Source organism: Mesocricetus auratus, unplaced genomic scaffold, assembly GCF_017639785.1.
Source record: "Mesocricetus auratus isolate SY011 unplaced genomic scaffold, BCM_Maur_2.0 Super-Scaffold_100006, whole genome shotgun sequence".
Taxonomy (NCBI): Eukaryota; Metazoa; Chordata; class Mammalia; order Rodentia; family Cricetidae; genus Mesocricetus; species Mesocricetus auratus.
The window spans coordinates 9,676,345-9,817,991 of NW_024429190.1; the positions used below are offsets into that span (position 1 = coordinate 9,676,345).

At 47.0% G+C, this 141,647-nt stretch overlaps 4 protein-coding genes, 3 long non-coding RNA genes and 1 other non-coding gene across 25 annotated transcripts in view; 4 read left to right on the plus strand and 4 right to left on the minus strand.

The window, feature by feature from the left end:
- Positions 1-2,597: 2,597 nt before the first annotated feature.
- Zmiz2 (zinc finger MIZ-type containing 2) lies at positions 2,598-19,888 on the minus strand. 12 transcript variants are annotated; one of them, XM_040746707.1, is made up of 21 exons: positions 19,814-19,888; positions 13,726-13,913; positions 13,304-13,414; positions 13,113-13,227; positions 12,197-12,399; positions 11,801-11,984; positions 11,346-11,606; positions 10,961-11,140; positions 10,093-10,170; positions 9,747-9,915; positions 8,996-9,140; positions 8,713-8,923; positions 8,011-8,116; positions 7,624-7,781; positions 6,155-6,222; positions 5,805-5,873; positions 5,344-5,588; positions 4,772-4,941; positions 4,443-4,685; positions 3,821-4,134; positions 2,598-3,677 (listed from the first exon to the last, which is right to left on the minus strand). In XM_040746707.1, exons 3-21 carry the CDS (start codon positions 13,351-13,353, stop codon positions 3,662-3,664), a joined length of 2,985 nt encoding a protein of 994 aa, XP_040602641.1. In that variant the 5' UTR covers positions 13,354-13,414; positions 13,726-13,913; positions 19,814-19,888; the 3' UTR covers positions 2,598-3,661. The 12 variants fall into 12 exon arrangements, with proteins under 12 accessions (XP_040602641.1, XP_040602640.1, XP_040602642.1 ...); XM_040746706.1 differs by lacking the exon at positions 19,814-19,888 and adding an exon at positions 19,453-19,526; XM_040746708.1 differs by lacking the exon at positions 19,814-19,888 and adding an exon at positions 19,139-19,244.
- Positions 19,023-37,631, plus strand: LOC121140755. The gene is made up of 2 exons (XR_005877661.1): positions 19,023-19,145; positions 36,935-37,631. It is a non-coding gene; the product is annotated as an uncharacterized LOC121140755 (long non-coding RNA).
- Positions 37,632-38,211: 580 nt separating this feature from the next.
- Ogdh (oxoglutarate dehydrogenase) lies at positions 38,212-111,082 on the minus strand. 7 transcript variants are annotated; one of them, XM_040746696.1, is made up of 24 exons: positions 111,005-111,082; positions 104,402-104,649; positions 86,807-86,998; positions 84,108-84,210; positions 75,424-75,468; positions 64,871-64,986; positions 61,221-61,375; positions 60,895-61,041; positions 60,195-60,285; positions 59,664-59,843; positions 54,033-54,161; positions 47,967-48,146; positions 47,227-47,379; positions 46,466-46,568; positions 46,103-46,231; positions 45,483-45,633; positions 45,079-45,206; positions 44,811-44,989; positions 44,378-44,449; positions 43,700-43,828; positions 42,599-42,671; positions 39,825-39,988; positions 39,418-39,572; positions 38,212-39,275 (listed from the first exon to the last, which is right to left on the minus strand). In XM_040746696.1, the coding sequence occupies exons 2-24, from the start codon at positions 104,621-104,623 to the stop codon at positions 39,155-39,157; spliced, it is 3,117 nt and encodes a 1,038-aa protein (XP_040602630.1). In that variant the 5' UTR covers positions 104,624-104,649; positions 111,005-111,082; the 3' UTR covers positions 38,212-39,154. The 7 variants fall into 7 exon arrangements, with proteins under 7 accessions (XP_040602630.1, XP_040602634.1, XP_040602633.1 ...); XM_040746700.1 differs by lacking the exon at positions 84,108-84,210 and adding an exon at positions 84,332-84,422; XM_040746699.1 differs by lacking the exon at positions 111,005-111,082 and adding an exon at positions 110,930-110,950.
- A 16,276-nt stretch (positions 111,083-127,358) lies between these two features.
- Positions 127,359-129,499, minus strand: LOC121140757. The gene is made up of 2 exons (XR_005877663.1): positions 128,578-129,499; positions 127,359-128,336 (listed from the first exon to the last, which is right to left on the minus strand). It is a non-coding gene; the product is annotated as an uncharacterized LOC121140757 (long non-coding RNA).
- Positions 129,500-132,000: 2,501 nt separating this feature from the next.
- On the plus strand, positions 132,001-132,109 carry LOC121141062. Its single transcript, XR_005878000.1, has one exon. It is a non-coding gene; the product is annotated as a U6 spliceosomal RNA (small nuclear RNA).
- Positions 132,110-132,798: 689 nt separating this feature from the next.
- On the plus strand, positions 132,799-137,041 carry Tmed4 (transmembrane p24 trafficking protein 4). Its single transcript, XM_040746718.1, has 5 exons — positions 132,799-132,999; positions 133,175-133,275; positions 133,430-133,555; positions 133,776-133,922; positions 135,600-137,041. The coding sequence occupies exons 1-5, from the start codon at positions 132,840-132,842 to the stop codon at positions 135,747-135,749; spliced, it is 684 nt and encodes a 227-aa protein (XP_040602652.1). The 5' UTR covers positions 132,799-132,839; the 3' UTR covers positions 135,750-137,041.
- Positions 137,042-138,683: 1,642 nt separating this feature from the next.
- Positions 138,684-139,445, minus strand: LOC121140756. The gene is made up of 2 exons (XR_005877662.1): positions 139,160-139,445; positions 138,684-138,999 (listed from the first exon to the last, which is right to left on the minus strand). It is a non-coding gene; the product is annotated as an uncharacterized LOC121140756 (long non-coding RNA).
- Positions 139,446-139,452: 7 nt separating this feature from the next.
- The window catches only part of Ddx56 (DEAD-box helicase 56), a 10,125-nt gene continuing 7,930 nt past the window's right edge, over positions 139,453-141,647 (plus strand). The window contains exons 1-6 of the mRNA XM_040746717.1: positions 139,453-139,606; positions 139,687-139,848; positions 140,297-140,457; positions 140,596-140,766; positions 140,857-140,947; positions 141,464-141,647. The exon at positions 141,464-141,647 is cut by the window's right edge and continues 61 nt beyond it. Of these exons, the coding sequence (XP_040602651.1) occupies positions 139,547-139,606; positions 139,687-139,848; positions 140,297-140,457; positions 140,596-140,766; positions 140,857-140,947; positions 141,464-141,647 (829 nt within the window). The 5' untranslated portion in view covers positions 139,453-139,546. The remainder of the gene's footprint in view (positions 139,607-139,686; positions 139,849-140,296; positions 140,458-140,595; positions 140,767-140,856; positions 140,948-141,463) is intronic.

The window sequence follows — 141,647 nt, forward strand, 5'->3', positions numbered from 1 at the left end:
CGTCCGCGTCCTGGCTGAGTTAACAGGCATTGTGTCTAAATCCTGTGAGACTCAGATTAGCCTTCAGCTTCACAAAAATGGCCTGGACTGCAGGAGTTTCTGCCACTGTTTGTTGTGGCTCTGACACCACTCACGACAGTGCACAGGGACCCTGCTCTGACACACTCACGACAGTGCACAGGGACCCTGCTCTGACACACTCACGACAGTGCACAGGGACCCTGCTCTGACACACTCACGACAGTGCACAGGGACCCTGCTCTGACACACTCACGACAGTGCACAGGGACCCTGCTCTGACACACTCACGACAGTGCACAGGGACCCTGCTCTGACACACTCACGACAGTGCACAGGGACCCTGCTCTGACACACTCACGACAGTGCACAGGGACCCTGCTCTGACACTCACGACAGTGCACAGGGACCCTGCTCTGACACACTCACGACAGTGCACAGGGACCCTGCTCTGACACACTCACGACAGTGCACAGGGACCCTGCTCTGACACACTCACGACAGTGCACAGGGACCCTGCTCTGACACACTCACGACAGTGCACAGGGACCCTGCTCTGACACACTCACGACAGTGCACAGGGACCCTGCTCTGACACACTCACGACAGTGCACAGGGACCCTGCTCTGACACTCACGACAGTGCACAGGGACCCTGCTCTGACACACTCACGACAGTGCACAGGGACCCTGCTCTGACACACTCACGACAGTGCACAGGGACCCTGCTCTGACACACTCACGACAGTGCACAGGGACCCTGCTCTGACACACTCACGACAGTGCACAGGGACCCTGCTCTGACACACTCACGACAGTGCACAGGGACCCTGCTCTGACACACTCACGACAGTGCACAGGGACCCTGCTCTGACACACTCACGACAGTGCACAGGGACCCTGCTCTGATACACTCACGACAGTGCACAGGGACCCTGCTCTGACACTCACGACAGTGCACAGGGACCCTGCTCTGACACACTCACGACAGTGCACAGGGACCCTGCTCTGACACACTCACAACAGTGCACAGGGACCCTGCTCTGACACACTCACGACAGTGCACAGGGACCCTGCTCTGACACACTCACGACAGTGCACAGGGACCCTGCTCTGACACACTCACGACAGTGCACAGGGACCCTGCTCTGACACACTCACGACAGTGCACAGGGACCCTGCTCTGACACACTCACGATAGTGCAAGGGACCCTGCTCTGACACACTCACGACAGTGCACAGGGACCCTGCTCTGACACACTCACGACAATGCAAGGGACCCTGCTCTGACACACTCACGATAGTGCACAGGGACCCTGCTCTGACACACTCACGACAGTGCACAGGGACCCTGCTCTGACACACTCACAATAGTGCACAGGGACCCGCAGCTCCTCAGCCATGTGCCATTCTCTTAGGTTGAACTTCTGGATGGCTGTCAGGTTGAAAAGAAACTCAGGACAGATGGCTTATTAGCACAGGCTGTGCTGCGCTGCAAGAACCTGTTGGAGTCCTGCCTGCTGGCGTCCTGGCCCTTCTCAGCTGCCCCTCCTCTAATCTCTGCAGCTTATCCCCCTCGCCTGCCGTAACCACCCTGCCACCTCAGCCAAGCACTGTGCCTCCTCAGTCTAACAGTGTCAGCCGGCCTCTCTCCGCCTGCTCTGGGCTCTTCAGATGCCTCTGGCTGCACTCTCCTTCACATCTACAACAAAACCTCAACCAGACCACCCTCAGGTTCTCACTTCACCTGAAACCCCCACTCACATAGCTGTAGCTTTGATTGTCCCCAGCCCCTGTCCTCCATGCAGACCAGGCTGGCTCAGAACTTGCAGCAGTCCTGCCTGGGGTTACAGGTGTGCACCATCATGCCGGGTGTGGTACCAGGGACACCAGACTTGCCAATAGGCTTAGTAAACGTGTGCCCGGCAGTCTGATCCGATCCACGGAGGCCCCCTTCCTCCGCTTCCGGTGCTGGCTGCAGCTTTTCTCTTGTCCCCCTCAGCAAGAGGACAGAGAAGCTGATAATGGGCTCTTTAGTAATGACAGGGCCACCAGTATGTTCTCAAATGAAGACACTCAGGGCTACCAAGCCTCGGCAGGCAATCCCCACCTCCTGCCCGGCAGCCTCCCAGTCAGGCAGCTCCCTCCAGGGCTGCAGGGCAGGTGTTGGCGGGCAGCTGAGGATTCCCCTCACCCCTCCCTGGTCTCACCTTTCCTGCTGCACAGGAAGGCTGTCTGGGCAGGGCCTCAGTGCACGGGCCAAGGGAGAGCAGTGAGCACAGCCTCACAGCTCATTGCTGCTGAGGCCCCTGGCTGTGCTGCAGTCACTTGACAGACAGCTGGCTCCCTGCCCTAGGGCACACCCAGGAAAGGTGACATGGTGGCAAATGTCTCCAGGGCAAGCCCGAGACAATTTACAAAATAGCTCTGCCACTGAAGCCAAGTTGGAAAATTCCAGGGCAAAGGAAATTTACCACAGCTTAGGATAGCCTGAGAGTGGATGAAAACATCTAGACTTTTACTTGGGGCGCTAAGAACAGGAAGACCACAGGCCCTCAGCACAAAGGAGGACTCAGCAGGCCCATGAGGGAGTCCTTTAATAGATCGCACAGACAGGAGACACGACAGGCTAGCGCCCTGCTTGCAGGCCCAGGAGCTCTGCCAGTAGATGCAATGGCCTCCCCCACCTGGGTGTGGGCCGCAGGGTGGGGATGAGGTGGTTTAAAAAACACAGCTGTACTAATTCTTCACTTTCACAGAAAAGAGGAACTGGGGGGAACAGCTCACTGGAGAATTTACAGAGCTGAGTCTGAAGGCCCACCCCTAGAAGGGCTGAGCCCTCCACCCTCCTCTGAGCTGTCTGCACTCAGCAAGGGGCAGACACCACATGGAAGGCAAGGCCAGGCCAGTCCAGAGGGCCATGCTGACTGAAACAGCTGTCCCGCCCTCCCAGCTGTCAGCATTTCTACACTATGTACATTGTTGTGCTTTATTGACCCCGCCCCAGCCACCGCCTGAAGCTCAGGGTGGGGGGGGGCCCTGGACCACATCCAGCTGGGTGGGAGCGCCAGGCCCCCACAGTCTGGTGCTCTGTATGGTTCTGAGACTGCAAGGCTCAAGCCACTGGAGCTGCAGACCACGAGTACGTAGGAGCCAGCCGAGCCGGTCAGCTCTTCTGAGGAGAAGCAGAGACGGAGGGTCAGTGCTGGACAAGATGCAGGCTGGGTGGGAGCAGGCAGGGCGGGCGGGAGGACAAGCGCAAGGCCGTGAGTCTGGGTACAGGCTGCGCACACGGCTGTGGCACCTCACGAGGCCCCTTCCACAGCAGTGAGCTCGATGGAGGCAGGCTGTGAGGACCACCGGTCTGGGGCCCCTCGGAGCACAGGGCTGCTTCCAGTTCATCAGGGGCTGGCAGTGGCAGGCTCCAGCTCAGGGTGTGTGCATGAGGAGATTCAGGGAGAACCACCAGGCATCCTGTGGGGCTGGGTGACAAGGGAAGGCTGTGGTGATATCTTTGAGTATGTCCTCGCCAGGCCAGGGGTTAACACAGGATCAGTTGTTCTCAAAGAGCGAGAGCAGGTCATCACTGCTGTTTGTGGGGAGGTCGGGTGGGCCCAGGTAGGAGAGCAGTTCATCAGGATTGGTCAGTTCTGGGAGCAGCTGAGGACAAAGTAAACACATTAGCACTTTGGTGTCAGACCCTTCATGTCCAGTGGCCATGCTGTCCTGGCCCTAGGCCCAGTAAGGGATGCTGAACTGCCCTTCCCCTGCCAAACACTGAGTGCCTGAGTGAAGCCACCTGCCTGGATGAAGCTGCCCATATCTCCCCATGGACGGCTGCTACAGGACAAGAATAGCTCAAGACATGCTTCTCAACTGCCAGGAGCCAGGGTGTACAACCAGAGGTGGCCCAGCTGTGCACCAGGGGTCTCCAGTCTTGTTCCTGGGGGCCAATGCAGATGGTGGAATTCCATGCCCCTGGACTTTCTGCTCTGGGCTGCTCCTCATCTTCCTTGTAGAACTTCAGTGAGTTTCTATTAAGGTCCAGGGACAGCAAACCCACTGTCTGTCGTTCATGCTCATGCTCACACCCTGCTTGTGATGCCCAGACGCAGACCTGAACAAACAGGCAGGTCAGGCTGGACCATGAGGACAGCGCTGCGGACTTCCTTGGAGGCCCTACGCACCCAGGCTCCAAAAATCTCTAACCTAAGCGCAGGTCAGTCATTAACTACACATGGATACCCGGTACCCGTAGTTATTGCAGGTATGCAACCTGTGTGAACAGTTGCTCTTGGGTGACATTATCTGACAATCCCTCCTGAAGGTTCACTGTCTTCTCTATGAAGCCAAGGTGGGCACACCCAGGGACCGATGCACAGGCAGCCCCAGTGGCTCCACCCCCAGCACAGCACGGTTACTCACATCCAGAGCTGGTTCTGAGGCCTCTCCTGCCCCAGTCATGCCGGGAGGCCCCATCATGCCCGTGGCAGGATTGAAGGCCAGTTCGCTGATGGGTCCTGTGTTTGGCTGGCCCAGGGGTTGCCGGGATGGAGGTGGAGGATTTGGATGGTGTAGCTGGGAGCCTGGGCTGGGTCCGAGGTTGGGGGTGTGCAGCCCTGGTGGCCCAGGATTGTGGGCCGGGTCCAGGTGGCCTGCTGGTGCCATCTGAGGATGTTGAAAAGAGCTTGTTTAACTAGCTCATGGACTCCCTGCGGAGATTCCTACTGTGGACCTCTGGGCACACCACTGACCTGGCCTGGGAGGCAAGGGGCAGACTTGTCTGCAGTCAGGAGGCCACCGGGAATGTCAGACTGGTAGGACATGGGGGCTGGCCCCTGGCTGAACTCAGCAAGGTTTGGGGTGGTGGGTGTAGCAGATGGGAAGGATTCTGGGAAGGTTCCAGGCCCTAGGAAGTTGGAACCTGCAAGAGGAAAGTATGGTCAGAAAGCTCCGATTGGCAGAGGTGCGGTGGGAAGGAAGGGTGGAGAAGGCACCCGCCATGAGCACTGGCTCGCTGCCAGGGCCTGACCCTGTGCTGGTTCTCGGAGGGGAGAACTCCTCACAAGTGAGGGACGGAGACCCAGCAAGAGTTCAGCGCGGGTCCTCGAGGGACACCACAAATGGGGCCATCCATTCAGCACAAGTCCTTGAAGTTTTTCAGTGCAAAGCCTTACTCCCAATCAGAGGGAAGGGCGCAAGGCTTACTGCCCTGCATGGAACTTGTAACCGTGTGGGACACGGCCACAGGCAAGGAGGTGCATCTGGAGAGGACAAGTCATTTGCCCAGGGTCACCTGAGGTTCAAGTCTGGGTGTTATACTCACCCTGGCTGGGGTAGTCGCTGGGGGCAGGGGCCGGAGGGGGTTGCAAAGGGGCAAAGGGGGCAGCGCCCGGGCCCAGAGCTGCAATCATCTCCATCACACTGGGCATGAGCACATGTGCAGGGCTCACAGTGCGGCAGCGCTTCAGCACCGGCCCATCCGGCTCCTCCTTCATGTGCAGGTCAGGCTTCACAGGGACGGGCTTCCAGCTGCACGTGGGGTCGATGGTGATCTCCTCATAGTCTGAGCTAAGCAGGGACACATGGGGACTGGTCACCTGCTGTCCACTCAGATGCCAGGTTTCCAACCACACCTTGCACTCAGACACTCTGTACCCAGAGCCTTCAGGGCACTCAGCAGGTATGTGGGAGCTGCTTCAGCATGGGAAGAGACTCCGAAGACTGCCTTACTCCAGGACTGCCCTCTGGTGGCCACAGATGCAGGGGTGGCAGGAAGAGACTTACTTCTGAATGTAAATCAGGATGCCCAGCATGTACTGGTCCACTTCCAGACCCTCCAGCAACGCTGTCTTGCTGTAGAAAGAGCAAAGGAGACTGGTCAGGAGGCCAGCTGGGTACAGGCGCTATCATCTCTGTCACCGTGTGAGGTGACTCTGTAAGGGACCCCTGTGTCAGGTGACCTGGGTAACCACTAGGGTAGTCCAGTGGAAGGGGGTGCTGTGTAAAGCCACTTAGTGGGAGGTTTCTGCCCTCTGAGGGGCTACTCTGGCTTGTGCTAGGGGACACTTCCGATGCTGTCTCAAGTTTCACCCTCTGAGGGGTGGGCAGCTCCCTCACACACGAGACTGACTCACTTGCACACGGGACACCTCCAAGTCCCCCGCTCACAGTTGAGCTGTAAGTATGACTCCAGGTCAAAGCACTGCAGAGAGACAGAAAGACAGGTCACTCCTCACCGTGGGATGGAGGGAGTTGTTCAGAGTGCCTTCTGGAAAGTTGCCTTGCTTGGGTTATATTTAAGGTATCAGGTTTCTACTGCCACATTGTCTTTGTAGACCAGCCTGGCCTGGAACTCACAGAGATCCGCCTGCCTCTGCCTCCCGAGTGCTGGGATTAAAGACGTGCGCCACCACTGCCCGGCAGCATCTTCTTAATGGGCCCAGTCTAGGATACCCCAAGCAGCCCTCCCCAGCAATGCCACACGCCAGAACCAGACAGTTGTATCCATAGGGACTCTCCTGGCTCAGGACAGTTGTTAAAAGGATGAAGTTCAGAGGCAGAGTGCCTGTCTAGCATGCATGAACCCTCAAGTTCAGCCCCTAGCACCACCTCCAAAAAGAGGTTGCTTTCAGGAAAAAGAGCACACAGGTACTTGGCTAACACTGGCTATTTCTGTAGACTGCAACTCTAAAGGTGGGCAGGAAGAAGGCTGCACCCATATCTTTATACCTTTTAAAAATGGAACCCCATGAATATAATAATTAGCAAAATATAGGGAAAACTACTGGAGGTGGTGGCGCACGCCTTGAGTTCAAGCATCTGGGAGGCAGAGGCAGGTGGATCTCTGTGTTTGAGGCCAGCCTGGTCTACATGAGAGTTTTCCAGAACAGTCAGAGGTACAAGTCACAAACAAACATACTTTATAGGAAACACTGTGACTGTTAGAAAGGAGCAAGACTAATACTCTCAGGGAAGGAGGCAGGAGGCCATGCCCCTGTGGAGGGTCTGCCTTTGGTGGCCACTGCCTTGTGGAGGGTCTACCTGGGAGCTCAGCACTCGGGAATTTGGAGGTGGAAGCAGGCAGATCAGGAATTCAGGGTCATCCTCAGCTTACATAGTGAGTCTGAGGCCAGCCTGGGCTATATGAGACCCTTATTTCAAGGGAAAAAAGTCTCAAGACAGACTTTCACTATGGATCAGAGACTAGCCTCAGTCCCCAAGGGCTCTGGATTACAGGTGTGTATTATGATACCAGGCCCAAAATACTTCTCTAAGTTGCTGATTTCTTTCTTTTTAATGCTACTAAGCAGTTTTCTCAGTTTCTACTTTAGATTCCACTCAGTACCGAGTCACTCTTCTGGTTGCTCCAAACAAAGTATTTTTGTTTGTTTGTTTTGGTTTTTTTTCGAGACAAGGTTTCTCTGTATTGTTTTGGAGGCTGTCCTGGAACTCGCTCTGTAGACCAGGCTGGTCTCGAACTCACAGAGATCCGCCTGCCTCTGCCTCCTGAGTGCTGGGATTAAAGGCGTGCGCCACCAACGCCCAGCAACTCAAAAGTATTTTAAGGGCAACACACCTGTATGTATTTTAAGGGACCACCCACCTGTATGTGGCGACAGTCGTGGCCACGGGCTGGGAGCTGGATCCTGCGGAAGGTGATGGGGCACTTCAGGGACACCTTGATAGCCGTCTGCTCCACCCCATCCTCTCCATTGGGCCCAGGGGTGCCAGGGATGGTGCCGCTACTGAAGTTCCGCTTTACTGACATTGACAGGGAAAGGGCTTGAGTAAAGTCTCCAACACTCTGAGGCTGTGGACTGGTGCCAACCAGGACCCAGTCAGTGCTCAATCAATGTCTCTCAAGGAGGTGCCTGGAGGTACCCAATGCCCCTTGGGCAGAGCCATCTGTCTGAGAGTAAACGGCCCCTGTGCCACAAGGCGGGGTTCAGCCTGGGACAGCCCAGACGGCTGAGGAGTAGGGAGCACTCACTCTTGGTGATGCAGTGCTCAGCAGGCAGTAGGCGCTTCTTGAGGAGGCCCTGCAGCACGGAGCGGACGGAGGGACGGTGCACCAGCTGCAGCACGAAGAGGTGGGACTGCAACGGGGGGGGGGGGGGGTTACACGGAGAGCGTGGAGGGAGCGCTGGGGTTCAGCACAGAAGGGGGCCAGGCCCTCAAAGTGCTGACACACAGGCGGGGCTTTTCTCTTTCTCTGAGCTGAGGCCGTGGCTGTGAGCTTCACACACTCTCTCATGCTCTGCAGGGCACTTTGCTCCAACCACTGTTTTCTCCGTCAAACCACAATCACCTCAAGTCCCTAGCAGACCCCTCTCCTGACAGCCTGCAGCTCAAGGTCTAGTTGGGGTCCTACCCACCAGAACCTGGTGAGGCCCAGGCCAGGGCAGGCAGCACACCTTCCACGAGCTTCCTGTGCTCTCTCTGACATAGTTAACACGAGCATTAAATCTGTCCAATGCGATCTAACTAGAAAATGGGGTGGATTTAACTGGCTCTCTTTTCTGAAAGGGCAGGACGTATTAAAATAGAAAGAGAAGCAGCACCTTGTTCTTCAAGGATAAAGACCCTCCCCCACAAGCTCCCCAGCCCACCGGAGAGCTGCTGGTCTGGGTGGGTGTGTCTCTGCTGGCCCCAGCCCTGACAGACCCTACCCACAGCCCTGCAGGCTACCCACGCAGCAGCAGGCGGTAACGGTGATCTGGATGGTGTTGCGCCCTGGCTGGCACACGTGCTTCAGGTAGAGGGGCTTGTGTGAGGTCTTGTTGTCTCCACGCTCGATGCTGAGGGGTGTGGCGTTGACGCTGACCTGCACGGAGGCTGGCCAGTTCGTGTTCATCTGCCGGTCCTCATGGTGGTAGCATTTGAACTGCAGCTCCAGGTCAGGCCTGGCAGGGAGGAGGATGGCAGGAGCCCGCACTGTGCAGGCGGGGCCCGGGGCAGCGGGGAGTGGGACTCACCTCAGCATCAGCGTCTTGTAGACAGAGTCCCGGAGCTGGAAGACATGGTTGCTCACAGCCAGGTTGTGCTGCAGGCGAAAGGGCTCCAGGACCACCCCATCTCGGACCGGGAAGGTCAGGCGCAGCTCGTCACAAGGGCCACTTCCTGAGGGCAGAGGTATGCTGGCCACGAGTTTGGTACCCTTCCAAGGAATCTTGGCCCTCAAGGAACACTTCTGACTTAGAGCCCCAAACACTAACCCAACCCCTGCCAGAAACTCTCAAGAGAGCGGAGACACCCACACACTAGGGCTCCAGATAGTGTCTCTCCTCAGAACTCGGGCCATGGTCTGCGTTCTATCCTGCCTTGGTCATCCAGCAGTCTGGACCACATTGTGAACAGTCACAGGACACGCTTCCAACCTAGAAAGCACATCCAGACTGGGCCACCTGCCACCGCCCTATGGTTCGACTCAAAGTTCTAGGATGTTAGCTGCTTCTGCAGGAATCTCCCTGAAGTAGGCATTCGTAACCAAGGATGGGTATCTGAGGGCAATTTTGGGTACACAGACATTTTTCTGGACAGAATAGCCACAGCCTCCATGAGCGCTAGACAAGGCCATCAAGAGAAACAAGAAGGCCTGCTCTGACCCTTCTGCTTTGTATGAAGCTGGGCCTTGGGCTTCCAAGCTCTCTGTAGGACTCTCTTGAGTCCTGATCACCCCAGCCTCCCTCCCAAGCCTCACGCTGGCTGCTGTCCTTCCACACTCACCAGAGGGTGATGGGTGCAAAGAGCTGAGGCCTGGCTTGAGGTCAGGCAGGAAAGGAGACTTGACTTCCTGGCTTGGGGACATGTAGGGAACATTGCCGCTGGGCGTCATGGGTGGTGTGGGGTTCCCCGGCAATGGGGAGCTGGGGTAACCAGGGATGGAACGGGAAGGCTGTAGAGGTTGAGCATAAACAGTCAAAGCAGAATGGCAGAGTGGGAGGGTAGTCTGCTCACAGAGCACCCCTGGAGTACTGGGCAGGGCACCTGTATTTCTTCCTGCCTGGGTACCCCCTTTCCATATGCCCACCCTGTGAGCCTCCCAGCCCATCCACCCTGCCAAGCCCCATACCCCACTCAGGCCAGGCTGGCTGTAGCTGATGTTCCCCGCGTTGAAGTTGGCGCCCTGCCCGTTGAACTGCTCTGTGGGCTGTGGGAAAGAAAACTAAGTGTGCCTGGGGCTCCAGCCTGCCGCTCACTGACCCCTAACCCGATCCTAGACTCTGCACCACACTAGGTGCTCATCTGTGCACTGTCTACACTCCCCATAATCTGAGAAACATCACTGATTTCATAACGTAAAAAGTTGATACTACGAGGGGCTGGAGAGATGGCTCAGAGGTTAAGAGCACTGGCTGCTCTTCCACAGGTCCTGAGTTCAATTCCCAGCAACCACATGGTGGCTCACAACCATCTGTAACGAGATTGGTGCCCTCTTCTGGCATGCAGGCAGAACACTGTATACTTAATAATAAATAAAAAAATTTAAAAAATGGTTAAAAAAAAAAAGTTGATACTACGAAACAGGGTGGCCCTTCCGGCTGGAAGAGCTATAAATTAGGTTCACACCATGCTCCTCCTTTCTTCCCGACTCCACCTCATCATGCCACTCTGCCTACCCAGGCTGCCAGTGAGAACTGCGCTTCCTCCATGTGCCCAGACAGGGTATACAGCAAGAGTCTGTCTCTTAGACAGGGGTCAGGGCCAAGGGAGTGAACTGCACAGTTCCATAAAGGTTGTCAGACGGCTTGGAGCCCACTTGCTGCTCCCTCCACCAAGTAGCCCAGAGAAATATACACACAGGTACCGCAGACCCGACCAGTCGGTCACCCTGAGAGCTATTCTTGCACTGACTGGAACTCCCTGGCCAGCCTGACTAAAGGTCCCCACTGAGTCCTGTGACACTCAACCTAGCACAGGCCCAAGGGAGCCATTCCTACCTTGTAGTGCAGCCCTGTGGAGCCAGGTGCAGACAGGGACTGGGCCATGCCCTGCTGCAGGGGCAGCCTGTGTCCCGGGTAAGAGGAGGCGGGCCCTGGGGGCTGCCCAGGGCCAGGAGCATACTGGGCAGTGCTGGCTGCATACTGGCCTCCTTGCAGATACTGCTGCCCAGGGTACACCTGAGAAGCAGATACCCAGGGAAGAGAGAGTTACCAGGGGAAGCAGGCTGCCACGTGTTTGCGTTTGTCTGAGAAAGAGGAGACTTCATGATTCTGCTAGGCACAGGGAGGTCTCTCTCCGGAAGACACTCTTACCATAACTCTGAGGGCAGATGGATAGGGAATCACCATCTAGGACCCCAGGCTGAGCAACCAAGACACCCACCTCTGAATAGGCTCTCTTGACCCCCTGTCGGGGCAGTGGCTGGGCCTGAGGAGGCCCAGGGTACCCATGCTGAGGCAGTCGCTGTCCTGCATACAAGGGTGTCATGCCTGCTGCCCGGGTAGGGTTCATGGCCATTGAGGAGAGGCCAGAGGGGCCCATCAATCCTCCCATGCCAGAAGGGTTCATGCCGGGGGGTACACTGGGTCCTCGGGGACCTCCATGCTGGAGAAACTGGCTGTTAAAAGACTGTCCAGTCCCCATCTGAGAAGAGAGAAAGGAGGGATGGTTCAGATCCCTCTTCTCGGCTGTTCCCACAGTCCTCTCTCCTGTCCCCTCCCCTCTTCCACTGGCCTCAAGAGGTCCCAGCCCAGTCCACACTTGTCCCCACTGCCTTACCAAGTCCACCGAGCCCACCCGTACTTGCCACCTCACGGAAGGAGCAGGAGGGGCCTCACCGCTCCATACTGGCTTAGCTCCTGACTCTGCTTCTCCTGCAGGGCAGCCACAGTGGCGGTGGCGGTGGCGGTGGCGGTGGCTGCAGCCGCAGCCATAGCAGCTGCAGCTGCAGCTTGTGTGAAGTCAGTGGAGGGTCGTGCAGCATGCGAGGGCAGGCCCAGGCCTCCAGGGCCACCTGCATACCTGCAGGTGGTAGACAATTGCCTCACTACTAAAGCTTGCTCTGAGACACATAGCACTCGGGAAGCCCATTTTGTCCTTCTTTCCAGATCTTTCGGATCTTTCACTGTGGCTATATGGAGACAGTGGGGAGGCAGGAGGCAACACCCAACCCTTTCGCAGCACCCGCCGGGCTGATAGCACCGAGCCACTGGCCGGGTGAGGGCCCTGCTTACCCAGTGGTGAAACCGGATCCCCCAGGGTAGCCCCCACGTCCATACACGCTTTGCTGCACGTAGCTCTTGTTAGCACCACCTTCAGCAAACGCCTGCTGTCCCAGGCACTGCGGGGAGGTCAAGGCAGAGCTGCCACCCGCCACTCCAGGCATCATGGAGCCACCAGGGGGGCTTCCTGCAGGGCCCATGGGGTTCCCCAAAACCTACAAGGAAGTGGGAGTCACCAAAGAGAACCAGCCAAACCACTGTCTTCAAGACATAGCTCTGAAGTGCTAGATGCCAAGAGAGCCCTGGCACACAGGGAGGACCTGGGACGGCAGGAGCGGCTGTCCACAGTTCTGGCTGGAGTGGTCCACGGACCGGGGAAGACACCCATGACAGTGCAGGGGAGACACCCATGACAGTGCAGGGAAGACACCCATGACAGTGCAGGGGGAGACACCCATGACAGTGCAGGGAAGACACCCATGACAGTGCAGGGGGAGACACCCATGACAGTGCAGGGAAGACACCCATGACAGTGCAGGGGGGAGACCCATGACAGTGCAGGGGGAGACACCCATGACAGTGCAGGGGGGAGACACCCGTGACAGTGCAGGGGAGACACCCATGACAGTGCAGGGGGAGACACCCATGACAGTGCAGGGAAGACACCCATGACAGTGCAGGGGGGAGACCCATGACAGTGCAGGGGGAGACACCCATGACAGTGCAGGGGGGAGACACCAGTGACAGTGCAGGGGAGACACCCATGACAGTGCAGGGGAAAGGCACCGAGCAGCTCGAGACCCTCAGAAGCCCCATCTTTGTGCTCCAGCCAGTCCCCTGGGCCCTTGTTCCTTCCTAAGATGGCAGAGGCACCACCAGGACTCTTGCTCCTGAGGGCTAGGGGAGGAGCGCGCAGGTGCACACTCACCTGGCTCTGTGTTGCGTTGCCAACTCCCCACACAGTAGTGACCACGGACAGTGAGCCGGCTGGCTGAGTGGCACTTTGTTGCCAAGGCACAGACTCATATGCAAACGAACCATCACTACAGAGAGAGCAGCTGGTAAGACAGGGTCAGAAGGCCCAGGGCTTGCTAGATGCAGGCCACAGAACACACTCACCCATGTGGCGCAGGGGGCAGGGCAGGTTTCATGGGGTTCATGGGGTTCATTGGTGATGAAGCAGCCTATAGGCCCAATGCGCTGAAACTTTTCTGGGAGTTGCTGCTCCGGCTGCTGGACATAAGGGAGAGGGTGAGAGCTTAGATGTAGCAGGAGCCCCTCACAGTAGCACGGACAGACAGAGCCAGGGTGGTGGAGATGGACCATGTTAGCCCAGAATGCAGTGGACGATGTTAGCCCAGAATGCATGGGAAGCAACTCCAAGAAGGGCCCTGCCATCTTAAGCCACTGAACCAACCCAGGAAAAGGGCTTTCTGATTTCAGATACTTTCACACACCCTTCCCCACATCATACCCATATAAAGCCAGGAACACCGCAGCAGGGCCAATCATAGTAGCACCTACTCAAAAGTCTTACCCACCCTGGGCAGCCCAGAGACCTGAGAAGGAGCAGAATCAAAGTGTCCTCTGAGGCAGGGGCTGGGCTGGGACGGTCAGGAAGCAGATGCGGAAGAGCAATCCATTCACCGGCTTGGCCTTGGGGAGGCTGTACCGACACAGCTGAGGGGGGACGCAGGCACCAGCCCAGCTCCTGGTTGGCAGCTTTTTCCTATCAAGAGGGTAGCAGAAGGGCTTCAGGCCACAGGACCTTCAAACTGGCCTAGACGACTTGCGGGGAACAGGTAGGACTGTGTGTGTGCGCGCATGCGCACGGACACGCTCTCATCTGAGACAATATGGACACGAGTACAGGGTTAACACTTGAGAGTTCCCAACCGGGGGGGGGGGCAGTGACACACACAGTGCAACAGGTGTGTGTGTGAGAGAGTATATGTGTGTATGTGTGTGTAGTGGGGTATTCGCAGACATAAAGACCCCGAATGTAACTAAGTTTTTCAGCGACAGTGAGAGCATGCTAAACCACATCTAAAAGACGGGACAAACCAGCTTCATCCTCAGAAAACAGCAGCAGCAACTGGCGGACAAGGGAGGCTCTGGCAGGTAAGACCTGTGGTCGGTGCCAGAAGTCTACTGCTCACTGAGCTGGGTCTCTGCTCCCATGTAGCTACTGAGTCACAGAGTGACCACAGCACCAGGAGGCTTCCAAAGTCATGGTTCCCACACTGCCAAGCTCCTTCCAAAAACTGGCTCAGACATCCCCCAGAACTGGACTACAATCCTTCCCAGAGTCTCATGTCCTTAGGTCCTCACACGCCCCAAACCGCCTGCATGCCGACCTCTGCTTGGTCTCACAAGGGGTGCAGCGACCATGTGTGGTGCCCTTCTCAGGGAACCCTTAGGGAAGGCCAGGCGCTTTTGTCCTCAACCCCTCTGCCACGGTAAAGGCTGTTACTGCCATGTACGCCTTGTGAAACATGCTGAAATCTGGTGATCTCCTCCTGCCACTAAGTACTCACAAGTCTCTTGTCTAGGGGAGCAAGGGATAGATACCCCAGCACCCACTCAGCCCTGGGACAAACATTTCTGTGTGGTTACCAGGTCCTCATCAGAGCTCACAATGGACTCAGAGGCTCTGCAGGTTCACACAGGCAAGCTACGCACACGAAGCCCGGCAGGCGAGAGAGAGAGCGAAGAAAGGGGACAGTGACTTGACCCTGGGAAGGGGCAAAGAAGCCCCACCCATGGGAGTCTGTCCCCTAACCCTCAGAGGCAACCAGACTCGATTCTGGCCTTTCCCAAACCAAGTCCTGCCTAGGCAGCATAGGCCACAATGTGCCAGCTTGGCAGCCGAGGCTGGCATCCCTGATGCTACTGCCTGATCCTGAGAGACCTGGTGAGAGGAGGAACTTGTCAACAGGTGAGAAGACTCCAAGACCTGACATGTGGAACAACCAAGTGGATAGCAGGAATTAGGAAAGAAGCATGACTTAATGGAAGAAAGTGGAGACAGGAAATAGCCACACAGCCACTCCCTGAGGCACCAGAACACTTCAATGGAGGAAGGACATTTACAACAAGTGGTGCAGGAACAACTGGAGTTCTATCAGTAAACAAGGACTTCAGACACAAAAAATGATGGGGGTGGGGGGAGTTCAAGATGCAGCTCAATGGCAGAGAATTTGTGTGCATGAGCGTGTGATATGTGCTGGGTCTGAATCTCAGTACTGCAAACAACAACCGATCCACATATAAAGATGAACTAGGCCCCAGTTTACAGGTAAAATAAAAAAACTGTAAAACATTTACAGAAAGACAAAAGGAACTACAGGATCTAAGCTAGCAAAAAGTGCTTAGATTTGACACCAAGAGGCACGATCCATAAGATAAACTTGGGTGGCATCTAGCATATATAATAAATTTTATATTAGTAAAATAAAATCCAAGTAGAAAAATCAGCAAAACACATGAATAGAGTTCTCCAAAGAGAACACAGATGGTAACTAATCCAAGAGAAAGACAGAGAAACATAGATTAAAGTGTAAGGAGGCATCATCTTACATCCAGAGAACGGCTAAGATAAAAAGTGACATCACAGCTGGGCGGTGGTGGCGCACGCCTCTAATCCCAGCACCCGGGAGGCAGAGGCAGGGGATCTCTGTGAGGTTGAAGCCAGCCTGGTCTACTGATTGAATTCTAGATCAGGTTCCAAAGCTACACAGAGAATTCCTGTCTCAAAACAAAAAACAAACAAACAAAACGTGACATCACAAATGCTGGCAAGGAGAAACTAGACCTCAAATACAATGCATTGCCCTTGGGAACATAAAATAAATGGTACAGCTACTCTGGAAAAATTGGCCACTTCTTATAAATCCAAGCTTGCAGCCACCACAGTACAACACAGCAACTCTACTCTAGGGCACAGAGCGCAGAGAAATGTCAACTTAAGTTCACAGAAAAATCTGTATGTGAATGTTTATTTGTTGCAGTCAAAGACTGGAGACAGCCAGGTGTCCCTCAGTGAAGGACAGTCACATCAGTGTAGGACATCCACAACCCAGATGCCAGAAGGAACATACTACAACCTATTTGAAATGAATATCCCAGAAACTTCTGAGTACAGAAAGCAAATCACTGTTGCTATATTATATGATTCCTTTATCTGCCAAAATTAGGGAAACTGTAAACAGGTTAACGGTGGTCAGGGGTTAAATCTTCCACGTCTGTAAGTTCAGTAGAAGGAAGATGAGTGTGAATATAAACCCACAACAGGAAGGCTCCTCCCAAATGCAGCAATGTGCTGTCCTAGAGTGATGTTGTACTCCAGTTTTTCAAAATGTTGCCATTTGGGGAAACTGGGTAGAGATACAAAGAATCTCTCTGTGGCAATTCTTACAACTGGGTAGAGCTACAGTTGTCTCACTTCAAAGCCTTCAGCCAAACATGGGCATGATGCCCATGCCTATAACCCTAGCACTGGAGAGGCAGAGGCAAGAGGGTCATGAGTTCAAGGTCAGCCTTGTGGAGATAAGGAGTTCTAGGCTAGATTAGTATGGCAGTGCTTACATGAAATCACAGCAGCTGGGAGACTGAGGCAAAAGGTCATGATGAATTCAAGGCCTGCCTAGGTTACACAGTGAGACCCTGTCTCAAAAATCAAACAAACACAATCACAAAACCACACCATCCGTAACAGCCAAGCCTTCCTTCACAAAAGCTGGTAATCCAAAGCTGGCTGGGTTGGCTACAGCCACTCTGTTGTCCCAAGTACAGGGAGGGAACCAGGCTGGCTGGGAGGCAGGCAGGTGAGCCCTTACCTCATTTCAAGTCACCTAAGCCCAGAGACACTCACCATCAGAGCATCCCAGTCAGCTGGTGTGACAGGCTGCTGGCCCCACCCAGGGTCATTACAGCAGGCTAGGTCCTGAGCCTTGCATCTTTAGCAAATGACCAGTTTGACAGACTCTGAACTGGGAAGTGCAGAGTTGGAGAGAAGAGACAAGGACAGGTGGGGGAGGTGGCAGAGGCACCCACAGGAGCCTTCTACATCACATGGGCCTGGGGAATTCCACCCACAATGCTTTTCTGCTGTGGACAGAGACCACAAACATTTCCAGTTCCCCCTAAGCGTGCCTCTCTGCTGGGAGGACTTCCTGCTAAACTCCTGAATTCACACCTCAACACATAGGTCTGGTAGGAAGGCCCAAGACTGCAGATCTGGTCTCCAGTGGACCCTCTGGACCCACAGGGAGACACTATGAATGTAGCCCCTCCTCCCACCTCCAAGGCAGGGCTGAGAGGGAGGCCTGAACTCTGCACCACCTGCAGCTGGGAGCCAGGCCCGTAACACAGCTGCTCTACTTCAAGTCAGCCTGGGAGCACAAGGTTTTCTGTGGGTCAGTCATGTCTTCCTGCAGGCACAGAGCTCCAGGGAACTTGCTTTCCAAGTGTCCCGGGGAGGCTACCCCCAAGTCTCCTGGCCCCATCGGCCTCTACCTGTCTGAGCAGCTAAGAACCAGAGCTAGCAACCGGGTCACTCTCAGGCAACATCCAGTCCTTCTCAACAGCTCCAAAGTTCGTTAGGCTCCAACTCAAGAAATTCAACTCAAATCAACTCAACCCAAATCCCAACTCAAGAAATTGGGATCAGCCAGGCGGTAGTGTCCCATGCCTTTAATTCCAGCACTCGGAAGGCAGAGGCCAGTGGATCTTTGAGTTCAAGGTCAGCCTTGTCTACAGAGGGAGTTCCATGCCAACCAGGGCTACACAAAGAAACCCTGACTTGAAAAACAACAACAAATCAACCAAAAAGAAACTGGGAACGAAAGGCTCCCAAGAAATGACAATTTCAGGAAAGCGTGAGGTGGTGTTAACTTGTAGTTTTAGCCATTCTGGAGGTTGGGGCAGGAAGATCATTTAAGCCCAGTTCTCACATGACATGGGGTGGGTGTGGGAGGAGGAGAAGACAGGTCTGAAGCGTGGCAGAAACAGTCCCTAGTACCAAAGGAAGGGCAGGTAAGTGTCCAGAAGCCTAGAGGTCCTGCCTGCTCTCCATGTGAGACAACCATACTCCCAAGCTCGGTGTGCAGATTTCATGACGGACTTCAGGAATGAGCATCTTTCAGTAGTTCAATGGCTGAAGGGACAACCAAAACCTGACTTCTGTTTCCAGAGTTTAAAACAGAAATCTGGAGGCCACTCTAGGATATACGGCCACCTTTATGTCATCAGCCCTTAGAAATCAATCCTAGTCATCGGGAAGCTCCCTAAACAAGATGTGCCTGTCCCTCACAAGTCTACCTGCTTATCCTCATCACCCCTCCAGCCTGTAACGCCCCCCCCCGGGAGCACAAGAGCCTTGAGGTCAGCCCTGGTGAGTAATGTTAAGCCCCCCCCCCCACTCTCAAGTGTCAAGGATGCCCTTGGTACTGCCAGGACCTGGTGGTGAGTCTGTGTTCACCCAACCCACATCCACCGTGGTCTTAGATCAGGTCACATGCGCTATTTGTGTCCCTGTGAAATTTTCTGCCAATAACGCAAACGAGTTAAAGACATCACCAAAGACGGTCTCTAACTACTAAAAGAAGGAACCCTGGGGAGAACGAGGGGTGGGAGCAGGCGGGTCAGGTGGGAAAAGGATACCTTGAGGGAACAGGATACTTTCGGGGGTGGCGGGCACTGGGCACTGGGAATGGTGTTCTGGGTACCAAGGAGAACAACAACAAAAAAAAAAATCTAGGGAGAATAGGGCACCTTCGCACCTGAGCTTCAGTTTGGAAAAGGATGTTCCTGTCAAAACCCTGGCGAGGGACTGACAGATCAGCGTCCTCAGCCTAGGGGCTGCGCAGCTCCTCCTCGGGCCACTAACGGCTTCCAACCGTCCCCCCCCAACACCCAGATGGTGGGCACCGAAGCGGGCGCCGAGGGACGCACCGTGAAGGTGAGCCTGCCTGGTCCGGAGCTGGGACGACAGGCTGGGGTGAGGGCCCATCAGCCGCCTCCGCTTAGGAGGCCCCCGAAGGCCACTTGCACCCCTGGGCCAGCCCCAACAAAGGCTCCGCGGATAGGTGAGAGCGCCCGACGGCGCGGCGCAGGGGGCAAGCACCCGCAGGTGGGTGGCGGAGCCGGGCCGAGCCGGAGCCTCGCCCGGCGCCTGGGACCGGCCGCACCTGCCGCCGCACCTGCCGCACCTGCGCGCCCCACCGCCCGCACTCGCCTGCGGCGCCCCGCGCCACCCAGACTCTCACCTCCGCCCGGCCCGGCCCGGCCCGTCGCCGCGGCCCCCGGCCCGCGCCGCTCCATGCGCTCAACCCGCCCTCGGCGCCGCCCGCCGCCCCCGGGCCGCCGCCGCCCGCGCCATCGCGCCGCCGCCGCTCGGAGGGCACAATGGAGCCGCCGCCGCGCTGCTCATGCATATGCATGACGCCGCGCCGCCGGCCCCGCCCCCCAGGCCAGAGCAGCGGAGCCCCGAGCGGCGCTCCGGAGGCTCGAGCAGGGGCGAGTGCGGGCCTGCATGGCTGCGATGAGCCCGGGCTGGGTCCCGGCAGCGGCTGGCTGCCGCGCAGGAAGCTCCGTGCGCCCGGCCTGCACCCCGCACCCCTTGCGCACCTTTGCGACCGCGGCGTCGGAGGAGCCCCGTGCGCTTCCTGCTGCTGTCCACCGGGGCGGGGCCGGACGGGGGCGGGGCCGGGCTGGGGCGGGGCCACGGCTGGGCAGGCAGGGCCTGGGCCTGGCCACACAGCCTGGCAGTCGAGTCGGTTCGTGACCGAGGGCCAGCCGTGATCCTCCGCAGCCAGAGGCCTTCATGGCGGCCCGGAGCGTTTCAGGAGACAGGGACCGGGAAGCCCATCGCTGAGAATGAGAACTGCTTATGCCTGCCCCAGCAGCCTTCTATACTGCCGCATGGTCCCTTCCTGTGGTGTCGCCCCCTTCACCTCTGTGTTGAAATCACTGTTACAGTTTCTCCAAGGGCTGGAGAGATGGCTCAGTGGCCAAAAGCGGTGACTGTACTTCCAGAGGCCCCAGGTTCGATTTCCACTTCCAACAAGGCGCCTCGCAATCATCCATAATTTTTTTTTTTTTTTTTGGTTTTTCGAGGCAGGGTTTCTCTGTTTTGTTTTGGAGGCTGTCCTGGAATCAGTTCTGTAGACCAGGCTGGCCTCGAACTCACAGAGATCCACCTGCCTCTGCCTCCCGAGTGCTGGGATTAAAGGCGTGCGCCACCAATGCCCGGCGCAATCATCCATAATTTGAATTCCGGATGATTCTGGGTTCTCTTCTGATTTCCAGGGGCATCAGGCATGTATGTGGTGCGAAGACATAACAAATATTCATGCACCTGAGTAATTAAAAATATTTTCTAGCCAAACAAAATAGACTTGTAGATACTTTAGTCATTCTGTAAGCCTGGTAGGTTTGCCCAACCTTTTGACATTGAAACATGAGGATTGTCACCTACAAAGTTCATACTAGAGAACCGGGCAATAGACTAATCAGTAAGTATAATAGTTTTTTATTTGTTTTTAAGATTTATTTATTTATTATGTATACAGTGTTCTGTCTGCATGTAACCCTGCGGGCCAGAAGAGGGCACCAGATGTCATTACGGATGGTTGTGAGCCACCATGTGGTTTCTGGGACTTGAACTCAGGACCCCTGAAAGAGCAGCCAGTGCTCTTAACCTCTGAGCCATCTCTCCAGCCCCAAGTACAATAGTTAAGTTTATATTTTTTGCTGTTGTTGAGGAAAATTCATAGGAATCAGCTTCCACATCCCCAGGTACCAGGTTAGACACCGTCTGGGAGGTGTCTACGTTTTTCTGCCTTAAGCTTCAGAAGAATACACTTCCCTGCTCAAGCGTCCAGTAATAATAAACACACACTGTCATGCAACCACCATGAATCTTCAAAGATATTGTGCCTTCTCCAGCAGACACTCTGCTCATTAAATAGCAACCTCCCTGCACCCCTAGTCGCTCCATCCCACTCGTGCCCCTGCGTTTGAGCAAAGCACCTCATGTAAGTGTGGTCAGGGTTTGCGTTCCCTGGTCGGCTTACTTCACTACACTTTGTGACCTCAAAGCCCAACTGTGGTCAGGGTTTCTTTTGCTTAAGGAGAGGTTGAAACAGGTTCTCACACTGCAACCCAGGTTAGCCTTGAACTTGCAGCAACCCATTTGCCTTGGCCTCTCAAGTGCTGAGTTTACAGGCAGGCATGCCCCTTTACATCCAGCTAGAGCTTCCCTCCTTTTTATGGGAGAAGAATATTCCACTGAATGGAAAGAGCATGTTTTGTTTATTCATTCACAGATCCAGGGATACCCTGCATTTTGATTTTAATGTTGCTGAAAAAATTTTTTTTAAGATTTATTGTGCCAGCAGTGGTGGCCCATGCCTTTTTTTTTTTTTTTTTTTTTTTTTTGTTTTGTTTCGAGACAGGGTTTCCCTGTGTAGCTTTGGAGGCTGTCCTGGAACTAGCTCTGTAGACCAGGCTGGCCTCGAACTCACAGAGATCCACCTGCCTCTGCCTCCCAAGTGCTGGGATTAAAGGCGTGCGCCACCAACGCCCGGCTTGGCCCATGCCTTTAATCCCAGCCCTGGGAAGGCAGAGGCAGGTGGATCTCTGTGAGTTCGAGACCAGCCTGGTCTACAGAGCGAGTTCCAGGACAGCCTCCAAAGCCACAGAGAAACCCTGTCTCAAAACCTGCCACACACACACACACACCCCAAAAAAAAGAGAAAAAGAAAAAAGCCTATGCAGTTGTTAATAGTGCTGGGATTGTTGGCGTGCTTCAGCAAGAGGCCCAGGTAAGGGTTCCTCCTCCTCCTCCCAGCATTTTCCCTACCGTTCTACACTGACTCAAGCTGACAGAGTCACACAGCTGGCACAGCTGTGCTATGCTTCCAAACCTCTGGAAACCCATCAGGCAAGTTGGCAACATCTGTAAGGCAAAAGCAAGTTAGCAATACCCCAAGGCCTGCTGATTGCCCCAAGAAAGAACGGATGGCTGGATGTAGCGGTGCGTGTCTGTATTACAGGACTCTGGAGGCTGAGGCAGGAGGATTCTGAGGCCGAGGCCAGCCTGGTCTGTACAGCATGACTGTGACTCAAAAAAAAAATAAAGAAAGAAGAAAGGAAGGAAGGAAGGAGGAAAGGAAGGAAGGAAGGAAAGAAGGAAGGAAGGAAGGAAAGAAGGAAGGAAGGAAGGAAGGAAGGAAAGAAGGAAGGAAGGAAGGAAAGAAGGAAGGAAGGAGGAAAGGAAGGAAGGAAGGAGGGAAGGAAAGAAAGGAGGAAAGGAAGGTGTGGCTTTGGAGTGGCCATGGCCTTGTCGGAGGAAGTGTGCATTGTGGGGCTCTGAGGTTTCCTATGCTCAGGATACCACACAGTGAGTCAGTTGACTTCCTGTTCCGTGCAAGCGAAGATGTAGCCAGCACCACGTCTGCCTGCATTGCCACCACGGCCATGTTCTCCACCATGACACCGCGGGCCAGCCCTCATTAAATGTTTCCTCTGTAAGGGTTGCCGTGGTCACGGTGTCTCTTCACGGAAACAGAAGCCTAACTAAAACAACAGGGATTACGTGAAGGATCTTCTGGTGGCCATACTTGCAGTGGGCCTTATAGGAGTGTGGGGGAGGGACGGGACCATGTGAGGGCGGGACAGAGACTCCATAGATTCCGCTATAATCAAGGGACAACAGAGCCACAGCCGCTAAAGAGGCAGGACAGAACTCCCCCAGGGACTGATCACACTTGCATCTCAGTCTCTGGTGCTGGGGACCACCTGGAACTGCCTGTTGTTAGAGTCACACGACAAATGGTCATTAGCTATGGTGGTCACAGGGCACTGGAACCTCCATGCAACTGTTGTGCCCAGTTCTGGTGGCATCGGATGACTCTTCCACAACCACCATCTGTCACCTACCTCTATTTCTGCTGTGGCGACTTCCTCATTTTTCTGCCCCCCAGGGGCTGTCCTTCTCTTTTCTGCCTGCCTCTCATGGACCTGCCATTAAGATTTTATTGTCAAGGACGTCACAATGGGCTGTGGCAGCCACTCCAGGGAGAAGTTTGAGAGCTGTAGACTGGGGCTGACACTTTGTCCCATGTTTCTCCTCCTTTCCCTGGAGACTCACACACGTGAGGTCTGACCCTCGAAGCTCCCACTCCTGTGGCCCGGCCACTTCAGCAGCGTCTTCTAGAAAGGGCTCCCACACCCACAGGGCCAGCCACCCCCAGCTCTCCTGAAGGCTGACTCACTTCACGGATTGCTGCCTACCTCTTCACTTGCTGACAAGGGAGGGTCTCAACAGATCCAAACCAGACACGACTGCTCACTATCCCAACACTCAGGAAGCCAAGGCAGGAAGGTCGCCGTGAACTGAGGTCAGTGCCGGTTAAGATGAGTTCCAGCCCAGCCCGCGCTACAGAGACTCTGTCTCAAAGAAACACCCCTTCCCTGATCTCAAACCACCCACACAAGCACTATGGTGGTGGCATCCCAGGGCGAAACGCACTTTGTCCTTCCAGCCATTTTTGAAATGTTTGGTCACTACTCCCCTCCTCCCTCATCACCCACCGGAATCCTGAGGCCTTTCACCATACCATTCTGCCCTTACCAGCCTTAATCTTTTCTTTTTGCCAGGTGTTGGTGGTGCACGCCTGTAATCCCAGCACTCGGGAGGCAGAGGCAGGCGGATCTCTGTGAGTTCGAGACCAGCCTGGACTACCAAGCGAGTTCCAGGACAGCCTCCAAAGCCACAGAGAAACCCTGTCTCGAAAAACCAAAAAAAAAAAAAAAAAAAAACCTTTTCTTTTTATGGTGGGGGCAGGGAACTATGGCCCAGGAGACCTCAGCATACAAAGCCCCTGTTTCCCCTGGGGTCATAGGTGTTCAACACCTTGCCTAGTGCTTCACGTTCTTTTTTTTTTTTTTTTTTTTTTTTTTGGTTTTTCGAGACAGGGTTTCTCTGTGGCTTTGGATGCTGTCCTGGAACTAGCTCTTGTAGACCAGGCTGGCCTCGAACTCACAGAGATGCACCTGCCTCTGCCTCCCGAGTGCTGGGATTAAAGGCGTGTGCTGCCACCACCGGGCAGTTCAACCACTTCTGACACAGTAATATTTTGGCTGAATGGTGGACTTTAATACCAGCACTCAGAAGCCAGAGGCAGTTGAATCTCTGAGTTCAAGGTTAGCCTGGTCTCAGAGTAAGTTCTAGGCTAGCTAGGGCTGCACAGAGAAATCCTGTCTCAAAACAAACAAACAAACAACAAAGGTTCTACAATTTTTGAGCATTTTCATCAACCTATCAAGAAATCCCACAGACAGCAGCCATCGTCTGGCATAAACAACTTTTGGGTTCACTTTGTGTGCCTGATGTGGTTCTTAATCTTCCTAACGCTTGGACCCTTTAAATTATCTTTGTTGCTACTTCATAACTGTAATTTTGCTACTGTCATGTATCATAATGTAAATATCTGTGTTTTCTGATGGTCTTAGGTGACGTCTATTAAAGGGCCGTTTGACCCCCCCTCCAAGGGACCATGACCCACATGTTGAGAACCACTGCACTAGGGAACATATATGGAGCCCATACATATATGCAGGCAAAACATTCATACAATAAACTAGATTAATATTTTAAAAGAAAGGAAAAAGTCATGTTATTTGTAGGAAAATGGGTACAACTGGAGATACCCATGTTCAAAGGCTTAAACCAGATTCAAACAGACAGCAGACATTGCAGCTCCCAGATTTTTGTAATGTCACATAAAATCATATACACATACACAGTATATATGAAATGACAGGAAAAATGAATTTTTCTATAGGATTAAAAGCAAGGGATAAGGAAAGGTTTGTGGGAGAGGATGGGGAATGTATGCTCAACATACACAGCATAATCGTGTAAAAAAATTGTGTGTGTGGGGGGCCTGGAGAGATGGCTCAGTGGTTAAGAGCACTGGCTGCCCTTCCAGAGGACCTGGGTTCAATTTCCTGAAACCACATGGTAGCTCCCAACTGTCCATCAAGATCTGGTGCCCTCTGCTGGCCTGCAGGCATCCTTGCAGGCAGAACACTATTCATAATAAATCTTTTTAAAAAATGTTCTTGAGACAAAGTCTCACTATGTAGACCTGGTTAGCTTAGAACTCCCTCTGTAGACCAGGCCGGCTTCAAACTCAGAGATCTGCCTGCCTCTGCCTCTTAAGTGCTGGGATTAAAGGAGTGTGCCTCTATACCCAACCAAAGAAACTTTTTTTTTTGAGACAGGGTTTCTCTGTGTGGTAGACCAGGATGGACCCAAACTCACAGAGGTCCTCCTGCCTCTGCTTCCTGGGTGCTGGGATTAAAGTCTCACCCAGGCTCAAAACAACAACAACAACAACAACACCCCACCTTTTTAAGTGATAGGAAGAGTGAGGATGCAAAGGGACTCTCTCTGTCTCTGTCTTTTACTCAAACTGCATCCCCGCCGGGCGTTGGTGGCCCACGCCTTTAATCCCAGCACTTGGGAGGTAGAGGTAGGCGGATCTCTGTGAGTTCGAGGCCAGCCTGGTCTACAAGAGCTAGTTCCAGGACAGCCTCCAAAGCCACAGAGAAACCCTGTCTCGAAAAACCAAAAAATAAAAAATAAAAAAAACTGCATCCCCTTTCCAGGGAGCCCTTCTCAGACCCCCATCTGAGGCTTCCAGTGTCTCCATGGTGACCCAGCTCTTGCCCCGCCTCTTCATGTCACGTGGGTGGCTGCCCTTTGACTTCACATAGCCGTGTCCTGTGGCATCCTGAGCTCCCCTTTTTGGCTCATCCGTTCACACTGTGTTTTTTTTTAATATTTTTATTTATTTATTGTGTATACAGCCTTCTGTCTGCAAGCCAGCAGAAGGTACTATATCTCATTCAAGGTGGTGTGAGCCACCATGTGGTTGCCGGGAATTGAACTCAGGACCTCTGGAAGAACAGTCAGTGCTCTTAACCGCTGAGCCACCTCTCCAGCCCTGTCTTAACATCTGCACACAGTGGGGAGCCAGTGCTGTCAGAGAAAGTTCAATGTTTCAGCTTTCTGGAAATCAGAGGTGCAGCGGGCCATGGAAGAGACGGAAGTCACAGGAAGAGGCAGGCCCAGGCCCTCACTGGCGTTTTACCAGGAATGTGTGGCAGAGCCACGTGGTAGCGGCCGGCCGTTGGCTTCTTGGCTGGTTTAGGGCAGGGGGAGTGTTTTTGGTGTTTGTTTGAGAGGAAATGGTTGGGGATGAGGGTCTAGGCAGACACTTTGCATGTAAACGGCCATGTTCTTGGAAGTGAACTTTAATATCTGTTAGAGTTGGCAGTCCTGGGAAGTGTTTCTCCAGACAGCAACACCCGGCATAGCAGAGCCTCCAGAACACACACACACACACACACACACACACACACACACACACACACACACACACACACACCAGTCACACAGTCTCATATACAATCACACATACAAACACAAAAATCACACAATCTCACACATACAATCAAACACACACACACACACACAGAGAGAGAGAGAGAGAGAGAGAGAGAGAGAAAAGAGAGAAAGAAGAAGAAAATACAGTTCAGAGCCGGGCAGTGGTGGCATATACCTCTAATCCCAGCGCTCAGGAGGCAGACGCAGGTGGATCTCTGTGAGCAGATGTCTTTGAGGCCAGCCTGGTCTGCAAAGAGAGTTCTGGGACAGCCAGTGCTACACAGACAAACTCTGTCACAAAATAAAAAAACAAAGTAAATAAAACTTAAGGAAAAAAAAAAGATTCAAGCTAGCTGTACCTGTTGGCATCCACAAGACTGTGGAGCCGCTCTGAGAGACCCATGGAAGCTTTGCGCGGAGGGAAATTGGCAGAGGATGAGTCTGAGGAGCGCCCAGTATATCCTGAACAACTAAAAACAATCAAGTCTTATGGGAAGATGCTTTTTTTTTTTTTTTTTTTTTTTTTTTGGTTTTTCTGAGACAGGGTTTCTCTGTATTGTTTTGGAGGCTGTCCTGGAACTAGCTCTTGTAGACCAGGCTGGTCTCAAACTCACAGAGATCTGCCTGCCTCTGCGTCCCGAGTGCTGGGATTAAAGGCATGCGCCACCACCGCCCGGCTCAGGAAGATGCTTTTAAAAAATGGTCTCGGGCTGGAGAGATGGCTTAGAGGTGAGCACTGCCTGCTCTTCCAGAGGTCCTGAGTTCAATTCCCAGCAACCCACATGGTGGCTCACAACCATCTGGAACAATATCTGGTGCCCTCTTCTGGTGTGCAGAGAACACTGTATACTTAACAATAAAAATAAAATAAAAAGTAAAAGTAAGCTGGGCAGTGGTGGCGCACGCCTTTAATCCCAGCACTCGGGAGGCAGAGGCAGGCGGATCTCTGTGAGCTCAAGGCCAGGCTGGACTGACAGCCTCCAAAACAATACAGAGAAACCCTGTCTCATAAAACCAAAAAAAGAAAAAAAAAGATTCATTCCCCTATCTCAGTTTATGGTTCAATCGATTATTTCTCTCATTTTATTTGACTGTTGAGTGTTCTACTGAATGCTTTCTCCATCCACCTACCGAGGGTCATCCTTCCCTGCAAGTTACAAGTATGGACAAGGCTGCCACAAGCATTATGGCTAGGCTTTTGTGTGGACATGTCTTCTGCTCAGTTGGGTGAATTCCTAGGGCAATGGATTGCATTGTTAGAGAATTTTAGTTTTTGTTAGGTGCACAAAGGTTCTTGTGCCCGTAGATCACTAGAAAAACCAGGGGTGTTAATCACACAGGGGCAGCTCCTCAAAGAGAAATGATCTGTTTTCCATCTAGAAAGCTGGGAGTGGATGTTGTTAATGACTGGCGACCCTTTTGCTATCTGTGGAAGCAGTCCTCACCCACCCCAGGATGTTTATCCCAGACCCTCCTTCTCTAGACCGTTACCATTAGCTCTCTTAATAGAACCCAATCTTTCGAGAGATGTCACATGTACTTTAAAGCCCGTTGTCTTCTACGCTACTCCAGTCAAAAACCGTACCAGATCCTAGGCCCTTTAATTATAAAACCATCTTCATGGTCTCATGTATTTTCTTTCTTTTTTTTTGTTTGTTTGTTTTGTTTTTCGAGACAGGGTTTCTATGTGTAACTTTGGAGCCTCTCCTGGAACTCGCTCTGTAGGCTACACTGGCCTCGAACTCACAGAGATCCGCCTGCCTCTGGCTCCCGAGTGCTGGGATTAAAGGTGTGCACCACCACTGCCAAGCTATGGAAGGAATTTCTATGTAGTCATGCATTAAGCTTTATTGTGTATCTGGAATTGGAATGATTATTACCTGGAAACTTCCCCCCAAATTCTACCATTTTTTAAATGCGCTGGCAATAAACTGCCTGGCATCAGACTTCCTATAAAAGTTTGATCCAGGGGCTGGAGGGATGGCTCAGCAGTTAAGAGCACCAATTCCCGGCATCCACATGATGACTAACTACTGTCTATTCTCCAAGATCTGACACCCTCACACATCATACATGCAGGCAAAACACCAATGCACAGAAAATAAAAATAAATAAAAAACTTTGGTCCAGTCTCGCAGACTAAGTCTGGCTGAATTTAGTTTTCGTTCTCTTCTCTTTGAAGTTCATTTCCCTGCCTGCTATGACTCCTGCAAGGACCTCCTCAAGTTTGGTAAGAAACTGCTGTTCTGTTTTCCAAAGAACATGTGCCATCTTGCATTCCCATGAAGCAGCAGATGAGTCCCACCCCCCTTGCTCCACACCCTTGTCCTCATTTGATGACATCGGTATTTGGGGTTTAGCCATGCTAGCCAGTGTGCAGTAAGATGTCACTGCTGTCCAATAGCACACCGGATACAAGATCTGTCTTCCTGGTCTCAAGACTCACCACACTGTGACCCCCAGCAGACCTTTTGAGAGAACAGCTTCAAGTTCTGGCTCATGGGTCCAGGTGCTTCAGTTCATGCGTGGCGGGGCCCATCGCTGCGGGCCTGTGGTGAGGACAGCGTGGCTTCCAGGAAGAATGAGATAGGGCTGGGGACCAGAACAACTCCCAAGGCCGTGCTTTCAGTAGTCTGTTCACACTTTGAATCATGTGGATCAGTCCCTTCCGGAGGACAGAGCCCTAGGATCCAGTCACTTCCTCTGAGCCCCATCTCTGAACCCTGCTTGTACGAGTGGCCAGGCTTTTAATACACCAGCCTTTTGGGGCAAATGATGCATATCAAAACCATGGTACGAGTAATCAATGCAGGGTACTACTGGTAGAGAGAGCATGGAAGAACAATGAGCAGAACAGTAAACCTAGAAATAGATGCTCAGAAATAACGCTGTGCTGGGTGGTGGCGGCGCGCGCCTTTAATCTCAGCACTCGGGGGCAGAGGTGGGCAAAAAAGAAAGAAAGAAAATGTCCATCAGATTTGTTTTCTAGGGGTGGGAGTTTATAGCTCAGGTTGGACCATAATTCTCTATGTAGATCTGGCTAGTCTTGAACTTGTGACAAACCTTGCATTTCTGTTTCCTGAGCAGTGGAATTACAGGTGTGAATTTCCACCGGGCTCCTCAGCTTATTTTTTTTTTACATACATACAAAATAAATTCAAAGGCTTGGGGATTTAGGTCAATGGGTACTTAGCAAGTACAAGGCTTTTGGTTTGGATTTCAGCTTCAAGAACAAAACAAGAAACAAATTTAATGCAGAAACCTTGGTCTTTTTGTCAGATGGTGCTGGGACTAATAGACACAAACAGCCACAAAATAATTCTGACCTAAACTTCACTTCTTATACAATTGTCTAAGATGAATCTAAACAAAACCAAACAACCACCCAAAAGAGCCCAACACAACTGTGGGCCAGTGTCACAGCTGAGCAGGTAAAGGGCTGGCTGCCAGCAGTGCAAACCAGAGCTGCCTTCTGACTTCCACACGTGAGCATGACATGTATGCACACGCGCACACGCACTCAGGAGACAGAGACATGTGAGTCTCTATTGAGTTCAAAGCTGAGCTGGTCCATGTAGAGTTTCAGGACAGCCAGACTCAATAGAGACTCTGTCTCAAAAATTAACAAAATGACCAGTGTAGTAGCGCCTGCCTTTAATCTCGGTACTCAAAAGGCAGGCAGATCTCTGTGAGTTCCAGACAAGCCTGGTCTATAAAGTGAGTTCCAGGACAGCCAAGACTACACAGAGAAACCCTGTCTCAAAAAACCAAAACAGACAGGCAGTGGTGGTGCATGACTTTAATTCCAGCTCTTGGGAGGCAGACAAAGGTGATTTTTTTGAGTTTGAGGCCAGCCTGATCTACAGAGAGAGTTCCAGGACAGCCAAGATACACAAAGAAACCTATCTTAAAAACACTAACACATAGAAAAGAAAAAGCACCAAAATAAATAAATAAATAAATAAAAATTTAAAAAATTTTAAAGAAGAAAAGGTATCTGGGTGGTGGTGACACATACCTTTAATTCCAGCACTTGGGAGACAGAGTTTGGGATCAGCCTGGTCTATATAGTGAATCCCAGGGCAGCCAGGGCTAAGTAAAAAGATCCTGACCAAAAACAAAACAAACAAAACCAGAACTAACCAATCAAACAAAAAGCAAAAGAAGAAAAGGAAGCTGAGCATCAACTTTCATTTCTGTGAGAGGACCAGAGTCAGCCTAGGACACACCAATACCAAGTTCTCAGCACAAAGTAGTTTATTTGCCCCAGAGGGCCAAAGGTCAGGGAATAAGAGACAAAGGCAGGAGACAGAGGACTAGGGTGAAGGGAAAAGGAACAAGGGAGATGAGGGACAAAAGACTGCCCCTCAACAGACGGAGACAGATGCTATCTGTAGGCAGCCAGCAGCTTATGCAGGGAAAGGGGAAACCCAGTGTTAGGATGAGCTGATTGGGCATGTTAACTAGGGTAGCCAAAAGGGGGCTTCTGGACTTCAAGACTTTGATAGTGGACCTTGGTAGTCAAGGGGGAAATAGCCAAATAAGGAAATAAACTTGGTGGCTAGCCTTAGGAATGGAATGGAATGTTGTTTTTTTGTTGTTGTTTAGTTTTTTTGGTTTTTGGTTTTTCGAGACAGGGTTTCTCTGTGGTTTTGGAGGCTGTCCTGGAACTAGCTCTTGTAGAGCTGGCTGGTCTTGAACTCACAGAGATCTGCCTGCCTCTGCCTCCCGAGTGCTGGGATTAAAGGCGTCGTCACCACCGTCCGGGAGTGGAATAGTTTTTGGCAAAGTCTTCCAGAGCCGTGCTTGTGGTCCTTGGGCCTGCTAGAGCCTCTCATACCTCCTGGCTGCAGACAGTGTGACTAGCTGCTTCCTATTCCTGCCACCAAGATACCCTCAAGCTTTGAGCCAAAACAAACCCTGTCTTCTTTTTTTTTTTTTTTTCGGTTTTTCGAGACAGGGTTTCTCTGTGGCTTTGGAGGCTGTCCTGGAACTCGCTTGGTAGTCCAGGCTGGTCTCGAACTCACAGAGATCCGCCTGCCTCTGCCTCCCGAGTGCTGGGATTAAAGGCGTGTGCCACCAACGCCCGGCAACCCTGTCTTCTTTAAGTGCTTTGGTGATAGGGTATATGGAGACAGCGATGACAAGAGGGATGAATGCTCTTGGAACCCTAGTTACTGAGGACGTTAAGACTCACTTAAGTCCAGTCTGGGAAGCATAGTGGACCTGTGTTTCAAAGTTAAGAAAGAAAAATTTTAGCCAGGCATGATGGTCCATGCCTTTAATCCCAGAACTTGGGGAGGCAGAGGCAGGCAGATTTGTGAGTTCGAGGCCAGCCTGGTTTACAGAGTGAGTTCCAGGACAGCCAAGACTATAGAGAAACTCTGTCTCGAAGAAACAAACAAAATGAAACAAACAAACAAAAAGTCAAATATAAGTCTTTTTATTTTAAGCAGATACTATAAAACTTAGGTTAACAACAAGGAATTCAAATCATTCCCTTTTTCTTCTTCATTTTAAAATTATTTTTGGTTTGAGTCTTACTATGTAGCCCTGACTGTCTTTTTTTTTTTAATTATTTAACTTTGTTTTATGTGCATGAGGTATCAGATCCCCTGGAACTGGAGTTACAGTCAGCTGTGAACTGCCATGTGGGTGCTGGGAATTGAACCCTGGTCTTTTTATTATTTATTTATTTATATTTATTTATTTATTTATTGTGTATGCCTGCATGCCAGGGGAGGGCACCAGATCTCATTCAAGGTGGCTGTGAGCCACCATGTGGTTGCCGGGAATTGAACTCAGGACCTCTGGAAGAGCAGCCAGTGCTCTTAACTGCTGAGCCATCTCTCCAACCACACCTAATAAAACTTTTATGGAAATACTTTGATCCCTCCCCTACCAGTCAGTAAAACCTTTGTTTATACAAAGGCCCTGCTGCATTCATGGTTTAAAGTGGCAGGCCCCTTCCCCTTCAGTGGTTTTGCACTGATTCTTTTAAAACTAGCCAGTCTCCGAAGACTATGAAGCTGATCCCAGATAATGGGGAAAAGAATCACTGCCTGAGTGGAATAAGAACTAAGTACAACTCCTGTCTCTGTCTATTGCTTTTCTGGTGCACCCTCTTATCAAGAGTAAAGTTTTATCTTGTGAGACACTAAAAAATGTTAGTTGAGTTGGGAATCAGAAACCACTCAGGGAATATATTCATCTATCTATTTATCTATTCATTTATTCTTTTTGAGGCAGGGTTTCCCAGTGTAGCTCTGGCTGCCCTGGAACTCGCTCTGTAGACCAGGCTGGGATAGTTTGCACTGTTACATTAACAGCCATGCTTGCTTTACATTTTAAACGCATCTACATGTGTGTGATATGCAATGGCCATCCGTCCATGCTTTGTTGAGTTATAGAAGTTTTCCACATTTTAACACACTTTAGGATGTGGTGTCAAAAATTACATAGTATCCTGTAAATTCTTCAGGGAAACCATTGTGATCATGGTGGTAGTTTCCAGACATTTCTGAATTGTTATTTTCTAACAAAAGCTTGAATCATGGTGATAAATACCCCCAGTCGTTTTCCTTGAAGTGGCCACCTCACTTTTTAAATGCTGACTGAATGTCCGGCTATGAATAACTGGTTTGTATTCCAGTTGTCATTTCACATAGAAATGACTTGGAAATACATGGAATTGGGAAAATTATTCTCAGGTAACCCAGGTCCCAAAGAACAAACTGCATGTTCTGTCTCACCTGAGTTTTTTTCTTTCCCCCTCCCTTTTTTTGGTTATTCAAGACAGGGTTTCTCTGTGCAGGGTTTCTCTGTGTAGCTTTGGAGCCTGTCCTGGAACTCACTTGGTAGACCAGGCTGGCCTTGAACTCACATAGATCTGCCTGCCTCTGCCTCCCAAGTGCTGGGATTAAAGAAAGGCATGCGCCACCAGCGCCTGGGTCTCATATGACTCTTTAGTGTGGCATGTCTAACATGGAGCACCTATGCAAGTCAGGGAAGCAGGAAAGGTTACCTAAAGGAGGGGGGTAGTAAACACAGGAAAAAACAAAAAGAGAGAACCCCACAGGTGGACTTTCACCAAGGGGTACTGAGGTGTAGATGAAGGAAGGTGTATTGGGGGGCACCACTACCCTATGAATGGATTCAAGACTCCTCCCTGGGGGACATGGAGAACCAATGCCTGGTAACTAAACCGGCATAGTAGCAGATTTTTTCTTTTCTCTTTTTTTTTTTTGTAGTTTTTCAGGACAGGGTTTCTCTGGGTAGTCCTGGCTATCCTGGCATCTACTATAGACCAGGCTGGCCTTGAACTCATAGAAATCAGTGTGCCTCTGCACGGGGGCCTCCCGTGCTGGTGTTAAAGGCTACCACTGCCTGGTCTAATTTGTCTTTTTGTGTGTATGGGGGGGAGGGCAAGTTGCTTTTTTTTTTTTAAGATTTATTTATTTCTCATGCACAGTGTTATGCCTGCACTTTCATGCCAGCGGAGGGCACCAGATCTCATTACAGATGGTTGTGAACTACCATGTGGATGCTGGGAATTGAACTCAGGTCCTCTGGAAGATCAGCCAAGTGCTCTTAACCTCTGAGCCATCTCTCCAGCTCCAGCAAGTTGCTTTCTAAGTTCTTGTTATAGTCAAAAGAGGTGCCTGGCTTTAATCGGAGGAGCCTCTTCTTACACTGAACATTGGTGAATGAACAATGGAGGCAGATGCATAGTTGCCCAAGATGCAGAAATAAGCAAGAGACATGGGCCCAGCTCTGAACAAGTCACTCATATCACCATCTTGAAGGTGCAGTAACACTGCAGGAGTGGGCAAGAAGTATGTAATAGCTGGGAGACACGGTGAAGAGCTACAAAATGCCTTTCCTGAGACTTGACACGACCATGGTAATCAACCAGTTACTACCTGGCCCACAGAAGACCAGCCTATCAACAGCCAAGGAAGGAGAGGGCTTCCAAGGACCCTGCCCCTCACTGCTAAACTGTTGGCTACTGACTCTGGGAGAAGGCCTTGCTGCCTTTCTTGCGTACTCTCTGGTGAGCCCACCAGGCTGCAATGGGTAGTTTCAAACCTATGCTCACACAGATGGCTCTGGCTAATCATGGTGGGCCACAAAACAAAATGAATAGATACGTGAGAGATTTGCGGGGAGGGGAAGGGTGGTATGGAGACAGGAGGCAAGGGGAGATACTATGGAAGGTGCATATAAATCAAACTGAAGACAAGGTGGAGTGCTGCCTAAGGTTCCCAGAGGTCTCTGTGAAAAAGCAGAGTGACCAGCACCCTGGGGTGAGAGGTTAAGAAATCAATGTGGCTGGAAGGTGGTGGCGCACGCCTTTAATCCCAGCACTTGGGAGGTAGAGGTAGACAGATCTCTGTGAGTTCGAGGCCAGCCTGGCTTTATGGAACACTGGCCTTCCTTTTTAGAATGTCTCCCACACTTGTTTGTATGCACAGCATCCGGTGGTGAGCAAGGTTCATCAACTACTTCCTGATGACACACTAGAGGGATTTCCTTCTGTAACAGGCAGGACTGGGGTCTCCGTGGGCCAGACTATGGTACGCACTTGAGCAGCCTAGAGAAACTTGTGGGTACCAGGCCCAAACGTGTTGTCTATCCTCACATTGCTCTGTGGTTTCACAAACTTCTTCACTCATCACAGAGGTCGGAGAAAACCCCTGCCTCACGTTGGTCATTGAAGCCCGTGTGCTGAAGGTGCAGGTGAAGGAACTAGTTAAGTGTGGATAAGACAAAAAGGGGGTACTAGGCCATCCTTTCCATCTGTAGGTTGCTAGAGCTCCAATGAGAGGGCTCCCCATAGGACCCATCCCTAAGGATACAAACCACTGGATTTCTGTGGGGGGGCAGTTTTGAGACAGGGTGTCTGTTAGGTAGCCCTGGCTATCCTAGAACTCCCTATGAGAGTTGAGACCAAGTTGGCCTCAAACTCAGAGATCCAGCTGCTGGATTAATGTGTGTGCTACCACACCTGCTTTAAGCCACTGGCTTTCTACAGAGAACATAGGATCCAGGCTGAATTTGAAGACTAAGGAGGAACAGGGTAGTTCATACAGTCCTAGGGAGACCAGCAAGGTGTGTGTGTGGGTGTGTGTGAGGGCCATGGGGGAACTAACTCAGCTTTGTCTGGTTTGGGGTGGTAAGGACCAGTTTTCCCTCATCTTTCCCTTTCCCATGTCCTTGGAACAGGGTCCCCAAACCATTCCTTACTCAGATGCACAGTACATGGACTCCATGCCATTTCCACCTGCCTCTGCCACTCCTCGTGGCCTGCTCTTGATCCTATGTTATGGTAGATGAGCCAACACCCACTTCCCTCCCTAAGTTCTCAGCTGGCCTGTAAGCCCTGTCTATTTCCCTCAACCCCAGACATCTCCCGGTGTAGCTTCTACTCCTTTGGATCCGTAGGGCCTTTGACATACAAGATGGGTCAGGAAACTGCCACTCTCAAGCACTGGGCATTGCTAACTCTAGAACTAAGCAGGGTTCCTTTCAATGAGACAGGGTCTCACTATGTAGCTTTGGCTGTCCTGGAACTCATCATGTAGACCAGGCTGGTCTCAAACTCCCAGAGATCCACCTGCCTTTGCCTCCCAAGTGCTGAGACTAAAGATGTGTGACACCACATGTAAATCTTGTTCCAGCTGAGGTGGTTTTAGGGAGATAAGCAAAAGGGCAGGCACAAACATGAATGAACCTATTTGACAACTAGGGCCACTTTTCACCAGGGCTGGCTTCCTAGTTGACCAGGTCGGAGGCTAGGTGCGGGAGAGACTCTTTTCAGGTTGTCCAGGCTGTGGGTCTCCATGACAATGCTAGCCTAGCTGGGGCCAGCTGTGGGGTAGGGAAGGGTTGGTGAGAGGCAAGGCTGACAAGCCCCTCCACCCCAGCAAAAAGGCACCTGCTAGCTAGGGACCTGAGTAAACCTGGGAACCTGGGGGATTAACAGGGCTTCATGGCAACCTGGGATGTCAGGCTAGGGCAGGGACATAGAGGGAAAGGTGAGGAGAGGCTTGGGCACAGTGACCCGGCAGTCACCTAGAAATACTGTTTGGAGGATCATGGAATTCTAAATAAGACCATTTCCGCCTGATGAGTCTAATTGAAACTGCTCTAACTGGAAGCTTACTATACCAAGTAGACTTAGTAGCCTTGGTCATTCATCTCTGCTCACTATTTCTGCTGGGTCCACAGTGGTGCCCTGGCTTCTTCCTGGTCTTTCAGGAGTTTTATGAAGCCAATTCTCCTTGCAGGATACTCAGAGCCACATGGACACAGAGGACTTGTCTACTTTCAACAGCTTCATCAGCATCCGAGTGTGACTACCACTCCGCGCTGCTTCAGAAACCACCTCATCTCACTTTTTTGGGCTCTGCTCACTCAGACATCTTGTCCCCTTGTCATCCTTTTAGTCCAAGTGAGGGGAGATGGCACAGGTGCCATCACCAGCTAGATGGCAGGAAGGGGTCAGCAGTGAAGTCACTGCACATCCCCTTTGGCATGGGGCAGCTGCCTACCTTCCCCGGGGCAAACGGGCAAGGACAAGCGTGTGTATGTGCTGACGACCATGACTCCCAGCAGTCTGACTAGCTGCTCAGCTGCGCCAGCTTCATTAGGACTCAGACTGGATCCCAACTGCTCCTGCTCCACCAGCAGCCCCTGCACCCACTCCAGCTCCCTCGGCTGCAAAGGCTGCAAGTGTAAGTCCTGCAAGAGCCGCTACTAGCTACTGCTCTTGCTGTCCAGTAGGCTGCTCTAAGTGTGCCCAGGGCTGTGTTTTCAAAGGCGCACCTACTACTGCACCTGCTGGGAGGACAGTGCTGCTCCGGGGTGTAAATAGAAGCATGGACCAACCCAGCTGTTTTTCACACGGCTTCTACCCTACCCTGTTCAGTAAGTCTCTTTTCCTATCATGTATGTGAATAAAGCCCATTTGAGTCTTAAAACAAACAACCAACCAAAAAGAAATGTGTGCTAACCATAGTCAGCTGCAATAGTGTTCTGTCCTGCCCACCCCTGAGAGTGAGGGCTGTTGTTCTCATCCCAGGACATCCTCTACTGGGCACTGTTGGAGTTACTAGAAGTGTTTGAACCCAAGCTACATGGGAGTAGCAGGAGAAAGGAGAAGCTGAGGGTACAAAGGCCCAGGACTGGGCTGGTGCTGTCTGGAAAGCAGGGTGAGGGGCTGAGGCAACCTCTAGGACCTGTGCTGGCACAAGGTCTCATATCCCGGTTGGATGAGCTGCCACAGCTTTAAATTTGCAGGCTGAATGAAGTCATTAGGAAGAGCTCACGAGGAATGCTGACTCAGATACAAACGCGCAGTCCAGGGCAGGGTGCCATCCAGGCAGAGCAGCTGGCCCAGTCTGCACCTACTTAGGATGACTGCTGCCCATGAGAGGGTGTAGAAGGCTGTGGAGCACACATCCAGCAGGCAGCTGGCAGCCCCTCCCAGTCAGAAGACTGTCCCCAAGAGGGTTGGAAGGGCCGGGCTAGGGGGGCGGAACACACAGAATGACAGCAGACAGGCTGGCCATGATAACTTAGTTTATGGGTCAAGCCGATGCAATGCAAAGTTGGTTGTCCTTTTTTATCATTTTTTTTTTAAACCAAAATAAATAAATCAGATCTGTCCCTTTGAAGGTCAAAAGAGGAAGGACAGCTGGCGCCTTGGGTCACCTTGCCCTTATCCACTGATCTCCTGTTTTTGACCTGCCTTGGCACAGTGAAGAACAGGATTTATCAACTGCTTCCATGTGTTCAAGGAACAACAGAAAGAAAATTAAGTGGCTGGGGGACTAGGGAAGAGGAGGGAGAAGAGTCAGCAGGACCAAGAGGCAGCCAGTGCCTGGGGTTTGGGACCCAAGGGAGTTTCTGGACTCTACTTAGAGCCAATCACTCCAGGCATGGTAGCTAGGGCAAATTCCCCACATACAGCCCCAAACCCAAAAGGGTAGCAGAGCTGAACCTACCTTTGCTGCTAAAGCCTGTTTAACTGCTCTGTACCATTCTCTGCTCACCCAACAGATGAGTGACACCCCTGCCAGCTACAGCTCCTCCATGATTTCTCAGTTTGGCCCTAGCAAGACGAAGCTACCCCTAGTCTTGAACCTGTGGCTTGGTGGGTGACAAGGACTGACTACCAGTACCTTGAGAAGCCGCATAGGATTTCTATAGTGAGGATGGGTAGGGCCAGAGCTGCCTTCCCTAGGACATCTTGAGGGGACTTTTCCATCTTGCTCCTATTGCCTCCATGGAAGGTGTGGGCTGAGAGAAGTCAGCACGGGCGGGGCAGGGTGTGGCCTGGGGGCAGCTGAGGACTGGAGGAGACAACAACCTAACTCCTACGAGAAGGGCGGAGGCGTGGCGCAGCGAGGGGCAGAGTGTGGGCCGTGCTGAGGCACTGTTCTTTAGTTGAGAAGCAAAGAGCATCATGGGCACAGGGAGCCATGGCCTCATCAACTCCAGGGCATCTAAGAGAATTTCTTGAAGGCGTCCAGGTCAAAGGCTGTGTCCAGGAAGCGCTGCAGCTCTGTCAGGTGAGTTTTCTTGTTGCCAGTGGCTGGGGCAGCAGCAGGGTCTCGGCCAGCATACCTGAGAGACACAGAGAGGGGGCAATGAGGAGAGCAGTCAGAGGTGGGCCCTGCCTGTTCTTCCCTGGCTCGCTTCCAGGTGAACTGCCCAGCAACCTGAAGGAAGGTTCTGCGGGTCTCCCCATCAAGGACTTGGGCCTTACCAGACAGGCTTGGCGCGGTCAATGGTGGTCCGAAGTCTTGGCTTGACATAGTCATAGTAGCCTTGGTTCTTGTGCTCTTCCTGGCACCAGGCCAGCTCAGCATTGGGATACTTCTGTGCCTCCTTCAGGAGGAGGTCGAAGGGGAATGGCGACAGCTGGAAGAGAGCAGGGCTGAGATCAAGAAAGAGGCATTGGGCAAAGGGAGGCTGGAATTTCAGAAGGGAGTCTTGTAGTTATTGCAGGTGGGAAAGGTTAGGCACTCAGTAAACGAGTTTTGCCAAAGTACACGGCCCAAATACCGCACAGGCAGGACACTGCCAGCTAGGTGCTACACCACATCCTCTCACCTGCCCAAATACCGCACAGGCAGGACACTGCCAGCTAGGTGCTACACCACATCCTCTCACCTGCTCAATCCTTGTAATAGCCACCTGCTCTGCCAGGCCTCTGGCTTTGCGCTCTCGGGTGAGGTCATAGTACACCTTGCCAGTGCAGAAGAGTAGTCTTTTGACATTGTTCGGATCCTGAGCTGCAGGGCCATCTTCTGGGATCACACGCTGGAAATGGGTTCCTGCAAGAAAGTTTCCACAGCTGGGTTGGTTCTTTCTGCAGACCTATTCCATGGCTGCTGTGCATGAGCTGAGGGCTGTCACATAGTGGCTGGGATCTGTAGTGAGGGCTGAACATAACCTCCTCAGCTTCCGATGCCTGCGCATTTACTCAGACTAAGAACGCTGTTTAACCAGGACCAGGGATTTACATCTTTAACCCTAGTATGCAGGACACAGAGGCAAGTGGATGTCTCTGACTTTAAGTGAGTTCTAGGACAGCCAGTGATACATAATAGAGACTCTATCTCAAAAATAAAAAACAAAAAAGCAAAAACCGGTGGCTACTTATATATATACTTTACAAATTTGCAAATGAAAAAAGTTACAACACTCAAGAGGACATCTAACAACTCCTGCTAGAACTGGTACTCCCAAAACAGAGGAGACCTGAGAGACGCTTTCATGAGTAAACGTTCAACTGGGAAATGGCAGAGTTGTACAGATGAAAAATCCATGGCAAAAATCATACTCAACCTGGGTGGTAGTGCCACACGCCTTTAATTCCAGCACTCAGGAGGCAGAGGCAGGAGGATCTCTGTGAGTTTGAGTCTGGTCTACAGAGTGAGTTCTAGGAAAGACAAAACACAAAGAAGCCCTGTCTCAAAAAACAAATAGGGTGACACTGGCATAAAGACAAAACACAAATGGAACAGGACACGGTCAGATTAATTTTCAACACAGGTATCAAGGTCACTCCGTGGTAAAGAATAGCCTTAACAAATGGTGTTGCGGCCGGGCGTTGGTGGCGTACGCCTTTAATCCCAGCACTTGGGAGGCTGAGGCAGGTGGATCTCTGTGAGTTCGAGGCCAGCCTGGTCTACATGAGCGAGTTCCAGAACAGCATCCAAAACAATACAGAGAAACCCTGTCTCGAAAAAACAAAACAAATAAACAAACAAAAAAACAAATGGTGTTGCAAAGGAAATCCACATGCAAAAGAATGAAGTCAGGATCTTGAAGGACTATTTGTATATCCATGTTCAAGACAGTGTTACTTACAAGAGCTACAATAGGGAAGCACCCCAAGTAACCACCAAATAGTGAATGGATAAACCAAATGCAGTAGATCCATAAGATAGGTCACTTCTCAGTCTTTTGGCTAAAATCAAGTGTGTTGAACAGAACACTCCTCCACCTTAAGACAGGAAATGATGGCACACACTATACCACGGGTGAACCCTCAGGACAGTATACTAATTGAAATAAGTCAGTTATAAAAAGATAAATAAATATAGACTAAGCATTCCTATTCTTTAAATCAAAAACCTGAAAACTTTCTGAATATCAACATGAATCCTCATGAATACCAATATGCACCTGTTACATGATGGGTTACAATTAAAGCTCAGGTACACTGGAAATATAGTGATTTCTTATTAGATGTGTATAAGATACACATAAAGTAAGTGCAGTCTGTCTACATGTAGACTTGGGTTTAAACGAGTATTTCAAAACCAGTTAAAATACCAAAGTTAAGACATCTCTGGTTGGGGCTGGAGAGATGGCTCAGCAGTTAAGAGCACTGACTGCTCTTCCAGAGGTCCCAAGTTCAATTCCCAGCAACCACTGGTGGCTTACAGGCACTTTGAATGAGATCTGGTGCCCTCTGCTGGCATGTAGCCAGAAGATTGTATACATAATAAAGAAAATCTTAAAAAAAAAAAAAAGACATCTCTGGTCCTAAGCATTTTGGAGAAGGGCTGCTCAGCTGTACTATACTGTTTGTTGTAGTTAAACAAAATGTGGTTGCCAGAGCAACAGCAGGAGAGGGTAGGGAGTACTTAGTGGGTGAAGGGTTTCAGTTTTACCTGATGTAAGCTCTAGAAATAGAAGGTTCGATGGCTGTACAACAAGAATGTTCCTCTGTGACATTGAACACTTAAAAAATGGTTAAGATGGTAGACTCCACATTATGTAAATGCTACCACATACCAAAAGTAGAAAATAACAAACAAGAGGTTTGCTGTACAGAAGACTATATGGGCTTGGTGGCTGAGAGGAAGCAGTCTTCCTGGCCTCATGAGTCACAGGGACATTTGGGTGGCCACAGGCTGTGTTAGCACCTGCTTGTCACTTTCCAGGTACAAGTCTCAAGCCACAGACTCCTATCTCAGCAGTGAAGCCGGCATGCCCCCTCCCCCGCAATATTCCTTGCTGTGAAGAATTTAATCTGACACTTGGACTCATGAGCTGTCACATGCACCTATTTGTGATGCTAGATTCTCTTTTTGTTGTTTTGTGTCTTTTTGTTTTTGTTTTTCTCTAGATAGGGTCTGACCACCTAACTCTGGCTGGCTCGGAAATTGCTGTGGAGCAGGTGGGCTCTGAACTTAGATGCTCCAGTCTCTGCCTCCAGGGTGCTGGGATTTGAGGCCAGCCCACCAGGTCCGCATTTTAATGCAGTTCCAGGGCCATGCACAGTCAGAGGTCTTTATCTCATGCCTAAAAATCCACAAAGAGCCTCAGAAGACAGATAAACACAAGTCCTATAAGCCTTACACAACAGCAAAGAGCTCCCAGAGCTAACTACTAACACCACCCTGGGAAACACCAATGCTCTGCACACCTACCTGGAAGCATTTCGTCAAAGCTAGTTCTTGCCTCAGGGTGGCGCAGCAGGGATTTGGGAGTGAAGACGATTAACTGAAAGACAAAACATACTCACAGTAGATTATACTTTGAGATTCAGAATGAAGCTACAAGGTATCTAACCCAGGACAGCCTGTCTTACATCGCAATGGGAGACTTACAAACCACAGGAAGAAAAAGACTAATTCTTCTACTGTTCACCTCCTCTAGGTAGGCATTTACTCTCCAGGACACCTTTCTGGCCTGGAGCCTCTCCTTGGCGAGCTGACCGGGTTGGTCTTAGAGATAGGCACCTTTAGCCTGTCTAAAGCTGAAGGCCTTGTGGGTCTGCAGGCTACTAGGGATACAAAGCTGGAAGCCTTAGGCCTGTGTCCACCCTTTGCAGGGTCCCAGGGCAGCAGGGCCCTCCCTGCATCCTTACCCAGATGCCTCGTTCTCATCATTTTACCCACTTTTCTTCCCCACGCAACTCCCACTTCAACACTCAGCTCAAAAGCTGCTTTCTGGGTCCCTCAAGTTCCTTGGTCCCTGCTGCTGGGGCTAACCTTTTCCCCAGTGCTCAGCACACCTACATGACAGCCTGTCTTACTTCTCAATATACCATGGCTGCACTTGTCTTCTTTGCTGGGCTGAAGATTGTATTTTGTTGGACTCTCTCTTCTCTCCCTCTTTCCCTCTCCCCCACCCCCTCTCTGTTTTTTTGAGACAAGGTTTCTCCATAGCTTTGGAGCCTGTCCTGGAACTTGTTATCTAGACCAGTCTGGCCTTGAACTCACAGAGATCTGCCTGCCTCTGCCTCCCCAGTGCTGGGATTAAAGGTGTGTGCCACCACCACGTGGCTTGTCGGACTCTCTTACATGTGGTGCTCAAGAACACGTGAGTGAGGACTCTTAGTCTTGCAGTGAGAGTGTGCAGTTCCTTGGCATTGGTAACAATAGAACCTAGCTTCCTGAGACATCTCACCCTTATTCCCCTTTAGACATGATCCACCCAACCTAGAGAAAAAGACACTAGGGGAGTTCTTCCCTGTGTTAACACAGGATGGCCAGCACCCTGGTCATTCTGGAGAACCCAGCACTGACCGGCTTCCGGAAGGGCAGCAGGATCTGTCGTCGAAGTACATGGAAGAAGTTGCCAGGGGTGGAACAGTTGACAACAATCCAGTTGCAGTCGTACAGCTGATTGATATCAAAGTTGTCTTCCTGCAGGTCCTGCAGCATGGGAGGAAATGGCCAGAGGCCAGCAGCAGCTGTGAGCATTCTGCCTGGGAGAAGGACTAACTTAGGGCAGAGGGGCCTCAGGATGTCTCACTGGAGACTCAAGGATGCACTAAAGACAGGAAGGAGCAGGCTCCACAGGTTTCCTGAGTCTGAATCCCATTTAACCCTTGGCAGCTTCTGAAAGCTCCTGCTTGGCAGTAGATGTATGAAATGTAGTAGACACAGGTGCTGGTATTAAGTCTACTCTTCCTTGGAAACTGATGCCCAGTAGTTCTGAGTTCTTTAAAATTGCCTATTTGAACGACAGCAATGGCAATATCACCTAAGAGGTCAGGCTAAGGTTCTAGCCTTTCAGCAACAGCAGCAAACAAATGAAGTAGCCTATTTCAGGGAGATCAGAAGGTTGGGGCCACACTGGTCTATCCACTCTGATTCCTAAGTCAGAGGGAGAGTCAGCTGAGATCTGACCCCTCAAGACATCCAAATGGAATTCTTTCCTAGATGCCCAGGCAGCTGAGTGACAGGGTCTGCTCTACTCACAGGCAGGACATCTGGGTCATCATTGCACATCTGCAGGAACCGCTCTGGTCGGGCAGAGGAATGCTCTGGACCCTGGAATCAGACACACAAGTTAGTTTGCAAGTTCTCACATGCTGACATCTATGGCACTTGCTGTTTCTTCCTCCTGATGTCAGAGATCACTTGCATCTTCCCTCTCCCACTAGCAAAGCACAGGGCAGCAGGGAGGAGGGAACTGAGTGCTTGAAAGACTGAGTAGCATTAGCACCATCAGCTGCCTATCTAGGGATGGCCATCCAGGCTGCACGCAGATGGGCCACTCTTGCCTTCCAAAGTGCTAGTCTTCCCATCAAATGGATGGGAAGCACCAATAGGACCCTCTGGTCTTTGGGATGGGGGTCCTGGACAGGTCCTTCCCAGGTGGTAAGTTTGCTGGGCAAGGGGAAGATCTCACCATGCCTTCCATGCCATGAGGCAGTAGGAGCACAATGCCATTCTGCCGCACCCACTTTGCCTGTCCTGGGCAAATGAACTGGTCAATGATGCACTGCGCCATGTTGTTGAAATCACCAAACTGGGCCTCCCAGAGAACCAGAGCATTAGGACTAGCCATGGCAAAGCCCAGCTCAAAGCCTATAATGGACAGAAAAGGAAGAAAGACATGTTCAGGACAGCAGGCAAAGAATGCAGAAGACTGAGGTGGGGTGGGGAGTTGGCCTTACCCAGGACACCATACTCAGACAGAGAGCTGTTGCACACGGTGTAGGGGGCCTGATTGGGCCAAAGGTGGTTCATTGGGATGCAGGTTCTTTTGTCTACATTCTGATCATGGAGCACATGGTGGCGATGGCTGGGGCAGAATGACAAGATTAATAAGCAAGAGTACAAATATTTAAACCAATCACTTGGACGCTGAAGTTCTAGTAGATCCACTGTGACAACCTCTTTCTGCCAGATGCTGCAGCGTAGAGCCCTCCCAGCATATAAATGGAGCATCCAAAACAAAACAGGGAAGGGTGAGGCAGCCTCACTGAGGCTTTTCTGGAAATGATTTCCCTCACCCTGGAGTATAAATACCAAAGCCCTTCCCTTCCGTCTCAAACTGAAGGGTAAATATTTTTGTTACCTGAAGGTGCCCCGCTCCACATCCTGGCCACTCAGCCGGACGTGGATGCCTTCCTTCAGGAGTGATCCAAATGCCATGTACTCTGCCAGGGCCCAGTCCACAGTTCGGTTTGTTACCAACTCCTTCCGAGTCTTCAAGATCCGGCTCAGCCCTGCAAAGAAAGAGAGCAAGATGCCGGGCAGTGGTGGTGCACACCTTTAATCCCAGCACTCGGGAGCCAGAGGCAGACGGATCTCTGTGAGTTTGAGGCCAGCCTGGTCTACAGCATGAGTTCCAGTACAGGCTCCAAAAAAAAAAAAAAAAAAAAAAAAAAAAAAAAGAAGAGCAAGAGAGAGCACTCACAGTACTGCAGGTCCAGCTCATGTGGACACTTTCTTTCTGTGCCCCAATGACACAGGCAGAGTCTTTGTCACCCAGTGTTAGGATAGCAAAGTGGTGACCTCCTAGTTGCTTCTCTGCTTCTTTCCAAGTGAAGGGATTGAGTGTTGTGGGAGCTAACTCTACCAATACACCCAGTGGGCTCTGGACAGGGGAGTTTCTGTACAGCATGGCTGGGGACTCTGTCTTCAAGAGGTGCTGATCTAGACCAGTGTTTCTACGGTAAGTGCAGGGATGGTTACCTCCATGGATGGTAAAGTTCTCCACAGGTACAGAGCTGGCGACATTCCCAATGTGGGCCAAGACATCCTCTTCCAGGCCAGTGGAGGGGCAAGACATACTCCTGGGCTGTCCGTCTAGAGTGAAAAAGCCTTGGAGAACAAAGACAGGATGAGGCTGCTAGTTACTGTGGAAGGGACTACTGCAGAGCAGACCAGAGCTTTACTACATATAGTACCAGATGGCTTTGGGTAAATGAAAGGTAAGAGAAGGTAAAGTCTGGCTCTGTAGGTACAGAAGAGGAGAGCAGGAGCTTTGTCTGGGAAGAGGCTTCATGGTTATACCTGATTTACAAGGGGTCTATCTGGTGGACAGCCCTTGCTTACCAGGCCAGGGGGAGTCCAGCCAGTGCTTGATGTGCAGGATTTTTTCATCTTTGGATCTGGTGAATGCTTCCTCACAGATCTTATCATACTTGGAGATTTCCTCCTGGAAGAGTGGATGGGTTCACACAGCTACTGGGTACAGCATGCACACGCTGTACAGGCCTATTGCACCCTGCCTTTCAGTCCCTCTGCACTTTCCATACCCAACCACCCCCACTGTATTTACTCAGAACTGCCAGGCTCCAACACAGCCTCTTTAACATCCCAAAGAAGCCTGTAGTTTATGCTCCTCACTCCCTGCATCACTTGCCTAGAGATTCTGTTTAGTCTGAGCCCCTGGACCGAACATTTTTCTTAAGAACTGGCTTAGTTTATGTGTTTGTAGAAGACTAGGCTTTAGAGCTGCGGCTTCAGCAGCTGTTCAGTCTGGACCCTAGCACCATTCCATGTGTCTAGAACCGTTGCTCCACATGTGACAGAATGCTCTGTGCAGATCATAGAGGGTCTTCAGCAAGCTGGAAGACCCAACCCAAACAGCCTGTGTCAACAGAGAGAAACAATCAAGCAGCCACCACCTCATCTCTAGAACACTTTCCTCCACTTCCAATAGATCTATCTACCTCCTTTAAAACGCATCTTGGTGCCCCAGATCCTCAAAGAAGTTGGAATGCTGAAATGCTATAGTTGTCAAGACTTCACATGCTTCCGCTGGGATGATCTTCTCTAGTTTGCCCTAGCACCAAACGCCTACCAGGACACACCTCATACTCTGGTTGGTTGACGACACCCTGGGATACCAGCAGCTCTGCATACTTCTGCAGCACAGGCTTCTGCTTGCGGATCTGCTTGTACATGAGTGGCTGTGTAAACATAGGTTCATCCATCTCATTGTGGCCATTGCGTCGATAACATACCTAGTCAGAGCAGCAAGAGAGGACTATTAGAGACTGTGTGTGTGTGTGTGTGTGTGTGATATCTGTCATTCCATCTGTGTGATGCCAACATAGCTGTTACTGCTTCTACAGCTAAGATTTTGATCTTTCTTGTACTGGAGAACTTTATTAAATGAGACATAATGAGAGTGGCTTGGGAATACAAATATTTTCTGTCTCTCTCTCTCTCTCTCCCCCTCCCCATCTCCCTCTGGCTTTTTAAGATATGTTTTTTTGTGTAGCCCTGGCTGTCCAGGAACTCACTTTATGGACCAGGGTGGCTTCAAACTCAAACTTCAGATCCGCCTGCCTCTGTCTCCCGAGTGCTGGGATTAAAGGCGTGCGCCACCACTGCCTGGCACAGATCATTTGTAAAGCAGTCTTAAGATAGAACCAGATGGACCATACAGCTCCCACTGAGGAGTATTGAGAGGAGAGCCTATGTCTGAATACTCTGGAACCAGAAGGATCCTACCTTCAGTATGATAGTACAAAGCCCAAAGAGACTTAGCAAAAGTAAGGGCCCAGGGCAGACACTGCTTGGACGTGCTTGCCCTGGCATGGCTTACCAGATCAACAACAACATCCTTGTGGAAGGTGCTTCTCCACTCAGCTGCCACCTTGCATACATACATGACAGCCTCAGGGTCATCTGAGTTGACATGGAAAATGGGAGCATTCACCACTCGGGCCACATCAGTAGGGTAGGGGGAGGAGCGGGCCATCCGAGGGTCTGTGGTGAAGCCAATCTGTAATTATGGAATACAGGATCAGGCAATATGGTCCCTGGAACTGGAGTAAGGGGTACAGAGGGTGGTAGGTAGTGTTGGACACAGCATAGACTTTCTGCTGGGCTGCTAAGAAAGTGTGCCCTAAGTGGCTTTTTTACTTAAGTTTTGCTTGTTTTCTCCTACTCTGATAACAAAATTCATGCATGTTTAACATTGGGAATTTAGAAGAGGGAATAGGTTATAGTATTAACTTATTTACTGTGTATACAGTGTTCTGCCTACATGCCAGAAGAGGGCACCAGATCTCATCACAGATGGTTCTGAACCATCATGTGGTATCTGGGAATTGAACTCAGGACCTCTGGAAGAGCAGCCAGTGCTCTTAACAGCTTAGCCATCTATCCAGGCCAAATTTCATTTTTTTTTAAATTTGATTTTCTAAGATAAGGTTTCTCTCTGTGTAGCCCTGGCTGTCCTCAAAGTCAGAGATCTGCCTGCTTCTGCCTCCCAAGAGCTGGAATTAAAGATATGTAAAGGTATGTGCCACCATCGCTGGGCTGGCATGAACTTTTTTTGTTTTTTCGAGGCAGGGTTTCTCTGTGGCTTTGAAGGCTATCCTGAACTCACTCTTGTAGACCAGGTTGATCTCGAACTCACAGAGATCCCCCTGCCTCTGCCTCCCAAGTGTTGGGATTAAAGGTGTGCACCACCACTGCCCGCCTGGCTTGGTATTCACATTTTTATGTTTTTCTTTCCATATTATTTTCTCTGCATGTATACATATGTAAATACATAAGTATATATTGAAGTTTAAGATCTTATTTCACTAATGCACAACTGTTCTATTCCTCTGCTACAGGTAGATTAGGTTAGTAGTAGCCTACTTCCCTAGTGTGCACAAAGCCCTGGGTTTGATCCCCAGTGTTAGCAGGTCACACTGCTTTTAAATCATCTCCCTTCTCATGCCTGCTTCTGTGTGGGTGGCCTATGTGTGTGACTTATTCTCACCTGGGAATATGTGAGTACACTGTGGAGGATCAACATCAGTGTAAGGTGTCTTCCTGTCTCACTGAGCCTGTAACTCACCAATTGATGAGGCTGGCTAGCTAGACTGCTCCTAGTACCTGCCTGTCTCTGCCTTCCTAGTATTTCTCTAACTCCCTGACAATTACTGCTACTACTTTTTTTGTTGTTGCAAGGTCTGACTATGTAACTCTGGGTGGCCTGGGACTCATTATGTAGACCCAGTTAGCCTCAAACTCAGAGATCTACCTGTTTCTGCCTCTCAAGTATTGGGATTAAAGGTGTGGTACAGCTAGGTTCAGTTAAATCTATGATATTATGTGTATAGGAAACACAAAACTCTGAAATTGCTCAGCACTCAGGAGGTAGAAAGGATCTTTATAAATGAGGCCAGCATGGGCTACCTTGTGAAGAGCAGGTTAGCCTGGGCTACATACAAAGTAAGAGCTAAAAAAACAAACAACCATACAAATAAAAACTCCACAAAACAAACAAAAGGAAAGTTTAAATAGAACTCTTCTATAAGCCAGCAATTCCACTAATGGGTATATAGCCAAAGCAGCTGAAAGGAGGGTCTTGAAGAGTATCTGTACACCCATACTCACAGCAGCATTTACAACTGGTAAATGTAGAGGCAACTCAAGTGTTTATCAATGGGTAACTAAACAGCATTTGGTGTATCCATAGTGGAATGCCAGCCAGACTTAAAAAGAATATTCTGACATGTCATGACACAGATGGACCTTGAAGGTATAAAGGTTAGTGAAGGAGTATTATCTTAAGAAAGCAAATATTATAGGGTGCTACTTAAATAAGGTACCCGTCCCTGGGGAAATGAGGGAGTATTGGGGGGTTGGTGGGAGGGTGTGAGAGGAGAGGAGGGAAAGGGAGAGGGACCTGGGAGTGACATGTGAAGCAACCATATTTCTAATTTAAATTTAAAAATAAAAATTAAAAAAAAACTAATAGCACTAAAATGTACCTAGTGATCTTCAAAGAACAAGTGACAGCTGTAAAAATTTAAAAAAAAAAGGCACTATAAAATGGATAAAGGTGGCGGACATAGACACTTGACAACTCCTGAAGCAACTCCTAAAGTTGTCCTTTGACCTCTACTTATGTGCCATGGTGTACAAGCACACACAAATAAATACATACAAAATAAAGAAATTCAGCACAATGAGATAAGAGCATCAGACAGGAGGCAAAGTGGTGGTATATGCCTTCAACGGAAAAGCTGTTTGCTGCCTTAACTGCAACAGGGACACTTGCTCTCCTGAACACTTTTCCAATATATTAAACAAAGCTACTAAATGAGGAAATTGGCCCAGTGGCTCCCAGGGATCCATTTAATTCAAAATCCTGGTATTCAATTTCACTTCCAGGTGATGCCAATATCAATTTTCTTATTGTACGTTAAAGCTATAAAGTAGCCTTAGCATCAGAACTGTGTGCAATTCATCATCTTGGTCATGGGCCATGCGGCCCCCAAATATGCCCTCAAACTAACAAAGGTCAACAGGAGCAAGGGACATGGGGTGGCAATGGAAGGCAGAGAGAGACAGAGGACTGGGCTAAGCCAATGAGGGCCAGGGAGATGAGTGATCAGACCCTGTTTCTGCCAGTGTTACAGCTTGTGTGGTCCCCAGAGATGCCTGTGACTGAACACTTGGTCCCCAGCTGACTGTACCATTTGAGGAGATTACAACTTATACATAAAAAAAAAAAAAAAGCTACCCAGCCTAATCACAAATTAGAAACAGAAAGTAAAATGAGGGTTACCAGGAATGTGGGGGGGGGGGAACAGAGAATAGGCAGCAATTGTTTTTGTTTGATATTTTACTCTGTGTGTGTGTGTGTGTGCGCGCGCGCGCCCACAGAAGCCCGAAGAAAGGGCTGAGGCTGAGCAATTATGAGCTGCCCAACATGGGCGCTGGAAACTCAACTCGGGTCCTTTGGAAGGGCAACAAGCACTCTTAACCACTGCGCCCCCTCTCCAGCCCCAGGCAGTGATTGTTTAATGTGGAGTTTCTGTTGACAAAGAAGAATGGTGGTGAATGCACATTAGGGATATGTTTAATACAAGTCAACAGTTTATTAGAAATGGTTACAATAATAAGCTTGTTAGGTATTCTAACACAATATAAAAAAGAAAGAAGGCACATTAGTTGGGCTTTTTGTTTATTTTAAAAGGTATTTGTCCTTGGTATTTTTCCCAAGACTTCTTAACACCATTTTTTGAAGATAGACAGATTGCATACTAGTACTATAATTTACTTCAAGCAAGTTACTCACTCCCTTTTTTCTCAATATTCTTTTTTGGAAGATAGTAATACCACAGCTGGATGTAATGGCGAATGCCTTTACCCCCAGTACTGGGAGGCAGAGACAGGTCTATCTGTGTGAGGTCTATGCCAGCCTGGTCTACATATTGAGTTCTTGGCATGCCAGGTATACACATGAGACCAAGAAAGGAAGAAAAGAAGGGAGGAGGAAGGGAGGAAGGGAGGGAGGGAGGGAGGGAAGGAGATGCTAATACCATCCCCACTGCACAAGTAACCACTCCGTGGATTGAGTTAATGCATGTCAGGTACCTAAACTGATATGTTACTGATCAGGACTCAGTAAATGGCAGCTCTGCCATGTAGTATGCTATCACCTTGTCACTCATCAGTCTCTCCCACCATCTTACAATGCATCTGGACTGCAGCTGTCTTTGTATGTGCTGGGCAGACAATCACCTCAGGTGTTATACTCCGGAATGTTACCCACTTGGTTTGAGTAGGGTCTCCATGGACCATGAGTTCACCAATTAGATGCTCCATGCCACTCTCCTACTGTAGGGAAAAAAGGCCACCGAAAGAAACACACCCTGAGCAGAGCCAAAGAAACACACTTTGGCCCTGCAACCAGAGCCAAAGAAATGCACCCTGACCCTAAGACCAGTGCCAAAAAAAAAAAAAACACCAAAAACCCCACAATGTTGGCCTTAGAATCAGAGCCAGTAAAAGAAATACACCCTGGCCCTAAAATTAGAGCCAAAAGGCTAAAAATGACCTGTGAAAGAAACATGCGTTGGCCCTGAAACCAGAGCCAAATCTGATCCTGAATCTGAGCAGAAAACTAACCAATCCGAGCTCAGGGACTGAAATCTGACCAATCCCCACGCTGGAAATCTCCCTGGAAAAACTTCACCCTTAAGAAGTCCTATATAAATCCTGTGCCTGTTCAGTTTGTGGCTATGTTCTATCACCCTGGATTCTTCCCTCCCAATAAATCTCTTGAGTGAGGTTTGGGTGAGACCTTCTTTGGGAAAACTTTCCCTAGGAAAGCCAAGAGTTGCTACACTCCACACTCCACTCGAGGGAACCAGGGAACCAAGCCGAACTGTAACTATTTCTCTGGGGAAGCCCTCCAGGAGCAGAGCTGTTACACTGGGGAAGCCTTTCCCTGGAGCAGGGCTGTAAGCTGCTACGGTTACTGTGACCTGTGGTATTCTTTGGCTTCCAAGTGCCTTTGCATCCAATCTCTAACACTTAGTATTCTGTGGCTCCCAAGTGCCAGAATACTTTCCTATCTGAGTCGTAACTCTTACACCTACCTCTAAATTACAAATATATGCAATTATGTGCCCCTTTCTGAAAAATTAATTTATTTTTATGTGTATGAGTGTTTTGCCTGCATATATGTATGCAGTATATCATGTGTATGCCTGCAGAGGCCAAAGAAGGTTTTGGATCCCTTGGAACTGGAGTTACAGGCAACTGTAAGCTGCTATGTGGGTCTTGAGAATTGAACCTGGGTCCTCGGGAAGAGCAGACAGCGCTCTTAACTACTGAGTCATCTCTCCAGCCCTCATATGCAGCTTTTTATATGGTAGCGGGGGACTGAATGTGGGTCCCCTGGCAAATGCTTTATAGGCTGGGCAATTCCCCTGGAGCTTTCTGAGAACTGGCTGATGGCAGTTCTGGCTCATATTAAACATCCGTGACAGACAAACTTCCTTAGACAGAAAGACTTCCTGTCTGCTCCACCCAAACCATTTGTCTACCTGACCTTTAGGTTTCTGCTTAGTCATCGAGCAGAGAATTAACTGTTATCAACCTTTGGCCTCCCTTTCCTTCTTGGCATTTTGGGCCCCTACATCTGTGTTAGTAGATCACAGTATCCCTTGCTTTGTTTGCTGTCCAAGATAGTGTTTACACTTAATCAGAAGTTGAGTATTTGTCAGGAGAGTTACATATTGAGTGAGATTACCTAAAGGAAGGACATAATAGGTAACAGATGCCATGTGTCAACACTGGGAAGAACTAAACTGTGAGAACTAGAAGAATATTATTTTCCTCTTCTAAAGCTATTTTAAAAGACTGCATATGACATCAGGAAATAATGTGGTAAATAAGAGAGGATGGTAAGATGTGTATATAGGACTCCAGTTTCTTAAAGAGAAAACCAATTACTTATAACTGTGGCTCTAGACACAGACAGAAATACTCTAAAACAATAATGCCCTTCCCTTAAATAATGTAATTAAAATCATTCCACTGTAAACAGTGGCTTTCAAAAGAAATTTATTTATTTATTTCATGTGTATGTGTGTTTTGTATGCACACCAGAAGAGGGCATCAGATCCCAGGACTACAGTTACAGACAGTTGTGACCTGGCATGTAGGTGCTGGGAATTGAACCCAGGACATCTGGAAGAACAGCTGTGCTCTTAACCACTGAGTCAGCTCTCTAATCCCACACATCAATCAAATTTTTAACAAAAAACCCCCACCTTTATAATCACAACAGTGATGGTTTTAAATGACAGGGGGACACATAGGAGGTGATGGACAGACACCACATAGGAGGCGATGGACAGACACCAGAGGTTACCTGGTTGTTGACAACCACATGCACGGTGCCATGGGTTGTATAGGACGGCAAGTCACTAAGATGGAAGGTCTCATACACAATGCCCTGGCCAGCAAAGGCAGCATCCCCATGCAGCAAGATAGACATCACCTGCAAAGGAGATTCCAAACGTAACACATCTTGACAGTTAAGTCCAGCAAGCAGATGAAATGAGCTGCAATTTGTTTTCATTATTTGTGTTTGAGTGCACGAAAGGGAGGACAGGGTACACATGCCACAGTTCACATGTGGAGGTCAGAAGACAACCTTGTGGCGTTGATTCTTTTTTTCTATGTTTATATGGGTTCTAGGGATCAAGCAAGCTCCTTTATGCATTGAGCCATCTTGTGAAGCTCATCCTTTTTTTCAAGAGTAATGTTTCATGGTCATTTACAACTCACAAAGTAACAGGAGTACAAAGCCCTTCTAGTCAAACTTGCTACTACATCCACATGCACCACCACCTGATACCTGCCCTAAATACAGAGAAAAGCCACACACCTGATGTGTCATCCCTCTGTGCCCTGAAAGGCATCCTTCTACACCTTACAAATCTCCCCATCCAAGAAAGCAACTCCAGTCCCAGCCACCCCAGGGAATGGGTTTCCTTGGTCATACCAGATAGATTAGCTAGGGTCTGGACATGGTCTGCCAATTTCCCTTCAATCCATCTTCTCAGCAATGAGTACACAGTGATATTTGGTGGAGAGAACGTCATCTTATTCCTTCTCAAGCCTTCATCTCAGCCTCAGCAACATCTTGATCCACCCTAGTTCCTCGAGTGGCTAAGACGATGACCTCTGATTTGTTACTCCTGTATCTATTAATTGGCATCTTTTTCCTTCTCCCCAGTTTAGGATTATATGCTCACAATTCCTATCTTAGTCTATAGATTGCATGTGAGAGTCATGATACCATCAGTTATTCCGATGCTCACATTATTTCAGTGTGCTGTGCCTTTCAGGGTACCTTATTTTCAGGCACCAGAGCACTGCAGCCTCATATTGTGTTGTCTATTACCAGCCTTGATTCCTCCAGTAAAGGATGGGAATTTAGAATTCACAGCTATTTGTTTACCAATACCAGTCTCTACGTCAGAGCTAGTGAATATGTGGGTGTGCAGACACGTGGGTTCTTTCTATTATCTCTGTATACCACCATCTATCAACATCTCCTCCAGCTACCCACAGAGTTCACCTATTAGCTCACTCTCCCCGGTAGGAACTATTCCTTGGTTATATAGCCTATGTCTCTCCTAATCCCTTATATTAGTCAGGGTTCTCAAAAAACAGACAAACAAATAAACCCAGAGCCAATGGGGTACAGGTTAGTATAGGACTGCCTAGCTGATTTTAAGAAGTTGACATGTTTAAGCACTGTGAGGAAGGTTAGGCTACAGATCAAGGGAGGAATTGAAGATGCAGTTTGAGTCTGAAACTATTTAGAGGCAGAATCCCTTCTCCTTTTGGTACCACAGTGTTTAAAAGACAGGGTTTCCTGGGCCACGGCTGGCCTAAAAGTTGCTTCATAGACAAGGATGACCTCTGAACTCTTCATCCTTCCTGAGAGTTGCACTACCATACTCAGCTTTATATATATAGTGCTGCAAACTAAACACAGGGTCTCATGTTAACTGGGTATTACACCGGGAAAAGGTGACCAGCTTTGGAAATCACCCCAGGCACAAGTGGGCTTTCCTTAAGTCTAGAGCAAGTTTTCCCTTTGTACTTGTTTTATGTCAACTGACAGATTAGAGTCATTTGAAAACTCAACTGAGAAAATGCCCCCACCAGAATGGTCTGCTGGCAAGCCTATGGGCATTTTCTTGATTAATGATTGATGTGCGAGCTGGGTGTTGGTGACACACGCCTTTAATCCCAGCACTGGGGAGGTAGAGGCAGGTAGATCACTATGAGTTCAAGGCCAGCCTGGAAAACACAAAATCTTAAAGGCCACACTAGTATCAACTCAGATTAGGTGAGTTTCTCAATGCACAAAATTATGAACTGACCTCAGCCATACACAAACTATGCAGCATACACAAGTATGCAGTTTTTCCTGAGCACTAAGGTTATGCAACCTGCCACTTGACTGAGCTCTAGATATAGTAGAAATCACATCACTTGTAAGGAATGTCAGAAAAGTAGCAAGAACAGGTGAGAGACTAAGCTTTCTCTTCACTAGGCTGAGGTCATGCAAGGGCTTAGAGCAAGGCGAGGAAGCAACTCAGCAATCGGCTGGCAGCTACCTGCGCTGGAGTAAAGGAAAGCACAACAAAGTACATGTGGATGGGACCACCCCAAAAACACAAGGAATGGGGGTGGAGAGATGGCTCAGGGGTTAAGAGCACTGGCTGCTCTTCTAGAGGCTCAGGTTCAATTCCTAGCACCTATATGATAGCTCACAACTGTCTGTAATTCCAGGATTCAACACCTTCACACAGACATACATGTAGGCATAAGGCTAATGCACATAAAAACAAAAAAGTTAAAAAAAGAACAAGCAGAGTAGTAGTGGCACACGCCTTTAATCCCAGCACTTGGGAGGCTGAGGCAGGTGGATCTCTGTGAGTTCGAGGTCAACCTGGTCTACACTGCAAGTTCCAGGACAGCCTCCAAAGCTACAGAGAACCCAACCCCCAAAAGCAAAACAAATCCTATGTGTGAATTTCCAGCCAACCTGGAGTTAGCCAATTCCCTTCACTTAGATCCTAAAGCAGACCAGCAATGTGGAACCTTTTGCTGCTGCCTTTCTCATTATTTTACCACCTCTCAGGACATTTCTAGTACTCTAAACAAAGTCTGCCTGAGTAGAGTTTTGTCCACATTTTCGTTTTTCTTTTTGATTTTTCGAGACAGGGTCTCTGTGTAACAACCTTAGCTGTCTTGGAACTAGCTCTGTAGACCAGGATGGCCTCTGTTTCTGCAGTGCTGGGATTAAAAGCATGTGCCACCACCACCCAGCTTTGTCCACATTTTCAAAAGCAGAAGCACCTAAAACAACTCACAACTTCATTCTCCTACCCAGTACCAAACATCTGGGCCAGCCCCTCATATAAACCTAGTGCTCTAAGTTGACATGGGACTGCCTGCCTCCCAACATAGCTGAAGCCTCACTGTAGATGTCCTACATCTACTTAAAGATTTTCTATGGCTCCACCCAGCCCCTAAACTGGAACCCAGTAAGTATCCTCTACGTGCCTGTGACAGTATCACCAATGAGAAATTGCTTTCACCTCTCAAATCTATCCCAGCCATCTCTGTCACCTTTCCCTAAGCTGCCAAGCTTAATACTGGGATTTATAATTTTTTTTTTAATTTATGTGTAGGTGTTTTGCCTGAATGTATTCTGTGTACCACATTTCCAAGAGCAACAAGTGCTCTTAACTGCTGAGCCATCTCTCCAGCCCTGACTTGTAGTATTTTAAACAGCAATATCAGGTATGGTGGTGCACATATATAATTCAAGCACTCAGGAATGGTTGAGGAAGAATTACTTAGATGAGACCAGCCTGGGCTATAGTGAGACTTTGTCTTTTTTGTTTGTTTGTTTGTTTTGAAAAAGGGTTTCTCTGTGTAACAGTTCTGGTTGGCCTGGAACTAGCTCTGTAGATCAGGCTGACCTCGAACTCACTGAGATCTGCCTACGTCCCAAAATGCTGGGATTACAGGCATGCTCCACCGCTGCCTGGTGAGACTTTGTCTTTAAATAAATAAAAAAATAAGTATTGCAGGCCCTACCAAAACTGTGCCCCTCCTCAGTCCATTCTGAGAGGCTGGCTTGATGCTATGGCCCCAACCCTCTCTCCACTTTTGTCCATGTCCACAAAATGTCCTTTCCATTTACCTCCCCGAATCACATTTGTTTCTTGAATTAAAGACTCTATCTATCTATCTATCTATCTATCTATCTATCTATCTATCTATCTATCTAGTATATGATGTATTCCTGCATGCCAGAAGAGGTCACCAGATCTCACCAGATCTCATTATAGATGGTTGTGAGCCACCATGTGGTTGCTGGGAATTGAACTCAAGATCTCTGGAAGAGCTCTTAACCTCTGAGTCATTTCTCCAGCACCCCACCCCGCTTTGTTTGTTTTGAGACAGGGTTTCTCCCAATCTTTGGCTGTCCTGGAACTCACTATGAAAGCCAGGCTGGCCTGGAACTCAGAGATCTGCCTGCCTCCCGAGTGCTGGGATTAAAGGCGTGCGCCACCAACGCCCGGCTTTTTTTTTTAATATTTATTTATTTCTGTTTCATTTTCATTGGTGTTTTGCCTGTATGTATGTCTTTATGAGAGCATCATATCCCCTGGAACTGGAGTTACAGACAGCTGTGAGTTGCCATGTAGTTGCTGGGAATTGAACCCAGATCCTCAGGAAGAGCAGTCAGTGATCTTAACCACTGAGCCATCTCTCTAGCCCCCCCCCCACTTTTTGTTGTTTTGTATTATGTGCTTGTGCAGGGTGTGCTGAGACCAGAAGGCATTAGATTCCCCAAAGCTAAAGTTACAGGCAATTGTTGAAAGGTTTATGTGAGTGCTGGGAATTCAGTTTAGTCTCTCTGTAAGAGTATCATGTACTTTTTAAATTTTTACTTATTTATATTTTATGTATGAGTGCTCTACATGCATATACACGACAGAAGAGGGTATTACATCCTATTATGGATGGTTGTGAGCCACCATGTGGTTGCTGCACTCAGAACCTCTGGAAGAGCAGTCAGTGCTCTGAGTCCCCAAGACATCTCTCGAGTCCTGATGCGTCTGGTTGTCTCATTTCCCATCTCACTTCCCCACGTCTCACTTCCCCACATCTCACTTCCCCATGTCTCACTTCCCCACGTCTATGGAGGCTTATTCTGAGGTGCTTCACTGTACTCACTGTTGACTACTTCCTGACATTCCCTGCCCTGTTTCTTTGGTTTACATCTTTTTCTTCAAACAGAGTACAGCTCCTTAGGAGCAAGGCTGACAGTGTCTTTCTTATATATATCGTTTAAAGTACACTGCATGATTTACATTGAATACACGATTTTTTCCCTGGTTTCTTAGTTTTTAACACCATTTTGAATAAGAACTGAATTTACTACATAAATATAAAATTTGCTACAACTAAGAATATTATATCCTGAGGTTAAGTAAGGATAAGATTAAAGTCACAAGTCAGATAAGGGTTTTTATATTTGAGTAAGCCAGCCAGCCAAAATTCAGCATTGTCTGTCACATAAAGGAAATGCCATGGCAGCTGGGAGCTGTCTGATCAGTGACACTCTCTCCTGACCCCTGAGTCCCACACCTTTTCCTTGTAGTCCCTTTTTCTGTTCATAACTAAAAACTGCCTCCTTCCTTCTTCATCAATACTGTGAAGACACAAGATGACCCCTTCACAGTTTTGGTGCTTCCAGCGTGGCAGGAGTGTGACTGCACCTGTAAACCACAGTGTGAAATCTGAGGGGAAGACTTTGCTCACAGCCTCTCAGGGCCTCACCTTTTTCCCTTCAGTGTCTCCACAATAAAACTGCTCAGCGTGGCAGGAGTGTGACTGCACCTGTAAACCACAGTGTGAAATCTGAGGGGAAGACTTTGCTCACAGCCTCTCAGGGCCTCACCTTTTTCCCTTCAGTGTCTCCACAATAAAACTGCTCAGCTTTGGTCTTGCCCATCACCACAGGGTCAGCAGCCTCCAGGTGGGAAGGGTTTGCCATCAGAGACAGAGTGATATTTCTGTCTGTCACACGGTTAATCCTGCGGTGATACATGCCCAGGTGGTACTTCATGTCCCCGGAACCCTGATGATAAAAATGGCAAGTGATGTTGGTTGGAGAGATTCGTTCTCAATGGCAGTCCTACAGATGGATTTTTTACTCTTCGAGCCCAAATGCAGGAGGATGGGGAAGCTTTCCCCAACATTATCTCTGCCAGACACAAGTACAGCGTCACCTGGGCAGAAGGAATATTCTTGCCCGCCCCCACAGGAGGAATACAAGGCCGGGTAGAGGAGGTTGGCCAATTCCAATAAAGAAGGCAAATTGTCAATGGTCTGCAGTGGAGCTTCGGTTAAGACATTTTGAGAAACCAGTGTCTCAGTTCTCGAGACTGAGACAACCGTAGTTGTGTAGTATCTCTATACAGAACCTTACCTCATCAGCTGCTTCCAGCTTTGAGTCAAACTGACAGAAAATCTGTTCCAGTTCCTTCCTGATGACATTCGCAAGCACGTTCAGTCGTCCTCTGGGACACAGGGAAGAAGAGTGAGTAATCTCCAGAGCAAAGCTGCCTTGCCCTGCCCTTACCCAGGACACAGCACCTCCTTGGTTTATAGCCCAAGAATAATTATGATCCAAAGCTGATACAGAAATCAAGTCTCTGACCATTAGGCATACTGAGCCATACCCCATGGACAGCAGAAAGCAGAAATGCTACCAGCCCTAGCCCCTGGCCTCTCCCAAATGTCAGAGAGTAGTCATCCTTATAAGTGTGACAGAAGCAATGGCACTGGGTGGATTTGCCTATGAGGCACGCTCTCACGGTGCAGCAAAGGCTAGTCTAGCATTTGCTATGTTAGCCCAAGCTGGAACTGAATTTTGTGATCTTCCTGGCCAGCTTCCCAAGTACTGTGACTATAGGGCTGTACTACCATGCCCACCTGGATTTATTTTGTGAAACTCATTTACAGAATGAAATGTAAGTCTAACCATATTTGGCTTTGGCTTTGCCACTGACTGCAGTCACAGTGGTGCAGGAGTGCAAGAAACTCAGAAGGCAGCACATCGTCATGTACTCAGGCACAGCAGATCTCTAGCAGGGCCCCACTACGGTGCCGCCAAGGCCCATGGGTACCTGTGTGGCATTCCCATGATCACATAGTCTACTCCATTTTCACTTGACTTGTCAATGATTGTCTTGAGGGCAGGGATCAGCACCTCACAGCCTTCCAGACCAAAACGCTTCTCAGAGGACCATTTCCGCTGCAGGAACTCTTCAAACCTGATGGAGAACCAAGTACCTTGAAGAGCAATGTCCACAGGACCAGCCTCAATGTCAGGCACAACGGAGGCCAACTTTATTTTCCTGCCTGCTCACCACCCTGGAGAACAGGATATCCATACTCCACAAATGGGCCATGGATCCCCTGGGAGCTCATGGCCCAAATCACACCTCTTTACCTGGTGGACCGTACGAGCCTGGCCAGCAGGGTCCGCTTCTCCTCATTGGTGAACTGCATGACTCCAGGGGTCTCAAACTTCTGCCGGATCCACTGGCACTGCTCCAAATCATTGATGAACATGAACTCCACACCAATGTGCTGACAGTAGGCCATCTGTCCACACATATACAGGGCATAAAAGTCACTGGTGAACAGGAACTGCATTCTAGTGTGCTAACAATAAGTCATCTACCTGTCCACTACCCTCAACCAGGCCTCATTGTAGACTATACCAACTGCCCTATTATCCAGACCAGGGAGGAGCAAACTGCCTTATCCAGTATATCTAAAATGCTGTGACAGAGAGCAGAGATCAAGTAGGTATCAGTCTTGCAATCTTTCTGCCTTGGCCTCCCTAATGCTGGGATTACCAGCTTATAAATGCCACACTTAGCCTCTGAGCACAGTCATGTAATACTTTCTTAGGATCTGGTTATGGGTACACCGAGAACCTGAGGGGCCAACCAGGCTAATGAATAACCAGTTCATTATCTTCAGAGTAAGTAGCTAAGACCATGCCAGCTTTTGGACTGGATCCCTTTCTAAGAAAGGCAGGCTGGCTGGGCGTTGGTAGCGCACGCCTTTAATCCCAGCACTCGGGAGGCAGAGGCAGGCGGATCTCTGAGTTTGAGGCCAGCCTGGTCTACAGAGCGAGTTCCAGGACAGCCTCCAAAGCCACAGAGAAACCCTGTCTCGAAAAACCAAAAAAAAAAAAAAAAAGAAAGAAAGAAAGAAAGGCAGGCTGTCCTTACAGTATGCTCCCCACACAAGACAAGAAAAGCCAATGAACCCAGTGGCTACTTAAACACTTAAGACTTTTAACTTCAACTTTCTAATAACTGATTCCCCTGCAAGCTTAAGGTTTGAAGAACAAGACAGCACAGGAAAAAGGATAGGACCTTTTTTCTTTTTTAACAGGTTTTAAGTGTTGAACCAAGTCTGGGAAAGGAGGTGGTTATCAGCCCTGCAAAGGTGGAGACCAGCTGGTTCTCAGGGGAAGAAAATGAAGGGAGGAAGCACAGCCTAACTGGAGGGTGGCTTGTAAATTCACCTCAGGGATGCCCAACGCCAGTGTTCTTACACAGACTCCCGGTCCTCACTGAGCCTTTACCACCTATTCCATTGTCCTAGAAGCCCGGAATGTGATGTGGTGAAGTAAGCGGGGAGCAGCACTGGGCGAGCAGAGGCAACAGGGCATCTGATGCTGCCAACTCTAGAAACCCACAAGCGCAGCTGTCCTCAAATAGCGGGAGGCCCCGTGACTCCCTTCTGTGCCTCCAGATGGCACAGGCTTGTTGGATTTGTGGTCAGGTGCCTATCTTTGTACAGTGGAGAGCCTTTGACTGAGCCTACAAAAGTAAGGATGCCTGCAATATACTACAGCCTTTCCAGCCAAAAGAAAAACCATATTTCTGGGAAGACCTCTGAAATTGAAGTGGTTTTGAATGATTTACACCATGGTTTTTTTCTTTTCTTGACACAGGGTCTCTCTATGTAGCTTTGGCACCTGTTGTGTAGAATAAATAGGCTGGCCTCAAACTAAGATCTTCCTGCCTCTGCCTCCTGAGTGCTGGGATTTATCATATAAAATGATAACTCTTAGAACCTCCAAATTGAATTAAGCTATCCCTAACTTTACAGCTTTCACCAGTCCGTTGTCATGTCTCATTTTTGCAGACCTGTGAGGAATCGGCAACCATCAGAGCAGGGTATGTGTCTGTATAATTCAGCCCCAGAGAAGCTATTCGCACCACACATCACAGTTGCCTTCCCAGTACAACCCACAACTGGCTCCTTATCTACTACTTCTCCTGGGTGACCTGCTGACGGCGTGGTGCTAGGGAAAAGAGACTTCCCTTGGTCACTACTGCATTGAGTCCTGTGCATGAGTCCGCTGTCCAGGCTCCTCCTTTATGCCTTTAAAGACCAACAGGCAGAATTTCCATTACTTAACAACTGAAAGCACAGAGGAAACTACTGAGTTAAAGACTCTAGAAATCAAATTTCTCCCTAATTTGTCAGCATTACTTTAGCAATTAATTCAGAGATGCAGTTGGAGAACTGGGCAGTAGATAATGCCTTTGTTTTTGTTTCTTCCCCCTTTGTCCTTGATCCAGTTCTCAGGAAAACTGAATTTGTTTTGGGGAGTTGTGTGAGTTTCAGGATCTCTTAGCTTCCTGCTCTAAGGAAACTAGTTTAAGGGAGTCGAGAAGTGGCATCTCTTAATTTTTTTCAAGATCTACTAGATGATCACTGTGTCATGTGACCCACGGCTAGAGAAACGTGAGGCAGCCCTTGAGTGTGCTGTGGGCTGTCCACCCCTTCACACACCAGGCTCAGACTACCTAGGACTCAGGATTTTATGGGAAATAACCAGATGAGACACTAGCCACTCTCACATTCCCACAGAGATGGGAAGGAAGGAACTGAAGGACCTGGAAAACATGGGAACAGATCATATGGCTTGGATGGGGTGGTTTGCATACTCAAGGAAGAGTCCTAGAATGGTTTTTATCTGATTGTTGTCCTGAAAGCACCAGATTAGTAAGAGGTAAAGGTTGGGATACACAAAAAAGTCAAGTCACTTGGGACATGGCCTCTTGGAGGAGGACTGGCTTACATGGTATGTTTGGTTAAGATGATAGAACTTCCATGTCATCAAGAGCCAGCAGAAATACATGAGACCACCACAAAACAAAAACAAAATCCACAAAACAAAAACAAACAGTAACAACAACAACAATAACAACAAAAAACCCCAAGAGTTAAGACAGGCAGTGATGACACACACCTTTGATCCCAGCACTTGGCAGGCAGAGGCAGGTATACCTCTGTGAGTGTGAGGCTAGCCTGGTCTACAGTGAGTTCCAGGACAGCCAGAAAAAAGAAGAAGAAAGAAGGAAGAAGGAGGAGGAGGAAGAGGAGGAGGAGGAGGAGGAGGAAAAAGAGAAGGAGGAGGAGAAGGAGGAGGAGGAAGAGGAGGAGGAGGAGGAGGAGAAGAGGAAGAAAAGACAGACAGACAGAAACCAAACCACAAAAATACGTGAATACATGAGACCCCAGAAAGTCTAAGCCATAACTGTTGTCCTCCCAACTTAGACTATGCACATAAGCCCTCACTACCATGCATGCTCCTGCTTGCTGGGATTAAAGGTGTGCACCACCACCAGCTGGTTCAAGTGTTCAATAGTTCATAGGTGGCTCCCATGTGAAAAGGGCAGGATCAGACAACACAATCAGTGTTGACGGTGATGCATGAGTGGGACCCAAAGTTAATTCACAACGGACTAACCCTGAGCATCAACTCCTTTTTCTGGAGGTGGTGGGGGTTTCTGTGCAAGAGCCCTGGCTGTCCTGGAACAAGAGATCTGTCTGTCTCTACCTCCTGAGTGCTGGGTTAAAGGCGCATGCCACCACTGCCCGGCTTTTTTTTTTCTTTCTTGAAACCAAATTTTTTCCCTCTTTATGACTAATCAAAAAATAGATTTCTTGTTATACACCAAAAACAAACAAAAAAGACTATCTTTCTATTTTTTAAAAACACAGGACCAAACCCAAACAAACAGCTTGGTCTCAAGGCTGTTAGATTTTTCTGAAAAGTGTTCTTACCTCCAGCCGACGGATAATCTCCCGAAGAGGCAGTGCAGACTCCTGTCCCCCGATGAAGGTGGTGGTGGGCAAGTGGAAGACCTTGTCAAGGTCAGACTCGTCTAGGCCATAGAATCCTACAGACGGTGAGGGGCAAGGCAGAGCCATGCAGGGCCACAGTTTACAAGAAGGGAAAGGAGGGATGCCCCAAAGAGCAAAAACAGAAAAATTATCACACACCCATGATATATGTGCATATGAAAACAAGCAATATTTACCATCAAAACCAGAATTTTAACAATAATTAAGCACTAAGATTATTACTATATAAACCATAATAAAGCCATTATGCACATATTAGTCCAGTGTTTGGCAATCATTTACAATTTAGAGCTAAATATATTTGAAAGTCCCAAGATAAAAGCCAATTTTTGGAGGTGGAAAGAGCCATAAGAAATCAAAAAGTAAATAAAAAGTTAAGAAAATTAAAGTAGAAAATGAGGAACTGATAGAGAACAGCAGACCATATATGAGTCATTAACAGGAATATGAGTATATATTACAAAGTGAGTAACAAGAGAGCTGGGGTCTACAAAGTGAAGGAGAAATAGTCACTAGGAACCAACAGCTTGTGGGAGAAGTATCCTTCAGGGTGCACCTAGAGTAGCAGAGAAAAGGTAAGCAGCTCCTAGCCTTGGATTAGGGGCAAGCCTCTTTCCATGGAACACCCAAAAGGCCAGTCTAGGTGTATTCTGAAGTGGTAGCCAATTACAGGTCTAACCCTCACTTTCCCTATCCGCTCTTCCTGAAGCACTCACTATAGGGAAGATGCCTCTTTATCTGAAAGCATGTTTCCAGCTGGTAAGAACAGGAGGCTCTTTAGCATCACGCTTACTTCAATTTGAAATGATTAAAGGCGCCAACTACTAAATGACATCATGGGTTTGTTTTCCAGTTTGGCACTCTGATATAATTACCAATTCAAGAAGGATAAAGAGCGCAGTGTAAAAGTCACCAGTACTTGAATTCCTGATGACAGCATTTTCTCAGGCTCCAGAAATGAAAATCGAACCAGTAGATAATCAGCTGACTGGCTGCGATAAAAGATACTCATTGTTTTCTGCCTGAATTAAGTGTAAGTAAGGGCTGCTATGTGCCACACGAATCAGGGAACCACACTAATGCAAGGAACTTGCAAACACAAGCATGGGCACAAATCTCCAGAGTGGCTTTTTTGTTCGTTTCCTGACAGAGTCCCTACTTAGCTCCAAATTGGCCTGGAACTTGCTATGTAGATCAGGATGGCCTTGAACAAAGGTAATCTTTCTGCCTGTCTTCTGAGTAATGGAATTACAAGTGTGCACTAGCCTGCCTGGGTCTCAGGGGGATTTGTAAAAACACCTTTTCAGTCTTTAACATCAGCGCAGACCTAGGTGGCTCAGGAATCTCCTCATGATTCTCATCCAAGCGAGGCTGGGAAATTAGATCCTTTCCCTCTTTTTTGAGACAGGGTCTCTCTAGCTGTCTTTGAACTCAAGAAATCCACCTACTTCTGCCTCCTAGGTGCTAGGGTTAAAGACATACACCACAATACCTGGCTGGGGAATTACATCCTTAAGTCTTTTTTTTTTTTTTTTTTTTTTTTTTTTTTTTGTTTTGTTTTTCGAGACAGGGTTTCTCTGTGGCTTTGGAGGCTGTCCTGGAACTCGCTTGGTAGTCCAGGCTAGTCTCAAACTCACAGAGATCCGCCTGCCTCTGCCTCCCGAGTGCTGGGATTAAAGGCGTGCGCCACCAACGCCCGGCTTCATCCTTAAGTCTTAAACAACAAAACCTAAAATAAAACAAAACCAAAAAACTCTCAAAACCTAGGCGAAGATGATGGTAAAAGTAAAAGTGGTTTGAGCCTATTTACTTGTTTTTTCCTATTATTTTATCACAAAGGAACAGCAGTTATGGGCTTATAGGAACACACAGCTCTTGCCTTTTATAACCCAACTTGTAAACAACAGTTCCACAGTGCTTACTGAAGAGAACAAGAAATATTTTCTATAGTTGTGTTTTTAAAGACAAGCTCATGTTGATCCAGTAGCAATTCTCCAGTACCAGCCTCCTAATGTTCTGATTATAGGTATGCACCACTGTGCTTGGTTTAATAAAATTACTTTTGAGAAAACTTTTCCAGGCTTACAAAATTCAGTCCAAGTCACGCACGGTTATTGTAATGCCATCACTTTGGAGGTGAAGGCAGAAGGATCAGGAATTCAAGATCAGTCTTAGTTATAGGAAGACTGTATCTCAAAACAAAATAGCAACCACTACCAAACAAAAACAAAACAAAATACCAGAAATCTCAGGTTAAGGGGAAGATCAGAGGACCACAGTGTCAAAATAGTACACAGTTTAGTTTAGAAAACAAACATTCAGACTGTGATGTGAACCAGTCAAGCATACACCTGCAGATGACGACTGCACCGCTACATTATCAACATGAAGAAATGGTAAAGGATGTATTCACTGTGTGTTGATGGTCCTTCAGGGGTAACAGTTGTAATTCATAGTTCTTGGGCTGCACTCAGTCTCAGAAATGCTGGGCCCAATTCTAGATCTTCAGTCATTTGAGAAATGAAACCCACAGACACAAGCTTTAGGCAGGTGGAAAAATCACTCTTTTCTGTTTCTTTACTAATTCCAACCAAAACTGCTAAATTAATTATGCAGAAAGAAGGGTAAGATACCCCTGCTGAAAGGTCAAAAGAAGGCAGACAAAGCCAGTGGACAAGGCCATGGAAGCCCTTGGGTTCTCTTCTGCTCCCACATCCCAGACAGAGAGGAAGAAGCAGCAGCAGAGAAACGTCAACAAGTACAAACAGCAAAGCCCCACAAACACTGCTCTGTGTGAAGATCAGACCATAGACCTTGAGACAACTCCTGCTGCACCTGCCCAGTGTCTCTCACTAACTTGTTACAAGCCTCAGTACCCAAAAGGAGTTTTGCAGGGAAAACTAGAGCGAGTCTAAAACTGCCTCCTTTCTGAGAGATAAATGAGAAGGTAATGCCACTGACAGAAACAGTGTCCAGAGGAGGTCTGTTATGTCTTTGTTTCTATTTAAAAAATTTCAAAACACACAACAGAGCTGGTGATAAGGCTCAGCGGTTAGAGTAGTCTGCCAGTAAGCCAGATGAACTGAACTGATTCCCAGGTCCCATGTAGGAGAGAGCTGAATCCCTCAAGTTGTCTTCAGATCACTACAGCACCCACACACACACTACACAGGCCTTGGAGACTGGCATGGCAGCACATTCCAACACTAGAGAGTAAGTAGGAGGATCAGGGGGGTAAGGTCAGCCTCAGGCACACAATGGATTTGAGGTCAGCATGGGCTACACAAAAACCAAAAAACACACAAATAATAAACACCATCATTATCACCCTGCTATTTAAAAATAGAAATAGAACTTTTTAAAAGCAGGCATTAAAATCCCTAGCACAATAGGAAATCAAAGCAAAGAAATGAAATAAGAGTATCTGCCAGGGGGCTGGAGAGATGGTTCAGAGGTTAAGAGCATTGACTGGTTTTCCAGAGGACCTGAGTTCAATTCTCAGCAACCACATGGTGGCTCACAACCATCTGTAATGAGATCTGGTGCCCTCTTCCGACTTTCGGGCATACAGACAGATGTTGTATACTAAATTAATAAATCTAAAAAAGCTTTAAAAAAGAAAAAAAAGGAACATCTGCCAGATGTGGTGGCACACGCCTTTAATTCTACATTGAGAGGCAAACAGGAGGATCTTTGTGAGTTCCATGTAAGCCTGGTCTACGTGCTGAGAAGACCTCAAAAGAAGCAGGAATATTTCAGGATGAATGAGAAACAATAATCAGGACCACACGGTTTGCCTTAATGGCAGGAGAAAGTGAAATGCCTGAGGGGGTTTGATAGTACATAGACGCATCCAGGGCTTAGATCCATTAGGAACCCATTACTGTGGCTTTGGGAGAGAAAATTGATTAGTGTTGGGGTGATAAAGGGGAAACTGTCCAGTGAAAGTGAGAATATTAACTGTTTTTATGTTGAGTTTTAGCTAGTTGACATAATTTACTCTCTGTGGGATGTCTGTCCTAGACTGATAAAAGAGAAGTTGGGAAAAGTTAGATGTGTATTTAAAACAGACTAGAAGCTAAGAATGCTACCCTATTCCAGCCTATTATCCCACCCTAGAGAAGTTGAGGCTGTAGCACCTCAAATTCCAGACCAGTGTAGCTGTATAGTATAACCTTGAAAAGGGAAATAAAAATAAATAACAAAACAGTAGTCAATAGCTATCACATATACACATGTTACAATTAAATGAAGCCATCACAAAACCATTTCAAGAGCCGGGCGGTGGTGGCGCACGCCTTTAATCCCAGCACTCGGGAGGCAGAGGCAGGCGGATCTCTGTGAGTTGGAGACCAGCCTGGTCTACAGAGCCACAGAGAAACCCTGTCTCGAAAAAACAAAAAACAAAAAACAAAAACACAAACAAACAAAAAAAAACCAAAAAACAAAACCATTTCAATGAATAGTTACAAATATTATAATGACAAAAAAGTTGAGTTACAAATTGAAATACCCTGCCGTCAAAACCTATGATCTGAGTTCAGTTCCCAGAAAACACCTAAAAGGAGAGAGCTGACTCCTACAAACTGTTCTCTGACCTCCACACATGTACACACACACACACAAATAAGTTAGTAAATCTATTTCTTAAAAAGAAAAACACCCCACAGATTCACTAGACAGGCTCAGAGGCACAATGGAAAGTAGAGAGAAATCTGGTGGATCTGAAGACGGAAGAACAGCTTACCCACTGGATGAAAGGGAACATGAAAAAGCACGGAATCCATGTGATACTGTAATTAAAGACTTCACACTCACATGGGTGCAAATTCCTGAAAGACGGTGACTGAAAACTTCCTAAATACAACGGGAGACTTAAACTCCCAGACTCAAGAAGCTGACTAAATTCAAAGAATAAGACAGAGATGCCAAAGGAGGTAAGTTTTCTATTCGAATTGAACTGGTAAATAATGAGGGTAAGCAAAATGATAGATTATGTTTACATAATGTAATACCCTGAGCAACTAAAAGTGCTGCATAAGCAGATACATGCTAAAGATGGGATTGTAAACCAAGAGCATAAACACCCACGGGCTAGGAAGATGGCTCCGTGGGTGAAGGTGCTTGCCACACAGGCCAACACCTGGGTGTGACTCTTGGAACTGACTCAAAGGTGGAAGGAGAGAACTAACTATACAAGTTGTCTTCTGGCCTCCACATCTGCACTATGGCTTAAGTATCTCCCTACAATACGTTTGTCTTAAGGTCCACAGATGAAGAAGAAAGAAAAGACATTTTAAATACTGTTCTAGCAAGAACGAAGATATTCTACAGAGACAACTGTAAGCCTCCCTACGGCTTATACTAAATAAAATGGAATTTCCCAGGAATCTTCCTGGGAAAAGGCTAAGGATGATTGATGCCTGGTGTCAGGCAGAGGGGGAACCCATTTCCTGGAAAGAAGAGTCCACACAGTCTGACAGGCTGACAAACTGAGATGATACTAAGTGGAGACCACACCTTGGCCGGGATGGATGAATCATCTATACCCTTGCCCTCTTACTTAAACCTAAATTTCAAGTCAGGATCCTGAAGATGGGCTTGGGAGGGTCACTGGACCTCTTTATTCCTCTTCCCACTGTGACCACATGGAATAAATCTTTTTCTGTTTCTCACCATTACTTTGTTTAATTGGTCCTTTGAGGATGAGTAGCTGAGCCTAATTTTTTAGGGCTGCCAGAGTCCTGGCTCTAACCCTAACAACTCCAATAACAGAAAAAAAAAACAGGAAACAATAAAATGGCACACTTACACTCTTAATACATCAACAACTATATTAAGTATAAATACATTAAATAAAAAGAATTGGTAGAGTGATGGGTGTTGGAGAAGTCCTGTGAAGATGTCAATAAAGCACTGTTGGCCAATAGGGAAGCAAGATAGATGGGACTAGGAGTCCAGGAGGACTCCGGGTAGGAGAAACACGGAAAGTCAAGATGTAACTGCCACAGGGATAAGCAGCCCGGAAAGTTCTCCGGTAAGAGAAATACTTAGATTAACAATTATGGGATAAATACTTAAGTCAGAGCTAACCAGTAAGAAACAAGCAAGGCCAACAGCTTCATAATTAATATAGCCTCGCCGGGCGTTGGTGGCGCACGCCTTTAATCCCAGCACAAGGGAGGCAGAGGCTGGCAGATCTCTGTGAGTTCGAGACCAGCCTGGACTACCAAGCGAGTTCCAGGACAGCCTCCAAAGCCACAGAGAAACCCTGTCTTGAAAAACCAAATAAATAAATAAATAAATAAGTAAATAAATAAATAAATAAATAAAATAAAATTAATATAGCCTCCTGTGTGTTTATTTGGGACTGATGCAGCTCTGGAACCAGGCTGGTGGGAAGACTTCTCTTTACAGATGGGAGATGTCATTCTGAAATCTGTCTCTTATTGGTTGTTGAATAAAGCACTGTTGGCCAATAGGAAAGCAAGATAGGTGGGACTAGGAGTCGAGGAGGATTCTGGGAAAGAGAAACACAGGGAGTCATGATGTAGCCTCCAGAGGAGTAAGATGTCCAGACCCTTTTCTCCGGTAAGAGAAATACTTAGATTAACAATTATGGGCTAGCCAGTAAGAAACAAGCAAATGGCCAACAGCTGCATAATTAATAAAGCCTCCTGTGTGTTATGTGGGGACTGCAACTGTGGCAGAGCCCAGGCGGCTGTTGGGGGAGGGGGGGCCAAATCAACTGACGATACGTTACAGACAGAGTATATTTAAAAAAAAAACTAATGCCACAGAAAAACTAGGACCCAAGCACATGGTTTTGTTGGTTTCTTTCTTTCTTTTTTTTGAGACAGAGTTTCTCTGTGTTATGTCTTGGAACTGCATTGTAGACCAGGTTGGCCTCTAACTTAACAGAGATCTGCCTGCTTCTGCCTCCCGAGTGCTGGGATTAAAGGTGTGCGCCACCACTGTCTGGCACAATTATTTATGAGGATACTATGACATGGACAGGTGGAAAGTATAAAAATAGAGAAAAATATGTTACATAAACACCAAGTCAATAAAAGTAGGGAATATTAGTATCAGATTAAGTAGACTTCAGAATAAAACATTACTAGGGGCACAAAAAGATACATTACGACAAAAGAGTCAATATATTGAGAAGACAGCAATTCTAAATGCACAAGTAGCAGATTTTGTGTTTGCTTTTGTTTGTTTGTTTTTGGTTTTTCGAGACAGGTTTCTCTGTAGCTTTGGAGCCTGTCCTGGAACTCACTCTGTAGACCAGGCTGGCCTCGAACTCAGAGAGATTCGCCTGCCTCTGCCTCCCAAGTGCTGGGATAAAAGGCTGTACCACCAGTGCCCGTCTATAAGTAGCAGTTTTTATACATATACATATATAAATCTTTTATGCCATATAAAAGCTTATATTCCCAAGTGTGAATAAGGCAGAAGGACTGCTGAAAAGTTTTGAGGCTGGTCTGGTTTACACAGAGAAATCAAAGCCAACCTGGGCTACACAGTGAGATCACGTCTCAAAAAAAAAAAAAAAAACCACACACACACACACAAAAACAAAAAAGCAAACAAAAAACCCACCCCCAAAACAAGCAAATAAACAAAATGAGCTAACTGCTGCCGGGCGGTGGTGGTGCACGCCTTTAATCCCAGCACTCGGGAGGCAGAGGCAGGCGGATCTCTGTGAGTTCGAGGCCAGGCTGGACCGATAGCCTCCAAAACAATACAGAGAAACCCTGTCTCGCAAAAACCAAAAAAAAACCAAAACCAAAAAAACCCAAAAGTGGTGTTACAGAGCACTCCACCTAACCACAGACAAGACTCTTCAAACGACCATGGTCTACATGTAAAAACAGATGACAAAATTAGGCCATTAAAAAACTAACAGACTAGCCGGGGTGGTCATGGCGCACGCCTGTAATCCCAGCTCTCGGGAGGCAGAGGCAGACAGATCTCTGTGAGTTAAGAGGCCAGCCTAATCTACAGAGTTCCAGGACAGCTAGGGCTACACAGAGAAATCCTGTCTCAAAAAAACAAAACAAACAAACAAAAACCTGAAAGACTGAGCTCATAACAGAATCAAATTAAAAACCAACAACACCTGGATACTCTAAATAAACCAAAGGTATTAAAAATAAAACACAAAGTATGGGGGAAAGGGAGAAAGGCAATGAATTTCTGAAAACTTGTGGGAAATCTAAATGATTCCCCCAAAAGAAACATAATAGAAAAAAAGCAAAAATCAGAAAACACAACAATCTAAGTTCCTAACCCTGACCCAGGATGAGAAAAGGGAAAAACAAGACAAAAGCCAACAAGCAGCTGTAAAGAACTAAGAGAGCAGAAACCAATACACAAAACAGGGACACAAAAGGCTATTTCTTTGAAAAGATCAGTACACTAACAATCCCCTTGTAAAACAAAGACAACACAATTTACAAATGTCAGGAGTGAAACACAGTATCACTACAGATCCTCAAGATATTAAAAACATAAAAAGGAATATCACAAATTCTGTAGATATTTCACCACTTAGAAGAAATGAACCAAGGAGAACACTTCTCAATTTGCCTTTAAGTTTAACCTAATTTGTAATAAAATGTTGATAAGGTTTTATATAGGCAGAAACACTCATTCTAAAATATTCTAAAACTGTCATAACAATTGCGAAAATAAAGTTTAATAGCTACAATAATCTAGATGTGATATTGGTGGAAGGGGTCACAAACTAGAGAAAAATGGAAAATCCAATGTAGATCCACACGAATAAGACCTAATGAGTTTCTGACAACTTTATTGTATGTAGTTATTTGTATATGTGAGACACACATGCTCCAAGGCAGGCATGTGGGGTCAAAGGCCTAGAAATGAAAGGTTAGTCAGGCTTGGAAGCAAGTGCCAGATTCTATTTTCATTTTATTTTATTTTTTTCCTAGATAGGGTTTCTCTGTGTAATAGCCCTAGCTGTCCTGGAACTCGCTTTGTAAACCAGGCTTGCCTCGGCTTCCGAAGTGCTTGGCTTTTGATCCTACTTATTTTCGAGAAAAGTACAAAAGTCTCACTGAAGGAAACTCTCCAGCTAACAATGCAAAAATAATTAGAGACTATGGATAAAATAAGCATTTAAATAAATCTCAATTTAGACACTGATTTTATACATAAATAAATTCAAAATGGATTCTAGATTTATTCAACATTATAAAACATTTATAGTCCAGGCTGGCCTCAAACACAAAGTAATACTCCTGCTCCACCTCCAAAGTGGTAGGATTTTAGGTGTAGGCTACTATGCCGATAAAAATATACAAGGGGAAACCTCTGGTACCTAAGGCTAAGGGAAAGTTAAAATTGACAATGAAAGCACAATATGATGGGGGGAATGGATAAACTGTACATCACAAAAATTAAAATGTTTTGTGACTCATTTAAAACAACCACATCTCTATGTCATGGGATACTACTCATCTGAAAAACACTAACAACCTGAGTGTATCTCTACATAACTAAATTGAAGGAAAAAGATCCCAATCTCAAAACGTTACAAATGTGGTTCTACTTTTATAGCATTCATGAAATGATAAAATTACAGAAACGGAGAAGACAAGAGTAGTTTAAGGGTTTAGGCATGGTGGTAGGGTAAAAGGGGAAGCGTTCTGAGTTTTGACCCTGGTGATATCTGCTATAGTCACAACTATACCAACTGGGCATATTGACTAAAAGGTTGTGAAATCATTAATTCCTACAACTGAACAAGTCTACACTTGTTTCAAAATGCAAAGCTGAATATCTCACAGGAACTATGAATAAGACAGAGGAAAAGAAAAATGTCTTAAGAGAAGCCTGAAGGGAAAGAAACTGGCCAGGAAAGGGAGGGGTAGGTAGAGAAGACAGCAGGCAGATGGCCCCAGCACCTCAACTCTGGATTCCTCAAGGACATTTTACCCAGAATCAACTCTCCAGAACTCCTGGAAAACTTTTACTAATACTTCGGTTGTCTTTTAAACAGAGAATGGTTTGGAAACCTTGTTCAAAAAGTCCAGGAAGCAGAATCTGAAGGAATCCAGAGTCTAGCAAAAAACCACAAACAGAACAGAGGACAAAACAAGCCACCATGCAGAGCTAATGTGGCCTCAGGGACCCAGCTGGCTCCAGTAGGAGCTAAGGATGGACATGTACAGCAAAGCGATGATAGAGCATGTGCAGGGTGAAATGCTCTTCAGAACACAGAATGAACAGAGATAAACAAGCCCAGGCACACCAGGGACATGGCTCTACTTGTTGGTTAATAACTAAGCGAAGGAAAAATGTACTTTAAAGCAATTAACAAACTTTAAAACACTGATAAACGTTGTGTTAACTTTCCCCAAGTCACATGCTATGAAAAACTGCAATCCTATGCAAGTGACGTCCTCAACTCTAGAAAGGTGAAAGGCTCATTATTTTCATACCTCCTACTGTTAGCATTCGAAGTCGTTCCTTGAAAACAGCAAGATCTGAGAGGCAGAGTAGGGTAGCATGGGTGAGCGCAGAAGGAAAAAGACAGGCGAGAGTTAGTTTAAAACCTCAACACCAAAATCTTATACCATCACCACAGAAACAGGAACATAGACGGAGGTATGGACAGACGAATGGACATGGACACACACACACACAAAAGGAGACAAGGTTCGGTTTTGTGATTAGGGGTTTAATGGCTGAGACCTGTTCTGGTAAATGCAGGATCTGTTCACAGGATCTGTTCACAGAAGAGCTGGGTAAGGCCAATCAAAAGGCAGGAAGGCCACTCCTCCCAAGACTGAGAAGCCACTAAGCAGCATCATTTGATCCCACTGCTCTAACCTGGTCTCAAGAAGCCACTGACACAGTGCTTACCGGAAAGTTATATGTCTAGACCACTCTGTGATGTAAGACAAAGAGGAAAAGAAGATGAAAAGACCTATTGTGTGAATTAGCCATCTTTCAGAACTGGGTTCCAAAGAATTGGGGGTCTTTAGTCTAGTCTTCCTGTAGAAGATGGCAGAGTTGAAACTGAAGAACCCTAACTACACACAGCTAACTACACCTTATACTGCCTACTACCTGTGAGCTTTCAGACATTTCTACCCCAGCTTCCCTGGCCACTAGCGAAGCTCAAAACATTTACCCAGATACACAGAACTCTTCACCCAGAGTCAGTCATTTCACTGGCCAGGGTATGCAGATACAGACAGCAGGTGCTTCCCTTCAAGTGGAGGATTCACAGGGGAAAGGCAGTCTCATTTGAGACTCCTACAGTGTACAAACACCAGGCAAAGCTCTTCCTCTGCCCTTCTTCTCCTAGGGCACCCATCTAAGACCTGAGCACCCAGTGACTCTGTAAGACAACAAAACACATAAGCTGTGCACAAAAGCACCAACATTTTGCTTAAGGCTAGAGTAAAGACTTTAATTTTTCTCTTGGGATCTCTAGAATCAAGACAGACCAGGTCAGGCAGCCATCAGTGACCCTGCAGAGCTCAGACACAGGGGAGGGTCTCAAAGGGAGCTGAAATTGCTCGTTCTTGTTTTAAAAAAGTCTGAACAGACTGGCAGTGGTGGTGCATGCCTTGAATCCCAGCACTCAAGAGGCAGAGGCAGGTGGATCTCTGTGAGTTGGAGGCCAGCCTGGTCTAGAGTGAGTTCCAGGACAGTCAGAGCTGTTACACAGAGAAACCTTGTCTCAAAAACAACAAAAATCAGAATATAGCATGGGATAGTTTTGCCATCTGGATACTGAGTATGTAGACACAACCAAAGAGAGTGAAGGAGAACCATTGTGCTGTCACTTATAGAAAGCAACTAACTGTCTCCGAATGTATCTGAGTCTTTTCAGCAATTACTTTTAGAGTGTAGGAGTGTCACTGTGAGTAGACAAAAACTGTTAGGGATACGGCTGTGGCACTTGTAAAAGCACAGGATACAGGAGCTAAGTGTGATGGATTTACCAGTTCTTGGGCATATACAAAGAATCCCTGTCCAACACCTAGTGGCTTTCTGATCTGGGTCCTGATGCCCTTTGAATACAGCTTCAGGGAGACCTGCTTGTAGTCACCAAGAAAGCTTATTACTACTCTCCAGCTTTTTGAGGCACAAAATGTTGGACACAAAAGACAATGTCTGCTAAACTGCCATAACTCCAAAATTGTGATTAAAAAGCAATTCTAGACTTTTCAGTTTTGATTAAAAGCAATTCTATGGTGTGGCATATACATGTAGTCCCAGCTATCTGAAAGGCTAAAGGCCACTTGATCACATTGTTTTGAGACCAACCTGGGCAACAAGAATGACTGCAGCTCAAAAAAACTAAACAAACAAATCCATACTCAGCTTTCACCTCATTCTTCACAACAAAGTCAGAAGGATGTACAGGAGCGCTGACATACTGTGTCCAATACCACAGAGGCAGGAGCAAAGTCTTTTAAGTGGCTGAAACTCTGACATAATTTTGGATTTATAAATTGACTTTTAAGCTAAATGTAAGTTCACATCCTAATATTATTAGGAATTTACAAACACTAAAGGGGTATGCTTGAGAATTTTCATATTTCCTTACATTTGTTTTATAGAATGTTAATCTCAGTTTTTTATACTTAAATCTCACATTAGGAAGAAATTATTTTGTCACTGTGAGAAATTACTGTGGGATATATAACAGAAGTCACAGATGATGCTGATTCTAGGCAGGAATCTAGTTCGGGCAATACCCTTGAAAGAAAAAATTGAGGACAAGAGCTAATGGGAACAAGATGCTACCTCTCCCATCTCCGTGTCAAAATGAGCAAGGAAGAAATGACTAGCAAGCTCCCAGACAACGGTGTCACAATGCAGTTAGCTCCACAAGCTGATCTGGCTCTAATTAAGCTGTGTATGTCCAGAAGATGACAATGATGGAGGCTCGCTGTCCAGACTTGCCAACTTATAACAACCCTGCCATTTTGCAATACATACTAGTGTCTGTCTTGGTACCCACTAAACTCATGAGCCCTCTTTAAGGTCTAGGAAAAGCCTCCTTAAGCACCTTCCCACCAGGAGATAGTGGGATGCTTTCCTCTCACTACCACAGTATCAGAGAGTACAAAGAACAAGCCATGGCTGTGGGCAACAGGAAATGTGTCCACAGGGAAGTATGGTCTACAGTACAACCTAGTGCAAATTAAAATGGTCCTCCAGAGGCTTACTTGGAACCCGAACCCAACTAAGTACATTATGGAAGAAGGTATCCTATTCCAGACATCATAACCACAATCATGGAATATAACCCGTTCCTGAGGAACTGCTCTAAAATTAATCTTTAAACTTTTTATAAAAAGCCCAGAGTCCTAGTTATTCAAAGCAATAGGGCCCAGCCTAGGCGAGGCCAGAGGGAACGAAGGGGAAGGAAGAGCGACAGGATCGAGAGATACCAAGTGCAGAAGCTCATAAGTGTAAACCCAGAACTCCAGAGACAGAGGATCACTGCAGTAAGCTCAAAGCCCCACTGGCTGACACAGAAAGCTTGCAATGTAAGTATGTTTCCTTATCAAAGCTTAGCTCTGAAAACAATCTTAGATGACACCATCACGTCTGCCTTAGAGATGAGGTGACTGAGACACAGAAAGATCAAGCCTCCAGCTAAAGGTCAGGGATTATAAGATTGTAGTCTAATGAGGAGATGCTGGGACTCACGTCAAACCTGTGTACTCGGGGTAGTTGTTCAAACTACTTTTATTACAGTTTCAAACATCTAACAACATGACACCTTTTTTTTTTTAACCTATAGATATCTTTATGTCATACTATTTAAAATTTACAGCATCTTGGATGGGATGTAGCTAAATGGTATAGTATTTGCCTAACTTACTAGAAGTCCTGAGTTTGATGGAGTAGGGGTTAGAGGGAAGCTAAACATGGTGGCAAAGGGCTCTATTAATCAACACTTAGAAAAATCCAAACCAGCCAGGGGTACAAAGAGAATTAAAGACCTGCTTAGGGCTTTATAATTTTTTTATTTAAATATATAAAATTTACAGCATCTGGTGGCATATCTTTGTAATCCCAGAACCTGAGAGATGGAAATAAGGAAATCAGGAGTTCAAACCCAACCTTGGTTACAGAGCATATCCTACAGCAGTCTGGGTGGCATGAGACCCTACCTTAAAAACACAGCACCGCCACGTGCTTTCTCTCATCCCCAACTCTTAGTGCATCCACACACTCCTGGTCACAGAGAGTTGTCAGGGTTTCAGAGAGCCCTGAGCCATTTCTATGAACTTAAGCTTTACGATTTAAAGTCTTTAACATTGATCCTCACAGAAGCACAAAAACACTGAGGACATATCCAAAGTGGATATGAGGCAAGGCCCCAGGAAGGGAGAGAGGGAAGGAGGTCAAGCTAATGCAATATAGACTCAGGGGGTTGGGCTTTGTTGGAATTCCTTAAGGTTTTTATCTTTCAAAGACCCCAAGGCTGACCTTAATTTGCAGTCTGAGGGGACAGAAGATAGCTTGAGGCTCCCCAATTAGTTTAAGGTATAGACCAAGAGATGTAAATTTTACTGTTGATTCCAGCAGTATAGAAAAAGGCCACTTTTCTCATCTGCTTCTCCCGGGTACAAACCAACATTTTTGCAGTTCCTAACTTGACTAATATAGGAGGTGTCCCTGAGAGAAGGAGGTCCTGGAAGGTCTGTGCTCACAGGTGGGGTAGATAAGAAGTCCTCCGTCGGGGCTCATCCAAAAGGCTTTGAAGTGTTCATGGAACTGATGTCATACAAACAGGAAGACGAAGAGGCTTGGGACTGCCATGTAGTGCAAAGATTGGAAAGATACCGAGCAAGAATTTTCACATTACAGGGTGACATGGAGGGAAGGAAGCACTCTTACCACCTAGAAACTGGGCAAAGAGACCGCAGCTTATGCTAAACTTTTCACCACCGAATCCCAGGGCAAGGCTGAACTCACGCCCAAGGCTACAATCAGAATTGGCTCTATTTGGTCAGACTTAGGGAGTTTCTTTTACACTTTCCTCCTGTTTTTTGTTTTTGTTTTTTTTTTTTGAGACAGGGTTTCTCTGTGAAACAGTCCTGGCTGTCCTGGAACTTGCTTAGTAGATCAGGCTGCCTCTTGAGTGCTGTGTTATTTTATATCCATGTTTTTGTTCATGGTTCCTGCCTCATAACTTTCTCCCCAAGTAAGCCCACAGAAACTCCAGAGTTCCTCTTACTCAAATGGGTCAAAAACTTCTTAATCTTCCCAAGTCTTCCTATTACAAGTGACGATAAATTCCTTGATCTACCCTTTGGTAAGAGTTAAGGCCTCATTTCAGAAGGGTCCTGTCCTATGCCTGAGAGGAAGGAATGCTGAGAAATCAGTAAGCATTATGTCATACCCTTGGTATCCAACTGCATTTTAGCATTACTGTCCTTGTTTTGGTCACACTTGTGCAATACAGTCTCCATAGGAGCCCATGAAGACAGTGTTCTGCAGGCTATGCACTTTAAAACATACGTCAGTTATGTCTACATGCCAAGATGGTGGTGCACTCCAACTCCATGAAGCACAGTATCTGAGACACTTCCAGACTAGCCCTCAGCTTCTCTTCCTCTGACTATTTATATTCCTAAAATAACCTTTAAAATAAGCTATTAGAACATCCCACTATGGTGGCACAAACCTTTAATCCCAACACTTGAAAGGCAGAGACAGGTGGATCTCTCTGATTTTGAGGCCAGCCTGGTCTATTTAGTGAGACTCTGCCTTAAAAAAGCTATTTGAACACAAACTTGAAGTCTGATAGAGGCAGTCTTGAGAAGGGAGGTCCCATCCTGGATCCGATTCCATCTCCAGGTAGAGAGAAGTTAGGTGTCTTTTACATTTATTTGTCTGTGTGTCTGTATGTATGCATGCATTTACATGCCATAATGAGAGTGTGGAGGAGTCCATTCTCTTTTTCCACCATGTGGGTTCCAGGGACCAAACTCAGGCTGCCAGGCTTGGCACCAAGCATCTTTACCTGCTGAACCATCTAGTCTCCTCCTGGCTCAAAATTTCTTCCCTAGGGGCTGGAGAGATGGCTCAGAGGTTAAGAGCACCGACTGCTCTTCCAGAGGTCCTGAGTTCAATTCCCAGCAACCACATGATGCCTCACAACCATCTGTAATAAGATCTGGTGCAATCTTCTGACATGCAGGCAGAACAGTACATATGTAATAAATTAAAAAAAAAATTCTTCCCTAATGCAGGCAGTAAATTCCTCTTAGCTAACATAGATCAGAAAACCCTAATCTTTTCCAGACTTTCTGCTCTGGAGTTCATCATAAACAAATTGTTTTCATGGAACAATCTATCAGAACTGAATTAAATGAGAAGAAACTCAGTTGGTATTGACTGCTTACTTGCTGGTGGGGAGAAGTTTATCTACACCTTTCAGAGAGAGAGAGAGAGAGAGAGAGTGTGCGCGCACGCGCACGCGCGTGCGAGCGCAGAGGAAGGTATTGAGTATCTCTGCCTTATTTCCTTGAAACAGAGTCTTTCACTCAACCTGGAGTTAGGCTAACAACAACAAAGCTCCAGTGATCTTCCTGTCTCCACTGTCCACAATGCTGGAGTTACAGGCTCATGTGATCTTCCTGTCTCCACTGACCACAATGCTGGAGTTACAGGCTCATGTGATCTTCCTGTCTCCACTGACCACAATGCTGGAGTTACAGGCTCATGTGATCTTCCTGTCTCCACTGACCACAATGCTGGAGTTACAGGCTCATGTGATCTTCCTGTCTCCACTGACCACAATGCTGGAGTTACAGGCTCATGTGATCTTCCTGTCTCCACTGACCACAATGCTGGAGTTACAGGCTCATGTGATCTTCCTGTCTCCACTGACCACAATGCTGGAGTTACAGGCTCATGTGATCTTCCTGTCTCCACTGTCCACAATGCTGGAGTTACAGGCTCATGTGATCTTCCTGTCTCCACTGTCCACAATGCTGGAGTTACAGGCTCATGTGATCTTCCTGTCTCCACTGTCCACAATGCTGGAGTTACAGGCTCATGTGATCTTCCTGTCTCCACTGTCCACAATGCTGGAGTTACAGGCTCATGTGATCTTCCTGTCTCCACTGTCCACAATGCTGGAGTTACAGGCTCATGTGATCTTCCTGTCTCCACTGTCCACAATGCTGGAGTTACAGGCTCATGTGATCTTCCTGTCTCCACTGACCACAATGCTGGAGTTACAGGCTCATGTGATCTTCCTGTCTCCACTGACCACAATGCTGGAGTTACAGGCTCATGTGATCTTCCTGTCTCCACTGACCACAATGCTGGAGTTACAGGCTCATGTGATCTTCCTGTCTCCACTGACCACAATGCTGGAGTTACAGGCTCATGTGATCTTCCTGTCTCCACTGACCACAATGCTGGAGTTACAGGCTCATGTGATCTTCCTGTCTCCACTGACCACAATGCTGGAGTTACAGGCTCATGTGATCTTCCTGTCTCCACTGACCACAATGCTGGAGTTACAGGCTCATGTGATCTTCCTGTCTCCACTGACCACAATGCTGGAGTTACAGGCTCATGTGATCTTCCTGTCTCCACTGACCACAATGCTGGAGTTACAGGCTCATGTGATCTTCCTGTCTCCACTGACCACAATGCTGGAGTTACAGGCTCATGTGATCTTCCTGTCTCCACTGACCACAATGCTGGAGTTACAGGCTCATGTGATCTTCCTGTCTCCACTGACCACAATGCTGGAGTTACAGGCTCATGTGATCTTCCTGTCTCCACTGACCACAATGCTGGAGTTACAGGCTCATGTGATCTTCCTGTCTCCACTGACCACAATGCTGGAGTTACAGGCTCATGTGATCTTCCTGTCTCCACTGACCACAATGCTGGAGTTACAGGTTCATGTGGCCGTGAGTTTTTTAACATGCGTGTTTAGGATTTGAACTCAGGTCCCCATGCTTGCACAGCAAGTGCTCTTACCCACTGAGTGATCTCCTGGGCAACCCCTTATGCCTTTTTAGGTCACAAAATGTTTTTTGTGTTGATAATGAAAAAGGTTTGTTTTTCTACACATTTCCTAAATCTGATAAAGGGTATATAAATGGAAGAAATCCTGTAATTTCTAGGAGTGTTCTTGAAAACTAAAAAAACAATTTATAAACTGTCAACACCAATTCCAACAGCAATAATGTCTGATGTCTAACTGTAGCTGACTAACATCCAAATCCTTGGTTATAACTCAGCAATACCTGTAAGACCACAGGGTACATGCAGAGCCCCAGGGACTATCCCTCAAAGTGCCTTCAAGGACACTAAATTCATCTTCTCCCCAAGAGTATTAGCAAGTAGATGATCATTGATTTTATTAGCATGCAAGGTGCCTGCTGTGAACACTCTGGCCATTTCATAATTAGTCACATCATCATTTCTTTAGTATAGGTTAGCAGCACGGTGACATAAGCAGATTAACTCTGGAAGCAACTGCAGTGAGCACCGCAATGCCCATTAAGCTCACAATGAGGACCAGGTCAGGTTGGCATATCTTCTGGCAACAATGACAAAACCCCAAATATTTTCCACACATGCACCTCCCAAAGGCCCTGGCCTCCTGACGCTGTAGGGAACGCCTTCCAAAGTTTCCTCAGTGTGATCACCAGCATTTACAAATTAGGAAACCCAAACTGCACACCTTGCTCTGCAACTCATTCCTTAGGGATATGAACACCCTCCAGCCCAAGAAGCCCCACCATACTCCAGAATGGGACAGGCATGACAACAGCAGCCTTGCAAGGCTGATCAGTGGCCTTCCGAAAGGCAGTGCTGTGCAAGGTATGGAGAGCTGGAGCCAGAAGAGCTATTCTCTGAAGCAGTGAGCCAGGTTTCTCAGTGCCACAGACCCTTCCTTTGAAACTTTGTTCTCCAGATTGAGACTTGGACAATCTGGCAGGAGACTGAGGTGTAAACAAAACCCTTAAAGCAGTAAGGCTACACTACTGCTCGACTCAAGTGATCAGAACGAAGGAAACTTGAGAGCCTTTCCCTCCTGTCTGGTACCCTGGCTAGCACAGGCTGTGCATAGCAAGAGGAGCTCAAGCAGCGCAGCTGACTGCTCGCAGACCCTCACCAAGTTTGTCTGTGGATGAGATAATGTCAGCGGGCACGGAGGAGTCCAGATCAGCATCCAAAATCCCCAGGGGGTCCAGCTGTGCTACATGGTGCCCTCGTATCTATGAGTGGGCCAACAATGAGAGGGAAGGACACACACAAAAGGACAGGAGAAAAAAAAGAGGGAAGGGGCAAAAAAAAGTAAAATTACATTAAAATTAGCATTTACATATTAATTCTCACCCACGTTTGAAGAAACAGTTACCGGAGCATCATCAAAATTTACACAACTAATTCCGAGAGGATCAAGTTTTGCAATGTGGTGACCCCTGACCTGGAATAATAACACAAGCAAGTCATTAAGCAGATCCAGTAAGTTTCGGGAAGGGGTAACAGAGTTATACTTCATACAAATCTTTCTCAGAAAGGAACATAGCTCAATGAACCCATAACATAGAATTAGTTCTTTAAAAAGTTTAAAACAGTTTACTTTCAAATGCATTACTGTGAAGTGGGCCTGGTAACACACACCTATAACCTAAGATAGAAGACTGCAGCAGAGAACTCAGTGAGACTCTGTCTCACCAGGAGAGAGCTAAGGACATATACAGCTCAATGATAGAGTACTTGCTTAGCAAAACTCAATTCATAGGTTGCCATAGGTTCAATTTCCAGTAAAACACACACACACACACACACACACACAAACAACCCAAAGCATTATTGCACATAAATGCCCTCTTACAAAGATAAAAACGGAATAAATTTCTCAAGTTATAATAAACTTGGATATTTAAAACCGAGCATTGGTAGTGCACATCTTTATTCCCAGCACTCGGGAGGCAGAGACAGGTGAATCTCTGTGAGGCCAGCTTGGTCTACAGAGTGAGTTCCAGGACAGGCTCCAAAGCAATACAGAAAAACCCTGTCTCCAAAAAACAAAAACAACAACAACAACGAAATAAACTTGGATATTTAAAAATGAACTTTATCTTGGGGATCTTTAGTTTCTCTAGATCAATGGAAATAAGATGTGCTGGGAGAATTGTTATTCCAGTGGGAAGACAATTATTTCCCTGAGGAGGAAAATGAAGTCTTAGTGCTAGCTGTGCTTCAAAGGGTATAAACAAGGTGCCATCTTAGGGCTAAGGGCTCTGGCCCTAATGCTGCTCAGAGTAGGTCACACATAGAACAGAATCTCCCAGTACTACATTGGTTTAAAACATTTGATCTGACTATAAAAAAAAAAAAAAAACAGAGGGGGCAAGAAAGGAGGCTCAGCACTTAAGGAGCACTGGTCTTCCAGGGGACCCAGCTTCCATTCCCAACGTGGAGGTTAACAATCATCTGTAATTCTGGCTCCAGAGGACCCAGTGCCGTCTTTTGGTCTACATGGGCACCAGGTACACATCTGGTGCACATACATAATGCAGACAAAATAACCATTTACATAAAATACAAAATGAAAAAATAAGAGGCTGGGGGTAGAGCTCAGCGGCAGAGCACCTGTGAGCCACTTGTACCCACACGAACTGCATCCAATCTCAGTGCCACCAAAACAACACAGGCAGGGAGGTGGGGAAGCCCTCCCATTTAAAAATGTTTTAAAAAGTATATTTATTTCTGAGACAGGGTCTACTATACTACTATGGAGCCCTAATTGGCCTGGAACTTTCTATGTAGACCAGGCTGGCCTTAAGCATACAGAGAAACACCTGCCTCTGCCTCCCAAGTGCTGGAATGAAACACGTGTGCCACCACACTCAGAAAATTCCTTCAAGTGGGTTTTTTGCTTTTATTTTTCAGTTAGGAATATTTCTGCCACAGTCCTTGCTACAATTTGAGAAGATGAGCAGGCGATGAGAAGTCACTGGAAACTAGATTAAAAATGTTACTGTAGTCAACTGCAAGCAGCATCTGGTCAGGGCTATAGCATTTACAGCACTGTGTACATGTACATCTCCCTCCCAAGTCAGCCCACAGTCCCAGGAGACTGAGGGCCCAGGACCTTCCTCAACAACCACCACCAGGAACCCGAAGCATTAGGCAGAAACAAGAGCTCAGGGCAAGCTCCCTAGATGCTACTGCTTTGTCCATGCTAGAGTAGGCAGTGGAGCCTGGACTCTCACTGGAGTTCCTAGAAGGAAGCTACCTGGTTTATTTTTCTGTACCTTTCCTCCTCAAATCTACGGTCTGAATTCCGGCTCCCCAACAGAGGTGGGCACCGAGGAAAACCTTTGGTCATTGTGCTTAGATGGAAAAAAGAGCCCAATCATGCTGAACATATCTGATGAGGCTGGCTGCTTGCCGGCAGACTTTAGATATAATACCCTTGTCTCACGCACATTTTGCAGATTACTCTTCCCTACTCTCTGGCTTCTGCCTCTAAACTGTATGGACTTGCTTTTTTACAGTTCTCAGCTGTTAACTGAGATGGGACACTGGTCCATCCCATTCACTGCCCTTCTTACCAACTGTCAATGCCCTGCCACGTCACACACTGAGTTGTCTATGAATACAAATCACCAGCTATTGTGAGACAGACCATTAAAGCGGAAGAATTGCTTAACTAGGGGTAGTCTTGCTTCTCTTCTCTTGTATATTTGACCAAAGCAGGAAGGAAAGAGCTGGCATTTGGAAGAGAAGTAAAACACCACACATCCAGGAAGGCCTGGGGAAGACGGTGACTTGTGTGACAGATGGACAGCCGCTGCTCACCTGATATGCCCTGATGAGAGACTGCACTGCCAGGTGGTCTTCCACAAGTTTGTCGACGTTAGGCTGTGCCTCCATCAGGGACTGTGCGCGGGCCATGGTAGCCAGGGAGCTTCGACTCAGGGAAAGAGGACTCTGGTAGGCAGTGCCCGGAGGGGCTCCGGCATTGGTGTTTCGGAAAAAAATGTCCCATGACTAAAGACAAAAAGAGTAGTTACATGACTCTCCCTTAAATGCCATACAGAACTATCCTCTACAAAAAGGCAACACTGTCATTTCCTTATAGTTCTATTTTTATTATTTAGATTTTAATAATTTAATCTGCATTTTGTAATATAAATCATATACTACATATTTCTTAAGCCACCTAACACAAGATTTACGTTTTAAAATATTTAAAGATATATGTATTTTTAAATTTTTACTGATTTTTATTTCTGTGTAGATGTGTGTCTTAGGGTTTTCACTGCTGTGAAGAAATATAACCATGGCAACGCTAAAAAAGAAAACATATAATTGGGTGACTCGCTTATAGGCCAGCGGTTCAGTCCATTATTGGCATGGTGGGAAGCATGGCGGCGTGCAGGCTTAGGTGGTACTGGAGCTAAGATCCTTACATCTTGACTCAGAGGTAACAGGAAGTTGGCTGAGACACTGGGTGGTATCCTGAGCATAGGAATCCTCTCAAAGCCTGTCCCCCAACAAGGCCATACTCACTCCAACAAAACCACACCTCCTAATAGTGCCACTCCTTAGGAGATTATGGGGCCAGTTACATTCAAACTGCCACAATGTACACGCCTGACACTGTGTGTACTGTAGAATCCACGAGAGGGCATTGGACGCTCAGAAGTGGAGTTCCAGGTAGTTGTAAGCTGCCCAGGTAGTATGTAAGGTGGAAACTTACTGTTTTTTATGCTCCCCTTCCTAGAACTCTGCAAAGACACTACACATGTGTTTTTTTTTGGGGGGTGTGTGGATATGGTATGGGGAGGTTAGTGGCTATCAACAATTCCGTCTGTGCCTGGGGACAACAGGTGAAGATGATTCAATAAATCATAATATTGATCATTAAGGTTCTTTGTCTGAAAAAAAAAGAGGGTTTTATCATGCTAGGAATGAAACCCCAGGCCCTAAACATGCTGGGCAAGTGATTTGCCAATGACCCTCTTCTCCACCCGCCCCCCCCCCAATGTGGTCATCTGGCTTTTGCACACTTAGCTCTTTCATGATGATGTCCAGGTACCAACATATCTGATTTATGAATATAGCTACATGCTCTTGGTACATAAACCAGGAAGCTCCCTGCAACTACACAAAGAACAGGGTGGCCTCTCATTCTAAAATACTTAAAGACATTTCTTAAATACTTGTAACAGTCTACAGTAAGAACATGTTCCCTTGTATTAAGAAAGAAAAAAAATTAAAAAGGGGCTGGAGAGTTAAGAGCACTGACTGTTCTTCCTGAAGACCCAGGTCCAATTCCCAGCACCCACATGGCAGCTCACAACAGTCTGTAACTCCAGTTCCAGGGCATCTGACCCCCTCATAGGTGTACAGCAAGGAAAACACCATTCAATGCACATAAAAATAAATAAATCTCAAAAAAAGAACCATTTTAAAAAATTTAAAAACAAACCATTTGGGCTGGGCATGGTTGTATACACCTTTAACTCTGGCACTTCAGAGGCAGAAGCAAGGTGATTTTCCATTGAGTCAGGGGCCAACCTGGTCTACACAGTGAGTTTTAGGCAAGCCAAGACTCCACTGTCGTAAAACCAAACAAGCAAACAAAAAAAAACTAGGAGTATGATTGCACAGCCATGTATATGTGGTAAAAACACTGCACACTTTAAAATGATGGCATTTGTATTATATAAACTATATTCCAATGACAATTTTTCAATGTTTCAATAATTATCACCTTTCTGGTTAATTAACTGGGTGCTGATTAGAGAAGAAAAATCTGATGTTCTCTTCGGGTACCTACCATGAAATCTACTATAGGAACATTCAGACATAAGCTGATTGCCTGAGACATGAAAAAAGAGATTACAGGGCTTGGGGGTGGTAGCACATGCCTTTAAGATCTCCGAGTTCAAGGCCAGTCAGGTCTACAGAGTGAGTTCCAGAGCAGCCAGCGCTACACAGAAAAACCCTGTCTCAAAAAAACAGGTTACAACTTTACTTTTCAGAAGATATTATCCAAATGTTTGTAACACAAATCCAGGATGTTCACTTCTCAAAAACATGGTATTAATCTTCCTCTGTCAATCTGGCTCCCACCAAAACTCACTGTGGCTCCTTCTCTAATGTGGGAGAGAGCCATATTTCTACCTAAGTGGGGAAATGGAAGAGATGACTGCTAGCATCTCATTCAGATCCTGCCAGGTTCTACTCCAGACATCTGGAAAATGGCTATCCACGAAATTTGATGGGTAACTCCAGGTGCTTCTGGCGTCATGGAGCCTTTCCAGCAGGTCCAAAAGAGCTCCCTACATCTGGAAGGAGGAATGACTAATGACAGCATACTTTGGCTGTCCAACCTTCTGGAAGCAGACATTAAAGACGAATGTATACTTTGGCTATTGGTGCCTGTTCTAGAAGCAGAGGTGATCAAAGACAGCATGAGTATCTATCCGTCTAGAAGAAATGACCATGGAACACATGATTTAGTGATCCATCTTCAAATACTCAGTCCAATAAATCATTAGATAGCTCTCCCTGGTCTACACCCATGCCTTCAGTAAAAGTCTCTTCAATGTAGCAGCAAACTGGGCAGGAGACAATCCAACCCCATCCCATACCAGCACTGCATGCTAACAAGAAGCAACTTCTCCTACGTATAACCCCATAAAGGTTTTGTATCACTCCAAACTAGCTCTTGTAGCTGGCTCACTTAGTCCAACTCTGACACTCAAGGCCTTCGGCTGCAAGATTGGTATAGCTCTGACAGCAAGTAGGACATGAAGAACAGCATAACCCCAACCACCTCCTTTTTATCTTTTTATCTTCATAGCATCCCTCATGGTTGGGGAATCAAACCCAGGGCCTCTTATACACCAAGGAGGCTTTCTACAATTGAACTAAATCCAAAGCATGCTTTCTTCCTTCATTTAAAAGAAAAAAGACTTATTTATAAATTATGTACACAGTGTTCTGCCTGCATGTATGCCTGCAGGTCAGAAGCCAGAAGAGAGCACCAGATCTCATTACAGATGGTTGTGAGCCACCATATGGTTGCTGGGATTGAACTCAGTCAGTGCTGGCTTGTAACCTCTGAGCCATCTCTCCAGCCCCTCTTCCTTTATTTTCTAAGAAGGTCTCATGTGTCCCAGGCTGGTCTTAAACTTGCTATGTAGCTAGGATGACCTTGAACCTCTTACACCTTGTCTCTACTCTTCTAAAATGTGGGGATTCCAATGAGTGCCACCACACCTGGCTTATGCAGTGCTGGAGACCAGACTCAGGACTTTGTGCATATGAGGAAAGCACTCTACCAACTACAACTACAACCCCAGCACTCAAACTTTGTTTCTTAGGTAGGGTCTCACTATGGCCAACTGGCCAGGAACTTACTTTGTAGACTACGTTGGCCTGGAACTCAGACATCTACTGGTCCCAGCCTCTGGAATACTGCTTCACCATGCTAGGTCCCTAACACTTTTTTCCTGCTTTATTGAGACAGAGGTTTTCTGTGTAGTCATGACTGCCCTGGAACTCACTCTGTAGACCAGGCTGGCCTCAAATTCAGAGATCCACCTGCCTCTGACTCCCGAGTGCTGGGATTAAAGGCATGGGCCACTACTGCCCAGCTCCAGACACTTAAATCCTTAAAACATACTATCCCTGCTGTGGAATAATCGTTCTGCACATTGTGAAAATGTTTTGTTCTAATTGTTAATAAAAAGCTGACTGGCTGATAGCTAGGCAGGACTTTTGGACCAAAGAGAATGCTGGGAAGAAGTACAAAGTCAGAGGAGTCGACAGACAGAGAGGAAACAGGACCTGGACAAGAGGTAAAAGCCACAAGCCTCAGGGTAGCACATAGATTAATAGAAATGGGCAAATTTAAATTGTAAGAGCTAGTCAGTAATAAGCCTGAGCTATTGGCTGAGTATTTATAATTAATATTAAGTCTTCATGTTGGTTATTTGGGAACTGGTGGGCAGGAAGGGTCTGCCTGCATATCCCTTCTATCTCATAGAATTCACTAAGAACACAGAAACATTACCTATGACCAAGACCTAAAACTGAGAATTTACCTGAGCTATAAAAATGATACTGTAGGCCGGGTGCTGGTGCCCCACATCTTTAATCCTAGCACTCGGGAGGCAGAGGCAAGAGGATCTCTGTGAGTTTGAGGCCAGTCCACAGAGTGAGTTCCAGAACAGGCTCCAAAGCAATACAGAGAAACCCTGTCTAAAAAAAACAAAACAGAAAACCCCTGGTCTACAAGAGCTAGTTCCAGGACAGCCTCCAAAGCCACAGAGAAACCCTGTCTCAAAAAAACAAAACAAAACAAAAAAAAAAGAAAAACTAAACCAAAAAAAAAAACTTTGTAGATGGGCAGTGGTGGTGCACACCTTTAATCCCAGCACTCGGGAGGCAGAGGCAGGCGGATCTCTGTGAGTTTGAGACCAGCCTGGTCTACAAGAGCTAGTTCCAGGCCAGCCTCCAAAGCTACAGGAAAACCCTGTCTCAAAAAAACAAACAAACAAACAAACAAAAAAAAAACAAAAAGCAAACAAACAAAAACCCAAAAAATAAAACAAAGAAGATATTGTAAAATTCTGGTGAGCAACAACCACTTATGGATCAGAATCTAAACGCTATAGTATAAAATCAAAATGTTTGAAGACAAGTATGATGGTGCACTCAGGAAAGAAAGGCAGAACTGACAATTCAAGGCTAGCCTGTGCTACACAGACAGACACTCAAGTTGGAGAAGGGGCAGGTACAGCAGCAGGGCTTGGTTTTGAAGGTCACTTATAACACTATGAAGCAGGAAGGTGAGTTCAATGCTAGAGCTGGGGACATAGCTCAACTGGGAAAATGCTTGACACATTACATTAGCATGAGGGCCTGAGTTTGACCCTCATGTCAAAGAGTCAGGTATGATGGTGTGCACCTATAAATCTTGTGCCAGGGATAAAGATCCTATCTGGGGCCTGCTAGCCAGCTAATTTAGCCAAATTGGCAGACTCCAGGTTCAATCACTCTGCCTCAAAAAATAAAGTAGGGAGGCTAAGGTCATGGATGTACAAGCATGAGGACCTGAGTTCAAATCCTGAGCACACATATAAAAAGTCAGGCACGGTGGCACCACGCCCAGTTCCCCAAGACCCTCTTTTTTTGTGCTTAAAACTCCAGGAGATTTTCAATTGGTTGGAAACAACAAACAGAAACTCTGCTTATACTAAAGTCAGTCAGGAAAAACAAAACAGAAAGGGTAATGATCTCCAGTTGCTCTTGTCAGGTAATCAAAATATACGTACCTGTGCAAGAAGCACCCCTACCTACTGACCACACTTTCTTCCCATAGCCTTAATGAAACAACTTCCTTTTGGGAAGGCCAGAGGCCATTTTTCTCTTGCCTCTGCAACCCTGCATCTTACCCACAGCTCTCATTCCCCCAACCATGCCTTCATCTCTCCCAGCCGATGTGCCAACATCCACGTCATTGTCTTCTGTAACATCCCAGCCCTGGGTTTGGGGTTCTCTGTAGGCTTTAGAAACCTTACTGACCACCTACTTGTAGATCCTTGCCTTTCCTACATCCTCCTTAGGTATCCACTCATTCACCTCACACAGGTGTCACTGTTAACACCTAGATTTATTGCTATCTTTGGAAAAGGTTCCCCTTATCCTAATTCCAGCCCTGCTGGTCTGCATTTATCTCGAGTCTATTATCTGTTACTAGTTTGTCTCCATACCCCCACCACAACTCAGTCTATCCTCACAGGGATGAAGGAGAGCACCACTAAGCTAAGACATTAGTGCTTGGCCTGCACAAGAGGAAGCTTCTGCAAATGTGAGAAGAGCTGCAGGGGAAAAATAAGGTCAATTCCTTCACCTCCAATTCCTGTTCAGTACAAACTGGAGGACATTAAGGAAAGTAACAGCATTGGTGGCACTGATGAGAACCTGACCAACTCCAATCTTATGGTGAGTGAGAAAAATGAGCCTAAGTTTTCTGTTTGTCTCAGTCACATTCATTCCTACCTTCACTGTCCCTTGCTATTACCCGAACAAAGTCCAAGATCAGTGTGAAAAAGGACAGCAATTTCTACCCTCAGAAATGTGTCTGGGGACCAGGAAGAAGCGAAAAGAAAGCAAACAGCTGGATCGCTGGGAAATGTGACTTCACAGCAGTTTCCTCCAACAGGAATGGTTTCTTCCATAAGACAGACAGAGCTGGACTCTGGCTCCAGGGGGAAGGGTGGTGGTGGAGACTTCTGAGTCAGCTGACCTTTGTTCAAGTTCCCAAGTCCACCACACCCATTTCTAAGGTCATCCAACCTCTTACTTGGCATTTTTTTTGCAATAATTAAGAAAACTATTTGTCTCCTTGCCTAGATTAGTACTAGACTGTACAAAGTTCACAACACTCAAATCTCACCAGAGATAAAGTCCTTTGTAAAAAGGTTAAAATATCACAGTAGGTGGGCAAGATTACAAGCAGCACTCAAGGGGCACGAAGCTGTCAAGACAAGAGAGGGCTACAGGCACAGGAGGTGCCTATCCCAAGGCACCAGTCTCCGCACCTACTACTCGATTTTGGGACTCTCTAGAAAGTATACATAGTTTTTTTTTTCCCCTTTTTTGGTTTATTGTAAATGTGCGCATACACGTTTATATATGAAGAATATATATATATATATGAGTGGTTCATGTGTGTGCACATGGATGTGGGCAACAGGGGTATCATCTTCCACAGCTGTTCTTTACCATAGTTTTTTCAGGTAGAGTCTCTCACTGTCCTTTGTGCTCACTGGTAGAGCTAGACTGGTTTGCTAGAAAGCCCCAGAGATCCTATTATCTCCACCTTCCCCATGATGGGACCACAGGGATGTACTACCTGCTACAGTCATATTTTACATGAGTGTTAGAGATTCAATTCAAGCCATTGCTTTACTAACTGAGCCATCCCACTAGCTCAATATATATATTTCCCCCCCTTTAAAATGAGTTGTCCCGCCTGGCGTGGTGGTGCACGCCTTTAATCCCAGCACTCAGGAGACTGAGGCAGGCAGATCTCTGTGAGTTTGAGGCTAGCCTGGTGTACTCAGCAAGTTCCGAGACAGTTTCCAAAGCTAGAGAAACCCTGTCTCAAAAAACAAAACAAAAAGACCAAAATAATAAATAATAATAAAGAGTTGTACAATGTATTGGGGGGGCAGGGGAAGTGTTTTTGTTTTCAGACAGGGACTCACTCTATATCCCAGACTAGCCTTGAACTCATAGAGATCTACTTGTCTCGGTCTCCCCAGTGCTAGGATTAAAGCTGTGCCCACCGTGCCTAGCAAAAACATGACTTTTTTTTGTTTGGTTTTTTCGAGGCAGGGTTTTTCTGTATTGTTTTGGAGGCTGTCCTGGAACTCGCTCTGTAGACCAGGCTGGCCTCGAACTCACAGGGATTCACCACCTGCCTCTGCTTCCTGATTAAAGGCATGCGCCACCAACTCCCGGCTGAAAAAAATGACTTAAAAACCTGTTTCTGGCCAGGCAGTGGTGGCGCATGCTTTAAGTTTTGGGAACAAGAAGACAAATTAAAGTGAGCTTCTACTGTCAAGGAAAATAAGTAAATAGAGTTCACAAAATGTACAATGTTCACAAACGCTGAGAAGAGGGCACTTGTTCACAGGGCACCCTCAGACCCTGAGTCTTGAAGAGCAGCTGAAGGGGAAAGATCGCATGCTGAAGGCCATGCCATAGCTACAGCAGGAAGGTCAGATGGCACGGGAAGAGGCAGATAGGAAGCTGTGCTAAAAGCAGGGCCTGGGACACAGTACTTGAGGGCACACTGCTGAGCTATCGTGTGGGGGCTAGCACCTCGCCCGTGCCACCCAATGCTAACAGGAAAAGGGCGCTTACAGAAGAGGAGCTCATGTCTTCCTGCCAATCTTCCACAAGTGGGTTTAAAGTTATAACCTTTCTGCCAAGATGACTTGAAACACATTTCAAATGAAAATAACTTTAATACTGTGGTTGAAATAAAACGAAATCTGAGTTTCCACTTTATTTCTAGAAAACCAAACGCACTTAGTCCTATACTGGTGCCTGTCAAATAACCAAGGACATGTGACAATAACGTGGTGACATGGGTGGGGCAGGCTCAAAGGCCTCTCTACTACTGATAAATTTTTGATGAAGCCCAGCACTATCAATATATGCCCTCCCTCAATTATTAAGTTCAAATGCTAATTATACTTACTGCTATCAGTATGAGTTACAGGGAAATGAGTGAAAGCCAACAGTAAGGGTAATGGGTTTCCTTTGAGCTTTGTTCACCCAGTGCCCTGTGATCACCTATCCACAGGATAGCGAGTGCAACTTTGAGGAGCAAGCCCTGCTATCTTAGCTATGGCAGGCACAGGCAAGACTGGCTGCATGCCTCCTCCTCCAAACCTATGAATCTGTTCTGACTCACACTGAGTCCTTGCAGAAAACACCCTGGGAATGACTTCAAATGTGAATATGTGACTACCTTGAGTGAACAGGTCACAGCCCCAATTTGACAGTAGCCAGAATAAAGGCTGCAAACATTCAAAAGCATTCAAGAGGGTAATTCCAATAAGTGGGAGGCAGAGGCAGGTGGATCTCTAGGAATTTGATAGCCAGAGCTGTTACACAGACACCTTGTCTCGAAAAACCAAGAAAGATTCAAGAGGAGAGCTGAAGTTCAGACACTTCTATCACTCAGGCAATCCCTAGGCAGGAAGTCTCTTTTCCAGCAAGACCAGACACTGTCCAGCACTACCCCATCTGAGACAAAACCGCAGGTACACTTCGATCCACGCTTCCTGACACTACAAACCCATTACAAGCTAGTTAAAACTAGAGACCTGATGGGAGCATGCCTGTAATTCCACTACTCTTGAGGCTGACAGCCTGTAAATAATAGTAATGTATCATTACCTAGCAGGTTAAAAAAAAAAAAATCAAGCCAGGCGGTGGTGGTGCACGCCTTTAATCCCAGCACTCGGGAGGCAGAGGCAGGCGGATCTCTGTGAGTTCGAGACCAGCCTGGACTACCAAGCGAGTTCCAGGACAGCGTCCAAAGCCACAGAGAAACCCTGTCTCGAAAAACCAAAAAAAAAAAAAAAAAAAAATCAAAAGAAACTAACAAAAACTAGAGTAATCACTATTAGATGTCAGCAAAAACACCAAATGAATGTATGATTCATGCATTTACAGTACAGTATAGGTGACAGAAGTTTATAAACTTTCTGTCTAGGTATGTGAATTAAATTGTGATGGATACCTAAGACTAAAAAAGAAAAGCTCCCTCAGCTCTGACCTATAGAGAGTACTGTTAGTAAAAGGCATGTTGCACTAAACTTCAGGTGGCCACACTATCCGATCACAGTCAAACAGGATAGAGGATGTCAGTCAGACATGGTCTTCCACCCATAATATGCCCTGCCTCTCCAACTCCTAGGGTAGACAGAGTCTGCCTCTCTTCAACCCTTGAAGGCAGACCTCAACCTGATCTTACCAATATAATGAGCAGCAGCAGGAGGCCTGAGCCCAGATCTCAGGAACTCTGCAGCCACTCCTCATCACTGGAACTTCCCTAAAACTAAGACTGTAGTGCCTGAGAAGCAGGCCAGCAACTACTGCCAGCTATGACTGAGGCCTTCCTAGACCCTGCCTAGAGTAACCTTGACTGCATGGGGTCACTAAGGAAAACTAGAGGCCTCCAGCTGATTGAATCAAGAGAAACATACTGTTACCACTTTAAGATGGAGTTTGGGATGGTTTGTTATACCAACGCCCTAGGGAACTAAACTTTTCCCATAAGGAAGTATTACAGCAACATACCCCGTGACTCTTTTTTTTTTTTTTCTTTCGAGACAGGGTTTCTCTGTGGCTTTGGAGGCTGTCCTGGAACTCGCTTGGTAGTCCAGGCTGGTCTCGAACTCACAGAGATTCGCCTGCCTCTGCCTCCCGAGTGCTGGGATTAAAGGCGTGCGCCACCAACGCCCGGCCACCCTGTGACTCTTAAGCAGACTCAGGGCATTCTGTAGGAAAGGAGAGCACGTATCTCTGCTCAGATCTGCATATGACACAACTCACGAGAGACCAGTCAAAAAGTGGTTATCTGGGGTCATCTGTGTTAATCTGGCTGGGGCCCATTTGCATAAGTACCAACGAGTTTTGCCCTCCACAGTACTGACTTCTGAGGGAGTCCTAGGCTAGCTGGGTAAAGCAGCTGCTCCAAGATTTCCTGTAGAATGCTGAGGCTTCAACTCGCCACCTCCTCAGCTCACTATATAAAGAGTTAAGCAAGAGTTCCAAGGGCCCAAGTAAGACCTGCAGGACAGCCTTGAATGGAGGGAGGAAGAAGCGAGTATAGGAAACCTCAAGGTTGAACAGGCTGTCTCTACAATGTGGTAACTTCACTACCCATGCAATGTAGAGAAAATGAGCTGTTTTTTTGGACTTACAAACTCAGCTCTTTGATTTTTTTCACAAAGAGGACATTCTGGCTGCTCATGGATAGACTGACCTTAAGCAACTCAATTCTTTTCATCGTTGGTGCTTACATTTCCCTTAAGATTCATTTTGGTTTCTCCCTCGATTCTGATTTTTTGTTTTGCTTTAGAATACAGTACAAGGAGACAACAACAAAAGAAAATCCATGAAAGATGCAGTGACTGTCACAGTAGTGAGGTAGTTCTCAAGGCCACCGTGGCCAGACCACTCTCCTGCTGAAGAGGGCTCACACATGTGTGCACCTAAAAAAATACAACATAAGCAAACACCTTTTGACTTAACTTGGGACCTCTTCTAGATTCCTGTAGAACCTGAACACTACCCTGACCTTTCCTCCCAGCCTGTCACTTGCCGAGGTTATACGCCCTTACTAAGTCCCTTCACTCTGTCCCCCACGTCCCCCCTGCCCTTGTCTCTCAAAACTCAGAACTACCTGCACTTCCTTTCAGAAGCTGAAGGTTCTCCCCCAGTTAGCTGAGTCACATCACATGCATCACTAGTAAACAGAAACCACTCAGCACACAGCTCTCACACCAACAAAGCTGTCATGATCTGCAAATGACACAAGGCAGGTGAAGAGGCTGCTCTCTGATTCCCACTTCTTTTTTTTTTTTTTTTTTTTTTTTTTTTGATTTTTCGAGACAGGGTTTCTCTGTATTGTTTTGGAGGCTGTCGGTCCAGCCTGGCCTCGAACTCACAGAGATCCTCCTGCCTCTGCTTCCCGAGTGCTGGGATTAAAGGCGTGCGCCACCACCACCCGGCTTGATTCCCACTTCTTTCACGAGTTAATGCATGTCCCTAGCTGAAGCACAAATGCAAACTCATTAGAAGAACAATACTGAGCTCAAGTTGGAGCTGGTATGGTTAAACATAAAAAGGTGCAATTGCTGAAAGCACTCCTGACAGAAGAAGTTGAAGAGCACTGAGAGTCTTCATTAGCTGAAATCCTACTTAAGTTGACTATGGACTTCAAGTATGTATTATCTTCATAATCATTCAAAATCAACTACAAGTAAGATCAAAATATAGCTGAGAAGACAGCTCAGTCAGTAAAGTGGTTACCATGGAAGTGTGTGGATCTGAATTTGATTCCTATATCCCATACAAAAAAAATCAAAGCAAAACAAACAAACAAAAAAAAAATAGGTATAATGGCACCCACCTATAGTTCCAGCATTGAAGAGTAGAGACAGAACATCTGGGGCTCACTGGTCATCCAGCCCAGCCTACTCGAGCTCCAGAACAATAAGAAACCCTATCTCCAAAGCCACAGAGAAACCCTGTCTCGAAAAACCAAAAAAAAAAAAAAAAAAAAAAAGAAACCCTATCTCAAAACACAAAGTAGATGCTTCTGAGGACAACACCTGGGCTGACCTCTGACTTCTACATGTATACACACATACAAAAGTAATATACCTAAAAAATAAACTAGGGCTGGAGGGCTAGGGATAGAGTTCAGTGGTACAGGGCTTGCGAGATACATAAGGTACAAGTTTAAATCTTTAATACCACGAAATAAAGGGGACATACAGGCAGGAACCTTAGTAGTAGAATGTATATTTTGTCAATAAATCATAAATAAAATAAATAAATCTTTAAGGCTTCAGGAAATAGCTTAGCAGGTAAAATGCTTACCAGGAAAACATGAAGTCCTGAGTTCAGATCCCTAGAACCCATTTAATAGCTGGGTGTGATGGCATATGCCTATAATCTCTAAACTGGGTGGGAGTTGAGACAGGCAGACACCCACAGTCAGCCAGTCAATACAATCAGTAAGCTTTGATTTAGCTTGAGACCCTGCTCTAAAACAAAGTGGGCAGCAATAAAGGAAGACCCCAACATTGACCTCTGGTCCACACATACAAATGTGCACAGGTGTATACCAAAAAACAAAAACAAACAAACATCCTAGAAAACGCATTTCAACTGCCAAATGACATTACCTAAAATGTTTTCTGGTCAGGTATATGCCTCCAATCCCAGCACTCAGAAGACAGAAGCAGGCTGGTCTCCATGTGTCTGATTGAGGCCAGCCGGCTCTACATAGTCAGTTCCAGACCAACTGGTACTATATAACGAAACCCTGTCTAAAAATATTGTTAATTCAAAGAAATTTTTTTCTGAATTCCTCCCAGAAATCACCTCTAAAACAACACCAAAGTGATGTTCTGCAGACAGTTCAACATAGCTGTTCTCCCTTTGAGAAGAATAAAGTAGGAAGCCCCCCACAACATGCACAACAGTGACTATAAACCCATAGGTGCCTGCCCTAAGAAGAACCCCCATGGCAACACAGAAGTGGGCAAATGGGTAGAAATGATCCTATTTTCTAAGTGCAGTCAAAGCAGATGTCACTACCACGGAGTGAAAAGATGAATGTGACTTGTAATGTGAACTATGCGTGCGACTTGTATGCTTGGCTAGTCTTGACTGTTTTCAAAATATAAAGTGTTGGAGCATGCCTTTAATCCCAGTACTCAGAAGTTCAAGGCCACCCTAGTCTACAGAGTTCCAGGATAATCAGGGAAACTCTGCCTAAAAAACAAAACAACAAATAAAAAGGTCCCAATTCAGTACCCAGAATCTATGTCAAGATGTAATTCCTAGTCCAGGGAATTTGATGCCTCTAGCCTCCCCATATACCAATCTATACACACATCCTTACTCATAATTTAAAATAATAAAAAATAACTATGTAAAGCATAAAACCAAATGTGAAAGGTCAATTTTAAGATATTAACAAATATTTAAATATAGATCAAAGATGCAAATTAGAGAATTATACTGTTAACTACATTCAGTGTAGTTATGAAAATCTCTCCTTATGAGGCAGAGGCAGGTGGGTAATGAGTTGAAGGCCAGTCTAGGCTGCATGATTCCAAGACTAGCTTGAGCTACATAGGGAGACACTGCCTGAAAATAAATCAACTGATTAATCAATTAATTTAGGGGTGGGATGGCACATACCACAGTTAAGTTTGTTCTATTAAATATGAACATATGGCACTAGTAGACCCTGTGACCTATCTGAAAATAATTACAGAAAGTGACCTCGGACATTTCCAATAAAGAAAATGCTCAAATCTTATAGCATTTCTAAATTTATTATTTTTATCTAACTATATTTCTGAAACAGGAATAAATAAAGCAGTTAAAGCAAACAACAAAAAACAGTCTTTTAATATTTATTATATTTTTGTGTCAGATCCCTTGGAACTAGAATTACAGATGGCTGTGAACCACCACATGGTTGCTAGGAACTGAACCCAGGTCCTCTGCATGAGCAACAAGTGTTCTTAAACTGCTGAGCCATCTCTCTAACTCCTTTTTACTTATTTATTTAAAGCTTTGTTTATTATGTATAGTGTTCTGTCTGCACGTATGCCTACCAGAAGAGGGCACCAGATCTTATTAGATGGTTATGAGCTATCATGAGGTTGCTGGGAATTGAAATCAGGACCCCTGGAAGAGACACCTTGGACAACCTAACACATTTCAGGTTAGCCTGAACTACATGGCCAGACCTTGGCTTTAAAGACAAAAATAAAATCACACATGTAGAGTTTTTTTTGTTTTTGTTTTTGCCAAAATGCTAGTTATGAAAAAAAGGTAAACTAGATATAAAACTTTAAACTCAGAAAAGATAGGATAATTAAATATTTCCTTTAATTTTGTCAAATACAGACTAGATATTGTAGCTATAATTCTTACTTGATGACTGTTTTATTGTCATTATTATATATTTTACTATGTTAAAGTTAAAACCTTCCTTTTTGAATAGATAGAAAGGGGAAAATGCTTTGGGATAATCTTTCTGTATGCTGTGAATATATGTTTCTCTCACTGGTTGATAATAAAAACTGCTTTGGTCTATAGCAAGACTGAATATAGTTAGGTGAGAAAATAAAAACAGAATACACAGGGAAAGAGGGTAGAGTCAGGAGAGATGCCAGCCAGCCCTAGGAGCAGCAAAATGTGCTGGACCACAGGTAAAGAAAACCATGAGCTACGAGGCAATACACAGATTAATAGAAATGGGTTAATTTAAAAGTAGAAGCTAGCCGGGCGGTGGTAGCGCATGCCTTTAATCCCAGCACTCGGGAGGCAGAGGCAGGCGGATCTCTGTGAGTTCGAGGCCGGGATGGACCAACAGCCTCCAAAACAATACAGAGAAACCCTCTCGTAAAACAAAACAAAACAAAAAAAAGTAGAAGCTAGTTAACAATAAGCCTGAATAATAATAGGCCAAACCAAACAGTTTGTAATTAATATTAAGTTTCTGTGTGATTGCTTGGGAACTGGGTGGTCAGGGAGTGAAAGCACCACCTCCATTTACAGATGCTAGATTTTATATATTCTTGGTCAGCTGACCCGAACTAGTGAGAGATCACTGACTCAGGTCTGACAAATGGGGAATCTGCATAAAACTGAACTAGACTCCCTTAACCATAGGTGACAATGGTGTGACTGGGACAATATATGAGGCCACTGGCAGTGGGTCCAAGATCTAATACTAATGTGCAAACTGACTTAGTGGAGCCGATTCTGTATGAAGAGATACCCAGCCTAGACACAGGGTTGGGGGATGGAGAGGTGCCTTGGCCCTGCCTCAACTAGATGATGGGACAGACTTAGTAGACTTCCTAGGGGAGGCCTTACCTTCTTTGAGGAGCAGAGGTGGGGTGAGAGGAGTGGGAGGAGAGGAGGGAGAGGGTACTGGGGTTAGAATGTAAAAAATAAATTTAAAAAATTAAAAAAGAAAGTCATCAAGACAGTGAAGATAAGTAGCAAGGAAATTAAAAAGAGAAAAATAAAGTTTGCTTAGCAATAAACCCCAGTATGATTTTCATTAGCAGTGCAGGGGTAAACTTTGTAAATAATGCTCTTTTAAATAGAAAGTTTAAGAGATTCCTGCTTTTTGTTTTTTCAGGACAGAGTTTCTCTGTGGCTTTGGAGGCTGTCCTGGCACTCGCTCTGTAGACCATGTTGGTCTTGAACCCACAGAGATCCTACTGCCTCTGCTTCCCGAGTGCTGGGATTAAAGGCATGTGCCACCCCTGCCCGGCCCGATATTCCCTGTTTTTACTCTCCTCAGATTCCACAAGAGGATAATGAAGAAGGCTGCCAGAACTCTCAAGAGAGATAACAACTTAAAAGTTGGAGGTGAAGCTGGACATGGGCACTCCTTGAATCCCAGCACTCAGGAGGCAAAGACAGGAGAAGTTCTGTGAGTTTGAGGACAGCATACTCTACAGAGCTAATTCCAGGACAGCTAGGACTGTTTCGCAGAGAAACCTGTCCTAAAAAAAAAAAAAAAAAGCCATAATTCATACAGTAAATAAATGAAGCATCCTTGAATATGGTTCCAATCAGGTCTGCCACCAGCAAAGCTGCCAAGTCTCTTCAAAATTACTTTTCTCCTTTAAAAAGGCTATGTTAGTATGCTCAAATGCCACAGGTACATGAGTCATCTACAAGGCATCCAAGAATACGGGTGGCAGAATCAGAAGCAGTAGGCTTGGGGAGGGCCAGGGTAAGTGAGTCTGCTGATTCCGGCCCACCAGGGGAACCACCGCTGTCAACATACAGAAAATGAAAGCAGTGAGTGAGGATGACGGCATCTGGTGAGGATTGGGCTATTTGCTATTTGGCTTGTTCGTGACATTCATGGGGGGGTAGGTTTTAGGGGGTGGGCAAGCAAAAGTGTGGCCCTCCCTCCTGCACAATAAAGCCCTGAAGTTAAAATAAAATAAATAAAAAAACTTAGTCACAGGTTAATGGGCACAAGATGCCTTCTGGTGAGGTGACTTTGTGATTCAATAGTACAAGCAGGCCCAATCCACAGTAAAGGTAAACATCTTGGCTGAGCAAGGCCTCCATGAAGATGATAAACATCATGCCTGTGCCATTTCCTTCCATTCTCCCAAAAACTTACAGAAGAGAAACTGTGGAACATATACTCTTACCACCACACCACACTGCAACCACTGCACAGGCTAGCTTCCTTATCCAAAACTAAGAAATGACCATAGAACCAATTCTGACAGTACTAGATGCCTGGGCTAGCCCAGGGGAGGTGGATATACTGTGACAGTTTTGGGATTGTCCAATAAAGCATAGCACATCTCCACATCATCTAAACAAGTCATCCTCAGAAAGGTTTCAGGCAAACAGCAAAAAAAAGGATCTAAGAAGAGAGTGTCCGCCGGGCGTTGGTGGCTCACGCCTTTAATCCCAGCACTTGGGAGGCAGAGGCAGGCGGATCTCTGTGAGTTTGAAGCCAGCCTGGTCTACAAGAGCTAGTTCCAGGACAGCCTCCAAAGCCACAGAGAAACCCTGTCTCAAAAAACCAAAAAAAAAAAAAGAAGAAGAAGAAAGTGTCCATGCAGGTGATACAGAGAAATCAAACGAGGAAGAAAATAGAAACAGAGATTTAAACCACTCTTTCTATAGAAATTACATATGATGAATTTAAAATGTCACAAATACACGTGTTCTCTCAGGACTGAAGAGCATCTCGAGGTCCCATTCTTCCTCACAGACGGTCTTCAGAGGCTTCATCCTAAAGCAACCTTTGGGGAGATCCTGGAGAGCCAGCATTGTGCTTCCTCATATATTCGCAGGACCACACTTGTATTTCCTCACGTTCTTGAAGGACTACACTTGCTTCCTTGTACGCTCAATGTCAAGCTTGTCTCTGGAAATCACGTGTTTCCCATTGAGGCCATGCTGAGTTTGATGCAGGCGACATGGTAGATGGTGCCGGGTTCCAGCTGCCTGCCGGCCCACCGACTCTTCTGGATACACTCACTTACCTGGCAGTCAGTGAGCACCTGACCAACATACACAGCACAGGAACTGCTCTGTGAGTCTTACCTTATGTACACTTTTGGGATTCTCCAACCAGGCACAATACATTTCCTCCACATAGTTCGAACTAGTCCCACTAAGAAATGGTTCAGCAGCTACAGGTGCAGAATAGCACCGAATCTGTTGAAACGTCCTAATTGCTGCTGGTTTGTTTTGTGAAAATGTCTTAACAGTCTGGGAGGCCGTCAATGGCCTCAACTTAGCTGCACAAGTCCTTAAATGAAACATTTTGTCCTGATGCCTTCCACAAATACCTGTTTAAAAAAAAGAGAGAGAAGTTTTAAGAGAATATTAAAGAGATAAAACTTGCCCAGCTGTTCAGGAAAAAGATTCTAGCTTGAAAGGTGTTCACAACAGCTACGATTTGCTCAAGAACAAGACAGAGCATGACTGTCAAACTGGCACACGCACACCCACAACCCTTGCAATGCCTGGATTAGCCCAGGATGGTAGGCACAGAGTTGTAGACTTCACCATCTGACTTGGGATCTTTACATTCATACACTGTCTGAAATGACTGCAAAAAAAGGATGAGGATTGGCTAAGGAGTAACATTAATTGCAAAATGGCATTTTCTAGTTTATCAGAAATCCAGTATTCTTTGGCTCTCAGTATTCTGGAGAAGTAGAGAAATTTGACTTTGCTTATCCTCAAGTAATTCCTTGAGCAATAAATATAAAATGCTGGAGAAAGCTTGGGTTAATCAGAACAAACAGCTAAAGAGTTTCAAACCCTCCTCAAAATGACTCATCAAAAAGTTTCCCTTCTGGTTTGGAGATGGCTCAGCAGTTAAAAACACTGACTGTTCTAGAGGACCTGGGTTCAAGTCCCAGAACCTACATGGCAGCTCACAACTGCCTGTAACTCCAGGTCCAGGGGATCTGACACTCTTACAGACATATAAACAGGCAAAACACCAATGCACATAAAATAAAAATAAACTGTTCAAAATAAAAAAGTTTCGCCGGGCATTGGTGGCGCACGCCTTTAATCCCAGCACTCGGGAGGCAGAGGCAGGCGAATCTCTGTGAGTTCGAGACCAGCCTGGACTACCAAGCGAGTTCCAGGACAGCCTCCAAAGCCACAGAGAAACCCTGTCTCGAAAAACCAAAAAAAAAAAAAAAAAAAAAAAAAAAAGTTTCACAAGGTGGTGGTGGCACACGCCTTTAATCCCAGCACTTGGGAGGTGGAGGCCAGCATGGTCTACAAAGGAAGTTCCAGGATAGCCAGTGCTATAACACAGAGAAACCCTGACTCGAAAAACCAATCCCCACCCCCAAAAAATAGTACTCTTCAGCAGATGGCATAACAGGTCCTGACTCTACCTAGGAATGAACAGGATACCTGCTTGATATTCATACTAAGATTTACATTCCAATTAGCTTAGTATAGCCTGTGCTTCAGTTTTCTCTCTAACACATGTGTTAAGAAAACTGTTGGTGCCGGGCGGTGGTGGCGCACGCCTTTAATCCCAGCACTCGGGAGGCAGAGGCAGGTGGATCTCTGTGAGTTCGAGAACAAGCCTGGTCTACCTAGCGAGTTCCAGGACAGGCTCCAAAACAATACAGAGAAACCCTGTCTCGAAAAAAACCAAAAAAAAAAAAAAAAAAAAAAAAAAAAAAAAAAAAAGAAAACTGTTGGCAGGTATTAGGACACAATTCCAGGGGCTCTGCCTAATACATTAAGAACAGACAGGCAGCGGTGGCGCATGCCTTTAGTCCCAGCATTCGGGAGGCAGAGGCAGGTGGATCTCTGTGAGTTTGAGACCAGCCTGGTCTACAAGAGATAGTTCCAGGACAGGTTCCAAAGCTACACAGGGAAACCCTGTCTCGAAAAAAAAATCATTAAGAACAACACATTAGGGTTGGAGAGATGATGGCTTGGCAATTCACTTGGGTTCTTTTAGAGGACCCAGGTTTGATTCTCAGTATTGATGTGAATGACTGCACCCGACAGTCTGTAACTCCAGCTCCAGGAGATCTTATGCCCTCTTCTGACCTCCATGACATTAGGCATGCATATAGAACACATATATGTGCAGACAAAACATACACAAATATAAGTTTTTTAAAAAGTCTACAAAATAAAAATAAAAGAACACATCAGTGAGGAGATGTATTACTCAGGAGGTAGAAGTGGGTAGAACTCACTGAGTTCCAGGCCATTTTGGTCTACAAGGATACTGTGAAAGGCAAAACTAGAGCCAGAGAGCTGGTTCAATGATTAAGAGAGTTTTTCTGATCCTTCAGAGGCCCCAGGGTTGATTTCCAACACCCACAGGGAGGCTTAGAACCACTATAACTCCACATGTAGGGAATCTGACATCCTCTTCTGGCCTCCACAGGTGCCAGACATACACAGAAAATTTTTACAGAGAAAAAAGAATCCTATCTATTTGGAAAAAAAGATGCAAAAAGAAACAGTGGCCTAAGCTCAAAGATACAGTGCTTGTCTAGCATGGCCAAGGCCTTGGATTAGTAATCAGACACGTAAAAGAAAACACTAAAAAAGAATGGAACAAGAAAAAAATATTTTTAAGTATTAAATTCATGACCTTAGGAAAGATGCACTTAAATATTAGATATATGTGATAGTTAGGTAATCACATATATCTATACTTAAGAGGTGTCAATAAGCAGGCAGACCGGTGATGATGGAAGAGGCACTTTTAAGAGGTGTTACATGGGGGCTGGAGAGATAGCTCAGCAGTTAAGAGCACTGGCTGCTCTTCCAGAGGACCCAGGTTCAAGTCCCAGAACCCACATGGCAGCTCACATCTATCTATAACTCCTGTCCCAGGGGATCTGACACCCTCACACAGATATGAATGCAGGCAAAACACCAATGTACATAAAACACATATAAAATGAATAATTAAAAAAAGATGTTGCCAGGCATTAGTGGCACACACCTTTTTAATCCCAGCACTTGGGAGGCAGAGGCAGGCAGACCTCTGTGAGTTCAAGGCCAGCCTGGTCTAGAGAATGAGTTCCAGGACAGCCTCCAAAACAAAACAGAGAAACCCTGTCTTAAAACAACAACAACAACAACAAAAGAGATGTTGCATAATGATGCACACCTGTATTCCCAACACTCCAGAGGCTGAAGCAGGAACATCTAAATATTAGGTGTATATATAGACATGTAGTATATGTATGGTATCTATGCTTATATATTAAATGTAATATATCAATTATAAATATGTGTATATATGCTATGGCCCAATATCAATCTCTGGTGTCATTCCTCAAGTGCTGCCTTCCTTTTTGGATAAAGGTAGTTCACTCACCTAAAACTTGTCAAATAAGCTTGGCTTGCTGGCCAGGAAACCCCAGGGATCCACCCACTTCTACCTCCCCAGCCCTAGGATTACGAGCATGTACTGCCACACCCAGGTCCTCATGCCTGCACACTAAGCACTTTACTGATAGTGGTACATGTCTCAAAGATACCCACTTGCTATGTAAGCATTACATACTCGACATGACCTGCTCAGTATCTTTGAACCAAAGAGTAGAGACAGTAATTACTCTTGTCTCATTTCTCTTTGTAATTATAATACAAACATTAAAGCACTTTGTAAACTTCAAGTATTTCTATGACTAAAGAATTATAATTTACAAGTGGGTCAACTTACAATTTTAACTCATAAGATGCCAACCGTGGTATGGCAATGACTCTAACTCGTGAAACATTAGTAGAGTATCTCCATTATTTAGCACAATGACCGACGTAGCCCCTCTAGTCACAAGCGGGCTTTCATCTAGGAGCACTTCCCAAGTCAGACCAGTGAGCAAGTCTCTCGAGACGGCTGTGCTCTTTCCCAGCTGTGGCTCGGCAACATCAGGTGATTAAGAGGTGTTGCACTATGACACACACCTGCAATCCCAGCACTCTCTCGTTCCAGGTCAGCCTGGGTTAGCTAGGCCTTATCTCAAAGAAGAGGATATGTTCTTAAAGAGTGAAAATTGTGAAATCTTTATAGAAAGCATGATATTCTCTCAACATGTTATTAAAGCACATAAGGAATTTGTCTCCTGCTAAACTCAGCCACAAACATAAATGTTAAATTTAAAACAAAAGTCTCAAAAAGGTGGACAGAAAAAGCAAGCCAACTTGAACCTTGAATCTTGGACCTTGAGGAGACTCACAGAGCACTGACAGAGCACTGTCCTTGTGGCACATGTCCCAGACTAGGTAATAGAGAAGATCTGAGAAACGTCAACAGGTAGCTGAGTGGTGGTAGCGAACGCCTTTAATCCCAGCCCTTGGGAGGCAGAGGCAGCTGGATGTCTCTGAGTCTCGTAAGGCCAGTGTGGTCTAAAGAGCCAGTTCCAGGACAGCCAGAGCTGTTACACAGAGAAACCCTGTCTTGGGGGGGGGAGAGAAAATTAGAAAGAAATGCCAAAAGATGTAGACAAGAGAAGACACAAAGGATAGTGACAGGAGCAGCAAGATGAAAAATTTAAACAATTTTCCTACTGCAGTCAAACACCAGAGAAAACACCATTTAGAAGGCTGAGGCAAGAGGATAACCATAGGTTCAAAGCGAGCCTTGGCTGTATGTGTGCTAAAAGTAACCCAGAGGAAATCAGCACAAAGAAAGCAGAGAAACGAAACTAGAAGAAGCAAAATGAAAGCCTTAAATTTTAGCATAACACTATAAATCTTAACATATCAGAAGACCAACAGGCAGGCAGATAAAACAAAATATATACTTGTCAACAAAAATATCACTTCAAAGACAGTAACACTGAACGTAAAGTTGAAAACACATTATTTCATGCCCGGCAGTGGTGACACACGCCTTTAACCCCAGCGCTTGGGAGGCAAAGGCAGGTGGATCTCTGTGAGTTTGAAGACAGGCTGGTCTACAGAGTGAGTTCCAGGACAGCCAGGGATACAGAGAAACCCTCTCTGGAAAAACCCACATATTTCTAAGAACGGCCCTATTATTATCTAATAAAGTAATAAATAAATAGAGTAATAAAGTAGAGAGCAAAGAAAACCAGAGACTGAGAGACATAAAATAATGAAAAGGTCAATCTACCAAAAAGATAAGCAAACCTAAATGCGTACGTCTCAGGGAAAAAAGGGGCTCCAAGACAGAACAGCTCCACCAAACCTAACCACCTAAGTTCAATGCCCAGGACCCACATGGTGAACGGAGAAAACCAAGTCTCACAAGCTGTCCTGTGATGACATCTACTCAAGCGCTGTCACAGATGCATGCTCCCCTACACACAAAGAAACGCTAACTTTCTAAATAAAAAAGAGAACTGCATAATACGGGATGCAAAGTGACAAGGTGGAAAGGGAGAAAAGACAATTACAGTGCCTCCTCCTAATGCCAGCGACTCAAGTACCAGGGTCCCCCCAAGGGCAGGACTGCAGGACCAGGCAAAGAAGCAAAGTCCTGTCCTCTGCTCAATGTCAGAGCACAGGATGCACAGACACCATTCGGGCCTGTAAGGGTAATGAAATCCAAAGGAAACCTGAAAAAAGGTGTTTTTAGCCACTTGCTTCTACTTAGGGGTGAAGAAGCCGAGTCGCGCCTCGCGGCTGGCTTCGCTACATAAAGACAGCACCTCGGACGCACGGTCATCACATCTAAATTGTTCCCGAGCACTCGGAGGCCTCAGTCTGCACTGACCCGACTTGGGCCGGGAGAGGTGCTCCCCGGGTGACCTTTTGACGTCAAGGGTCTAAAGCTCCACCCTCCCGTGACAACGGCGCCATTTTCCGATCCTGCAGAGCGAACCAGGAAGCCGGGCCACGCATGCGCACCACGCCTCGCCCGTCCCTTCTCGTCACCTCTAACCCCGTTTCTCCGCACCTCACCCCGCAGATTCTCCCATGCCCTACCCTCGGGACTCCCGTCTCAACACTTGCGCCTGCCACGTGGGTGCCCCTCCCGAACGTGTCATGTCCGCGACTGCACGCCGCTCGCTGGGCAAAGCACGGCGGCGGCGGGCTTCCCAGCCTCTCGGCGGGCTAACTCACAGCTGTCACCCGCTCTCGCGAGGAGGGCGGCGCGTGGACGGCGGCGTTTCTAGGGAAACGAGTGTCACCTTGGCCGGCTGCCTGTTCTACCTCATACCGGCAGGTGGGGCTGCCGCAGGCACCAAGGTCAGCGCCGTGACCGGGCGCGGCGCACGCAAGGACGGCGGCCCGCGGGGGCCAGAGCACGCAGGACAGAAAAGGAACGCGCGCGGGCCCCGGAGGCAGCGACCGGACCACGTGACGCGCCGCGACCTTGGGGTTCTCCCGGGCCGCCGAGCCACCCACACCCTAGCCCGCCGCCTCCGAAGCGCCGCGGCCAGAGCCAATAGCGCTCGGCCCGGCGACCCCCGGGCGCCCGCCCGAGCCCGCCAATCTCCGCCTGCCAGGCGGACCCTGCCACTCCATTGGCTACGACGCCTGTCCATCAGGCCCCGTCCCCCCGCCCACCAATGCCGCCCTCCGTCAGCTCGGCTAGGTCCGGCTTCACGCCCGTCACTCAGGTGCCCGGCTGCAAGGGCGCGTGGGCCTCACCCTCGGCCGCAAGCCTCGGGGTCAAGCGCCGAACCTCCCAGCGCCGGACTGAGCCCGTCCGCCGCGCAAGGTTACCTGTCTGCCGCCCCGCTCCACCCGAGTGAGGCGCCGACACCCCACTCCGGGCTCCAAACTCTCGGCCCCGCCCCGGCGTGTGGCGTCAGCGCGTAGCCCGGCCCCCGAGGAGCGGCCTGCACCGGGGCCTGTGGGCGTGTCATGACGTCACGTCTCAGTCTCGCCGGACCGGGGCCAAGGCGGAACACGCTCCTGGCCGAAGCTGCCTGTTGCTCCCGGCGCTTCCACTGTCGTTTGTACTTAGACAGGAGAAGCTTCCAAAGCCTGGCTAAGACTCCAGTAAATTCGGGGCGTCTGGTGCATCCTGGTAATTGCAGCGTTTGGCAGGCGGAAAGACGAGCCTGGCGACTTTCAGACCCACCGGCTTTGGGTCTCAAGACTAAATAATAGTTGGGTTGGTGAAATTTATCACTGCACAGAATAACTTGAGTGACAAGATCTACATTTTTGAACACTCGTTTTGCAGCAGTGTTGGTGAAGGGTACTTAGTGAGCCCTATTGTATAACAAGTCACACTTGGGTGTTCCTTCCTGCTTCCCGACAGGAATCTGGACAGGGATGCCCCTGGAGTGTCCTGGCTCCAGGGCTGCTATAAACAGACAGAATGCCACTAGTTAACCCGTCACACTCCACTGGCCAAGAAATGGCCCCCGTGGTACTGTTTTGTTTATGAGTTAACAAACAAAGTTTTCCTGGAGATCTGGGTGCAAAGCTAGTCACTCTGGTTAGCCAGGCAGTGGTGGTACACACGTTAATCCCAGCACTGGGGTGACAGGCAGACTGATTTCTGTTAGTTCAAGGCCACTCTGAGCTACACGAAGTTGATCCAGTCTAAAAGAGAAACAGAGCTCACACACAGGTGATCGCAGGACTTGGAGTGACATGCCTTTAACCCCAGCACTAAGGAGGTGAAGACAGGAAGAGGGATACAGCTAGGCGTGGAGAGGAATATAAGGCCAGAGGAGACCGGAACTCAGAGCAGTCTGGGAGTCTAGGCAGTTAGTCTGAGCATTCGTTCTGAGGATATGTGGAGACAGGATCGCCCATTTGCTCCGAGTTACAGGTAAGAGCTAGTGGCTCGGGACTGGAGATACAGCTCAGCTGTTAAGAGCAGTGGCTGCTCTTCAGAGGACCCAGGTTCAATTCCCAGCACCCACATGGTAGCTCACAACTATAACTCCAGTTCCAGGAGATCTGACACCCTCACACAAATTCACATAAAATAAATTATAAAAAAAAGAACTGACTGCTTTGTTTCTCTGATCTTTTAGCTCCTGCTACTCCAATTTCTGGCTCTGAGTTTTTATTAATAAGAACAATTAGAATTCATGGTTCAGCACCCAGTGTAAAAATGTTCAGCCAGGTTTGGAGGTACACACCTACAATCCCAGAACTGGGAAGGCTATGACCAATTGGAGTTCAAGATGGAATACACAGAGATCTTGTGGGCTGTCTGGGCTACATAGCCAAATCCAGTCTCAAAAAGGAGAACAGTTCATTTCATACTCATGTCTTTTGTTTTTTGTTTGAGACAGTAGCTCATGCTGGCCTTAAACTCACAATGTAGGCTGGCCTTGAAATCCTGTTCCTTTTGCCTTCATATACCAGGTACTGAGATTACAGGTGTATAATCCCAGCTTCATGCTCATGGCCTTTAGCTCCACCCCTATTTCTCAATTTTGTTGGACACTAATACAGACTTTAAACTACTCTGTGACTTGAGGCAGTTTACCCTTGCCTGATATGCCAGAAGTACCAGTGCTATGAGTGAGATGACTCAGACGTCCTTTTGCCCTGCTGGAATAGAAGTCAGGAGTAAGCTCAAGATCTGGTCTTTAGCAGCAGGGCAGGCCGTGATGCCCAGGCAGAAGCGGCAGCAAATGGTACTGGTGAGTGCTCTTCCTTCTCGGGTATTGGAGTCCTGGCCTTACAGGTGATAAGCTCTTACCCCGAGCTAGGAGGCCAAGATTCCTCAGCCCTTCCTTAGGGCTTGCTGTTGCAGTTTCAAGGCAGTCAAGGCACTCGGGAGTCCCTGTTCCTCATTGGAGATCTAAAGAAGAGTCACAGAGAGGTGCAAATCTTTACGGGCAAGGTCTCATGTCCCACACTGTAACACTGGCTGATGTTAAGCACTAGGGAACCTTGCTTCCCCAGGCCTACACGAGAAAGCTTTCTTTGTGTTTAGTGCCTCAGTCCACACTACCAGAAGTAGGCAAGAGAGGACCACTCAAGAGAATCTTTTTAAAATTGGACCTAGTCAAGCAGGGGTGTCAAACGATTTTAATTCCAGCACTTGGGAGGCAAAGGCAGATGGATTTCTGAGTTTGAGGCCAGCCTGGTCTACAGAGTGAGTTCTAGGACTACAGAGAAACCCTGTCTTGAAAAACAACAACAAGAAGATAAAATACAAAACTGGACCTTCTGTCGCAAAACCAGGGAAAGCATCACAGGACAGCATCACCCAGTGGCCTGGGGAAGGGAGCTTGGGGTATCCTGCTTGTGCCATACAATGGAAGTATTTGGTTCAATCCCAGCCATGGCTCTTGGCACCAGCCAATCACAGCTGCAATAAAACACTATGACTAGAGGGAGTGGTGGCACACTCCTTTAATGTCAGCACTTGGGAGACAGAGTTCAAGGCCAGCCTGGTCTACAAAGTGAGTTCCAGGGCACCCAGCACAGTTACACAGAAAAACAAAAAACAAACAACCAAAACCCCCCAAAAAACCCACCATGACCAAAAGTAAACTGGGGAGGAGAGGGTTTAGTTTATTTTACAGCTTACTGAAGGGAAGTCAGAGCAAGACCTCAAGGCCGGAACCTAAAGGCCAACACTGAAGCAGAGACCGTGGATAAACACTTCTCACTGACTTATTCTCCATGGTTTGGTCAGCCTGCTTTCATATACAACACAGGACCGCCTGCTCAGGCCCGCCCACATCAATCATTAATCAAGAAAATGCCCTACAGGCCAATCTGATGGAAGCTTTTCTCAACTGAGGTTCCCTCTTCCAGAATGATCCTACCTTGTGTCAGGTTGACAGTAGCCTAACTAGCACAGCCCCTGCTAGAAGTTGTTTCTGGACTTCTTGGTAAGCATGGCTGTCTGGCACTGAGAAACCCACTAGGCAGTTGGAATTTGACTACAGAGAGCAGAACCATTTGACAGTAGCTAGTGAGGGACTCCTCTGCCTTCTGAAGCTGAGCGGGTTTTCCTGGAAACTCACTGTGCAGTAGCCATGGGGACAAAGGGAGTTTCTCATCTGCCCAGGTTCTTCTCCTACAAAGAGCAGTCTGCAACACCTGTTTATAAGGATATGTATAATTTCTCCAAAGACCCCATCCCTTTGCGGGACTCAAAACAGGGTTTCTCTGTATAGCCCAGGCTATCCTGGAACTCAATGTAGACCAAACTGGCCTCAAACTCAGAGATCTGCCTACCTCTGCCTCCAAAGTACTGGGATTAAAGGCCTGAATCACCACCACCTGGCCAAAGACCCCATTCTTGACAGAGATACAAAGTACCAGAGGCCTGAAGATTCACAACAGTAAAGAGCTTTGCACAGCTGCGAGTGTGTAAGAAAATCTCACCTCCTAGCCCTTTCTCTCTCCATGTTTGTGGCTACCCACAAAAAGAACTAAATTTCAATTTGTGTTTATTTATTATTTTTTACATAAAAAGGCTTTATTTGCGAAGTCTGGGGCTGGAGAGATGATTCAGTGGTTAAAAGCCCTGGCAGCTCTTCCAAACGACCCCGGGTTCAATTCCCAGCACTCACATGGCAGCTCACAACTGTCCGGAACTCCAGTTCCAGTGGATCTGACACCTGCACACCGATGCACATAAAATAAATTTAATTTTTTTTTTTTTTGGTTTTTCGAGACAGGGTTTCTCTGTGGCTTTGGAGGCTGTCCTGGAACTCGCTTGGTAGTCCAGGCTGGTCTCGAACTCACAGAGATCTGCCTGCCTCTGCCTCCCGAGTGCTGGGATTAAAGGCGTGCACCACCAACGCCCGGCCAAATTTAATTATTTTTAAAGCCAAATTGTGTTCCTCTATCTGACTCCTCAGAGTCCTCCTTTTGGTCTTTCTTCCCTGCTGCAGGTGCAGGGGTGGAGTGAGGGAGTAGGGGGTGGGAAAGAGCCTCAGGAGCTGCAGAGTCAGGGGCAGCAGAAACAGCCACAGCCTCACCAGCAGGCACACTGGTGAGCTTGCCAAAAACACCTTGGCTAATGACTTCCTCAAGGTTTTTTTCTTCAGCTCACTAATGACCTTGTTGCTGGTCATTATCAGCCTTAATCCTGGAACTGTCTGGATCTTATTGATGTCTTTGGCTCTGGGAGAGAAGTTGCCCCAAGGGCAAGAGGCCATGTAACACATGTCTGTCAGCTGGGGCTGACAACCTCTGCAGTATAGGGCAACAAGAAAAAAAATTTTTATGTTGTTCATGTAACATCTAAGAATTCATTGACAAATCTAAACTCATGAAGAATTATTCTTATGTTTTTTTCTAAGAGTTTTATGATTTTAGCTCATATTTAGATGGTATGTTTGTTTGTTGAGACAAAATTTCAGTCTTTCCCAAGCTGGCTTCAAACTCAGGACCTCAAGTTATTCTCCTGCTTCAGCCTTGTGCGTAGCTGAGACTACAGGCACTCACCACCACAATCAGCTTATATCCAGTTTAAGTTAATTTTTCTGTAAGGTATGCAGAAAGGGTCCTGACTTCATTCTTTTGCTTATGGAACTCCAGCTATCTCCGTGTGATTTGTTGAGAAACTGGTTCTTTCCCTCACTGAGCGGACTCAGCCCTCTTTGTGCTATCCAAGGCCTCTTGCAATACACTTGAACTTGAGGACTAGACTGCCCATTGCTCATAAGGATTGTTAGAGCTCCATGGGGACTGCGGTGACTCTGTGGACGACTCTGTAGCATTGACATCTTAGCACTATTGAATTTTCCAGTCCATAAAGCCAACTATTTTTCCATCTCCCTTTAGTTAGGTCTCCTTCAATTGTTTTCCAGCAATGTTTTAGTTTTTATTGCACAAGTCTTTTACCTCCTTTGTTAAATTTATTCCTAACAGATGGTGGTGGTGCATGCCCTTACTCCCAGAACTTGGGCAGCAGAGACAGGCAGATTTCTGTTTTTGAGGCCAGCCTGTCTGCAGAGCAAGCTCCAGGACAGGTTCCAAAAAACAAACAATTTATTCCTAACAGAGCTGTGATATGATTCTGTGATAAAATGCTTGCCTTGTCTAACATGAACTAAGCCATGGGTTCAGTTACCACTACAGGGAAAAATTTCAAAAGTGTTATTTCCCTGTCACCTTTCTTGAGGCAGGGTCTAACTGTGCACCCCTGGGTAGCCTGGAACTCACTATGTAAAGTAGGTGTATCTTGAACTCACAGACATGCACCTACTTCTGCATGATTCTGCCTGCCAAGGGCTAGAACTGACCTGTGCCACCAGACCCAGATTTTTTTTTTTTTTTGTTTTTTGAGGCAGGGTTTCTCTATATTGCTTTGGAGGTTGTCTTGGAACTCTCTCTGTAGACCAGGTTGGCCTCTAACTCACAGAGATCCGCCTGCCTCTGCCTCCCGAGTGCTGGGATTAAAGGCATGTGCCATCAACACCCGTTTGAACCCAGCTTTTTAAAAGCCTTTTCCCCCAAGATGTTTTATTCTTTTTTTTTTTTTTTTTGGTTTTTTGAGACAGGGTTTCTCTGTGGCTTTGGAGGCTGTCCTGGAACTCGCTTGGTAGTCCAGGCTGGTCTCGAACTCACAGAGATCCGCCTGCCTCTGCCTCCCGAGTGCTGGGATTAAAGGCGTGCGCCACCAACGCCCGGCTAAGATGTTTTATTCTTTTCAATATATCTGTAAACGAAAACTCCCCTCCTTTTGGGTTGATTATTACTAGTGTATTGATTTGGGGGTATAAATGTGTGCCTTGAAACTGAGTTTATTAGTTTTAGCATGTTTTTTATTTCCCAGTGTTTGAATTTTTCTATATATAGATCATACCATCTGTGGATAGAAATAGTTCTCTTTTTTTTCTTTTCCAGTTTGGATATCTTCTGTTCTTGCCTCTTACCTAACTGTTCTGGCTAGAGCATTCATACACGACGGAGCAGTAGTGGTAAAGTGGGCATGCTTGCCTTGTTCCTAATTATAGGAGAAAGGCTTTCAGTCTTTCATCTAGAAGTCACTGCTTTCTGTGCATGTCTTTAACGTGTTAAGAAAAATCCTGGGTGCCAGGGCATGAAGCAGGATAAAAAGACAGGAAAAACTCAGGGGACATGGGAAGAGGGGGGGAAAATCCCCTCACCCAGAATCTACTTTGGGTTTCCTTCTGGCCAAGAGTCAAGAAACTTCAACACAGCCTTAAAACCAAAATTGCCTACAGAAATAAATGTCTTTTCCCCACTCCAAATGCCTCAAACAAGAATGTTAAAAAACAATAAACTGCCGAGCGTTGGTGGCGCACGCCTTTAATCCCAGCACTCGGGAGGCAGAGGCAGGCGGATCTCTGTGAGTTCGAGGCCAGCCTGGTCTACAGAGTGAGTTCCAGGACAGCCTCCAAAACAATACAGAGAAACCCTGTCTCGAAAAACCAAAAAAAAACAAAAAACAAAAAACAAAAGCAAAAAAAAAAAAAACAAAAACCAAAAAAAAAAAAAATAAATAAACTGAGGGCTGTAGAGAAAGCTCAGCAGTTAGGAGCATTAATGCTCTGCAGAGAAATCAGGTGCCACTCCCAGCATCCAGACTACGGCAGGCTCACAACCGTGTGCAACTGCAGCGCCATCAGACCCCACGCCCTCTGCTGGTCTCCACGCGCATCACATCCACAGTACACTAAGGACAAGCAGGCAAGCCTGTAATACACACATCCACAAAGACTCACCAACATGACTGCCCAAATGTGAGCAACAGACAAACCAAAGTGATGGAGAAAAGCCCATGAGACCTGGATGCTATACAAACAGCTACAGGCAACTGAGCAATGGTGGAAACAGGAGGGATAGTTTTCCCTCAGGGAAGAGTACACCAATTGGTTAACCAATACCAAATGGTCAGCCCTGAAATTGTACACAAATAACATTATATGGGCTGAGCAGGTTATAGTTAGGGCTATATATGTTCCTGCATACAAGCATGTGTGTATTTGTAATAACAATGGGGGGAAAAAGCCATTAATCTGAAAGAGAACAAAGCAGAGGTATATAGTATATGGTGGTGTTTGGAGAGAGGAAAGGGAAGGGAGAAATTTGTAACTATATTAATCTCAAAAAATGAAACCATTAAATTAAAAATAATGACAAACCATGTTTACTTGGGGCCAGAGTGCCTGTGCCATCGAGTTTAACTGTTCTAGCCCCTCCCATTGGTGCACCTTCTGGAAACCACTTACAACTACATTTACGAAAAGACACTATTTTTAACCAGGCAGTGGTGGCGCACACCTTTAATCCCCAGCACTAGGGAAGCAGAGGCAGGCAGATCTCTGTGAGTTCGAGACCAGCCTGCTCTACAGAGTAGTTCCAGGACAGCCTCCAGTGCTAGAGAAATCCTGTCTTGAAAAAAACAAAACAAAAGCAAACAAAGCGCATGCTCAGCAAGCCGTGGGAAGCAAGCCTCCTATGGCCTCTGCATCAGCTCCTGCCTCCAGGGTCCTCCCTGCTTGAGTTCCCGTCCTGGCTTCCTTCAATGATGAACTGATAAACATTTTGAAATCCCCAGTTGTGGGTCTCTCCACTAATGCAATAAGTCAGATCAAGTGAATTAATAAGACCAGGTTTAACCTGATCAAAGCAACTTTCGGGTGACTCTGGGGAGGGGGGAGGCAGGAAAGAAGTCATGTGGCAGTGTAGGGACCTGGTCTTAAATACCCTCAATCATCTCAAGGGAGGAGCTGCTGCTTGACTGGCTTTCTCGGAGGGGACAGGGAGGGGGGGTGGATAGGGGGGCTGGGGTGAAGCTCCCACCTAAACATGAACTACAGTGCAGAAGTGCATGCCTGACAAATGCTCTCCTCTCCAAGGTGCTTATAGTAACCCTAACAGAGACAATTCTCGTATGTCAAAAATTAAGGACAGCTCTCCAGGTAACCTTGAACTGGTCCAACCCCACCCCCTTCTCACTTTGGTTCCCTAAAATAGTAACTGTAGAATGTGTTGAGAATGCAACATCCCGATAAGGGGGGGCCTGACCAGAAGCAACCTGCTTGGTTCCAGCCTTCCACAGAAACAGGACGTCCTTCAGTGTTTAGCCAAGTGTGTCATGTGGCCCAGGATAGGAAATCCTGAGGTGGAATTATTTTCTGGACTCTCAGCTGCTGTAAAAGCGTGACAACTACAAATAATGTTGCATCCACTTGAGGAATTTTCCTGGGCCCAGAGGACCTGCCTGCTAGCCCTCAACCATACCTCCTGCTGTCTTCTGCTGCTGCTGCATATAACCATCTGATTTCTTTCTGTCTTTTTTTAGTTTTGTATTTTTTTTCCGGAGACAGGGTTTATCTTTATTGCTTTGGAGCCTGTCCTGGAACTCACTTTGTAGACAAGGCTGCCCTCCAACTCCCACAGATCCACCTGCCTCTGCCTCGCAAGCCCTGGGACTAAAGGCGTGGGCCATCACACCTCACCTGGCTTCATATAATTTCTTTGTGCCCGTGTTTGGGCCTACTGAGTTCAGATGAGTAGCAACTATGCAGTCCAGGCTTCCTCAGGCCAAACCCATCTTCTTAGAAGAAATGACATGTACCCTGAGTTGGTTTCAATGCAACTATGCTTTCTTGAGCACCAGGGACTGAATTACACCAGTACACACTTTCCCCCCAAATTATACTGTGTTTAAATTTGTTGGCAATAAACTGCCTGGCATCAGACTCCCCAAAGTTTGATCCAGGTTGACAAATCAATCTGAACTGAGTTTTCATTCTCAACTCTTCTCTGTTTGCTTCCCTGCGTGCCATGACTCCCTCTCTCAGTGTTCCTCATCCCAATATGAAGAATTTAAGAAAGACTGATGCTGTTTCTTTGATAAATGTTTGGTGGAAGTCATTGGGGAAGTTGCTGTGTGTGTGGTTTGTCTTCCGTGTCGGAAGCTTCATCTCCCATGTGTCCCCCATGTGTCCATCCCAACATGTCAGCAAGTGGGACTGTAAGAGGAAGTTTTGCTGTAATTCCTGCACCAGGGAGGTAGAGCCTGGACTATGTGAGATCGAGTGAGCCATCTCTCCTGTGGATCCCTCCTCCACACTTAACTTCTCTTGCCAGAATCTCACCATGAAACAAAATGCCAATACAAATAAAATAAAAGAATGCTTTATAATGTATTTTCATTTTATTTGCATTGGTGTTTTGCCTGCATATATGTCTGTGTGTGGGTGTCAGATCTTGAAGTTACAGACAGGTGTGAGCTGCCATGTGGGTGCTGAGAATTGAACCTGGATCCTCTGGAAGAGCAGTCAGTGCTCTCAACTGCTAAGCCATCTCTCCATCTCTAAAAAGATAATGTTTTTTCAAAAGTAATAGGTATTTGGGCAGGGGAGATGGATCATTTTGGTACTTGACTCCCAAGCCTGATGACCTGAGTTTTGCTCCTGGATCTCACGTGTCAGGCAAGAACCGATTCTCAAAAGTTGTCATTTGACCTCTGTGTACACAAATGTGTGAAAACACACACACACACACACACACACTGAAAATAATGTTTGGGGGATTCATACATGGGTGTATAGTTTGTGGGCTACCATATAATGTAATGTTCTCTGTTTACTTCCCTATGCCTTCCTCTGTTTTTTGACTTATCTGCAGACAACCTGTTACATATCTACTTATTGTTCTTCTATATTGCAGATAAGAATTGAAATAAAGGCATGGGAAGGAGGATGTTGTGTCTTGGTCACCACTGTTTCCCTTGACTTTGCTTGCATTGCTGGATGAGGGAAGGAAAGGGACAGCCTAGACAAAGAAGCTCGATAAACTTTGGCCAAAATTGCTCCAGTCTTTGAAGAAAAAATAATTAGAAAACCAGGCAGTGGTGGCTCATACCTTTAATCCCAGCACTCAGGAAGCAGAGGCAAGTGGTTCTCTGTGAGTTTGGGGCCAGTCTGTTCTACCAAGTGAGTTCTAGGACAGCCAGGGATGTTACATAGAGAAATCCTAGATTGCCTAAGATAAATTTCTTCTCATTTGTGTGTATGTGTATATGTCTATGTACATGTGTGTGCAGGTCTGCCTGTGACACATAGGTGGAAATCAAATACCAAATGCTGTTCCTTAAGACTACTATCCCCTTTATTTCATCTTTTTGTTGTTGTTTTGTTTTATCAAACAGGGTTTCTCTGTATTGTTTTGGAGTCTGTCCTGTAACTCGTTCTATAGACCAGGCTGACCTGGAACTCAGAGATTCACCTGACTCTGCCTCCCCAGTGCTGGGATTAAAGGTGTAAGCAACCATGTAACTTTTTCACCTTTCAATTTTTTTAAGGGAAGCTTTATCTTTGCTAGCCGCTTTGGTTTATCTCCCGCCAGTTGCCTGGGCTCTGCCGCTTTGTAGTCCCCAAATAAACACACAGGAGGCTATATTAATTATGAAGCTGTTGGCCTTGCTTGTTTCTTACTGGCTAGCTCTGACTTAAGTAATTACCCCATAATTGTTAATCTAAGTATGTCTCTTACCGGAGAGGTTTCCGGCCTTCCTACCCCAATGGCGTTACATCTCGACTCTCTTGTGTTTCTCCTTTCCAGAGTTCTCCTGGACTCCTAATCCCTCCTATCTTGGTTCCCTATAGGCTCAACAGTACTTTATTGACATAAGACTTCCCCAACATCTCCTCTTTTCTGTTTAAACAAAAAGGAAGGTCTTAACTTTAACATAGTCAAATTGTGTATAACAGAACAATTATCAAATAAGAACACAGTTACAACATTTTGTCTATTAACATTTAGCAAGATCTAAAGAAAATATCATCCATCCCATCCTTGTGAGTCCAAAGTCCTATATGTAGCTTATCTTTTATCATAACTAAGGAAAACTATAATTATAACTATCTATCTTCAACTCCATCAAAGACCACAGAAGGATAATATATAAACACTAGGATTGACAGAGACATCTTACTGCCTGGACAGTCACCCGAAGTTCCTCTGTAACGTTGGGGCATCCATCTTCAGCCCATAGGCCACAATGTGTCTGGAACACTTATCAGCAAAGCAGGAAATTTTAAACTGTCTATCTGCATCAGCAGTCTGTCAGTCATTTTTCTGTGTCCTGCAGAAAGTCCCGTAGACTCTTCCATGAAGCAGGAACCCTGTAAGACTGAGTTCAGCAGTCACTTTCCTGTGGGTCCTGCATGTCCAGATTATACAACAACAGTCAAGCAGTACAGACAAGAGCAGTTTCTTGCCTAAATGGCTAATCTTGCCATGTTGAAAGCAAACTCCATAACAAGTTTCTTCGATGCCCATCTTCTTCTCAGACATAATTGGTGCTGCCAGGAGCAGACATTTCTCACTGTCAAGAAAAACCCTAAACCATTTTAAATGTCATTTTCTGAAGGTCTTTGAGAGGTTTGAAGACTGTTTATCTATCTCAAATATATTTCTGTATATCTAGAAAACCTAACTAACCTAACTATAAATTCTTTTTTTTTTTTGAGAAAAGCCAGCATAAAGCACTTTTATTGCAATAATAAAACTTGAAACGCATATGTGGTGCAGAGGGCAGGGGACAAAAGCATACTTTCTCTCACCAAATCACTACACAGGACAGCAGAGGGTGAGAAGGAGGAGGAAAAAAGCCAGGAAGCTGAGATTAGCAGAGAGAGCCAAGCATCAAAACCCAGGAGATGCTGAAGCTGTGATGACCAGCATCATTTTCTTAGAGAACACTCAAGGATTTGTAGTGATGGCTGGGCGTCCATTGGGTGGTGAGTCTACAAACAGCACCTTCAATTTAAACTTTCCATTAAAGTTCTTAAAATTTAGGAAGTGGAGCTTGGATAGTTACAAGATTACAAAAGTTCTGAAAATTCATTAGAAAAACCATAGGATGAAAAACAAATTAAGCCAGGTCACAAAGAAAGCTTCAGAGGTCCCTGCTGACCAGGGACAGGTTCTGTAGTGTCCAACACAGCAGTAAAGGGACCTGCTTTAAGAGGCAGACGGTTTCAGAAGGTGGGAGGACTGTCAGAAGCAAAGGCTTGCTCCTTCCTTCCGACGTCAGTTTGGGTAGGGCTTTTAATTTAACAGGACCTCCCTCACTGGAAAAATCCAGCCCTCAACAGCATCTCCAATCTGCTATGGCTTTGCAGCACAGCAGCAAGAATGTCTTAATATATAATAATTTTTTTCATCCAAAAAATTAAAATAAAATAAAAATTCTTGCAAATCCCACCCCCAACACCAATTCCTATTCTAAAGTTAACCCATGGCTTGTGCTGTTAATACTTGACAATACAGTTCATTGGAAACCTAGACCTGAAACACTGAAACTGAATCTTCACCCCAAAACAAAATAACTTGAGGTTTATGGCATAGTTTAGGTCAACACACATACAGAAGGGGACGAGGACATGGAGGTGTCCGAAGCAAAGCTGAGTGACGGAACACATTCAGTCGGGTAGGTGTCTATACAAAGAGTGGTGGGACATCAGGAAAAGCTCCACATGGATTCATGTGCACCCGTCTGGAGGTCCCAGATCCCTCCATGGCAGATCCATGTGCAAGGAGCTAAGGGAGGAGGCCACTTCTGTCATTCCAGTTTTAGAAGCTCCACATCAAAAACCAGAGTGGCATGTGGTGGGATGATGCCTGGGTGCCCAGTGGCTCCATAGGCATAATCTGGGGAGATTGTCAGTTTGGCTCTCTGACCCACACTCATCTGGGCTACCCCTTCTTCCCAGCCTCGGATCACCTCCTGCTTGCCTAGCATAAACTTAAAAGGCTTGTTTCTGGCCGGGCGTTGGTGGTGCACGCCTTTAATCCCAGCACTCGGGAGGCAGAGGCAGGTGGATCTCTGTGAGTTCGAGGCCAGCCTGGTCTACAGATCGAGTTCCAGGACAGCCTCCAAAACAATACAGAGAAACACTGTCTCGAAAAACAAAAACAAAAACAAACAAACAAACAAAAAATGCTTGTTTCTGTCCCGAGAAGAATCAAATTTCTTTCCATCTTCAAGCATTCCCATGTAGTGCACCACGCAGGTCTGGCCGTGCTTCAGGAAGGTGCGTCTGTCTCCAGGAGAGATGGTCTCCACCTGCACTCCCATGGCAGCGGCAGCGTTGGCGGAGGAGGAGGAGGACGCGGGCGGCGGCGCGACGGGCGGCGTGGAGCCAGAGCGGACCTGGCGGCGGTTCAGAGGCTCGGCTTCGTCCCTCGGCGTGTCCCTCGCACGCGCACGGCAGGGTACAGCACGCCCCGCCCTGCTTGCGCGAGGCGCTCTCTCGGAAGCCCTAACTATAAATTCTATTATCATTAACTATCTATAGTCTGTATTCAATTATGCATTACATTTTAAAAGATCAGTATAAGCACAATGCTTAATCAAGAGGAGAAATATACACATCACAAAATTGACCTTGAATTTGTATCAATAAATGAAAAACAATACCTATATCATAATTCCCTTTTTTACCATTAAAAAGATTGGCTGTGATCACTAGCCAATTATAAACAATCCCATTTAAATGAAAACAAAGATTTATAAACAAGATGGGAATTAGGACGTCGCTCATTCCAAACTGCTTCATGCTGGAAGGGGGCGCTGTTCATACCATGGGGATCATGATAAAACTCAGAAACCTGTATAAGTCCATATTTTTGGGGTCTATAAAGCTCCATCATCTTAGCTGTCTCAATTGTTGGAACATCTGGTCCACTGCTTCCGGGGGTCTTGGTTCGTCAAACCACAGAAGTCTGGAAGACATCCTCAGCTTTTTATGTTCTGTGGAAACATAAATAAAAACTCCTTTTCCGAGTAACGTATCCTTATACTTAAATTTTGAAGTCAAGGCATTTTCAAAAGATAGAAGTTGGATTAATTCAGCAGCATTTATAATCAAGTGTACTTTAGCAGCAGTTCCTTCCTGAGCAAGCAAAAAACTGAAAAACACAATAGCGTACAGTATCCAGACTCTCTGTGTATTTTCCATCTTTATGTGGCTTATTTATTTATCTATTATTACTTTATTTATTTTACTTTTATTTATTTTTCTCTGAGACAGGATTTCTCTTTGGAAATCTGCCTGCCTCTGCCTCTGGAGTAAATCTTACCAGCGTGAGCCACCACAACGCCGGCTTTTGTATTTATATACCACTTTGTCATTTCATTTTCTCTCTCAATCTCACATATATTTTTAAACACACTGTAAACCTTTAGAGGTTTGTTCATCCAAGTCTGACTTTACTGTAAATCTTTATGTTTTTCTGGCCACGTGTCTTATCTGTAAAACCGCGGCTGTTTTAAACTGTCGTTTCAAGATGGCGGGTGTAAGTGTGACTTCAGCTTACCGCCTCAGTCCATGTTGACATCCAGCAAAAGCTGCCACTTCCAGCTGTACGTACACACCTTTCAATCGTTAGCAGAGTCTCTTAAAACAACCTTGCTGGTTTTTTTTTTTCTTTTTATGCCGAGTCAGGAAGACTCCGGTAAGCAAGCCACATGAATCTCGGCTTGTCGATAGCAAAACAGAGCACACCTGAGAAAAATGCTGCTACCAAAAATCTGTGCTTCTCTCCGTTCTTCTGTTTCTAAAATTCCTTTAAAGCTTTTGTCATTCTACGTGGCAATTCAATCCCACTCCTGATCACCATTTTGTTAAGAGAAGCCTTTTTCTTGCTAGCCGCTTTGGTTTATCTCCCGCCAGTTGCCTGGGCTCTGCCGCTTTGTAGTCCCCAAATAACACACAGGAGGCTATATTAATTATGAAGCTGTTGGCCTTGCTTGTTTCTTACTGGCTAGCTCTGACTTAAGTAATTACCCCATAATTGTTAATCTAAGTATGTCTCTTACCGGAGAGGTTTCCGGGCTTCCTACCCCAATGGTGTTACATCTCGACTCTCTTGTGTTTCTCCTTTCCAGAGTTCTCCTGGACTCCTAATCCCTCCTATCTTGGTTCTCTATAGGCTCAACAGTACTTTATTGACATAAGACTTCCCCAACACAATTTTTTTTTGGTTTTATGAGACAGGGTTTCTCTGTACTATTTTGGAGGCTGTCTGTCCAGCCTAGCCTCGAACTCACAGAGATCCGCCTGCCTCTGCCTCCCGAGTGCTGGGATTAAAGGCGTGCACCACCACCGCCCGGTCCACCTTTCAATTTTTAAATTACATTTTATCCTGTGTGGGGTGTGTGTGTGTGTGTGTGTGTGTGTGTGTGTGTGTGTGTGTGTGTACTCCCTTGAGAGCACATATGTATCTGTGTTTGAGAACAGCCCCCAGGAGTTGGTTCCCCCCTCCTCCTATGGGTACTGGAGACTGAATTCAGGCCCTCCAGTGATGGGGAAGTCCTGTATATATGTCAATAAAGCACTGTTGGCCAGTAGGGAAGCAACATAGGTGGAACTAGGAGTCGAGGAGGATTCTGGGAAGGAGAAACACAGGGAGTCTTCATGTAGCTGCCATAGGGGTAAGAAGTCCGGACCCCTTTCTCCAGTAAGAGAAATACTTAGATTAACAATTATGGAGTAAATACATAAGTTAGAGCTAGCCAGTAAGAAACAAGCAAGGCCAACAGCTTCATAATTAATACAGTATCTTGTTTGTTATTTGGGGACTACAACGTGGCAGAGCCCAGGCGACTGATGGGGAAAAACCAAAGCGGCTGGCAAGGAAAAGGCTTCACTCTACACTCCAGCTTGGCTACAAGTGCATTAATCTATTGAACTCTTGACAGTATCTACCTTGCTTTTTGAGACAGGGTCTCAAACTGGGATCTAGGCTTGCCAATTAGTCTAGACTGACTGGTTGGAGACCTAGAGATCTTCCTGTTTCTGCCTCCATAGAAAAGAAATAGGTTTATAATCACGTGCCACATTTACCTGCCTCTGCTTCTCCTCCTCCTCCTCCTTCTTCTTTTTGGATTCTCAAGACATTGTTTCTCTGTGTAGCCTTGTAGACCAGGCTGGTCTACAAGGATTTGCCTGCCTCTTCCTCCTGTGATTAAAGTTGTGCACCACCACCACCTGTCTTGAGATTTACTTTCATTTTATGTTGTATAGGTGTGTTGCCTGCATGTATGCCTGTGCCCACATACACGTGGCACTTAAGGAGGCCAGAAGAAAATGTCAGATCCTCTTGGAACTGTCCTTTACTGGATTTTGACAGAGATCACAAGTAGTCTACCTGATTGTTTCATATTATTATTATTATTAAATATATTATTATTGCTGGAGTATGGGCACAAGGCATGAGTACCACAGGATGCATGAGGAGGTCAGAAGACAACTTTGGACTCTAGGTCTCTCTCTTCACCATAAATTCCAGGGTGATAGAACCAGGTTATTAGATTTACTTGGTAGCATCTTGCCAGCTCTGCTTGATAGCATTTTCGTTTGTTTTTTTGTTTTCATCTCTTGAGACAGGGTCTATGTTGTCCTGGAACTGATTATGTAGACAGGCTGGCCTCAAACTCCCAGTATTCTGCATGCTTCTGTGCCCCAATTACTGGAATTAAGTGTATGTGCCACCACACCCAGCCTGCCTCATTGCTTTCAATGTTGGCTACACTGTTTTTCAGTCCAGCAGATAAGAACTGAGTTAGATCCTTAAATCTAAACTTCATGACATCGTAAGTCAAAATCCAAACTGCTAGTTTCTTTTCTCCTTTTTTTTGCTTTTTATCATAATTTTAAAAATTGAATCTTTCAGTGTTTCACTTTGTGTACTCCAATCCAATTCATTTCCCAGTCCTTCTGTATCTGACCTCTACTCTTGTAGCCTCACCCCCAAAAGTTAATAAACAAGAAACTAATAAACCAAAGAATCCCATTGCCCCAACCCATCTGGTCAGGCATGTGCTCCTCTATGAGCTGCTTCGCTCTGTGCATGAACCACTCCATTCCTGCCTTCCCCCATCTCCATCAAATATTCGTTCGTCAAATGGCATTGGAGGTTTCAGTGTGTCATGCAGTGGGCCCTTTTGCCCAATTAACCCACGCAGCTTTACCTGTGAATGTTCATTGCAATGAGTCCTTCCGCTAGTTCACTGCCTCTGACTTCTGTAATGTCAATACTGGACCCTCATAGAGACTCTCAGATGTCCTGCTGTTTTCCTGGGGGATCCCGTACCCCGGGCAGCCAGCCCTTTCACACCCTCCAGATCGCCCTAAATGGGAAAGAGGTCAGGGCGGGACCTGGATCAGGGCCTGGGCGGTGGTGAGTTGGTCAGCTTCCAACTTTGCTGCATCCACACCACCTTAGCTGGTTTCCCCCAGGCCAGGTGAGGGGTAGGGCCAGCTTTCTCACTCTCCACACCTCTGGGGTCAGCCCACCGCCGCACTGCCTGCACAAGGGATGGGGCCAGCTCTCAGCTCCCACGCCCTTGCACCTGGCTCTTCCGCACTCACCTTCAAGGGGAGCTCTTCTACTCTGCCTAGGTGAGTCAGCAGGCAAGGGGTGTGGCCAGCTCGCCCACACCCATGCCTTTGCCCAGCTATCCCAAGCCCACTACTAGGCTGGTACCACCATTGGTGACTGGAGAGGGTGGCTTAGAGGGGCCCGCAGACATCAATATGGCTTCCCGCTGCAGTACAGACCCCAGACATGCTCAAAGTCTTCAGTGGTAGGCTACTGACATCACCACAGACCCTGGCTTCATCAGGACCACAAACCCAGACATGGCCCTCAGGTGCAGCAGGGGTCCAAGGCATCACCACAGTCTCGGGTGGCTCTCACATCAGGAATTCCTCACCGCCGAAGCGCCTCTGGTTCCACCTGTCTTCATAGTGCAGACAGCTCATCTTCTCTTTTGCCGGTGGCTGTGTCAGAGGGGCAGCAGGTGGCTGCTGATTTCAGGGGATCTGCCCACCCGCATGCGAGGCGCTGATGGGTGAATCTCTGATAGGCAAGGTGTGGAGGGCGAAGGTCCCAGAATGTCTCTTGTTACTGCTGGCTTTCCTTGTTTGCAGCTGCCGTGCTCCCCTGCTGTTTGGCATGGTGTGAATGGGTGTGGGGGGCGATCTCCACTGCCTTTAATGTAGTGTGATTGTCTCATGGAAATAAATGTCCTGTTCTACTGGGCACTTTTACCCGTGAATTATCATGAAGATGATTTCCTCATAAGCGGTACTGTTTAACTGAAGCAATGATTTTATATAACAATAGTGTTATTTTAAATAGGATTTTGATGACTGGCGATCTTTAATAAATGTAGTAAGAGACTATGATAGAGGTCAGCTTAGTGGGAAAACTAATATAGCTAAAGGCAACATAGGGTGTTGCCCCAGCTCCTGATAAAGCAGTACCTGCAGAAAATAGAAAATAACAAGGAAATGTTTCTCTTGAGGCGCCACATAGACTGTGGTTTAGGTTAATCATTAAGAAAACCCGCTGGGCAGTGGTGGCGCAGCCTTTAATCCCAGCACTTAAGAGGCAGAGACAGGTGGATCTCTGTGAGCTGGAGGTCACCCCGAGTTCCACACAGAGAAGCCCTGTCTTTTTGTTGTTGTTGTTGCTTTTGGTTTTGGTTTTTTGAGACAGGATTTCTCTGTGAAGCTTTGTAGACCAGGCTGGCCTTAAACTCACAGATATTTCCCTGCCTCTGCCTCCCGAGTGCTGGGATTGAAGGCGTGCGCCACTACTGCCCGGCAGCAGTTATGGTTAATTAGGGTTAATAATTAAGTCAGCACAGCTAACAGCTTCATAACTAATATAGTGTCTTGTGTGTTATTTGGGGGCTGAGACAGCAGTGGGACCCAAGCGGCTGGCGGGAAGACTACACAGTACCGCTTTGAGGTGAAAACCCAGAGGAAAAATGTAAAGTTTAGAAAGGCACATGGTTGAGTGAGGGACTCATTGGGAACAAGGAACAAGAACAAAGCAGCCCAATATTGTTAGCGCATGTGCCTTTCTCGCTGGGATGGGCTGGTGACCAAAGATGACGATTAATTCCTTAGAGCCACCTCTGCCCTCAGCTTCCTGTTGCTGGAGTTTCTTGTCCCGACACGTCCCACCACCCTTCAATCTCAAATAAACACACGGATGCTATGTTAGTTATAAATCTGTTGGCCGATGGCTAGGGCTTCTTACTGGCTAGCTCTCTCTTAGTTGTTAACCCATTTCTATTAATCTAAGCATTTCCGGCCGGGCGTTGGTGGCGCACGCCTTTAATCCCAGCACTCGGGAGGCAGAGGCAGGCGGATCACTCTGTGAGTTCAAGGCCAGCCTGGTCTACAGAGCGAGTTCCAGGACAGCCTCCAAAACAATACAGAGAAACCTTGTCTCGAAAAAAAACAAAACAAAAAACAAACAAACAAAAAACAATAAAAGGGAAGTATGCGTGCACACACACACACACTCACACACACATATACCTCCAACATGTCCGGATCTCACCTAGGGTGCTAATGAATGGCCAGCCTCCAACAGGTCAGAGAAACTGAAGAGGAGATGCAGAGCAGGTGAACTACTGGACAGATAGACAGACACATGAGGATTTTTCTGAGGGCCAAAGCTTAGTTCTTCATTTTATTTTTCTTAGTATTGCTTGTTCTACTCTATTTCTTTCCTGTTCTGTTTTCTACCCTGATGTTTCCCTCTGTCTCTCTTGGTGTCTTTCTTCCAGCTAACTTTATTTTTTCCCTTATAACTTATATATCACAGAAAAATCTTTCAAGCAGTATAAAAACTATAATGTGGTTACATTCTATTTTAAATGAATGCTTATTAAGAATACAGATAAAAATGTTTACCATTTCCCCTACATAATTGAACATTCCACATACTGTAGATGGAAAACAAATTATCCCAAGAACCCTCATACATTCACATCCAAGCAACTTGTAATAGATTAACAGAATTAATGCCAAGCAAGGTTTTTTTCTCAGCCAGTTCTTTTACCTGCAGGCTATATTTTTAGTTCACTTTATTACTTATCTCAAATGGTAATCTTATAAGAAATCTTAGAAGAATCACAAACCTAAACTTGTATATGTAAAAAAGTAAGTCATCTCCATATACTCAGTGTTCATAGCATTTGTCAAAAGTTGATTTTTGTTTTTAACATCTAGAAGCTGATGGGGGATACCCTTTGTTATGCCCAAGTCCATGCCTCTGCCTCCCACAAAGACCTCTTTGAACTCCTTGAGCTCTGATGCATCCTTTGTAACTTTTTGTTCTCATTTATTTATTTTAGTTTTTCAAGACAGGGTTTCTCTGTGTCCTGGAACTCACTTTGTAGACCAGAACTCACAGAGATCTGCCAGCCTCTGCCTACCGAATGCTGGGTTTAAAGGTGTGTGCCACCACTGCCCAGCCCTTTTTGACTTTTTATAACCATTTTTTAACACACACACACACTCACTCACACACACACACACTGTTCTAATGTGCTTTCTCTTGCTGTGATAAACACCCTAACCCAAAGCAACTTTGGAGGAAAGGGTCTATTTGGTTTACGGGTTACAGCCCATCAGTCAAGGAAGGTAAGCAGGAACCTGAGGCAGAAACTTGCATGCAGATGCTGAAGCAGAAACCATGGGAAAGTGGTGATTACTGGCTTGATTCCTGATTCAGCTACCTTCCTTATACAACCCAGGACCACATACGCAGGGATGCTACCACCTACAGTGGTAGCTTCATGAACTAATAACCAAGAAAATGCCCCATAGACAAAACCATAAGCCAGTCCAATCCCGTAACGGAGGTGTCCTCTTTCTGTCGTGTCAGGTTGACAACTGATGTTTGACATGTACGTAGACATAATCACTGTATGATGTGTACATAACATGTGACCTGGGCGATAGAATTAGTAATTGAGATTGGAATAAAAGGTGCTCGCTTCTGCAGCACATATATTAAAAAATTGGAACGATACAGAGAAGATTAGCATGGCCCCTGCGCAAAGATGACACGCGAATTCGTGAGGCGTTCCATATTAAATTAAAAAAAAAAAAGAACTTTGTTTGGGTGGGGGCAGTTCGGTGGGTAGAGTGCTTGGCCAGCCTGCAGGAAGCTCCGGTTTCAGCTCCCCGGCAGCACCAGGTGTGATGACACCCTGCTCAGGAGGTAGAGGCGTTTGGACCACAGTTTCTAAGCTAAGTAACAAACTCCAGGCCAACCTCGGATACTTGGGACTCTATCCAAAACCAAGCAAACAAAAATCCGGGTGCTTGCCAAATTGCTACTGCCTGGCAGATTGTAGCTGAAGAAGCGAACTTGTGAATTGATTGTCACTCAACAAGTCCCGCAACTGTGAAATAACACAAGTGTGTTTCTTCTGTACGCGGCTAGGGAATTATCATCTCACGTTCTGGTGAGTCCACACTCACAGGGTCGCCTGGCACCCTGCACCGAAACTGCTCTTACGCCGCCTTACTCGGTGCGCAGGCGCAGAGTGGTGCGTAGCAAGGGCACTTAGTCCAGTGACTAGGGACCTAAGCCTCGGTCGGCATCACTGCGCAGGCGGTTTCTCTCTGTGTGGCTGGGCTACTACGAGGTGCGCAGGCGCAGATGACTGCAAAACTAGGGTTTGGGATCCGTGTTTGGAGTACAAAGCTGGGTGAGGGACCAGAGGTCCCCCGCGACACCGCGCAGGCGCACTTCCGCTTTGGTGCCGGGACGCAAACGCTGACCAGTGCGCAAGCGTGCGCATGCGCGGGCGCGAGGAGCGATGGCAGGTGTTGGGGTCGAGCGGCTGCCGGCGATGGTGCGATTCTCGCTGCTCGTGCTCGCTGTGTGTGCTGCGGGTGCCCATGGGCTCTATTTCCACATCGGCGAGACGGAGAAGCGTTGCTTCATCGAGGAAATACCCGACGAGACCATGGTCATCGGTCAGGGGGCTGAGGGTGGAGAGGCCCTTTGTTTTCGCCTGGCCCTCGGAGGCGCCCCTCCTCCCCTGTCAGCTCGCCCCCTTCCTGAGGGTGCCTTGAGGGCGCCGGGTCCCCTGCCCAGCGCCCCGGGGCCGCTTGTTGGGGGCCCGGTGGTGACTGTATGTCTGCCCCGCAGGCAACTATCGCACCCAGATGTGGGACAAGCAGAAGGAGGTCTTCCTGCCCTCCACCCCTGGCCTGGGCATGCACGTAGAAGTGAAGGACCCGGACGGCAAGGTAAGCCCCCACCCGGAAGGCTCTCGCGGGTGTCAGCCGTGCACTAATACCCCAGGGCATGCAAAGTCTCCTTGGTCCTGAGAAAGGGCCCCTAGGGATCACACCTTGTATTCCGAGAGGCGCCCGCAGAGTTGGGGCCTAATGCGTGTTGCAGGTGGTACTGTCCCGGCAATATGGCTCCGAGGGCCGCTTCACCTTCACTTCGCACACACCCGGTGACCATCAGATCTGTCTGCACTCCAACTCCACCAGGATGGCTCTCTTCGCTGGAGGCAAACTGGTAAGAGGCTCGGGTGTAGTTTTTCACTTGATTCCAAAGTTGGTTTAGTGCCTTCCTTTGGCATTCTTTTTCTTTTCATTTTGCCTTTTTGGGGGAGCGAGTGGGCACAGTCAGAACTGGGGAGTCCAGGCTGGCCCTTCTGCCTCAGCCGGAGACAAGAACGGACTCCGTAGCAGCAACCGTAGGCGGCACCCACTCATTCATTCCTGTTTCCCTGTAGCGTGTCCACCTGGACATCCAGGTTGGGGAGCATGCCAACAACTACCCCGAGATCGCTGCCAAGGACAAGTTAACAGAGCTGCAGCTTCGCGCCCGCCAGTTGCTTGATCAGGTGGAACAGATCCAGAAGGAGCAGGATTATCAGAGGGTAAGGCCGGGTCTCTTTGCACTTGGAGGCTGCGACTGACCTTTGAACCCACCGTGCAACATTTCTGATTGGGGCCTTCCCCTACCGGCTAGGTCAGTTTTTCAGAGAACGAATTAGGAGGTACCAGTCTGCATGGGAGAGGTTGGTTTTTTTTTCTTTCTTTCTTTCTTTCTTTGGCACTTTGTGTGCGTGTCTACCGTGCTGAAGGGTGAACCTCACCTGATCTCTGCCACTGACCACACATAAATCCCATACCACCAGGATTTTCCATTCAAGTGCTGTCCCTGCTTAGCTTCTGGGGTCAGATCTCAAGGGTTCAGGGTGGTGTGGCTGTGGACCCTTTAATTTTTAAAATTGTTATGAAATACATATAAAACTTAGCATTTTAACTATTTCTAAGTGTATAACACTGTGACATTAAGTAGATTCATATTGCATTGCAACCACCCTGACTTCTATCTGCCTAGCTTTCACCTTCCCGGAGAATCTGAGCCCAGCAAACACCCCACCCCCTAGTTGCAGTTTTGACATTTTGGTCTGTGACCCTGGTTGGTGTTAAACACTGACTCCCCTCTTACCTTCCCGTGTTGCTCTTCTACTTTTTTGCCAATGGTCTTGACCACTGTAACTCAACTCAGTGGAATCCTTTTGTGACTGTCCTAGTTCATTTACAGTGTGTCCAGGATTCATCTGTCTTGTAGTGTGTCAGAACTCTCTACTTTTCATATTTATTTATTTTTATTTACAACGCTATAAATTGGACATCATATAGGCTAGATAAAGGCTCTGAACTCCATCATGCCCCCCTAAAGATTTGTTTTCTAATCAGTTATGTGTATATATGTATGGGTTATGTGTGTTAGTGCAGGTATCCTCTGAGTCCAGAAGGGGGCATCATCCTCTGGAGATAGAGCTCCAGGTGGCTGTGACAGATCTGACATGGGTCCTGTACAAGAGGAGTATGAGCAGTATGAGCTCTTAACCTTGGCTTATCTTTCCAGCCTGTAGAATATCCCCCTCCTTCACCCCTCTTGGACAGGTGTAGTCCTGGCTGTTCTGGAAAGCGGTTGGCCTGAGCTCAGAGATCCGACTGCCCCTGCCTCCTGAGTGCTGAGATTAACGTTGTGTGCCAACACATCCAGCTGTAGAGCTCTCTCTCTCTCTCTCTTTTTTTTTTTTTTTTGGTTTTTACGAGACAGGGTTTCTCTGTATTGTTTTGGAGGCTATCGGTCCAGCCCGACCTCGAACTCACAGAGATCCGCCTGCCTCTGCCTCCGGAGTGCTGGGATTAAAGGCGTGCGCCACCACTGCCCGGCTGTAGAGCTCTCTTTTAAGGTTGAGTAATAGTCTGTTGAAAAGACCATCTTGCTTTGGATAGTTATTTCTAGATTGTATGGGCCAGTGTAGAGAGGACAGTGTACAATCTAGTAGTACCTATTGCCTGCTGGTTTCCCATGGGCTCGCATTGTAGCAGCATTGTTTTAGTCCTAGCAGAGATGGTTGTAGAAGGACATCACTTTCCTTCCTAGGGGAAGCCTCAGTGGGGAGACGCACACCTGATGCCATTATAGGTGGTATTCCAGAGACATTTGCTCTGGGAGTTGTGTAGTCACAAAAAGCTTATAGCAGATTGTGTTTTCCAACCCATTCTAACCCTTTGCTCACTATCTCTTGCAGTATCGTGAAGAGCGCTTCCGTCTGACCAGTGAGAGCACCAATCAGCGGGTCCTGTGGTGGTCCATCGCCCAGACTGCCATCCTCATCCTCACTGGAATCTGGCAGATGCGGCACCTTAAGAGCTTCTTTGAGGCCAAGAAGCTGGTGTAGGGCCCTTGCCGTGTGACCTTTCCCTTTTACCTCAGTTGTTTGATAATTTCCCCACCCAGTCCCTGTCCACTTGGATCCTGAGGAGGAAAAATGAAAAGCAATGTGTCACATTGGTATCGTGGCAAGAAGCCATTCAGATCAGCTACCTTTTGACCCTGGTTCTCCAAGAAACAGACATTGGTCCAAGCTTTCAAAATCTGCCTTAGGGTTTGGGAGAAGTTGGAATTAACTCAAGATCGAGTCGTTTCTTTTGCCTCTGATTCTCCCGTTTCGGGTTCGTCTGCCTGTGCAGTGGGCAGCTGGCAGCCCCCATGGAGGAAGCACTGTCTCAGTGCTCCTGGGCCAGTCTTGAGTTCTCTCAATGGCTTTGTGAATGTAAATAAGGGGCACTTCTTGGCCCTGAAGGATTTAGATTTTTTCTATATTTTAGAACTATTTTTGGATAAATTATATATTTTCCTTCCTGGTTGAATCATCACTGCCTGTAACTAGCCAAAAACACTAATCCATACTTATGCATTCTGCTTACTCGCACATTTTTAGTACCTGCTGTGAAGTGCTCAGAAAGCAGACACTATAACTCAAATCCGTGTTAGAAGGCCAAGAAGAGTTCTCTTGTGAGTCCAGTCCACAGGGTCACACAGTTGGGTAAGAGGGTGACAGTAATTCCGAGCAGTGTACTCTCCCCTCAACGTTTCCTTAAGCAGGTAATGTTTTGTAGATTTTTTTTGTTTTTGAGTCAGTCTTGCTCTGTTGCTCTGGCTGGCCTGGAACTCCCTGTGTAGACTAGACTAGCCTCAGATCCACCTGTGTCTCCCTACCAAATGCTGTGACTAAAGAGGCATGTGCCACCACACCTGACATAAATAGTCAAGGCAGGTTTTGGTTCTGTACTCAGATTTTCTTTCAATGAAATGAAACACAGGCGCCATGTTTATATAAAATAAGTGTGGGCAGAGGTGAGGCCAAACAAGAATAAAGGGGGAGAAAGGGACGTTACTGGCCTGGATTGACTGCTGGTCTTTGTAGACAACCGTGCAGTAGACTTTTAACGGGCACTCGTGGTAAGGCTTGGCCTGGGAGGTGGGATGGGTTGATTGCCATAGGTTACCCTAGTAAATACGGTATCAGCAAGGAACTAACAAACCAAATCATAAACAGTTCTTACGGTACTTCCCTCATCCCCTTCTGTATGAAACTCATGCCATCAGTTGCCCATTCTTGATATTTTATTCACAGCTTTATTACATATTTATTTGGAATATTTATTAAATTTCTTTTTCTGACTTATAGAACTAAACTCTCCCCTTATTTATGTGTTCTCTAGTATATATTAACCTGTTTTACACTTAAAGAGTATATATGCAAACTTTTTAGTTTGCAAAGAAAAAGAGAAAGTTCTGCATATCTCTCCTATTTCTAATTCTGGATGACCAACTTAACCACCAGAAAAATTCCTCTGATACATAAAATAGTTCTGCAGTTTTCAGTTTAGGATCAGTATGAGAAGCTGGGCAGCTGGGCGGTGGTGGTACCTGCCTTTAATCCCAGCACTCAGGAGGCAGAGTCAGGTGGATCAATGTGAATTCAAGGCCAGGCTAATCAGGGCTACACCTCTTCCAGAGGACCCAGGTTCAATTCCCAGCACCCACATGGCAGCTCAGAACTGTCTAACTCCCAACTCCAGGGCATCTGACACCTTCACATCAATGCACATAAAGGAAGTTTAGTTTTTGAGACAGTATCTGTACATAGCCTTGGTGTACACCAGGGTGGCACTGAAGTCACAAATCCACTTGCCTTTGCCACCAGAGTGCTGGAACTAAAGCCTGTGCCACCTTGCCCAGTAAGAGTCTGGATTTGTTTTTGAGACAGCCTTGAGGTAGCACTTGTGTTGGTTTTTAAGTCAAGATCCTCTTGGCCCTGCCTTCCAAATGTTGGGATCACACGTGTGTGCCAAAATGCTCAGAAAGATGTCTTCTAAATGACTTAGATGTTTAGACCCATGGTGTGAGACTCTTGGAAAGAGATGCTTGTCTTCTGTGCTGGTATCTCAAGAATTCTAGCCGCAAAGCCGACACTGAACCTGAGAGTAAGAAGCTAGAAAAGGCCAGGCATTGGTAGGCTTGTCAAACAATAAACACACTGGAAAGCCAGGCGTTGGTGGTGCACGCCTTTAATCCCAGCACTCAGGAAGCAGATGTAGGCGGATCTCAGTGAGTTCAGGCCAGGCTGGTCTACAGAGTGAGTTCCAGGGCAATCTCCAAAGCAATACCAAGAAACCCTGTCTCCAAAAACCTAAACAAACACTGGAGCACATATCCCAGTGAACAAGCAGGGTTTCTCCTGCTGATTCCTCTCAACTACACTACTGGGACTCCACAGGTTTCTGGTGACAATGAAGTAATACCACCTTCAGTCTTGTATATGAGGAGCATGGTAGGCAGGAAAATGACTGCCCCAAATGCATCTATTGGAATCCCTGAAAGTTATACCACCCGACATGGCAAGGATTGCTAGTCAGGAGTTAGTCTAGAGCAGCGGTTCTCAATCTATGGGCTGCAACCCTTTTGCAGGTGTTGCCTAAGACCATCTGGAAAAGATATTTACATTACAATTTGTAACAGTAGCTGAACTACAGTTATAATGTAACAATGAAAATATTTCGTGGTTGGGGTCACCACAACAGGAGGAACTGTATTAAAGGGTTCGGCATTAGGAAGGTTGAGAACCATGGTAATAACAGGTGCTGGAGCCTAGTCTTTTACAGTTAGGCTTCTAGACCTATCTTAAGTCTCCCTTTCCATTAGTCTCCCACTTTTCCTGTCCTTTGCTGCTGGCTGAAACTGAACCTCAGGCACCATGCGTGGTAGGGAAGAACTCTGCACTGAGCCATTAAAATACAAATTATTAAATTTGGGAGACCAGATTAGGTAACCTTCGGGCAAGTAGTTTATTAAAGCGCCAGTGACAAGACGAAGGGAGGGCTTTCAATCTGTTCGGGAGGGAGCAGAGTTCTTTTAAAGTCTCTTGTGATAAAAGTGGTTGGGGGCGGAGATGCTCAGAAGAAATGGGTCCAAGGTCCGCTGATGTCACCTAACTAGATTTGAAGACATAGGTTATTGTGTTTTTGGCTTTAGAAGGTTTTTAAGAGAACCCAGTTAAGTCGGGCATGATGACGCAGCTTTAATCCCAACCAGTCTGGTATACCTGCTACGTTCCAGGCTGGCCACAGTTAAATAGCGAGACACTGGAAAAACAAAACAAAACAACAACCAAAAACAGAATAAAAAGATCCCAAGGACATCCCCGGGGAAAGGGATTGGCCTAGTTAGTATGTGGTAACACTGACTGCAGGCCCTGCCTTTGGTTTTCTGGGAAAGTCAGGCCCTAGGAAGGGGTCAGGTCACCTTGGCATTCCTGCGAGTTGTGAAAGATAGTAGGGCATGTGGCAGGATCCGTGAGTCTTCATGGCAGCTGCCTTTGGTTTCTTCTGTGCATATGCCAAGTGCCTCCTCTCAGCCAAAACGCGGTCGGGTCCTAGTCACAATTCAGCAGGCCAAGTCCTGCCCACGCCACTAGCGGCCGTGGAATGCTGGCGCGCCAGCAGAGAGGTACCCGCCACTCGATAGGCGCTCAGGGACCGCCTCCGCGCCTGCGCACGGCGCGGCAGCGCAGATTTGAGACCACGCCGGACGCCCACGCGGAAGAGCTTCCAGGAAGTGACGGCTCCTCCGGAACTGATTGGTTGTCTGTCCCGCTCTTACGCGTGCGCACTGTCAGCGCGGAGAGACGCCATGGAGGACCAAGAAGCGCTGGGTTTTGAACACATGGGGCTGGATCCCCGCCTCCTGCAGGTATGGAAAAGATTGTGGAGCTGGGACCCAGCGTGCCCCCGCTCTGCGCGCCGCCTGAGCCGCGTCCTGTCCCTCCTTAGGCTGTCGCCGACTTGGGCTGGTCACAACCTACGCTGATCCAGGAAAAGGCTATACCTCTGGCGCTGGAGGGGAAGGACCTCCTGGCCCGCGCCCGCACAGGCTCCGGGAAGACCGCAGCTTATGCTATTCCTATGCTGCAGTTGCTTCTCCACAAGAAGGCGGTGGGTAGCGAGAGGGGCGGTGGGCAAGAGGAAGGAATCCCCAAAAAGCTGGGGAGGGAAGTGCCCATCTGCGCGAAGGTTTCTGTTGATCCCCTGGTCGCTGGAGAAACCTGGTCCACTTGCTCCGAGCTGGAGTTGAGGTTGCCTGTCTCAACCCAGGCCTTGCTGCTACTACCTTGTTATAATCTCGAGTAAATCATTTTTTTATCTAGGGAAGGCACATTAGCTGCATGCCTAGTATGGGTTAATTTCAGACACGCAGCATTTATTTTCTGATTTCAGTGCTTGGGAAAGCTCTCCATTCAGTGTTCTGAGGTGGGCAGAGTGAAGAGTTTATCAGAACGTAGCTAGGCGATTGTATTGCACTGTCCCCACGGTTGGGAAGAGGTGGGGAAAAGCGTCACGGGGATCCAGTACATTTACCAGTCTTTAACCCACGCTGTTACAGACGGGTCCTGTGATGGAACAAGCTGTGAGAGGCCTCGTTCTTGTTCCTACTAAGGAGCTGGCGCGGCAGGCGCAGGCCATGATGCAGCAGCTGGCTGCCTACTGTGCCCGAGACGTGCGAGTGGCTAATGTCTCAGCAGCTGAAGACTCGGCCTCCCAGAGGTGGGCAGAGCTGCGGGGCCTAAAGGGACAGGGCCGTGCGAAGATGTGTGTAGCTTTGGTTTGGTGAATAGCAAGAGAAGGCAGGTCTGCCGGGGTGGGGTTCTGGCTGCTAAGTTCTTGCTAACTTGCCACCTGCAGAGCCGTGCTGATGGAGAAGCCCGATGTGGTGGTGGGGACCCCATCCCGAGTATTAAACCACTTGCAGCAGGACAACTTGAAGCTCCGGGACTCCCTGGAGCTGCTGGTGGTAGACGAGGCTGACCTTCTCTTTTCCTTTGGCTTTGAGGACGAACTCAAGAGTCTTGTTTGGTGAGGAGGGCGTGACCCCCGTGAGTCTCGAGTTGGCTGGAGTGGGAAGGGTGGAACTGGAGCCTGATCAGGCCCTGTCTTTTCTTTCAGCCACTTGCCTCGGATTTACCAGGCCTTCCTCATGTCAGCCACTTTCAACGAGGATGTCCAGGCTCTGAAGGAGCTGGTACTACATAACCCGGTGAGGGCTGCGGGTGCACATCTGGAGCTGCAGCCGGGCACACGTGCCTTCTCAGAGGAGACGTTTGGTGTTTGGGGTGGGACTGTCTATTATTGTTGGATTTGTCATTCCTAGTTCTTAGTCACTGAAAGGAAGTCACCTAAAATTATATTTCTAGGTGTCCCTGGTCAAACTATGTTTTGCCTAGAAGGCTTACCTGGGGTCACTGTGTCCTCAAGGGGAGCCAAAATTCTAAGCTCAGAGCTTTTAGTCTTCAGAACTGTTATTCAGGCCTTCTGAGCTGCACATTGTCAGCATTTCTCCTGGTTGTGTCCGCTGTATGCTGTACGTGTGGTCTGTGTTTCTTTACGTCACAATAGTTAGGGTGCTTTGAGTTCTTGGGTTCAACCCTGTGGTTAGGGCGTGTGGGGGCATGGTGGTGGCTCACTGCTCCCCACTAGTGTGGCTGCTTTGGTTGCTGGGGCGGTGGCCGTTGTGCCTCTTGTCTTTCCTGATGACAGGTGTGTCCTCTTCTAGGTTACCCTCAAGTTACAAGAGTCCCAGCTGCCGGGGCCAGACCAGCTGCAGCAGTTTCAGGTGGTCTGTGAGACTGAAGAAGACAAATTCTTGCTGCTGTATGCCCTGCTCAAGCTGTCACTGATTCGGGGCAAAGCCTTGCTGTTTGTCAACACTCTAGAGAGGGGTTACCGGCTCCGCCTTT

What these genes read in the sequence shown, in the direction of transcription:
- Ogdh (XM_040746696.1), bottom strand. Translation starts at nt 104,623, where the DNA reads ATGTTTCATTTAAGGACTTGTGCAGCTAAGTTGAGGCCATTGACGGCC. An exon ending in TCGAATGCTAACAGTAGGAG is followed by an intron (nt 64,987 to 75,423) that starts GTATGAAAATAA and finishes CACCGTCTGTAG; the next exon opens with GATTCTATGGCCTAGACGAG. An exon ending in ATGTGGTTGTCAACAACCAG is followed by an intron (nt 48,147 to 54,032) that starts GTAACCTCTGGT and finishes CCATAATTACAG; the next exon opens with ATTGGCTTCACCACAGACCC.
- Tmed4 (XM_040746718.1), top strand. Translation starts at nt 132,840, where the DNA reads ATGGCAGGTGTTGGGGTCGAGCGGCTGCCGGCGATGGTGCGATTCTCG. An exon ending in CGACGAGACCATGGTCATCG is followed by an intron (nt 133,000 to 133,174) that starts GTCAGGGGGCTG and finishes TCTGCCCCGCAG; the next exon opens with GCAACTATCGCACCCAGATG. An exon ending in AGGAGCAGGATTATCAGAGG is followed by an intron (nt 133,923 to 135,599) that starts GTAAGGCCGGGT and finishes TATCTCTTGCAG; the next exon opens with TATCGTGAAGAGCGCTTCCG.
- Zmiz2 (XM_040746707.1), bottom strand. Translation starts at nt 13,353, where the DNA reads ATGAACCCCATGAACCCCATGAAACCTGCCCTGCCCCCTGCGCCACAT. An exon ending in CCGTTACCGCCTGCTGCTGC is followed by an intron (nt 8,117 to 8,712) that starts GTGGGTAGCCTG and finishes CCCCCGTTGCAG; the next exon opens with TCCCACCTCTTCGTGCTGCA. An exon ending in TGAGCACTGCATCACCAAGA is followed by an intron (nt 7,782 to 8,010) that starts GTGAGTGCTCCC and finishes TGTCAATGTCAG; the next exon opens with TAAAGCGGAACTTCAGTAGC.